This window comes from Passer montanus, unplaced genomic scaffold (assembly GCF_014805655.1).
Source record: "Passer montanus isolate IOZ18808 unplaced genomic scaffold, ASM1480565v1 scaffold23, whole genome shotgun sequence".
In the NCBI taxonomy this organism is placed as follows: domain Eukaryota; kingdom Metazoa; phylum Chordata; class Aves; order Passeriformes; family Passeridae; genus Passer; species Passer montanus.
Window position 1 is genome coordinate 4,172,869 of NW_024366926.1, and position 143,009 is coordinate 4,315,877.

At 43.7% G+C, this 143,009-nt stretch overlaps 4 protein-coding genes and 1 long non-coding RNA gene across 8 annotated transcripts in view; 4 read left to right on the forward strand and 1 right to left on the reverse strand.

The window, feature by feature from the left end:
• Positions 1-16,483: 16,483 nt before the first annotated feature.
• On the forward strand, positions 16,484-51,179 carry MMRN1 (multimerin 1). Its single transcript, XM_039710743.1, is given in 8 exon segments — positions 16,484-17,087; positions 29,846-29,965; positions 32,059-32,165; positions 37,337-37,435; positions 41,048-41,221; positions 45,775-47,804; positions 49,132-49,154; positions 49,727-51,179. Coding segments are annotated over 8 exon segments (3,585 nt in total). The 5' UTR covers positions 16,484-16,563; the 3' UTR covers positions 50,235-51,179.
• Positions 51,180-53,069: 1,890 nt separating this feature from the next.
• On the reverse strand, positions 53,070-56,828 carry LOC120502755 (collagen alpha-1(I) chain-like). 2 transcript variants are annotated; one of them, XM_039710475.1, is made up of 2 exons: positions 56,673-56,828; positions 53,070-56,574 (listed from the first exon to the last, which is right to left on the reverse strand). In XM_039710475.1, the coding sequence occupies exon 2, from the start codon at positions 55,515-55,517 to the stop codon at positions 54,717-54,719; it is 801 nt and encodes a 266-aa protein (XP_039566409.1). In that variant the 5' UTR covers positions 55,518-56,574; positions 56,673-56,828; the 3' UTR covers positions 53,070-54,716. The 2 variants fall into 2 exon arrangements, with proteins under 2 accessions (XP_039566409.1, XP_039566410.1); XM_039710476.1 differs by having other exon boundaries at positions 53,070-56,587.
• On the forward strand, positions 56,656-97,977 carry LOC120502846 (E3 ubiquitin-protein ligase RNF213-like). Its single transcript, XM_039710765.1, has 64 exons — positions 56,656-56,952; positions 57,412-57,966; positions 58,858-59,039; positions 59,654-59,812; positions 60,056-60,240; positions 60,311-60,509; positions 61,131-61,319; positions 61,777-61,975; positions 62,624-62,679; positions 62,923-63,076; positions 63,557-63,706; positions 64,326-64,424; positions 65,721-65,843; positions 66,219-66,399; positions 66,938-67,111; positions 67,404-67,562; positions 67,857-68,452; positions 68,759-68,924; positions 69,475-69,692; positions 70,218-70,358; positions 70,469-70,630; positions 71,069-72,209; positions 72,663-72,856; positions 73,219-73,371; positions 74,025-75,704; positions 75,947-76,083; positions 76,374-76,469; positions 76,904-77,022; positions 77,564-77,686; positions 78,269-78,351; positions 79,110-79,257; positions 79,565-79,700; positions 80,133-80,309; positions 80,608-80,747; positions 81,166-81,320; positions 82,367-82,579; positions 82,928-83,109; positions 83,810-83,930; positions 84,048-84,148; positions 84,392-84,571; positions 85,562-85,728; positions 85,824-85,932; positions 86,587-86,701; positions 87,178-87,388; positions 88,024-88,214; positions 88,504-88,632; positions 88,884-88,988; positions 89,251-89,493; positions 90,122-90,203; positions 90,756-90,790; positions 91,109-91,203; positions 91,537-91,696; positions 92,008-92,188; positions 92,925-93,016; positions 93,305-93,556; positions 93,758-93,890; positions 94,441-94,524; positions 94,807-94,987; positions 95,102-95,303; positions 95,387-95,464; positions 95,756-95,956; positions 96,235-96,324; positions 96,432-96,610; positions 97,172-97,977. The coding sequence occupies exons 1-64, from the start codon at positions 56,656-56,658 to the stop codon at positions 97,323-97,325; spliced, it is 13,092 nt and encodes a 4,363-aa protein (XP_039566699.1). The 3' UTR covers positions 97,326-97,977.
• A 19,964-nt stretch (positions 97,978-117,941) lies between these two features.
• On the forward strand, positions 117,942-125,737 carry LOC120502814. Its single transcript, XR_005627600.1, has 2 exons — positions 117,942-118,783; positions 125,479-125,737. It is a non-coding gene; the product is annotated as an uncharacterized LOC120502814 (long non-coding RNA).
• A 15,462-nt stretch (positions 125,738-141,199) lies between these two features.
• The window catches only part of CCSER1 (coiled-coil serine rich protein 1), a 626,891-nt gene continuing 625,081 nt past the window's right edge, over positions 141,200-143,009 (forward strand). For all 3 annotated transcript variants that reach the window (XM_039710732.1, XM_039710731.1, XM_039710730.1), the window contains exon 1: positions 141,200-141,385. The gene's annotated coding sequence lies outside the window, so the exon portion shown is untranslated. The remainder of the gene's footprint in view (positions 141,386-143,009) is intronic.

Here is a 143,009-nt window from a genome sequence, read left to right on the forward strand (position 1 = left end):
GACAAAGCAGCAGACAGGGTGAGAGTGGTCAAAATTAAAGGCCACAGTCAAACTCAACTCAAATTTGTGTAGGTATCTCAATGAGGGGTTTGTCCAGAAAGAAATTGCAGGCTGTCAGTGAGCTAGGTAGAGATTTCTGGAGAATGACTTTTCATCTGTGAAGATTTCCTTTTGTGTTTTGAAATACAGTTGTAGAATTTGTGCAGAATCAATGTCTCAAGAATTTACCTTCTTCTCATGATACCAATCTACAGGAAATATTCAAAATATTTTAAAAGTTAAATTCTTTTCCCCAGTCCATATATTTTGGCATTCACTTCACTCATACCTGCTGATGAATGCCCCACTGGGCTTGATCTTTTATAGCCATGATCAGGCAATTTTCTTGGCTCAGAGGGGCTTATTATCTTGATCTCACGACAAGACACCAGCAGGGGAATAAAGCACAGATGAAGAATTTCAGAAGTAGTGAGAATGAAACAGGTGAACCATCCACAGTAGCCCATAATCACAGATCACTGCCTTTCTAGGTACTAACTGCCCTGTGAAATGAGATTTTGACATTTCTGTAGCAGTAAATTCTTTGTACCTGTGGTACATACTCATCAATAATATTTTCTGCTGGAATCCTCATAACCATGTTACCAGGTGCTTATGAAGTTTCCTACAAAAATTAAACTCCTTCAGAACTCCTTGAAGTGGGCATAAATCAGAATTTCCTCTTGCTATCCATGACTCAAATGCAAATTTCATTATTCTATGACTAGTCAGAATGCTCTGGTGAAGAGAGGCATTACCAATCATCAGCAAACTTGAGCTTCAACTTGAAATATGTCTGATTACATGCATTTGAACTGAACATTCAACTTCTTAAATGAACTTGAATGTTCTTTGCTTAAAATCATTGTGCTAAACACCTTAAAGAAGTGTTGTATATTATATATTCATTTAGTGATTTTAAAAGATTGTGTTTCAGTCACTGCTACTTCTGTCTGTTGTGAATAATATGACATTTACTCCACAGGGGTCATCTGTGCTGCAAGGTACTAGCAGCATGAATGAGAAAATGAGACCTTGACACTTCATTAAGCCATCTCAGTCTGAGAACAGTCTTTTCAGTCTCTTTAACATTTTTCATAAGTCAGCTGTGTTGCTCCCATCCAGTACCTTTTTATCACAATGTTACAGTTTTGCGGTTTTGACATATCTAGTGTGTAGTCATCGAAAACCACCCTCTCCTATTCCTATTTCTTACTTCAGTGATCTCCATTTGACTTTACCTGTCTGATTTGGGCTACCATTTAGACCAGCTCTGTGGAAGACTGATTCCTCACAGGCACCACAGAACTAACTTTATATATAGATGCTGAGTCAGCCAAAGCTGTGAGAGGTGGATCTATCTTGTCCTTGTCTCAAAAGATCAAAACATTCAAACAGCTAGGTATTTCTAAAATAAACCAAATTTTCTAGTGAAGTCAGGTTAGATCAGACCAACTAATTAGCCCAACTGAAAATAAAAATATTTATCCCTGACTTTGTCCCACATTGCCATGTTCTAGCAGCAGCTTTTGCTTCCAGACCAGCTCATTGTGTTTCTGAGTTGCAGCAAGCAAGCCCTGCATGTTCTCGTTTGGTCCTGGGAAAGTCCTCCAGCCCGACCTGAGGCCACGGAGCTGCTCTCTGCTCTTGAGTGCCATTCCACAAGCTCTGAGCTGTAGGCTTCTGGCTGCAGGTGGTGCTGTGTGGCCCTGTCACAGGACTTTCCCTCCCTTACCACTCCACCACTTCACTCTTTCTGCCTTCTAGGAAGTCTTCCTGATCCAGTCTTCTTAGGCCATTTTTCATCAACCAAGGAAGCATTCACACCCTCTTAAGCTGAGATCCAAAACATTTGTTATTTAAATGTCACCCCCTGTTCAGACAGAGCTTTGTTGCTGAGACCCAGCTGTGTTGTGCACTCTTATAAATCTGGAGATACATACCTCAGATATTGAACTGAAATCTCCCAATGAAGATGGTCATGGTCTGAGCATGTAGAAAGCAAACAATATTTTAGCATTAAGCACTGACCAAAGTGCTAGTGGCACAGTCTGTTTGAGACTTTTTTCATCTGCTGTTGTGATTACAGATTTCAGACAGACAGCCTACATATGACAGAGGGAGAAAACTGTAAGCACCAGAACTGCTTGAAAGAAGCGAGCGATGCATTTAGTATTCATTGTAGAAACAGCAGAATAGTGTTAATCAATAGATCAGCAGGACCCTGTTGCAGTATTCTTTTGCAATTGTAAGGAGAGAGAAAGATATTTCTTGCAATAAAACCCTATCTGTGTAAGTCCTCAAAGACAGGCTTATTCTTTCTAGCTGAGAATATGGTGAGGATCAAATGTGTTTCTCTCAACAACATGTCTGCATAGGCACGTGTAGCAAGACCTCAGTCTGCTGGAGGAAAGTGAGATTGTTCTGGGAGGCTGTAATGGCATAACTGAGCTCTGCTGAGAAGCTCAGGGTGATGTACAGCTCCCAGTGCAAGTAATGCATGGAAACAAAAGGTCCCTCTCTAGCCAAGGGTATGCTGCCTTCGCAGGCTTACCTAGCTTGTCTGTGTTGCTGCAGCTTCTATAAAAATCTTAGTGACTCTCATTTATAGAGTAGATCAATACTTCAGCTTGCATGCTTCCTGCATATTTAGTCTTGCCAAGCTTTGCCTTGTTCCGTGGTTTAAGCTTGGTGATCAGTTTATCACTGTGCAGCCACTCACTCACTCACTCCCCCACAGTGGGATGGGGGAAGAATCAGAAGGGTAGAAGTACAAAAATGTGTGGGATAAAGACACTTTAATAGGTAAAGGAAAAGCTGCATAAACAAGCAAAACACACTAAGGAATTCATTCACTAGCTCTCATCTACAAGCAGGTGTTCAGCCATTTTCCAGGAAAGCAGGGCTCCGTCACATGTAATGTATACTTGGAATGTTAAATGCCATAATTAGGAATGTAACCCCTTCCTGCTTCTTTCCCAAGATTTTATTACTGAACCTGACACCATATGGTATGGAATACCCTTTGGGTCTGTTGTGTTCAGCTGTCCCAGTGTGTCCCCTCCCAACTCCTCACGCAGCCCCAGCTGGGTTGTGTGAGGGGCAGAAAAGGCCTTGATGCTGTGTAAGAGCTGCACAGCAATAACTAAAACATCCCTGTGTAATCAACCCTGTTTCCAGCACAAATCCAAAACCTAGCCTTATGCAGGCTACTATGAAGAAATTTCACTTTATCCCAGATGAACACTTAGTTTTGGTTGAACAGGCTTTTGGTGTGGTTTGCAATCTTCCATGCTTTCTTCCAAACATGTGAGCAGCCATTAACATTAGAAGCTCACCTCTACATCTGTTTCTCTGAGCTGCTCTGTTCTGTCACTAGCTGTCCTATCCTGTTATACTTTGTGAGTTACAACTTTGTCTCTCTCTCTTTTGGACTCACATATGGGAACATGAAGAGCGTGTCATTACATTGTGGTTGAAGAAGAAGTTCAGTAACTCAAGCAGATTCATCAAGTGTTTCCTCCAAGGGATTAACACATCTATGTATTTGACCTTTTGCTGTATTCTTTCCAGTTTTTAGATACTGAACTCTCTAGTCAGCCAGGATGTGTTGAGCTCAGTGAGAATTTGTCTTTGATGAAAATTTCTGCTGGTTCCTTCTTCTGTTACCTTAACAACCAGTATATGTAACTCTCAAGTTACATCTTCATCTGAAGTGCCTCCCTCTTCCACATACATTTCCACTCTGAATATTCACTGAAAAATTATGTTGGAAATCAAATATTAAATAGAATTTGTATATTCCTGTGTCCTGGTTTTCCCACAGTGACTGAAATTGTCAGATAGCAAGCAACTCTCCTGCCAAATTGTGTGGGCTTTTCTTTTTAAATTTACCCCAATCAAAAAGGATAATTTCTTGTTTCAGCTATTGAACACCAAAGCAGAATTAATAAGTACTCAATTTCCTTCTAAGAAAAGGTTCTGACACATTCTACATTAACATGGTGCTAGTTTTCAGTGGAGGACTGCAGATTTTTTATATTTTTTTAAAAAAATTAAACTCTTTAAAATTCATTTAAAGCAATAAGGTTTTCAATGATTATACATGAAACAGTCTCACCGAAGTCCACAGTATCCTTCAATATGATAAAGCTTAAAAATTGTTACATTCAATTTTTTTAATGGTTATCTGCCCATATGAAATAATTTCTCTGTATGGGAATACTGGTAGCTCAGACTCTTCAACTCAGTGGTGTTCAGCATGTTCTTAAATTTGAAGTATGCACAGCAGCAAGCCAGACATTACACATGTTTAATGCTCAAATTGTAGACAAGAGTTCTGACATTACTGATCATATTCTATACATTTTCTGTACATGACTGTCTCTAGGACTTTTAAATTGTTGTAATACTAAGTTTTCTTTAAAGCTTATCAGAAATGCACTTTGAGGATGTAAGTTGTTTTATGGATGTTAGCTTTTCGTCCTTCAGTATCATGTGCATGTATTCTGACAAATCAGTCCCCCCAAGCCATCACACGAAAATGTCTTGCAATGATATTACTTTTAAAAGTTGTGCTTAAAACTTCTTATGGTTTTAATCAAAGAAAGGACTTAACCTTTTTTGAAGTACAAGTTCAAACACACTATCAGGTAAAAAAATAATAAACTTATAATCCATTTGAAATGTGTTTCAAGGTTTAAACATAGGGGGCAAAACCAACCCAACCAAAACCCAAAACATTTTCTATTATGGTTTTTTCTTTTTTTTACATTTTCTTCTCTACACCTATAAGAGAGTAGATTGAGATTTTTTTCTTCAATATAATTTCCATGAATTTGTATAAAGGTTACATTTTTGGCAGGAAGTGTGCCTTAAGATTGTATAATTTGGGTATATACCTGACCCCTTTCTGCTTACTGAGTTGAACTCTTTAAACATTTCTGAGCATCTTGCAAGAAAAACACAGATTACAAAGAGAAATGTCATTAACCTCCTCCTGTATTACTGAATACAACAAACTCCTCCTGTTTGTCACCCTATTCATGCTTTGATGTAAGGACACCTCAGCTGGGCTGCTGGCTGTGTCATCTTCTTAGAGAAACACCCCTTAATTCCTTTGAGGTATTTTCCTGGTGTTTCCCCACTGGCCTTTTTTGTTTTCCTGTTGGTTCTTGACCTCAGGAATGCCTGACTCATCTCTGTAAGACAGGAAGAGTGCTCCAGTGTGGCTCACACATTGCAGAGTCCCTGGCAGAGGGGCCTTGCTGGTACTCTGTCCCTCTAACCTTTGCATATCATCCCAGGAACAGCCATGTATTAACAGACTCAGCCCATCTGTTTCTTCCCGTGTTGCTGCCTTCAACTGGAAACCTGGAATAGAATATAACTTGTGCCACTTGTTCCTTTCCGAATGTCCCAAGGCCCTGAATTCCTGTTGCGAATGGCACTTGGACTACATTGCCATTTGCCACTACTACTTGCCATTTCATTGTCTCCTGTGTAGGAGATCAGTATTGGGGTACTGTGAGGGCTGCACCAGGCTAGGAATTTTCTTGGTGATATCCTTAACCCAGGTTCCAGGGAGACAGCAGGCGCTCCCATGGGTTGGGCCTGGTTGGGTTATTGGGCCTTCTGCTCTCCTTAGAAAGGAAATTCCCTACAATTTAATCTTTCTTTCTCTTTTTTCAAATTTTTAAATTTTTTTTTACATTTTTCTTCCTCTTGGAAGTGGGTGTAATACAGGAGGTTGACCTTTCTTATTGTAACCTTTTTGATTGGTGTAACTGGGCCTTCATCCTCTGGCTGCCCTCCCATGTACAAAACCTCATAGCTATTCTGCAGAGGATGAGTTCAAAATTCCCTTGGGAGCATACCAGTAATACAGAGCAACTTGTGCTGCTGAGACTCCCCCTACTTCTTCTCTTTGAGTGAACAGAACTGTTCATTGCTCTTTTACCAACATAAAGTCACGCTGCAAAATGAGGGGGAAAACCCATGGAAATACAACCTAGTCAACCCAGAAAAGAGGGTCCCTAGTCACCTGTCAGCCTCTCCACCAGTTTTCTGGTGGTCCTAAGAAGGAGATCCAGCACTCAGGATGGGGGGGGTCATGGTTCTCTGTCACCCCACACTTGATCTGGACAAGAGTGAGGCTGAATGCTTATGCACACTGAAGGGAGCATACACAGATTCTGTCTATTAAATAGATTTATTACACATTTGCCACTATGTGTTACTCAACATCATGATGCACCTTCAGTCAAGTGTTCCCATATTCTTCTATGTACCCTATAATGCCTTGCTTAGTGTCTTTAGGAAGGCTTTAGGCTGCTTCTCTAAATATACATATTTTCTTGCACAGTGACCACCACCATCACAAACTAAAGCTATCTTTTCCACCTCTCTGACTCAGAAATTTATCAGTTAGGCCTGTTTGAAACTCAGTAAATATAGCTGGAAACATGTAGAAATGGAAAATGGGGCTCATAGAGAAAATTTTATTACTGCAGAGGGTAAGCACAGCTTGCATGCAAACACAAGCACTCATCTTAGGCCCTAGCCCACCACATGACAGGAAAATGTGTTGCTCAATTCAAGCAGTTTGAAAAGCGAGGAATAAGCCATCAATCATTTCATTTTACTGTGCCTCATAAATTTGTGAAGTCTGTTATTTCCCAGCAAACCTTACAACCCCTTTTATGGAACCATGGAGCTTCACAGGAAGCCAGGCACAGCCTGGCCTGCCCTTTTCTGTTACATTTTCTTTGTCTTTTCACCAGAACTGCCTGTCATTGACAGTGAGCCTTTTTACAGAAATTAATCCAATTAAACACCCCCTCCAGTTATTGGAAAGATCCCTGGTTAGTGGCCCAGGTTACTGGCAAGGCTTGTCCTGGACTGCAGCACACACTGATGGATTTTCCTCTACTACCTCCAGTCTGCTACTCACAGTACAGATTCTGCCCTGCAGTTTGATGCATCCATATCAAAGATTACATTGCCTGAATCTTCCACCATTATACTCCAAATTCATGAGCAAAAAGGGGAACACTGCCTATGTCCAAAACCAACAACTTATTTTTAGTTTAATGGAAGTCTAAGCCATGGATTGAAATAATTATTTTTGACGCAGTTACAATGATACTTACACAGTTCAATGAAATACAGCTAAAATTACATATATAAAAACGTCCTAGAATCCATCACCTTTCTCTGTTATTGTGGTCACCTTTGCACGGCCCCTCTGGATATGAAGGCTGATACCTTCATGCTGTGGGCAGGGAATTACAGCACAGTCAGCATCTCCTCCCTGGGAGGAATGGGTTATTGATTCCCCCTTCTCAAACCAGAACCAGTAGTTGAGATTGATATTATATTTGGTAAGAGCATCTACACACTTCTCTTTTTACTTTGGTCTGTTACCATGCTACATCTTCATTTGTGAACTTAACATATGTTATATACGAATTCTTTGTTCTCTTCTCTTCCCTCTAGAACTGGTTATTGCCAGCTGCTGAGTCTGCTTTCCTTTGATAACCTTTCTAACAACTGACCACTGCTAATTCATGGGTTTGCTGATATGGTCCTTTCCCTGTGCTTTAAAGCTCCTGCCACAGACAGCAGGTTGAGAAGGAAGAAATCATGCTTATACACTTGGTACAAGGTTTTCCAGCTCTTACAGTTGGAATAATTTGCTGGTGCCCATTACTGCCTGCTCTGACCTCCTCTGACACTGTCTTAACCTCCAGTTTTCCTCTTACTAATAGAGGTAAGAAATCCTTCAAACACCTTTCCAACCCAAGCTCTCATTTGGCACTTACTGTGTCATGGCTGCTAGATATGAGCACACATGCGTGTATTTAGATTTAATACTTGCTCTCAAAGCTCTTTATTTTCTAAATGAAGCCACTTCAGGCTCCAGTCCAACTCTGAGCTCCCAGCTGCGGCAACCATTGCATCGCACATTACTCAACCGTCCTTCACTTCTTTGTTCCAAGGGAAAAATTAGTCACTACAAATAATCTACATTTGCTCAAATAGAAGATTACACACAGAGATTCATGTTGCCTTCCCTTTGTTTTTCTCCCAGGGCATATCAAAGCTGCTAACTAATTTTCTAGGAATAGAATTAATCGTGTGAGCCAGAGAAAACTCTCTCAAATTTATTTTCTGTATGATGGAAAAAGCTTCTCTGTAAATAGCAGAGGGCTCACTCCTAGAGCTTGGAGCAACATCCTTCTGTTGCACAATCAGAGGACTTTGAGAAGCCTTCAATGTAGATTTGTTTTGCCTATTATCACGTTTTCCAGGAAAACAAAATATAGCTTCATATAGTAGCAATCCACACAGTAGCCGAATATGAGGTTTTAAGTCCAGGTGAAAAGGATAATTTTTAAATACTTGTGTTAAAGGCTACATTGAAGAGTAAATTTGAGATGGTTTAGAATCTCTTTTCTGACAAATCCATGGCTTCTCCCATGCTTATACACCATTTTCTGACTGGAATATTAAAACACTTCATCACCAGTCAATCTGGAGATAATTTGCCTTACCTTCAAATGAAGCCTTAAGGAACATAAATCCCCAAGTATCTCTTTAAGTGGGGTAAAAGGGAGAACAACATGATAAAGCAATTCTGTAAGAGAAACAGAGCAGGTGAAATCAGTGTTGGAAATGGACTCCAGCCAGTCATTGCAAATCAGGTTATTCTCTTGTATAGATATTCCACATCCTTAGCTCTTCTACCAAACCTATTAATATAAAAACCCTCTTGCAAATCTGGGACAAAACTGTCTGCCCCTAGACTGCTCCAGTCTTTGGAGAGATACTTGACATGATCTGGTTCTTTTCTGAGACTTAACTTACCCCACAATCATATCTGAGGGAAATAAGACACTACCGTATCCTGACACAGTACACTTCAAACCACAGAGAGGCCAGCTGGGAAACACCCAGAAAATCAAATTTCTTACCCTACTGAACTAAAACACCACGGTCACTACAAAAACTAGAGACTGACATTTTTGTCCCTGTGTATTTCATACACTCGTCCTATGAAGAGCCACAAGCTCTAGTCATGTATCCAACCAAACCTGGACAAATTTCAAGCACAGCAGCAAAAATTAGGAGACAGAATTATGCATAAACTTAAATTTATGTATACTGAAATATCTACAGCTGTACTATCACCTTCCCTTTTAGGTTTCTATCCCACTAAGCCTTTCCAAATGTCCCAGGCAGAGTTTGGCAGCTGGCCATAGCTCCTGAATAATGGAAGAACTTAATGGCTATCTGGGTACTACCAGTTGCAATGCTGGGGTCTCACTGCTGGAAAAATGAGAAAAGGAATTCTGTGTTTAAAATCACTAAATTGAAATTGACCCAGAGATGTCTCAGAAGAGCAAAATGCAGAAAAACAAAACATCATCAGCAGAACTCCTGTAGTCTTAGGAAATTGCATGCAGATTTTTATCTTGATTGGATCCATAAAGCCTTGTTCTTAGCATAACTTACACAACGTTCATCCTCCTTAGTAAGAAGCAAATGGGTTCTCACTGTCCTTTTAAGGATCTATGACTCTTACTCCAGACTAAGCTGCTTGCAGGGAGAAGACATATTTTCCCATGAAATGCATACCTACAAGAAAAGTGGTAAAAGAGTGTGGTTGTAGAAAGCCAAGTCTGTATATTTGCCATGGAAACAGCAGTTTTAAAAAACATAGTGATGGGAGGAATATCAACTATCACTCCAGTCTGATTTCTGCAGAATGCAGTTACAGCAAACTGGCTAAAAGTAGGCTGCTCCTCGTGCAGCTTGACAGACCCTCCAGTTTTATTAGCTGGGTGATGATGGGTCATTTCTGGTCGCTACTTTGGAAATGTCCTAGGTTTCCTTTACTATATTCAGGAAATATAAGGAATGAAGTGGAAAGAGTGAAAAAGGCTCTCACTTTATTCTGGACACTCACCTCATTTTTTTGTGAGGCCAGGAGCAGCTTTGATGCATATTTCGTTCACATGTTTGCCTGTCTCTTTACATCCTAGCAGAGGCACACAGTATAAGGAAGGAAAAGGACTTCTTTGGACACCTCCTTGTCCAAAGCAGTTCAGGCCTAATTCTGGTATTCTTCTTTTGGAAGCATTTTGTTTCACATATACCAGGAAAAACTTAAAAGCACTTCCAGAGTCTAAGAAAGCTTAATTGACATCAAAAGCACTTCCAGGGTCTAAGAAATCATAATTGATGTAACAAACGCAAATTTTAGCACAGGGTTCCCTTTTCAGAGCTGTCACTACTTCTGTAGTCACCACCTCTCTGTTTTTTGCCTCTTACCAGTATTCTTCCTTTTAATGCCCTGTTCCTCTTCAGTCACTTCTCTTTCCTTTCTTTATTCCATTCTTTTCGCTACCAAAGGTGTAGTGGAAGCATCCCAGTTTTCCTTTTCATCCCTACTGATGGGAGTAAAATGAAGCAACTATTTTTGCCAAAAGAGAGAGATAAACATGCTCAATGCAGTCTCTTATCCCTGGACTGTACAAAACAAGTGTGGTGCTCACTCCAGAAGAATTCGCATCACCTGCCCTTAAAGAATGCCAAGGCTGCTCCCAGAGTTCAGGGAAATGCTGCTCTTCCAGTCACTTGCAGCACTGCTATTCAGGGTTAATCACCATGTGGAGTCACCTTCAGCTGAAGGAGACCAGCCCAGCACAGACATGGATGTGTATTTCCATCAGAGGAATTTTTTGCTACTCTGGTATTTTGTCACATTCCTGGCTTCCTTGTAGTTTCCACAGAATGTTATTGATGGATGGATACACTGGGGAATGAGCTGGCATGGGAGCTTCTCAGTAGCACAGGTTTGGTTTTCACAGGGTGTTGCTAGCAAAGCTTTGTCAGTAGCAGACATGGGTGGGAAATCCACACTATGAGACAGATGAAAAGTACATCCAGTAAGTTTCTGTCCTTCAGGCATCATTACTTAGTACCCAGCTTGCCACATTTTCTTGAAGACAAAGCCAAGCTTTTCTTAGTGTTGGATTTAAAGCCTCTGCTAACTGCTGTTTTCCTAGGTCTCTTGCTGATTTCCTGGCTCATGGGAATGGTTTGGTCTCCAGAATAGTGTGAGCATTGCCTCAGCTAAACTGTTTTTTAGCACCATCACCTTGAGGCTGGTCAAAGAGGCTGCAATGGTCATCAAAGACCAGTGGCTTCATCACACTTGGGAGGAAATGCTGGGAAAAAAAAGGCCAAAGTGAGATTGCTGAACCAATAAGTTATTTCTTTTGTTCTAGGAAAAACCTAGTGTTCTTTTGTTTATTTTCCTATCAAGGTCAGAAGGGAAGTGCTAGGAACAGCTCATAGAGGGTTTTTTTAAAGCAACCAGATGATTGCCTGTTGCCATTTATCTGATGTCAGCTTTGCCATAGGGATAGGCTGAAGTTACAGCAAAGCAGACAGCAATCTCCATCAGCTGCTGCTGCTCCCAAGTAAAAGAATACATAAATGTCTCTGAAGGCTAAAAATGTGCCCACAGGCAAAGGAAAAGAATACATTGGAATACACTTTAAAGACACAGCTAATACATGATACTTCAGCAAAGGTATAATCAGATACAGTGGGGTATTTTGTGTGCTTAGTTTGATCAAGAGTGATGCTGGGGATGGAATAGGACTCTCTGCCTTAGCTAGATCCTGATCACAGCTGAGCCTTCAGAAACACTCATGCAAACTTCACATCCTGACCTTTAACTGGAAAATCCTTTTGCTGCTATGTCCTCACATAAAGTAATGATTCCTTCTGTTACTACTGTTCTAAGCAAACTAGGATTCATAGGAGTAATTTTTTTTGAGAGGGACACAGTGGTCTGTACTATGTAATCAGAACAAATCTAAAGAAAACTCACTGATTCATTGAATCTTATTTTAGGTGTAAAATTTGAACTTCCTGGATAGATATATAGAAATACCTTTTTCTAAGTATAAAATGGCTGTAATTTGTAAAATGTGGCCACCTTAAGTCTGATTACATATTTTGTAATGCATGCTTTTAATTAATGCTAACCAGCCATACACATTGGATATGAGCTCTTAAATTAAACAACCAAAACTAAAATAAAACCAAACAATAAATATAGTTATTGCTCAGGAGTCTTCAGTATACTTTTGGACCTTACAGAGGAAACATTATGACAAGAGAAAGGTACTTTTTCTTTTGATATAGAGGTATTTAGAGCTCTTCATAACCTGATGAGAATTTTCTGAATCATTGCAAAGTGACTGCATAAGTGATTTCTTCTTCCTTATCCTGAGGTACCTATTTTCCTGTCTTAAGTGCTGCCATGTGCTTTTGTATATGAGAGAGGAAAGAAAAGTGGCTTTTTCACTGGACCATTCAGCTGGTACCAAGAGGCACTGCAGGAAATGTGAGAATTGATGTCAAATACAAGTATGTTTGATCTGCAGCAAGGGAAAGCAAAATTCTCCCAGCAGTAAGCAGACTAGTGGAATAAAGAGCTATTCAATAACATCTTTCTCACTGTTTTTGGCCGGGGTAGAGTTAAAATTCTTCCCAGTGGCTGGTGTGTGGCTGTGTTTTGGATTTGTGCTGAGCACAGGGCTGATAATACAGAGATGTTTGTGTTATTGCTGAGCATGGCTTGCACAGAGCTAAGGCCTTTTCTGCTTTTTGTGCTGCCACACTGGCAGGGAATTTTGGGGTATGTGGGAGGTTTGGAGGAGCCACAGCTGGGACAGTTGACCCCAAAATGACCAAAGGGCTATTCCACACCATATAACATTATGCTCAGTGTATTAAAGGCGGGGGAAAAGGAGGAAGGAGGGTGGTTGTTTGGAGTGATGGTGTTTGTCTTCCCAAGTAACCACTACATGTGACAGGGCCATGCTCTCTGGAGATGCCTGAACACCTGCCTGCCCATGGGAAGCACTGAATCAATTCCTTGTTCTGCTTCGCTTACTTGTGTGGCTTTTCTTTTCATAGTGAACCGTCTGTATCTCAACACATGCGTTTTCAACATTTTGCCTTTCTGATTTTCTTCCTGATCCTACTGGTGAAGGATTCAGTGTGTGGGGCTTGATTGCTGGCTGGGGTTAAACCACAACACTGGCATAGAAAATCTGATTTTTTACCATATCACTTGTGACCCCAGGTGCTGAGCAGACAGAGGCCATTGAATGAGCAGTGTTTTACAGCTGTTGTAGCTGCCAGCAGAGATAGAGGAGAGAGGTAATGTGGCTGTGCAGTCCTTGGCCTGAATAGTTCTGGGTAACAAATCCCTATGGATTCAGACTACTCTGCCTAATACTGGGAATAGGTTTTCTATGGTGAAGCCTGAAGAATGAGGATGACAGACTGTGGCTGTGTAGCCATGGTGATCTTATTGAAGTTGTTAAATAATCTGGAGGATCAACTGTAACTCTGCCAAGGTGGCCATGCAGTCTGGTAACTTAGGGGAGAGCAAACCTGATGCTCTTCTTGCAGTGCTTGAGGAGAGTTGAAAGTTCCTGAAGATGGCTCAGGTTATGCAATGAGATGTTCAAGGATTTGTCTGAAGTCACAGTGTTGAGTGTGTGCCGTTAGCAGATGTGAAATATAAAAGCATTTCTAAAATCACAGTCCTTGGTCAGCTCACTCAACCATAAGTAACTCACCTTGTCTGAAGAACCACAGCTGTGACCCTGAAAATTGTGTTCTTCTGCAGGACAGAACAAGGGATAACTCTTCTGTTAGCAGAAGGATACTGCTCTTTTATGTAATGCAGCCTGGTGACTTAAATGTGACAACCCCAGGAGAGCATTTGCATCTTCACAATCCATTTCCACCTCCCAGAAAACTGCTTCCTTTACCATCTTGTGCTCTCATGAGAGATGAGAAACTCTCAGCAACTCCTACTGAATGTGCCAATACCTATAGAATTAAAACTCAAGGAGTGAAAGAATAGGTGTTCAGCAGCATGTATGAGTATAGACTCTGATATGGACAATTAATACAGATTGGAATCTTAAGATCCAGCTTCTGGTCCAAGCTCAGTATTTAAAATTTCCAAGAAAAGCCCATGAGGTCAGCCCAATATGCAGGGATTTCAGTAACATGAATACACAACTAATACAAAAAATGTGGCACCTATGGATTCATGCTTACAGGAGTGGGCAGCATGTTGAGTGGGAGTTTTGAGGATAATTTTGAATGTAGTTCTGAGTTTCACCAAATGCATCCAAGTGCTGATCTTTTCCTGGGTTCAGTTTACACCAAGACAAGGAGCACTTGGATGTGAACTAATGCTGAAATAAGGCTTATAATGAGCCTGGGATTCAGATCCAGCATACAACAATCTGAAAAGGGACATCATGAGTTTCTTACAGTGCCAAGATTGTTTTGCTAAATAAAAACAGCCTTCAAACAATTTTATCTTTTCATCTAAAGTGCAGGCATGTGCTAATGAAGTAATATAACCAATAGATTTTCATTTTGGAGTATTCAGACCAGGAAATAAATGCTGCTGTAGTGAAATCTACGAACTACCAAAAGCCAGACTCTTCTGCATTACTTTTTTCTGTGAAAATCTGCAGTCATTTTTCTGAATTTAGAGGCAGAATTAACACTTGCAATGGAGTGACACAAAGCAGAATCCAAGCTTTTTTTGCTATTAGGCACTCTTGTTGCATAAATAAATACAGTATGTAACTGCTGTATTTTTTAATTAAAGTCAGCTTGCATTTCAGTTGCACATACAGTCAGCACTTATTTACCATTCATTTTCTCTTGGAATTTCTAAAAAATATGGGATGCTAAATGCTAATTCAGGTAATTGTACTAATTCAAAATCTCATATATAAAGCTCAAAAAGATAAGCATTCACATGAAATTGCTTGTGTTAGTCTTTAAATTAAATTGCTCATTAGATTGTCTCCTGTGTCCTACATTCAAAGGTCATTTCACTATGAGTAAGAAAAAAGCGAGGGGAAATAGTCTCCAAAAGAAGGCACAACTGCATATCTTTTCTAGTATGTTGTATCATAAAATTGCATCTAGTTTACTTACACAGTAGAAGCCCGTGCTTTCCAAGACAATAAAACAGAAAAATAAACCATAAGAGAGGGAAATCCCAACCCTTTAGCACACCTAAACTTTTTCACCTGGAAACTGAAAGCAAGACACTGTTATCCAAATCTTCCAAGCAGGAAAAATCATCACAGAGATTTATTTGACTGCAACAGGAGCTGGTGGTTTATCCCTCATGTTTGGTGTTTTACTCTTGGGTTTACTGGTTTGGGGTTAGGGTTTTTTTGAAAGTATTTTCTGAAAAAATATGCAAGGAATTTACCAGCTTTTCCACTGTGTCCCTGTTAGTGATCAGATTTCCATGGAATAGGGATTTTGCATATGATTTTGAGAAAAGGTGATCCTCAAATGACATGAAGCACACCCAGAAGATGCTGTTCTGTTTACAGGTGTGTGATCTTGCTTTCAGGAATGTCTTGTCCATAGACAGCACTTGTGTCAGTGGCCAGAGGCTTTTTGAACTGATGTGCAGTGGCCTCTCAGATCTATATGGTTCCTGACAGGTCTATTCTGTTGCTGCTTTGTACCCACTTCAAAATTTCATGTTGTATTTCTCTATGCAATTTCTACAGCAATTACCTTTTCTCTTTCTTTTCCTTCAGCAAGAAACTAAGCAGCCTTACTCTCAGAGAGCTGGAGAATGGCAAAAGAGGAGGAAAGCTTTCATGTCCTCTTTCCTAGCTGCAGTGTTCAACCTTGCAGCTACTAAGCATAATTTCATAGAGTGATATAGACTGGAAAGGACACCCAAAGGTCATCTGGTCCAAAACCCAGCTCTAAGCAAGGCTGAGATCATATTGCTCAGGGTCTTGTCTGTGAATTTTGAGTCAAGTTTTGAATATCTCCAGCCATGGACATCAGTGGTGGGTACAGTACTCTTCCTTATCTATGCACTGTTAACACCAGTGTGCTTAAATGTTCAGAGAAAAAAGAGAAGACACGGCAAATGTCCAGCTTTGTGTAGCACACCAGTTTTTCACCTCTTTTTCCAATAACAAGGTCAAAAGTTTGAACCATCCAAAGGGCACATGTGATAAGTCACTTGTCCGTACATGTACATGTGAAAGGAAAATTAGCTAATGATTTCAGGTTTTATCCCTCAGGATTACTTCACAGTACATATTTTTCCACATTTCTATCACACCATTAATCTTTATCCCGTGCCTTCTGCAGACTTCTTTTTTTCCTCCCACATAGGCTGCCAGGGTCCTGCTCTCCAAGGGGTCACGGGTTGCAGAGGGATCCACAGAAACAGGAAACCAGGCTTCCTCAGTCAGTTTTGAAACACCAAAACCTGTTTCCTTTCTGCAGAAATAAAGCCTGTCAGGGCATCCTCTGGCTAGGCTCACTATCTGAGCAGCAGCCCAGGAGGAGAGAAAACTACAGGATTTCTTGTTTAGGAAATAAATGTGAGATAACTTGTAGCATTTACAAACCATCAGAATGAAAGAGATCATTTTCTTGTTGCTCCTGTTGCACTTACAGAGGGGCAGCACTGGATTCAGCAGTCTAGGAAAGCTCTGGATCACAGGACAAGGCGATGAAAGCCAGACAAGTCACTCAGACTCGACTCCATCGCTGACCACGATTAGGGGGTCACTCCACTCTGAAATTCAAGCTGCCAAAGCAAGTGCCTCACAGGGACCTCCTATTGCATCTGCAGGCGAGACACTGGGAATGACAGCAGTGAAGAAAACTCCCAGTCCTACAATCTCTACCCCTGCAATCCAGTCAAATGGACACGGTGATGGTGACTCTGGCAGAGACAAGAGGGGAAGCTCATCTCGCAGCAAAGGGACCCTACAAAGCACTGCTGGAGAGATCCCTCTGCTTCAAGGGGTCACTACAAGCTTGGATACAGCTACAGGGAATGGGTCTGTCAAGCAGTCCTCTCGTAGCATTGGGATCACCAGGAGCCAGCAGGATGCCAACTCCAAAGCATCCGGCTTTGAAAGTACCAGGGGAAAGTAAGCTATGTATTTTTTTCTTGTCTCCTATGTACTACTTATTTTCCTGTTTCCAGTGGCATAATTGGCAAAAGTCCTAACAATTTCAGTAAAATTGTTTTTTGACCTTAAAAAAGATCATCTAAAACAAGCAAGGGTCCAAACTGGCAGCATTTACTCAGGCAAAACCATTGTAACATTTATAACAGAGTAAATGCTGCAATGTTTTATTCCTTAGGGTGGTTATCTCAAAATCAACAGGGAAGTCATTATCATATATGGGTAGGAAAGGACTACAATAGATGGCCCCCTGTTTTACGCACAGTAAACTACTGTTGATTGTTTTTCTCCTTTCTTTTCTTGTGGATTAATGAAATTGGAAATGCACTATTTCATTTTGAATCTATTAAAAATATTGTGTTTGTAAACTTCTCCACTAAATTGAAAATACAAGCAATTAAATGTACAAAATGCGTCAATGTCTGACAATTTGAAACATCCTATTCTGTGATAAAAAACTTATGAAAAGTGATGTTATAGATGAATGTGCATTCAGAGCTCTATAACTTAATACACAATAGCTGTGCATAATAGAGTATATCAAAATGTACTGTCTAGTTTTATAGTTCTGGAGCACTCAATTCTTTCTTTTGTTCCCCAATGTCTTCAGTTCTCAATGGGGATATTAACACTGACTTTGCAGATATTGCAAGCTTCCCTTAATTGCTGATATATAATCAGATACCGGTAGAAAATGAAAGATGTAAAGGATTGGTTGTTTTCCATAGTATTTATAGAGAGTGGGCTTTCAGAATATAGATTTCTTGTTTTGATACTACATTCCTGTATAGTAGCACCAAAATTCATGGAAAGGAGAATAAATCATCACTCCTACAATTTTCTTGCTGCATGTGGCTGGGAGTTAATGTACCTTCAAGTGAAAGAAAAGATTCCCACTCATCTGCGCACGTTTTGGATGGTGTGTAAGGGAAATAATGCATAAGGACCCAAAGGAAAGGAGTCCTTTGCTTGGAAGACAGAGCCCAGTAAAGGAGCTGTGCTTCCCAGACAGCTTTCCTAGCATACTCCTTAAGTTCTGCAAGTCATCTGTTACACCACCTTACCAGTGTCTGGCAGAGTGTCTGAGTTCACCTGAGTTAAATGGAGTCTCTTTTTACATGAGTGCTGATAGCTACATCTCCACTGAAAAAAATCCTAATACACACTAACCTTGGTCTTTAACTTTCACAGCTTTCTTCAGTAACAGTATTCCAATTAAATTAATCTTCAACAAAACTCTGTGAATCAGCAGATTTCTACCTTTTACTTGAGATATAAATACAAGTAGCAAAAATTTAGTCTCTGGTGAAGATGGTCACATATTTTATTTATCATAACGACACATGATTGCAACTGCAGAGAAGCAAAAGAAGCAAATTTTGTATTTGCCAGCACCTGATTTCATGAGTGGTCAAGGAGCACTGCTGTATTGTGCAACATGCATATTGGAGTCCAATGACCCAGTTAGCAATAAAGCCAGGATTGCATATCACATTTACAGGAATGTGTAGCAGCATGAAACCCCAGAATAAAATTGGATGCTGAATCTCCACTTTCTTGCTCAAACTGCTGAGCTACATAGCCCCTCCCTCTCTAGAAAATATTTACAGTTTTAGGCGTGGCTCGGTCCTTTTCACAATAAGATTCTTGTGCTACAAGGCGTGTCTTCCCGCTGTATATGAATGTTTTTTACAATAAGATGTGGTGTTTTGAACTTCCCTTCCACTTTTGCAATGACCTGGACTGTGACTTAAGTCACTTCACTGTTCCACCTTCCTTTCCTTATGGATTAGACCTGGATGAATAATAAACCTGCTTGTGACTCATTTTTCTTTTTCAGCAAGGACATGAGAAATTGCCTAGTCTAGGGTGTTGACTGTTACCAGTCACTGCTGTGAAACACCTGAAAAGCTACTGCTGAGAAAATATGCATAAGACAAAAATTTTTATTCATTAAGTGCAGGTGCCAATGACTACACCCTAAATAATTTGTCCTATAACACAAAGGAAAAAGATACTGCAAGAATTCCAATAAAGACACATCTTTCTTCAAGTTTTTACTCATTTGAAGCCTGAGCAGAGCATGACTCAATAGCAGATTCCACAGCTGCAAAGTGTACTGTCTCTGACGAAATTTGGAAGAACAATTTGCTTTTTGAATTTACTTTGAATTAAAGCACCTCCTTGGTTATAGTCTGTACTCCAACCTGAATTTTTGAGTGACCTTGTAGGAGCTGCATGATTCTGTAATCCTTTATGGCAACCCATTGTGCTAGTATATGTGCAGAGATGCTGATGTTAGGAGGCTCCATATAGAAGGAACAACAGGGAGAAATCTGTGAGAGACAAGGAAGGAAAACAAGAAGGAAGACAAGAATGAGCATTTATTTTTAAACATTTATAATTTTAAAAATACCATTACATGCACTTTGTTAGAGAGTCTGCAAGGCTGTCAGGTTGTCAACAAGGTACAATATGCATCCATTGTACAAAATTAATTTCCCAAATACTCCTTTCTGAAGGAGGTCATGTGCCTTAGTGGCTTAATTACAAAGATAATTCCCTTTCTGTCTCTACCCTAGGTTATGTGAGGACAATATTATGCACCCATATCTTATCACACACACTCTAGAACTAGGTTAGGCTTTGAACCTCTCTCTAGCACATCCTGATGTGGTAATAGAAGGGCTAAATATTGGGCATATCCTTTTCTCTAAGAAAATTAATCTCTTACTTTTTCTTCACTGGCACAGAAATGTAATTAAGACCTGTTCCCTCACATTGGAATGATTTTATAATTAACCTTAGAATAGGTACAGGAGAACACAATTTGTTGCTGTCTGCTCTCAAACCATTTCAGAAGAGTGTTTTCTATGGTGAGGTATCCAACCTTCAGGCACGGTCTGCACCCAAGCTTTCATGAGGATAAGAAAACTTCATAGGAAGCACATCTGGAATGGCCTGAGCTGAAAGAAAATTAATTTCTTCACTCCTAGTAATGAATTTGACTTACCCTCTGAAATGTGAAGTTTAATGTCTCTACAAATAGGTGATTTTTTCTTTCCTTTTTTTTAAACTTTATTTTATTTCTACCTATCTTCAAAGTTTTATGCAATCCATATCAGTGAATAAAGAAATAATGGAAACATAGAGTGAGAGAATTTCTCTGAAATTAAGTGACATAAATCTGAGTATCAATTTAGTGTGAAAGAAGAAAATTTATGATGCATTCTTTTCAATTGAGTTAATTTGAGATACATGTTTTTCAGCCTGTGGAGAGAGACAATTGCAGCATTTCACTGTGTAAAGCAGCTTAAACAAAAGTGCTGCAATGGAGAAGTCTCAGGTGGAGTCCTGAGACCAGCACAATCATCTTTTCATTCTGAACCTGATTTTATTAATTACTATCCAAGGCAGCTGCTGAATACATGAGACCTGCATTCAGGTTGTAAATTAGGCACAGTATCCCCACATTGCTGAGTGGCCCTGCATTACTCTTTTCTCTTATTATATGTATGCAACACTTTTTCCAGTTATCTTGAAGCCACTGAGGGTCTTTATAGCCTTCCTTTACCATTACCTTGGGTGATGGTGAGGTGACAGTATTTTATTACTAAGCACAGAAGGGTTTAATAGAGTCAGCACCAGGGACAGATTTGCTTAGCTGTCACATGTGATAGGAGTGCTGAAATATTTCATTCTCATGACCAGACGTGTGCATTTCTCTCTGGAAATTGCTTTTGCCTGTATCAGCTTGGTAGAAATCTAGTGTACTGACAAATTAAAACGAATGGTTAAGATCAGCAGACGGTTCAGATATATGAGGCATGTAGAAACCTGATTTAACTGCCCAGTTAATGCAAGGTTCACAGTCTCTTTTCATCATGTCACTTTTTAATGGAGCAGAGAGAACAATTCTCGAATTGATTTCCTAAGATTTTGCATCACTGTGCATTTACAAAAAATAGAGTCACACATGGCTCAGGGTTCAGCCTCACTGGGTATATTCACTATGACCTGGAAGGAAGGAAGGAAGGAAGGAAGGAAGGAAGGAAGGAAGGAAGGAAGGAAGGAAGGAAGGAAGGAAGAAGCTCTTACCCAGGCCTGAGGTTGCCTTGGTCGCTGTGTCAGGGTGGGTTTGACAATCGTCATCCCCAGAATGTTGTACTACAGCTATGCAGATCTTTGCAATAAGTCACTCTGATCCAGCAGCACCTTGAATGTATTTCTGATGCTCAGCTGTAAGCCCACAATCCAATTTTCCTACACATGCTAAGCTCGGTGTTACTCCCATAGCAGTCCCAAGGCAGTGATGGCTATTAGAGTCAGGGCAGACTGTTTGCAGTCGGACAGGACACATAGAACTGGGGAAAAAAAAATCACTTCTTAGCCAAAGTTGTTTTTGAGATACTCACAAAGTAGTTACCCTCCTCAGAGTCTTGTTGTTTAGTTTTTCTGTGATCAGAAAAGACACCTCTATACAGATGATTTCTGATTTTTTTTCCAGGATGGAAAGGAAGGTTTCTGTTTGCCTCATTACACTAACTATTTAACTATTGCTCATGCTTATCTTGCTCTTGTTCTTTGTTTCATCTGCCATGGGAACAGCAAGGATTAGGAAGAGACTGTTTTCTATCCCTGGAATGTCCCTTCACCCCTCTGAATAGATAAGGATTGCTGTACCAATCTGGACACAGTGTTAGGATTTACCTACTATAGTCAACTCTTTGTGGCATTTCATTTAGGGGACAACAGAAACATCTGCTCAGGTATGCAGAGAAAATAGGCATTCTTACAAATCTGAATATAATTAACATTTTAGAGAACTGATACTAATTCTAGAAAAGACTTGGCAAGGAGAGGACAGCAACAATGTCCCCATGTGTTTTCCAAAGGCATTATCTGTGTTGCCAGATAGAGAATGCAAGTGTTGCAATTGTCAATTTTTCTGCCAAATCTGATACAGAGCATCTAGTTTGTATCACATTTCTGGTAAGCAACACCATTGCTCATGAGGAAATGCCTATGGAAAAAAAATCACCTTGAATTTCATGGACTTTGGCTCAGATCCTTTTTGTTCAAGAGCCCCATAAGATCAGACAGTGACAGCATAAAAATATGTATCTGTATGATTAAGTGGCAAATCAGATACAAAGAAACTGGTAAAGCTTTTAATCATTTAATGAAGGGAAACAAGAAAAGAGGACCTGCCCAAAACAACCCTATAAACAAGGACAAATTCAACCCTGAAACTTTAATGGATCTTATTTTTTATATTTTCATTTTGTCACTTACAAAGTCTTTTTTGTTTTTTTTTTTTGTATTGTCAGTATTTCTCAAAGAGAAAAACACATCACTGACATACTGCAGTAGACAAGACCAGAACTGCCTTAATGAATTTTGTACTCTGGGTCAATTAGAAGATGGAAAATAAGTTTATATTCCTGAAGTTAAAAGGTGGAATTCAGACCTCTTTAAAGAGAAGGTTTTTTTGCATTTTTGGATGTGTTTTACTGTTTAATTCTCAAAGATTTGAGATCAATGGAGATCTTCCCCAAAGCCTAAATTCTATCTGGAAAAGTTTGATTGTGTTAAAGGGCTCTGAACATGGAGTGGAAAATCATGTATCAAAGAGGTGATCCGATTTGCAACAAGAGAACATTTTAAATGCTTAAACAGACTGGTGAAGTGCTAGATATGTGGAAATGGTGAATTAATTTTTGCAGCACAAGGGAGGACAAACAATAAATAAAAATTCAGATGAAACAAAGAGGCTGTTCACAGTCCAAGGCTTCAGTACTGCAATACAAAAAAAGGAAATGAATGATGAGAGCAGAATTTGTGTTTTGTAATAGACAGGACAAAATGTCAGGACACTGAGTCCTGAAAAAAAAACAAAACATTAAACAAATCTTTGACGCCTAATGCTCCAGTCAGTGTCAACAAGTCAGGTGTTTCTCGTGGATAAAAACATATCCTATAACATATTTTACTATCACTTACTATTTGATATTGCAGATGTCAGATGCACCTTTTAGTTTCTTCCATTCCAGCCAGCTTGCAAAACACATTTTCCAATTTGATTTGTTTATGGTCAGTTTCTAGTGAATACTGAATTTTTATTGCAGCTGAGATTCATACATTTCAGAGCAAAGGAAGCTGGGCACTGAACATAAAGAATTAACTGGTTTTTGTTCAAGCTTATAATTTCTCTTTGAAATAAAGCTTATATTTATGAAAGATGACCGACGTTCACTTAAAGATATAGAATTTACCATATCATAGTGAGAAGTCTCTGTAGTCACCTAGTGGAATTCCAAGGAAATTGCTAAAGCCAGTCTCCCATGCAATTGCAAAAAAGAACCTTGTAAGGGTGCTTGCTATCCTTATAATCTGAGTGTTTACACTGTGTCGATCAACATTATCTCTCCTCATCCAAACTTGGCAGGTTGTTTAAAGCAAATTGAAAAACCAGCATCTCCTGGCTCTAGCATGCTTGTAGCATCTTTGTACATCCCCTTTGCTCAGATGTAAAGGACAATATAAAATTAAAACCCTTGTAGAATCAAGGTGAGTATTTCATCAGCTATTCTGTGAAATAGAAATAAACTGCATACAAGATGAATGAGCACAACCACCAATCTGGGCATGAACTTCGACAGCAGCTCCAGCTCTGGATCCTTTTGTATTCCATCAGCAACACAGTAATCTCATTTTCATGAGTCAGTGATGTTCAGCTGGGCTGATTGAATAGCATTTCTATTAAAAGCCGGGTAATCTAATTCACTCACAGACAAAAATCAGTCATTTTCAGGTACGATATGAAGGGGGCATGACTGATTCTATACCCTTTGTGGTTCGACCAGCACAGGTGCTCCTGTGGAGTGGCTTTAGGACCACTAACAAGGATCTGTGCTTATAAGCAGGCAGAAGGAATCACGTACAGGCAGGTTTTGTCAGGCTTGCTTTTTTTCTCGGCAATGGACCCAGGGAACATTTTACAACGGAAATGTGCTGTGAAGGGGGGACTGCAGGGACCCTAAAAAAAAAACAACAAACCCGGTGTAAATCGTACTTCGCTTTCCAGAGGCATCGCGTCCCCCAGCGCCGGCAGCTCCGCGGGCTGCGGCCGCCCCCTGCCCGCCGTGCCCGGCACTGCTGAGCCCGGCTCGGCGCGGCTCGGCACGGGGCTTAACAGCGCAAAGACGGGCTTAGGAGCTCTCGAGTGCCCCCCGAAGCGGGAGGCGAGGATCTCAAAAGCTGCAGACAGGCGTCAAGGCAGCGTCTGGGTGCCGCTGATGGGTCCCTGCCCGCTGCGGGAGATTTGTTCCAGCCGGCTGGGCGGGCTCCCGGGCCAATTCCCTGCTCAGGATTTGGAGCTGGGAATGGTCCCAAGGCCCAGAGGGCTCCGGCTGCCCAGGCTGCCGAGCAGAAGGGCTCACAGCTTCCATGCTGCTCCTCCTACCGTGCCCTGCTTCTCGGCGTAGGTGCTTCCTCACCCCTGAGGGTGGGATGTCACATTTGGCTACAGCCAAACCACACCGAGTGCAGAGCTGGGCTGGGAATAGTTTAATTTGAGCTGGAAATATCACAGCAAATACCACATCGAGGAGGCTGCTTCAAAGGCCTGAGGACTCTCGCACACGTTCCACCAGTGCGTGTTCCTGGCCAAGACATGCAAGAGGAGGATGAAATCTGTCACCTGGGCTTTGTGCCAGCTGGGGACTTGTACCGCTCTTTCTGGGCTGGATTTCTGTTGTATGTTGTGGGGGTTTTGTTTTGTTTTTAAATACAGCTTTCCTGATTGAAATCAGGCTCAATGCAAAAGAGACGCTAGGCTGCTCCAGCTCTCAACAAAATCTGCATGTTAGAAGCCTGTGTTGATGATCTGGAATAAATTATTCCAGGGAGGGTAAAGAGGATTTTCAGGTTTAAAGTCCTGTTATGCAAATCAGTTGTCTTCTGTTCTGCCTTTGCATTAACACAGCCTGTCATAGTTCTTCCGCCACGCTTCATCTTCTATTTCCAAATCTACATTTTTTCAGACAATTTGATTTCAAAATTATATTTACATTCTTAACGTCTCTTAATGAGCTTATTTCATTGGTAGCGTAAACTTAATTATGAGTCACACCAGGGGCTCTTTTGCTGTGAATATTTCCTCCAGTTTAGCCTGATCAAAGATTGCTGGGCCATGTGAGAACTACAGCTTCAGACATTGCACTGACATACATTAAGAATGAGTTAAATATTTTAAATGGAAACAATCTGCTCAAGTTAGTTACATCTTTGGTAGAGACCAGAGGCTGAGTTCAGACTGCCTTTAAAAAATAAGAATAGCCCTTAATATTTGGGGTGTACTGTAACATATTTTCCTTTGGAAGGCATCTCCAAATGGGCAAGTCCCAATAGCTGTTCCTCAAATCTAGACACCCTTAGTAATAGTAATAATAATCATAATAATAATAGCAATAATAATAATGTGAATTTTTAAAGGTTGGGGGGGGAGGTAGGGTTGTTCATTTTTTTTTAACTGAAAACTATATTCCAGTGCTTTCATGTCTTTTACAATTTTTTAAATGCCTATTTTCATTCTTTTATCTTTTGACCCCATTTGCTCAGGTGTAAAATGGCTCTCAGTTACTATGATGTATACCCCAAACACGTGCACTGCAGAAGTGGCTGTCAAGGACAATATTGCTGTACAGCTTCTGCTCATCCCTTTCTCTGGTGAGCTGTCAGATCTGCATGCAAGGTTAAAGTGCAGGCTAGGGAGCCACAGGCCCAAGTCCCTCACCTCACCCCTGCCTCACTGTAGCCCAGATTTTATAATTTGACCCCTATATTTGGCTTCTTTATTTTCAGAGGAGGGATGCTTAGCACCCAGCTGCCTAAGGTTTTAGCTCCTCACTTCCTAGAGATCTAACGTGGAACAGGAATGCACATGTGATACTGCATAACAGCTAGAGATGGCATTATTGCTTCAGAGGTTCTCTGCGCAGACTTTGTATGCCATCAGTTAATTGGTAAGATTTATTTAGGAATTTGAATATTTACATTCTCTATACTTAGTTTAAATCATAAGCAAATCCCCATGCTTAGTCAGAGCTCCTCCTGAATAGATCAGTGTCAGTCTGGCCCAGAATCACTTCCTGCATTTGTTAAGGAATATTTAGTATCCCATTCATATGCTGAGAGGGTTTTTTTGTTTGTTTGGTTGGAGTTTTTTTTAATCTCTGTGCTGCACTTCAGAGAAAAAAAAAATACAGTTTTTAATCTTGGGTATGAATTTGCAGAACCCTCACCACAGCTGTGAAAGGGAAGAGATCTGCCTGCAGGATAACAAGCCTTGATGGTCCTAAGCAACCTTACCTGTACCTTCCACCCACGCCCCTGTGCCAGGACTCCACTTAAACCCAGGCTGGAGGGTGTGTTATTTTCCTTGTGAGGGTGCTTGTCTCCATCAGTCTCTGGACTGATGGACATGGCTCCTTAGCTGGGCCATGCTCCTTGACCTGTTCCTGCCATTCCACTGCCGCCTGCAGGTTCCTGGTGCTCTGGTAGCTCTGCTGCTGGGGAGGTCTGTGCCTGGCTGGTGTGGTTGACCTTTCCCTTAGGAAGAAGCCCCACTCTGGTGCTCCCTGATGCTCAGTGAGGAAGCCCCCTGGAAGGGCTCTTTTCCTGGCAGTGCTTCCAAGGGCACTAAGTCTCCTCTGCTGCTGGTGTTTAACTCAAATATCATTATTACTTCATTATTACTACTGCCAATCTCTGTGATAAAGGAGACTGTGAAGGACTCACATGCCCTACCCAGGGGGTGTGGGTAAGTAACTTCTTTATTCCTTTGCAAAATTTGAAAGACTAAAATTTCCTCTTTTTTTTGCCAATTTTATGTCTCTCAAATATAGCTGCTTCTGACTTCCCCAGAGAAAGTGAGCAGAACACCTAATCTTTATGCTTGTGCTTGATAGTTGCATTTCACTTTTAGTAAATATTTATGGATTCTTTAATTAATAAACAGAGATAAAAGGCAGGAATTGAAGGAGTGAGAACCTAAAGGAAACATCAAAAAAAGCACAGCCTTTTTATACCTAATTAAGAAGAAACACTATCTTAATGAAAACTCTCAAGCAAGTGGAGAGTGAGTGAGCAAAATCAGATCAAAGGCACTCAACAAAAGGCCATTTAATATGAGGCACATTATTTCTCAAATAAACAATGTGTGTTGTGAAAGGGTGTGCTGCAATATTGGCAGTAGAGCTATTGTGAGATTAAATCTGTTAGTTTTAGTATCTTTCTGGCTTATCCTGCTTTTTTCTCAGGAATCATTTTCCAACTACAGCACTACTGATCTTAATGTGCATACACTGGTAGGATCTCTGTAGACAAAAGCAATCACTTAAGGATAGATGCTGATACTATTTTGTATTTTTTTTTGTATGTGCTGTTTTTCATGTTTGAAACACAGTAAATCTGTACTAATGCCACTTAAGTAAATGGAATTAATCTGGTATTAATTGTATTTTGATTTCCACTCTAAGGAGCCCACAGTATGATATCTGGAGTAAAAATGTAAATATATATTAATGAAACATGAGAAGAACTACTACAACCGGAAGAAAATTTTAGCAGCAAAACACAACACAGATGAACTTTAAGTTCTCATATGCAAATATTGTTTGGAGGTTCTTGCAGCTCCACCAGTCCTACAACTGTGTCTAGTCCAACAATGTCTAGTCACTAACTTGATAAGTCAAAAATGAAATATTTTTCAGCATGGACAAGGGAATAACATGATCCTGTGAAAGGCTGCACTAAGTTAAAGATGAAAGAAAAAATTCAGTACTAGGCCAAATAGGCATTTGTTCCACCAGCAGAAGCACAATAATGCTTTATTCAAGATGCATTCCAGACTCCATCTGGGAGGGTTCCTGAGACAAAGATTAATGTTGCAACTTAATGATTGTTAAAAAACCAAATTAATAATACCCTAATGGCATTTTTTTCAATAAAGAAGTTTTATGAAATAGTTTTACTGCTTTTTAAGACCCCTTTTACCCTCTAAATTCAGCACAGTCTATGGCTATGGAAATGCTGCCTGACCCTTCATTTTTGTCTTTTTCTTGTTTTCATTTCCATTTATCATAACAAGACTAACTGAATAATTAATGCCACGACTTCATATACCTCCTGCTCTTCTATCTGTCTTTTTTTTTCCACTTCTCTTTAGGGTGTGAGACCAAATCTGTGTTCTCTGTTCAAAGTGGCCATAAACTCATACACAGCAACAGAGAGCTGATGTACTGGAACAGTGGTGATTCCTGTTAGTTCTTTAGTCCTTCCCTAATAATCTCAAGTATTTGATTACCTAGCTTAGTTAAGGCAAACCAATAAATTGGTCAATTCAGACAGCCATTAACAATGACTCCAAGATTATTTTTTCCTCTGATAAAAGTTAGGTAGTGATATTATCTATATAAACCTGTCTTTGTGACTGATTCTGCATTACAAGACCCTTTCCTGATGCCTACTTAGTTGGAAATTCAGTGTCATTGGACTACTGCAGTTCTTCAAGGTGATGGTTTTTTACTGCACAAAATGATTTTGTAAAACTCTGTATAACCCTGCCATCCCCCTATTTACTTACGTCCCTCCTAGTTAATTAATATAGTGCCTGTTATAGGTTAATGTGGGATTGCATTGATAAACTGTTTCTTGAAGAAGCAAACTGGTCTTTCATCTCTCTGATTTAATGCCTTATTTATTTATAACAGGATCTGTCTTTGTACTATGTAATAGATTGCTTCCTCCCCACCCCCCAATATTTTTTGGTGAGTGACCTTGCCAAAAGCCTCTAAAAATCACGCATTTATCTACCTGCTTCTGATTCAAGGAATACCACTATATCTCTGTGGCATAATTTCCCTGTACAAATCTGTCCAGAGCTATTATTCACATTATAATTTTGACTTAATTCTCTTCTCTTCTGTAGCTTTTACTGTAGCCAAATTTCAAAATCTGATTTAACAGTTTGTATTTGCTCGCAGCCTCCTTAGAATCTTAAAAAAAACCCCAAAACCCAGCAAACCACCTCTTGCACTCACCAGCTTTGGCCCCCTGTGCTGCAGTGATCTAGAGTTTGATCGTTTTGTAAGTGATTGTTTTCTCTGGATGGACATCCAGAGGCACAAGGAAGCGTGGAACCATGGCATGTGTTTGCTGTGTGTGGCTTTGACCTCACAGCGCACTGAAAAACAAAGCCTATCTGGACTCATGGTATTGCTGGGCCGAGGGAGAAACACTAGAAAACCTGTCCATAAAGTGAAAGCTGTGGATGATTAAAAACCTCACTGAAAAATCCTTTGAATTCTGGATAAACAGTTTCTGTAGTCTGAAAAGTAGGTGTATTTTAAGACCTGTCATTACTGCAGTCTAGGAGAGCTTCTTCGCTCTTGGAGGTTCACAGATGTTTTCAAATTAAAATACAGATTTGAAATATGAATGTATGTAGAGATGGAGATATGATTATTTGTTTTCCTTGCTGAAGCACAAAGTAATTGTCCAAGAAAACATTGGTAGTTTGAATGAAACAAACTTAATTTTTGTAACCTACTCCAATTTGTAAATTGTGGGTTTAACTTTCACAATTAAGTATCATATATCCTATGGTGGAAAATGTTATTTGTACTTTTAATCATTTTACCTTCTCTATTTTACAGAAACTGGTGTGCTTACGTCCATACCAGACTCATTCCTACGGTTGTGGTGGATAACCTAGAAACCTTCTCATCAGGCAGAGCAAAGCCTTGCACTTGGCAAATTGGATCCTGTGCTCAGAGGTATGGAGAACTGGGGAGAAATACTATTTGCAAGCACTTTAATTGCAACCAAATACACCATAAATATGACTATAACTTGAAAAATTAAAAGAGAAACAAGAGGGAGCATGCCCTCACTCTGGCACCCTCCAGTCAGTTCAAAGTCTTTGAGTCAAAGAGAGGTGCACAAGTACAAAGCTTTAAAGCACATGCAGGGAAGAAAATCCTTTCTGTGCAGTTTTCCAAGCTTGTGCTCTGTTGTGCAAAAGGCTTCCCCTGAGAGGCATAAATATTTTTATTATCTCTCTGCTTAGTGCTTATTTCTGGCAGAGCTTTGGTCAGGCAGTGAACCTAGACAAGTAATTAGCCTGGATGGAACTTGTAAATAATACCTCTGTTAAGAATTCAGGTTGTCCTTTGCGGTTTGGGTGCCTCACTGTGTTCTCTAAATGTTAGATTTCAGTCTTAAAGTGAAATTGGATTTTCATGCATGAATTTGGAAAATGGCAAAAGGAAACAGCACCAGCAAAATGGAGATTGTAATGTACTTTTCCCTTGACAAATTTTAAAAGCCTCTTAAAAGTCAGTTTGGCTGTTCTGAGAATTGTCCTCTAGATGGTATGGCAGAACACACTTAAAGCTTTGAGCTGAAACTGGGAATAGAGCTTCCTTTGCATTTGGTGACTCTGAAATGCAGTTGACTGCATGGCAAAAGTGTGGAGTGGACCCTGTCGTTGAAATGTTGCCAATTTTGTTATTTACATTTAGGGTTTTTTTGTATTTCATTTGCTTTAAGTCCTTGGGCTGCTCCCATAAATAAGGCTCTACTACATAAATTTCTGAGACTCGTTTATGTGGACTTTTTTTACGTGGGTTATTTTTGAAATTGCTATTCCTGATTAATTCCTTGCATGGACACTTCATTTTTACGAGTGCTTTTAGGAATGGATTATGCTAATACAGAATAAAGTGATTTTTATCATAAGACCATCCATACAGCAAAATAACCAGGAACTCTCTTGAATTCAGATCACCTTAATCTTTATTGGTTCTTGCCACTGAAATACTCATTTCTTAAAGCCAAAGCTGGCTGGGGACACATGCAAAGCTTCTGCCAGCTGTTGTGAGAATTTTGATATATAAAATATTACATCCCTTGGGAAGGGGTGACAACCTTAACTGGAGTATAAAATACAGTGGAATTTTTTACTGCATTGGGAGGTTATTTGTTACTCTGACAGCCTTTAAATTTGTCTCGTTCTGGAATGATTTATACAGGGATTGTGTGTGGAAAACAATTCAGTAACTGTTTTATCATCACATTTTTTGAGATTTTAGGTGTTCTTCATGTTAGTGCTTATAACTAGTAACAGCATGTGACATTATTTTTATTTGAACTTTGTATTTAACATCTTAAAAGGGCAAGGAGAGTTGTAGTTAATTCTGTATGCCTACTGATTTCTCTGTGAAGTTAAGAAACCTAGGAGAAGTGATGGGGTAGCCAGGACATGCACAATCTGTTGGAACACAGAAATAAAATTGCTGCTTTGTCTGCAGTTGCATGCTGTAAAAGTAATAACTGAGGCTTCACAATTACATAGACCCTCCTTTCCCTGAAATCCAGAGTGGAATTTTTCACACTTTATTGGATTAATATTTGTATAATCTTGTTTAAAATAATCAGAAGGGAGGGTTTTCAGTGTGCACTAAATATGTGCTGATGTGGTGTAAATTTATTGTGAATGCATTTTTCCACCGATTTCAAAGAAAAGTGGTACATGAAAATCATATTTTTGGCTCCCTTTTTTCAGTTTAGTAGCTATTAATTGTAATGTCTTCCATAAAAGATTGCAGTATTTGAATCCTGAGTAAGATATTCTGAGAAGAAATCTAAATAGACATCAGTTTCTTTAAAATTCATGCAGATAATCTGGAGGTTGCAGTATTAAAGCTGTGATTACTAATGAAACACCAAACCCTGGTTAGAATTCACTTTGAATTTCAAGCAGTAATAAAAGAATATGACAAGTGAGATAATATAATGAAGTTATGCAGGTATCTTACAGCTCCTCTTTGGTTACCTAAAACAGATTTAAATTGTTCTCATTTCACAGGTCCCAGACAACAACACACCAGGCTTACAGAATCAAACATAAAATAGTGACATCACTGGAGTGGAAGTGCTGTCCTGGATACAGTGGGCAAAACTGCCAACCCAAAGGTGAGTGGAGTTGTAAGGGTCTGAACTATTCACTTCAGCAAAAGAAAACGATACAAATGTGATCTGTGAGCAAATGGCTCTGTTGAAAACAAATACAGTGCTTTGTGTTAAATTCAAAACCAGTAAGAAAAAATGCTTTGGGATATTGACTCTTCCTTGCACGTGATTCTCCACAGGATCTAAGCAGAATGTCTTTTCCCCTCTTCCACTCTAAATAAAGCTCATAAAATCTCCAGCCATATTTCATTTTGCTAAAATATGGAGTTTGCATTCAGTGAGTCTCTACTTTTGACCTTTTAGTTATTGAGAATTGCAGTGCTGGGGGAATTAAATCCAAGTCCTCTATTGAATACTTGCCATAATATTCCTCTACCGCAGTGTGACTCTTTTGCCTTTTGGTTTCAGGCTCTAAGAATATATTTTGCTTGTGAGAAAATAATGTATCAACTTTTTTTTACTTCCCTCAATTTTGTAGTTTCTTCTGCTGCTCATTTCAACAGTGACTGAATTTTTCTAGGTATTACACATGATCCCTGTATAATTGTGTCCTTTTTGACAGAATAGCCTTTCACCTCTGTCCTGGTGATCAAATATGGGGCATCATATTGTAATTTCACTTCTGTATAAAAGCTCTTTCTTTGCTGCTGGCCTTAAGCAAGCAGTCCTTGAAATATTAGATATGGCATCAGCATACAGGTTTTAAATTAATGAATATTGCAAGAAAGGCTATTAGATATGATAGGGAATTCAATCAGCAGCGGTAGAGTAAAGGGCTGTGATTAAAAATTAATGTAGAGGAATGAAGAAAAATCACTATTGTTCACATCCAGGAGGGAAATTTCAGTGCCAAAAAGCCAGAACCTTGGCAGGCACAAAATTCTCTGCACTGCACTGTGGAGTCAGGCATTAACAGATAGAGCACAGTTCATCAGCAAGGTTGTCCAGTGAGCATGGATCAAGTGTTTTAAATATTTTCCTTCAGAAAAGAGCAAACAATAAAAATAGATTAAAAAAAATGTAAAGGGTAGCATTCAAGGGGGACGTCACAGTTGATAAAATTGAAATGGCATCAAAACAACAGGCAAACACTGACCAGGAAGAAAATCTGTATAACTCAATTTGTAGTGGCATCTGTGTAAAAAGTAAGAATAAAGGGAAGTGCTGTGAAGTGTTGCAGGAGCTGGTGTTACATCTCCTGGGTTCTATTTTCAAACCTCTTCTTGCTTCCTGAATAACTTGGGGAAGCCTCTTATAATCTGCATAACCAAGTTTACCCATCTAGAAAATTGAGATGACACTTATCTCACAGGGGCACTGGGATATTTAATTAATTAATGCTTGTAGAAGTGCTTAAAGAGATTGGGATGAAAGGTGTTATGTCAGAGAAGCTTTTCTTCCTTGCTTCTGGAATCGTGCCTCCCATGAGGAGCAGACCACCAGCACAAGCCTGCCTGTATTATTCAATTCCCATGAAGGGACGTGGGCTAATGAACTTGAACAGCTGGGAGCCCAATAGCCTTGTCTTCCTGTGCTCCAAGACAGCAGGGGAGAGGCACTGAAAGTGCTGAGTAGGGCTCTCCCGAGTCACTGAGCCTCCCACTTGGCCTCTCTGTTGTTCAGCAGCAGAATTGTTTCTGAAGGGTTTCTGTGCCAAGGGAACTGCACAAGTGTTCTGACAATCCTTTGGATCATGGAAAGGAGCTGTTAGTGTGATGTGGGTTGCTTGCAGCAAATGCTGATTTAAAATGCCTTCTGGTTTAACTACTCTCTCAGAGTGGAGTCATATGTGACTGTTTCAGTCTGATAGTCTAGGCAGAAGAAACCACTTAGCACCACCTGATAGCTATTACCAGACATCCGAAAGTCTTATTTGTGGCCCCCTTGTAGCTGCTTGGCTACAGATGCTTCTCAAGGTAGTGTGGTAGTGAGAGAGATGGAAGTGATGTGTTCAGATCACTGTTTCTAACCTTGCCTCCCTTGTGACAACACATGACCAAATTGGCTAAGACATGGATCCTATTGCAGCATGGACAATGCAATTTTCAAAGAAAATTTATAATGATGAAAAAACGGAGGCATCATTTTTATAAGTCTGACAAGTCAACATGGATGATTGAACAGTTAAAGCATCATTATTTTGACCTGGGAATATCAAGTGCTTAACTGAGAGCAAAACCTCTAAAACAAAAGGACACTTCAAGTTGGAGTTGCAGACTTCATGACGTCGCTTTTACTAAACACAGCTTTATTTTAACTTTGTGTGTATAATAATTAAATCCCGGTTCCCCCATGCGCATTCGGAACACCGAATTAAATGGTTTAGAGGCAGCAGCCGGCTCTGCCACAGCCACTGTCAGCAGGGAATTCCTTGGAGTGGCAGTGATGCCATTTCTCCAGCAGATGGCCGTGCAGTGTCCCATCCTCTGCGTGCGGTGAGCGGCACGCAAAAAAGGTGGGAATTCGCCTTGAAACAGGGAACAGGAGGAAACTACCTAACCCCCCCTCTGGGAAACCCCTTCAGCCACTCCCGCTTCATCAAAGATCTATTGAGTCAAAAAGACGCAATCTTTTTTCTTTTTTTTAAATATTCTGTGAAATTATTTAAAGTGCTGTGTTTAAAAATACATGGGACAATAAATTATACATCTAGGCCAATATATTGGATGATAGACACTTAATGTTAAATTTCTGTATGCATGACTTGTTTTTCTGATACAACTGGAAGGACTTATTGCTCAGGATTTCATATTGCTGCTTTGTTTTGTTTGTGGTGCTTTGTTATTGCAAGTGCCTCCTCTAAGGTGGGTCTAGCTGTCTCATTTGAATTTTTTATTTTTTTTGTTTAAACTGAGCATGGCATATCTAATTTTAAAAGGTCTGAAATGTAAGTAATTTGATGGCTATTTCTACCCTAAACAGTATGTGTGTTGGGTTTTTGGTCTGGTGCTCCCATCACACCTGCTGTTATCCAGCTTCTACAATGGGAAATCTCAGCTGTGGGAATAAGGGGCACATAAATGTAATCACCATATGATGTCTTGGAGTGATTCCTTTGGAAAAGACCTGAGCCCTGCTGGAAGAATGATGCAGGAGAAGCTATATTGCTAGTGACTCCTCTGAATTTGTTTCACAAATGAAAAGCCTGAATTTCTAATGCTGCTTGCCAGGTACCTTTCCTGTAGCGTGGTGAAATGAGATAAGTACACAATTTGTGACTGTCTGTGGGTGAGGTTGGTGTGTGTGTGCATCGCTGGCTCCAGCCCTTGCTGCTGTCAGAGGCTGTGTAGTGCACTTTGGGCTTGCTCCATGGCTGTCTTGCTCTGACAGAGATGCTGTGTTCTTGGTCTCACAGCTGCTCTGTTACCCAAACAATTTTAAAGCATTAGTAAAACAAGCATACAGGGAGATATATGTATCCTTGGAACTTTAAGAGTGAATAAAACTGTGAGGGTTTGGGTATTCTAGAATGTGGAGACAATTGATTTACTAGGGAGGATAAAAAATGAGGTGGATAGTACATATAAAAAAAAATGTGGCATCTGTAGCACCAACAGTGTCAGTGAATGCATTTAGAGCAATGGAAAGACCAGTAAATAAAAGAATAAAAGGACATTGATCAGCTGGTCTTTATCACAAGCAAGTAACTGACTCCCTTGTCATAGATTGTATCACCACAACATCACCTAATAAATCCTGTACAATGAGTTGGGCTGACTGCAAGGATTTAGCTTCTGTCAAAAACCATGCCACAGAAAGATAAAGGAAGCTGTTAAAATTATAACCATTTGAGGATTTTGTGTTTCTCATCAGACAATTTGAAAAGATTCTATCAAAGTATTAGTCCATATGATAATTTCCTCTGAGTTCCTAGCCTAATTTTTACAGCACCCTTAATTTACAACTTAAACACCTTATATTGTCCTAATTGCAGTCTATTTATCTTCAAATGTTATGTGAAACATAAAATAGTTATGTGAAGCATGGAATTTCTTGACCCCGCATTTTAATCTGTTTCCCTGGAAATTCGCATTATGGCTAAACTAGATTTTAATATTTGAAGTGCAAAATAATGTCACCATACCCAAGTTATTCTGCTTGTACTGTACTAAAGACTGAAAATCACATTAGTGCCACATAGGTGGTGTTCCTTAGATATGCTCCTCCTGGAACATTGACTTCAAAATGTCCACAAACTGAGTAAGTATATAAAAATTGGTATCCATTTACACTAGTAAATTTATTACCTTACTTGTACATATTTTGTTTTTCAAAAAAGTAAAGTAAAACAACATCAATAAGCCTGATGGCTAGAGAGAGAATGTATGTCAGGAATATGGAAATCTCAGTTCTGTTCCCAGCTATCTGATCAGTTCATTACTTTTTGTGAGTGGAGGTGCTCAACTTTATAGACCTCAGTTTCTACAGCTGTGATATTGAATTAATAACGCTAGTCCAGACATTTGCAAATTACTTTTGGATCTTTTGGGCTGAAATGTAAAATAAGAACAGATAAACCCATCTGCCATCACCAGAGAAAATGTTTACAAAATTGTCACCTTTGTGAAGTTTTTTTATTTTTATACCAGTCATAAATGTCAGATGATATTTGTTGGAACTTAGAATTTGATTACGTTTTGAAATTGTTCTTATTTTTTAGGTACTGCAAAAATGTAATATCACCATTGCCTTTAATAGTAAGATTTCCATGGTTGAAGATCTGTGTAATCTGTAAAAAAAACAAAAACAAACCAAAAAAACCCAACCCAAAAATCAGTTTCAACAAACCTGGTTATTTTTGCAACCATTAAAAGTCTCTAATTAATTTTACAGCTGATAATCTCTGTGTTGTCTTTATACTGCTGTTTTATATAGCTCTAAAATATTCCTCTAGAATTTTTTGCCTATGCCTTTTAAAAATTCTGTTCATTATAAAGCAAATTTTGACATTTTAATATTAACACCAGCCCCTGCCAATCTTGGGAAGTCTTTTATAAAGCCAGTCACCATCTTCAGCAATGTGTTCCCACACTACATGAAGCAGATAAGAGTCACTGCAATGATCAGGCTTTGGTACAGAATAAAGAAAGAAAAAAATTGTTGTGCAATCATCCCAATTATCGTGTTCTGTGGTTCACTCACATTCTTTATTTTCCTTTTTCTCCCTTGTCTAGCTCAAGAACAGCAGTCAGTTGTACACAGCACCCAGGCTGAAAGCAGCAGAACTGTCAGTGAGAGGACACCAGGAGCTCTGCAGGACCCCAGTGGGCCAGGTCAGTTGTTAAAATTGCTCTCACCTCTACCCAGTCACTAAGATCACTGCAAAAACAATTTCAGGAAAATCTCTGCCTACTGAAGGGGCCTAAATGCAATGTCAATTTCTATACGTCATGGTACAGTGGTTTGCTCTTCTGATAAAGATGGGCAGAAGATACTGAATTTAAATGTACCAGCAGGTTAGAAATTTCAGCGGGTTTTGTGCCTAAATTAAAACAAAGGAAGTATTTGGTATAGAAATATTTAAACTATTATGTTATTGAGTACAATATACTAATTAACAGCAGGGGGAAAAAATGGAAATTAAACCAAAAAATAAAGCAAAAAACCCCAGTCCAAATATAGGAGTAGCATAGATCAGCATTGCACACAGAAGAAAATGTAATGAAGTTATTGATTGTCTGAATACATGATTAGTACCATGTATTTTCTTACAAAAATTTGTTCTTTATTCAAAATCAGTACAAAAATGTTTGAAGCCTTAACAAGGGCAGCTCAGATGTGTTTTAAGCTACTATGTCTAGGATGATCAAATAACTAAGAAAGAAAGAGAGAGTTTAAACATTTATACCAGAGAGGCTTGAGAGTATTTCTTATTACCTTATGTACTTGCTCATTATTGTGTTTACTTTATATAATCTGGATATTATGTTTTTGGAATAAAACGTCAGTATTGTCTTGCACAAGTATGTAACGGGAAAATGAGAATTGTAAGAGCTGGTCAGTAACAAAAAAGGTTTATTCAAATAGTGATCTATATTGAGAAACTATGTTAGACGACTGCTTTGTGAAAAACTTCTCCATGTTTTGGTTGCTAATTGCTGGAAGCTTTTTTGGGAGAAATCCTGCAATGTTTGCCATTTTACGAGGAGGCACCACACTATTGCCTACACGTGCTGCAACATGAATGGTGGCCATTTTCCATGGGGATAAAATCCCATTCCCCCAGTGTCTCAGGGTCAGGTCAGAGGTGGGGTTTGGGGCTCCAAGAGCAGCCAGAGTCCTAGTTGATGGCAGTTTTGGTCTTGGAGAAATCCTGCAACGTTCATGATTTTTGGAGGCAGCATGTGACTGGCTACATGTGCCTGCTCTCAATTCATGGCCCTTTTCTCCTTGAAAAATGTATTTTTCATGGTGAGGAACCAGAAAATGGCCATGATGTGAAGGAGTGTTTAGTAGAAGTATATTCCTTGAATTTCCTTACTACCTTCCTTTTCTTTTGAATCTATTGATGCTTCTGTTATTTTTGTTTACACTGGCTTTTTTGTATAACCATTGTCTGTTCCATGCCGTGGTGGTGTTGTCACTCACCTATTGGCCTCTATCCAGAAACATTCTCCTGAAGCAAATAAATAAGTTGGGTTATATTCTCAGGTTTGTGTTTTGCAATTTTACATACCTTCTTGTGGGCTGTAATGCATGCTGAGAGAACAGGGTGTCATAATTAAGATTGCCACAGAGTTTTATAGAGACTTTACAAATGTATGTGCTTTACTTTAGATCTTAATAGACAGGAGGAAAAGGAGAGGGAAAGATGGAATCTGGTGTGGAGATATAGAGGGGTATTTTTGAAAGGGAGTTAGACTGTTGTGACTTGGTGATACTCAGTGAGCCAACCAAGTCTCTCGGGGCTGGAGGGTGGAGGAGGATGTTTAGTAAAGCAGATGGCCTATTATGAAAAGGTGAGCTTGATCAACAGAGGACTGAGACATGCCACTTCTGTTATTAGGAATTATGGTCTGAGAAACAAATCTGAAACTGGAATCTCTAACCTCCGTGTTAATTGCTTTTCAGTCATTTTAAAATCAAATTGGGTCACTCTAGAAAGAGAAATACCTGTTGTGGCTGTCAACCCTGCAAACATGGCCTGGGACCAGGCCTGACTGCTGTGGTCTGTCATTCCATCAGCACCTGCTATGGCTCTACAAGCCAAATTCTGCTTCCAGCTCCCACTTTGCAGCCATGCCACTTTCAGGCACAAAACCTCACTTTCAGGTTCATCTACATTCTCCTCCCCCCTCACTGATAAAACCAGCTAAAAAAACCATTACACCCCACAGGTTAGTTATCAGCTTGGGTGTCTGTGTGTGAGCCGCTAATGAATTCAAATCCCTTTCTCATAGAAACAATTTAACCAGAAGCAGAAGTGTCCAGACCTGTTTGTCTCTCACAAAGATGTATTATGAAGACAAAGGTCTATCAATGGCCTGTCCTCACAGTGCCAGTCAGAATAATGGCCAGAGTCTAAACGAGCTGGTTGAGTTAGAAACAATTTAGTACCTGTGTAAGTAGATACCTTGGGCAGAGAACACAGTTGGAGATCCTAACATCCTCACCTAAAAGAGCCTTAGTCTCCAGACTCTTACTGTGGTGGCCTTTACAAGCAACATGACTCTACAGGAGAGCATTCTCATGGGCGCTGGCCTGCTTCATCTGCATCTGTATCTATCTTTACATACTAGAATTTTAAAGAATACAAGTCATCAGAAGAATATTCCCTTTTGTATATAAATTGCTTGGGGTTTTTAGAGACTTTGGACCCCTGTACTTTGACAGGATTTCTGATTAGAACCGTTTGCTGCCATAGGAATAGACACTGGTGCTGTAATGAAAAGTGACAAAGGATCAATAGGAATACTGTAAAATTACACAAATAAATATTTGTATGCAATGCTAAAGAATCTCATCCATAGCAGTTTATTAAGTAATAATATAGCCCAGATCATTTTGGATAATATATCGTATGCCTAACATTTATGCATTTAGGTTGAATTATTGAAGGAGAGGTTCTAGCTTTGCTTTCAGGAATTCAGACATCTAATTTTATCAGCATCTTCTGAAAACCCCAGACTAAGTTTGATACCTGTCACCTGTCAAACTCAGATGGCTGGCTGAAGTCATGTGGAGTCCTAATTTTCAACATCAGGGTATCCTTCACCATTACCTATCTTAAAAGCATCCATCTAACCTTTTTATTCCTGAGGAGACTACAAGTGTCAAGAGCAATTTGGGCAGGTTTTAAAACAAACTTGACTTTGTAGGTTAAGCTTCTATTTTTAATGATAGGCTAATTATTATTCCAAAGTAATTTATCTATTAGCTGTTTTTCTGCCTCGCTGCTATGTTTAACAAGTCTTTATTTTAATCCTAACAATGGAAAGAAATATATTCCTTCAGACACAAGCCTTGAAAATTTGTGAAGTTGTGTTATAAATGGTAAGTAAAAATCAATGTTTTTGTGATTGTGTTAAAGGAGATTGACTAAATGAGAGTTAACTGAATACCCTGTAGGGTGCTAGGTAGAGGAAGAATGGCATTATGTTGATTAAAATAAGCTAACCATTCAGAATATTCTTGTGGAATCATAAATACTTTATAATGGCTACAAATGCTTCAGTAATTAGTAACTGCTGTGCTGCTGAATCTCACTAATATATGATACATGACAAAAATCAAGATGATTCACTCAAAACTAAAAATTCAGAAAATTTTCATCCCACTTTTGGCTAATGTGTCTCAGTCAATTATACCTTCTTTTATTTATTCACTAAATTATATTTAACAATACTTGTTTTGTTTTTTTTTTCTCATTTTGTTTCCTGACCAAGCACTTTTTCAAAAAATGAATGAGAAGATTAGCAGTCAGGAGATGAAACTGACTTTTCTACAGAAGAAGGTTGACAGCATTGCTGCTGCGATGAATGATGTGAGCAAGATGCTTTCTTCTCTGGAAGGCAAAATCAATGAAGATAAGGGCAGAGACTTCCAGTCTTTTCTAAAAGGTAAGAAAAATAAATTAATGTAATCACTCACCCTGTTAGAGGTGCCAGAAAAACAAAAGGCTAAAAATCTTCATAGACTGTTCTATTCTATTACTCAACACTTGTTGGGAGAACTCATTTTTAAAATTTCATTTCGTAAGAGAGGAATTTGTTTATTTCAACATTTGCTATTGTGTTTTCAAAGTGACAAAAAATTTATATTCTTGGGTGTTTCATTATCTACATGGTAGCTTAAGCCACTATCAAGGCATTTTCATTTGCTTAGCGCATCTACAAATATTCTTATGTCTGTTTTTGTTTATCTGGCAGCTGCTAAAGGATGTAGTGTTTGTTTTGCTACCAAGTCTAATCAATGTTCTTTAATACATAATTCACACACACAGGGCAAACTATGAGGAATTCTGTGGTGGGTGTGTTTATAATACAGCAAACATTCTGCTGAATGATTTGTCCATGATTGTATTAGGCCATCTTTGATAAACACCTGTACTCATGCTCAGTATATGAGAAAGACCCAGCTAGAGATCAGGAGCTTGGGCAGCTCCTCACCAGCAGAATTATGCATCCCTTTGTTGTGAATCCTGCAGCAAGAGCTGTGTGTTATCCAGCTCAAAGTGTTGCTTAACGAGCAGATTCAGACTGAAACTTTCATTTTGTCAATGTGCAATATTTTTCTCATTTTTCAGGAATATTCTCCAAACCATATTTTACACTTCAGAATCCAGAGACTTTTCTACTGTTTAAAAATAGAATAGAGGTTCTGGAGTTCCTTACATTGAGATGAAACTGAACAAAACAATAAGTGGTTCTGTATCTCCTTCAGATTTACCAAGTTGGGTGCCATTTCTTGTATTTTCAGTCCTCTGTCTCCTGGGCTTCTCCTGCCACATGCTACATGGCTCTCTTGTATGCAAGTTCATTCCATCTCTTGATCAGTGACCTGCTTTCACCTCTCCACATATTGCTAGATGGCATTCTTGACCCTTGGGTGCACATTTAATCTGCCTTTGAGTATTTTCCATTTCCTTTCTGCTTTCTCCTCATTCTTTTTTTTCTATTTCACTCATTCTAGCTGTCATTTTCATGCTAGACTAAGACGTGTTTTTCAGCATCCTGTGTTTCTGCTTCTCCATTCCCTATCTCTATTTCAGGGTCTAAGTCTTAATTAAAATCTGCTGGCAAAACCTGCCTTCTTTGAAAATGCCCTTCAAGCCTTTTTTTTTTTTTTTTTTTTTACCTGTAATGTTTTATATTATACCTGCTCAGCAAAAATCTCCAGCTGATATCCCTCTTTTTGATTTATCTTCTCAATCTATCTCCTAATCAAGGAGACATAGCACCAATGAAAAAGATGCTGTCAACTACATTCCTTGGTTCTAATTATGAGCATTCCAACACAGGTTATTCTTGGCTTCTACATAGGTAAAAAAGCAGGAATTAAGAAAAGAGGGGAGAAAGAAAAGGTTAGCGTGTCTGTTGGCTTCTATGTGCAATGACAAATGGCAACTGCAATTTCTGTCAAGGAAATGCTAGTCAGTTGTAGTTAAATGCAAAAATAGTATCCTAAAGTAGCAGGACCTGATAGCATCTTCCATACTATCCACTGTAGCACTGGACATTCTACCTTGCTAAAAATTACTCTTAGAAGCTCACCTGAAGCAAACCACAACTTTCCCAAAACTACTGCCAACCTGAAGCAACCTGCTTTTGAAGCACAGTTAAGTCTGTAGTTGCTTTTTTGCTATTCAGGCATTTTCCTTCTTCACCTACTTTTCCATTTTCTTCCTCTGCTTCCAGGTCCTTTCCTTACCTTTTCTATCACCTTTTTTCTTATCACATAAGTTCTAATGTTCTGCCCAGCTTTGTGTCAGGGTTTGTTAGGAGCAAGGTCTGATTCTGTGACCAAACAATTCAAAACAGTTTTAAAAGTCTTTAATTCTTGGTTTAATCTAGGACTTCAGTGACACAAATATGTCATCTGCTGATGTAGAGGGCAACACTCACTGGAGTAACTGATATGCTCCTCTGTTTAGTTAATGAAACCTGTTATGCATTTTAAAAATTGCTTTCACTACTCAGAAAGCTGTTCCCATTTGTTACTTAGAGAAAATAACTTTGTGCTCTTTTTAATTTAAAAAGCTCTGCTTGCTTCCTGCTATTATTTTCTTCCTCCTCTAACTCCATATTTAATACACACCTTTCCTCTTAATTATAAAAATGTACACTCCTTTCAAAATGAACTCAGTAATGGAGTGTTAATCACTTCCAAGTCAGAAATGTCATTTGCAGATGCATACATAACCTCAATTCAGTCTCCTGTGCACATAAATTTATTTTGCACATTATTCTTCAAATAATTGAAACTGCAAAGAGAGTATATGTTGACACAGAGTAATTACACCCTTTGGTTTTCAGCCAGAAAGCTAAAATTAAAATTTATAATCTCATAAAAGGTGCAAGAGATCTTTAACGTTCATAGGTAGTTTGGACCTTTCTATTTCAAAGTGAGCAACAGAGAAATTAAGCTACATCCATGAGTGCACACATGTATTTGCAGCTCAAGTTTAACAATACACCCAATTGTCACCAAGTTTGGATCAGGTCTTTGCGTGCACAAGTGTGCTCCCACAGCCCCTGCTGCACTTAGCTTATGAGCTACCCAGTTGTCCTAGCCAGAAAGAAGGGTAGAGAGAAACCCAAAGCTGTCTGGTTTAGCAGGCTCCACATTCCCCTGGTCAGGAAACACCTGAAACCCAGAGCTGAGCTCTATACTAGACTCACTATCCAACTGCATGGAGCTGGAATTGCTATTCCAGCAATTCCAGCTGGAGAGTGAGGCTGGCACCTTTGTGGCTGTCACAGAAAGAAAAGGTTGGTATAGACCCTCTGGAATGCCTCTCACAGATGAATGGTCTGTTATCAAGATTTGTCGCTGAGATGAACAAATGTAATTAATTGCTCACTGGAGGTTTAGAGTAACCTTGGTTCCTCCCACAGCCATTACATTTTTCTCCACAGCTCTTTGTGTTTCTTAGAGCACAAAACACTTTTCAGCATTAGTAAGTAACCTGACTAAACCATCCCTTGGAATGGTTTTTCTACATGTCAATTTTTTAACTTGGTTCATATCTTGGTTTTTCCTCTCAGCTGCCAGGACACCTTTATTGTCAGATATTTCAGTGTGCACATATATGTGACAGCCATCTGTCTAGACACTGACTTGCTCTTTGGGTAGTGAAAAGGAAGTTAATAAAGGTACTCTCCATATTATCACTGCTGTTTATTATACTTTATGTAAAATTGCTGGGACATTTGGGACCCCAGGTGACAATGATGGAGTTTAATTCTTAGGAAACTTCTTGCTAGATTTCTGGTGTGGCTCTTTACTGGGCTAGTAAACTTGGGTCTGATTTCCTGATGCTTTACTGCACTTGCTGAGAATGTGCCTTCAAGTAAGTTTTGAAGACATGCCTCAGTGTTTTACAGATGAAGAAATAAATTCCAGACTAGAATTAACTGAGAATAAAATGGAAGAAGGGAACAGATAATTTCTGCCTTTATCAGTACAGTTTTAATCAGAGAACCTGTGGTCTTTGAGGCATTGTAAAGGCTGAAGAGTTTAATCATTATAGCACAGTCTGGCTGCAAATGTTCATAGGGTTTATGAAAATTGTGCAAAGAATTCTTCAGTGTTTTAGTTGGACAGAGAAGCTAGCTTTGAAGAATAAATTAAGAAAATTCCTTCTATTCTCACACCAGAGCAGAACTACTGCTCTAATTAATTTTAAAATATGTTATGCCAAACCCTTTTATGCCTGAGTTGACCTCTCTAAGGCTATATGGGAAACACATTTTCACATTGTTCACTGGGGCAGAATTCACACATTCACTTCTGCCTAGTGCTTTTTCAGGATCAGAATTCCTAGGAGTTATTTAAGGAGTTGTAGTATGCAAGACCTAAAGTTTCTACCTTTAAAATGACCGCATCTTGCAGCAGTTGTCATGTTACTAAATTTAGCTATTAAATAAGGCTATTTTCAAAATTTTGCTTCTTTCTTACAATAGTGTGTTACATCATCACCTAGCACATACAGTACAGTAGGAAGGTAATAATCTCTGCTTTAATTTCTTGACCATAATCTTGTAAAGCAGTTTTTTTGCCTTACTTTTCTTGTGGAGAAAGCACACATCATTTTTTATGAGCAAGCCACAAAAGCACACAGATCTCCTCCTTTCAGTGCTCAGAAACAGCTTAGGCAAGAGGTCAAAGCTGGTACTACGTGCAGAGTTTGAGTTTGTCTTTTCAAAATACTAGCAAAAGTCACACTGTTTTCAATAGAAACAGGATGGATCCTCAAACACTATAGCTGTACATAAACTGTAAGTATCTTCTACTTTCTTAAGCTGTACATTTTACTCTCTGTGGGGGTAAATTGGTGCAGGGATGTGTGTTTCACCTCTGCACAGCACTGTTTGCTCACATTATGGGAAAAACATAGATGTTACTAACACAGTTGATTTGATTGTTTCCATATTGCTCCTTTCCCCCAAAGGTCTCAAATCCAGAAGTATCAATGACTTAATCAAAGAAGTGGTTGGAGAACACTTTCAAGTATTTCAAGGTGAAATGCAAGAGAGCATGGCTCAAATTTTCAAAACTATGTCTAGCATGTCAGGTGACCTTGAAAATACAAAAGAACTAGTCAAGCATCTGAATGAAACCCAAAATAAATTTGCTCAGGAGAAAGATAGTGGGTCAATAGAGCTTGACATCCTGGAGCTGAAGAGTCATATGGTTCAGATGAGAGAGGAAATGGCCCTCACTTGTGAGAAGCCTATGAAAGCTTTACAAGAAAAGCAGAAGTCCTTGGAAGTTAACTTGGAACACCAACAGTCAAGAAGTGTAATTTATTATGAATCTTTAAATAAGACCCTCTCTGAAATGAGAGATGCTCATGAACAACTGTTATCAGCTGAACAGTTTTCAAGACAAAACCTCCCCTCTGCAGATCAGGTCATGGAGTACAATGTTACAGAGTACATGATCACACTGCATGAGAAAGTGAAGAGACAAGGCATGATGGTGCTGGAGATCTATGATGACTTAAGAGTGCAAGATAGCAAGATCAGCAATCTCAGTCTTGCGCTGGAAATTCAGAGAGACTCTGTTCTGGGGGTCTGTGATGACATGTTGTCAGAGAGCAGGACAGATTTCCAAGCACAGCTGGCAGCAGTCCAAGAGAGTGTGAGTGCTCTAAACAAGAGTCTCTCCGATATGTTCTTTCCATTGGGCAATAAGATGGACAGAATGAATGAGCAAATTAATGACTTGTGCTATGATATGGAGATCCTGCAACCCTTGATTGAACAAGGGGTACCTTTTAGTCTTACTTCAGACTATGAGCAACAAATCCAAGCAAAAGAATTGAAAGAGAAACTTGAAAATCTCACTGTTGTCATTGACGGGATGAGTTCTGCAATGAAGGAACTTTCCAAAACTCAGGAAGGACTTAAAAATGAATCTCAGGCTTACCAGGAACTGTTTCAGAGTCGTGTTAATGAATGCTTCATGGAAATAGAAGATGGATTAAACAAGACCATGATAGTAGTAAACAGTGCTGTCGATTCTATTCAAGATAATTATGTACTGAAAGACATGGTACATGCTCTAAGAAATGAGACTGACGTTTGCTGTGGCAGAGCTGAGGAACTGGACAGCCTCCTGGCTTTTATTCCCCAGTTCCAACAGTTGAATGAATCCCTCCAGTCACTGCTTTATAACAAGAGATACGAAATGACTTCACAGGTAGTGCCATCTCTTGCTGATCTTCCCTACAAGGAGTCTGACAGAAGTATCCTCCACAATTTCAGTAGAGTTTTCCAAATTTTAAATGGTACATCATCAAAAGTGGAAAAGCAGCAACAAGATATCAGCCGCCTGGAAGAAAAACTATTTGACTTTGTGGAAGGTTCAAAGGACCATGAGGTTCGCCTTCTGAATGTAGAATCAAAAATTTCCAAGTTTTTGGCAGACAACTGTCTCTCACTAAAAAAAACCAAAGCTGCCTCAACAGAGAAAGAGCAGGTGATCTCACTTCAGCTCCAGGCACTGAGTTCCAGGATCAAGGCCCTGGAAGCCAAGTCCATCCGTTTCTCGAACGTCATTCCACTCGTGAACAAGACTGCTCATGAGGCATGGGGGCTGTGCCAGACCACCAACAACAGCGTCCAGAAAGTGAACGCAAGCATACCTGTGCTAATTAAATTGGCTCAGCCAGATATCCCCCTGCTGCACAGAGGCCTCAAGGAGCTCGTTGAATCGGTGCTTGAAGTAAAAGCAGGAACTATTTTGACAAATTTAACCCAGCATGTTGACATATCCATGGTAAATGCAATGAACAACATCATCAAACTTCACAAGCAGCTGAAATCAGTTATAAAGAAACCCTCTCCAGCAAAAACAGTGGGAGGAAATGTCACCATGAGCCTGGCAAGCCGAAGCCAGAGAAACACGGATAATGCAATAGATCCAGGTAATGCATTTTACTCTGCTAAAAATCAAGGTATGTTTTATAAAGATGATGTAACCATTGTGATGAACTGAGTGGCAGAACTTGACTGAGAGTAAAGAAAAATCTAAAGACTGCTGTGCAGAGTATTTCAGAAGATCCTGAGATTAGTCTCTTGCTTGCAATAGAATTTATTTTGCTTATGAGATTTTGCACTCAATTTAACTTTCCTTAATAGGTCCCCATCTGATCAATTTAAGATACATACACATGCACATAAACTCAGCTGAGAACCTGACCTTTGAAAAGTTACTGACAGTTTAGACAAAACCTAAAGAATAGGAATTTTATGCCTGCATCTCAATTAGCAATTTCAGTAGAAAAAAATGTATGCAAGCTGGGAGAGCAATACAGAGTTGCAGTGTCAGCAGGGATGATAGGTATCAAAAACCTGGAGCAAGTGAACAAAAATGACTGTAATGAGGCTTTTGCTGGCTCCTTCAGGACTTCATTGAGAAGTGCAGTTTCAGTGTGTTCCTGAAAAAGCAGGAATCCAGCCAATGAAGTAAATTTGGCTGCAGTCCATCTGGAGAGCAGCTCAGCTAAGCAGGAGCTGCCATTCTTAAAAAGGCAATTTTGAGTGTGATCTGCTTCTGAACATAAATTCAAATGCCATCATGTGAAATTAGTTATGAATGAATTCACAGGAGTACAAACTCTTGAGTTGTGACTTCTGCAATCATACTTGAGTGAAAATCACAAGCACAAGATAATGTTTTATGGAAATATAATTTCTGGCACAATACAGAAAATGAAGAGTGGATGAGTGACTCGAAATACTGAGATGACTCTAATTCACATTAAAATTAAGATTTCTTAATAAGAGAGTCATGTCCAGATACTCTTGAAGATTCAGACTTGAATATTTTCTGTAAAATGCTCCTAAACTTAAGAACATTTCTAAACCAATATTTGGTCCTTATTGCAAGCAGATGTAGAGATAGTAAGAGCTATTACTCTTGTTCATGTCCTAAGGCCAGGGCAGTTTCCTTTTCCCTTTCCATGCCTTTTTCCTTCCTTTCCACTTTAGTTCTTTATCTCTTCCCATTCTAGAGACAGCATTTCTCAATGATCAATGGAGGGGTGACTCGTGATCTCTTTTCTTAATATGACCAGGTGATGGGATTAAATTGGTTTGGGACCTGTCATAATAGCTGGAAAGCTCCCTGATGAAATGGGCAGAGTGGGAGGATGTGCAGTAGATGTATTTGAACACAATGTCATGGATTTTGAAGGGGGAGGTGAAATCACGAAATCACTGGGAAATACTATCTTCAATGCAGCCATAAATGTTCCATAAATACCAATGCCTACCAGAAGGTGTGGGACTGTGCCCTCAAGGAGTCATTTTAGGCCTGCCTCTGGCTTTCATCAACAAAGGATGCAGCCCCTTGATAGATTCCATAAGGAAAAAAAAGTGAAAATTATGCTTATAAATACATATAAATAATTTACACCCAGGCCACATGGAATGTGATTTTTTTTCAGCAGTCATTTGGCTGATTTTTACTCATTACAACATATGAATAGTGAATGAAATCATTTGTACAGAAGCAGGGAATGATGGTATACAGGCTCAGCTTGAAGAGAAACCCATATACTTTTATCCCTTCATTTAACATCATGAATGCTAAACCTCCTTGCTGTTTGTCTAAGATTTGTGCCGAAATTCTTGGCTTCAGCTCACTGAACAGTGAAAGAGATCCTGGAGTGGGAAGACTAGGAGTGGGGGTGTAAGTTGGAAAGAAAGCTCCCTTAATGATAACATAGTACAGATAAACACAAAGTTCCCTTGCTCTTCCTAAATTTTTCTTGGTGGATTCACCTAGCACTAATTGTGAAGAAAATTACTTTTTATATAAGATGATGTGTTTATGCAGGAATATTGTGTTTCAGTTGCTCAAGTTCTGTCACCCACAGGATGAAGTGACATCAGCAAATCTGCATTTGGTCTTCTGGCTGGTCCAAGTTGCCTTTCTACAATGTAACACCACTCAAAATTTTTTCTTTATTCCTTTCCAGATTTTTCAAAAGGATCATACAGATATGCACCTATGGTGGCTTTTTTTGCTTCTCATACATATGGAATGACAACTCCAGGACCCATCAGATTTAACAATCTGGATGTCAACTACGGCGCCTCATTTGCCCCAGCAACTGGCAAGTTCCATGTTCCATACCTGGGGGTCTATGTTTTTGAATATACCATTGAATCATTCAGCCCACGTGCCTCTGGCTATCTGGTCATTGATGGAATAGACAAACTCACCTTTCAGGCTGAAAATATTAATAACAGCAAGTACACGGACAGAGTAATTACTGGAAATGCTTTATTAGAGTTAAACTACGGTCAGGAAGTCTGGCTCAGGCTGGCAACTGGCTCTATACCAGCCAAGTATCCACCTGTAACTACATTCAGTGGTTACTTGTTGTACCGTACCTAAGTCAGTCCTAAATGTGAGCTGTTAGTCAGATGAAGCAGCCTGCAGGTGAATTAACTTTGCATTTAAATACTTTCCTTCTTTAAGGGCACTAAGCTTCCCAATGTAATGGCTGATCCTCCAAGATGTTCTTTGGTTGTAGCCATGCGCACAACCCCAAGGAGTCCACAGGTTGGAGATGGGGGAAAACAAAGCATCTTCCTCATGTTAATATGACTGGGAAGCACAAATCTAATGCTGTTCTGCTGCTACATTGCATAAACATACTTAGAAGAGATTGCTGAGAATCACTTCTCAAGAGAAAGCTCAATTTGATCATTCCTTTACACCCTGACTGCAAATCAAAAGTGATGGATAGATTTTGATGACTCAGATGCTGGATTACTACCTAGCTCACTGTATCAATTGATAGTCGTGTGTATATATTCTATTTGGAAAAAGTATATTTCTTTTTCATTTTGCCTACCATTATTCACTGCATACTTTGATATGGCAGTATTTAATGTATTCATGATTTTTTTAATGTAACCAATATGCTGATAGACTGGGTTTTTTTGAATGTGGAAGAAAAAAAACCCTAGAGGAATACTTTCAGCTTAGAAATGAGGCATTTTTAGCATTTAAATTAGTCATAGAATAACCACCATAATGGATTTGGTGGATTCTCTCTGCTGCTTGAAATGTTTAAACCACAGCTGGATATTGCTTGGGTGATATGTTTTAAGAAAACATTGTTATATTGCCTTCACACAGATTTTAGCCTTTGACCTATAAAGTACACAAGATTAAATTATATAACCAAAGTATTTTCTGAGTTTGAGTTCTATAAATCTATTATATTGTTTGTTTCTGCATTATATTCACTAACTTCTGAGGCAAGATGAAATGATCTTCAGTCTGCATGTGATTTTTCAAGCACAAATCTAATAAAGAAATATTTTTAATTGATTCCTGACTGCCTGAAAAACCAAACCCTCAGCTTTTTATTCTTATTCTTTGCAAAGCCTCAGGCTGTTGCAGTTTCTTAATATCCTATCCCCTAGTGTGACTGGCCAGGTTTGTTTCTGGTTATTGCCTTTGCTAATGATATTTGACCAGGTTTTTCTGTGTCTGTGTTTGTCTCACTCCCTTTTCTGGAAAGCTGGAAAAATCTATGATCTCTGCCAATCTATTGAAGCACAGAATGTTTTGGAGCTCCCTGAATTATTTTGTTATCCACCATCAGAAACTTTTATTGAAAACACATAGGCATCTTCAACTATCTTCTTAGTATTACTTCATGTATCTTACAAGATCTTAAGACGAGTATCCATGAAACGACTGAATTACTGCTACGCTGTATGTGGATAAGAGAATCCACAGTGTCTTCCCTCAGATGCATAAGTGTACATTTTGCTGCTCCAAACAGAATTGAGCATTCCTCACCAGATGCCATGGTGCTGGAGCGTGTCCATGGGCATGTGCCTCTGGGTGCTGGCTGTCTGAACTACAAAAATGTGCAGCACTTGTGAGCACCCCTCCAACTTCAGGGGACACTTATCATGGCTTGTGGTTAAGGACAGCAGTTAAGAGTTAATCAAAGTTCTCAATCCAAATACACTCTTTTTTTGAGGTTTTTCTGAGGCCAGAAATCCGTTCTTCTCTGTAATTAATGGGTTCTTAATGTACCATGGACCCTGAATAAGTGTGTGACCTTTCTCCTTTTGCATACCACAATTTTTTTGTAAACACTCAGATCTTTTGTATTGCACTAATTCAGTGTACTGTATTACAGCTGGGCTATGCCCTGGCTGCCTTGGCCAGGATAACTCAGTGGGGCTCAGCACAGTGTCCGAATTCCCAAGCAGCTCCCAGCTGCAGGCAACCTTAGCAAGCTTAAGTAGTTTCAGCTCTTAGTGATTATCAGCTCTTTGTGATTTCAGCTCTTTAGCTTACAAGGTGCTGCAGCAGACACAGGGAGAGAGAGGAGAAGCGCTCTATGCAGTTCTGCAGGAATTCTTTATTGGGGGCTTTTATGAAGGTTCTCAGTGGCAGCTCTTCTGCCAAACTGGGCAGAAGTAGGGGTTTATATACCTTACAGGGTTTTGGAAATTGTCTAATAGTAAGGGTCAAGGGAAAGTGACCTATAGGCTTACAGAGAGATAAGCAAGCATCCGAAGGCGGAAGAGAGGGGCTTCTAAGGGCCAGTCATCATGGCTTAGCATTTCCTATCTGAAGTTTCTTACCACCAAGGAGCCATTGCAGTCCCTGGGCCTGCTACATTGTTGGGACATGCCCTTATGCTCTTCCAGCAGCATCTCCACCACACTCTGTGGTGCTGGACTGTTGTCACAGCAGCAGCATTGATTACACAGCGGTACTGGGGCTGGGAGAGCTGCTGCAGGAGCTGTGCAGGCACAGCCTCTCACTGGCTTTCTATGGCCTGCAGGTGTGTGGGACCTTGGATACGCCACCCTGGGCCCAGGGAGGGTGTGGATGATGGACTCTGTGCTGGCCTCTCTGGTGACACCATCACCATCCCAAGCACCTTCATCTCCCAGAGCTGGAGGCTGCGGGCGCTGGGAAGGGCTGGGGGCTCTGCGCCAGGGGGATGGGAAGTGACCAGAACTTCCCAAACCCAGATTGCTCTACCCTCAGGAGAGTTCTCCAGGTCCTCCTGTCTACAGACTTAGAAGGATTCCACCATTTCCCCAGCTGGGAGGAGGCACGGGAGCATAGTGTAAGCACTGCTCAGCAGCAGCTGAGCCATCTGGCTGTTGTTATTGGTAATAATCGATAAAGCCAAATTAGTAATTAATAAAAATAGATTTTATTTCACAACCGAGGTATGGTCTCTGATAGGCACAATCAAAGGGACAGTGTTGAGCCCAGGATCGGCGCTGGGTGAACTCTGATCTGAACTCTACTGCTTTGGATCCCCTCTGTTCATGAAGGCTGTCCCTGTCCAGGTGGTTTTTATACAGTTTATTCAGCCTGGGGCAGAGTCTCTTCTTTTCATGGCTTCACATATTCTTGTAGTCTCCTTTCTCTGCGTCGGGCTGGACAAAACAGTTTCCAGTAAGTGATGAATGCTGACGCCAAGTTACAGGAACCCGGCATTGGAATGCACGAATGCTGATGTCAAGTTACAGGAACCTGGCATTGGACTGCACGCCACCTGTGGTTTCACAATTTTGTCAAGCAATCTCCCCAGCTCTGGCATGTGGATTTAAAACTTGTATTTCTTACAAGCATCTTACAAGCACAACTTCTTTCTCTTATATTTCTCATATATTTCACATAAGCACGAATTATTCCAATTCATATATTACACTGTTATCAACAGCAGCCTCATCCTGAACTCAAACACAGCTCTGAACCCACTCCTGGGAAGAAAACTTCCTCTGTCCTAGGCAGAGCCAGGACATGAGCCTTGATTTGACTCTGCTTCTCCCCTCCTGTCCCAGAGCAGTGCAGGGGAGCAGAGCTGCGGGGCAGCAGGGCAGAGCCCTTTGCCAGCACTGCTGAGAGCACTGGGCTCATCCAGTGAGACCAGTTTGGGCTGAATGTCCTGTGCCACCCCAGTGACACCAACACACTCCGTGAGAGCCACTGCCCCATCCCAGGTATGGGGATGAACTGTCCCATGTCCCACACCAAGATGGACAGAGCAGTGCCAGCCCAACAGTGGGACAAAACTGTTCCTTGTCACAGTGACCAATGCAAAGCCATCCTTCCTACAGAGAGCTGCTGACATTTTTTAAACAACTATTTAATTCTGGATCTTTTTCGTGTTCTGGGCTGCTCCAGTGGTGACGCTTGGTGAGCTCTCAAAGCCATTTCAGGGCTGCTGTGCTGCCCTCCAAGCAGACACAGGGGCTCAGCTTCCAGCTGAGGAGAGGGAAAACATCTGGGATTGTATGGGTTACTGATTTTTATCCTTATTTATCCCTACCTTTCTTATCTTGTCTGTGGGGTGTTGTGTCAAACACTGCCATGGGTCAGGGATGAGCTGTCACCCTGGGGTGCAGCCCCTGGCCTGGGCCCTGCCGAGGGGACAGGCACGGTGCCACCAGGCTGTGCGATGGGGACAGCACCTGGTGGGGCTGGAGAGGATGGTGAATTCAGTTTCCCTGAACAGTCCTTGGGACATCGAGGGTGTAATAAACCAGAAACTGCTAATGAGTCAATATGATCTCTGCCATCCTGAGGAAAAGCTTTTTACTTTTTGTGGGAAGGGGAGTTATCTTTTGAGTGCTGCTGCGTGTGCTGTGGAAAAGAAACCGAAAGCGAGCTGGGGCAGTGCGAGTGAGCCTAGCCCGAGGGCACGTTCTGCACAGCTGCTGCTGCCGGAGGTGCTGGAAGGGCGGCACAGGTGCCCGGGAGCCACACACCTGCCGGGATTCTGGGTCCTGCCCTGGAGTGCACTGAGCGGTGGTATGCCGGAAGGGGGAAAAGCGGGGCACGGGGTTAAAATGGACTGGTTGTTTAGGAATATGTGTGTGCTCAAACCTGTGTGAGCACTGGTGGAGGGCAGGGCTGCTGGGAGCCCGTATTCGTCTCGGTACCGGTCGGATCCGGGATGGGGCACCAGCTGTGCCCCCACTTTTGACTGCGGAATCCGCTTTTGGTTGTCGGGACCAGCACAAAGGGCTCTTCTCCAACACACCTGCCCTCGCCGCTGCTGCCTGCGCCCCTGCGAGGGCCGGGGTTCCTGCACCAGGCTGATGGGATGCTCGGGGGGTACCGGGGAGGGACCCCGGCCGGGAGCGGTGGGGCGGCCGGGGCCGGGGTTGGCCGGGGTGGTCTGGGGCTGGGTGGGGACCGTTCCTGTGAAAACGAAAGTTGGCAGCTCGTCGGAGAAACGCAACTTGTCCGGGCGGGAGTCGGCGGAGCGGCGGGACGAGCGGGCGCTGCAGGTGGTGGTGCCCGTACCCGTGCCCGGTCACTCGGTGAGTCGCGCTGCCGGGCCGGCGAGCGGCGGCACGGGGCGCCGGGCCTGGGCTTCGGGGCTCCGGTGCGGACGGGGCGGGGCGGGGGCAGCCCGGCTGCGGGCCCCGCTGCACCCTCGCGGTGCCCCCGAAGCGCCTCCGTGCGCCTCGATTTCCCCGGTGCACCTGCGTCCCCGGAGACTCCCATCTCCTCCCCGTCCACTCGGGACGCCCCTATCCCGTGTAGCCCCCCGTGTCCCTCCCCCATGTCCTCCCGTCCCCGCGCTCTCTTCGTGTCCCCCCCCGGGCCTTCTGGTCCTCTCCGTCCCTTCCCCCACCCCCGGGGTCCCCCGGCAGCTGCGCTAGCCCCGCTCATCACATAGCGGTATCGCTTGCATACAGGGCCACGGGGCAGCGCCGCCCCGGGCGGGGCTGAGCCGGGCAGCGAGCCACGGGCAGGGCTTGGCCACGGGACCCGCCCGGTGTCCGCTCTCTGCTGCGGCCCAGCCCCAGGACCCGCTCCTGGCCACGGCTCAGCCCCCGTCCTGCTCCCGGCCCCGCTCCCGCCCGGCCCCGCCGCTGGAGCAAGGCTCCCGGCCGCGGCCCAGCCCGGCGGAGCAGCCCCAGGCAGGGCTTCGGGAAGGAGAGCGCGGGGGAGCGCTCGCTGTTGGTGTTTGTTTGCCTTTAAGCGCTGCGGTTCCCCTCATGCTCCCAGCCCGGCTCTCCAGTGTCGCAGGTCGCTTCCTGACAATAAAACCGGCAGAGGAGGACGTGACACGGCTGTGTTGCCTCACGCTGTGCTGGTGTTTGTGTCTCTGCCGCGGCCCTGTCTGTCCCCCTTGGCTGTGAGGCCGCGCTGGGCCCCGGGGCTCGGCCGGGCCGGGCCGCCCTGGGGCTGTGCACTGGGCAGAGGCTGCCTGTGCCACCTCTGGTGCCCGTGTGGCTCCGGGCTCTGTTCTGCCCAGCTCATTCCACACTGCTCTTGTCCCAAACTCCCATCCCAATCGCTCATCTCAGCCTCCTCTGGCATTCCTGACCTGAGACAGTTTTCTTCACTTTGCGGTGAGTGTCGGGAGACAGAGAAGTGATTGAGTTGGTGACACATCCTACACAGTCTCCACACTCAAGTCTCCACTGTTGAACTAGTTTCTGTTTTGCTAATGAAGTAGTGCTGTATTTTATGTTAAAAGACTGTCCTTCTTTTTTTTGATTTGCAGCTTGTTAGATTTTCTGATTTGCAGCTTGTTAGATTTACAACTCATCCCTGAGCTGTATTTGACAACACGCTAATTCTGCCTCTCTGAACAGAGACAGAATCGAGTGCACAACACAGTTATGCTGGGGGAAATGTTTCCTAATCCTTTTCTTGTTTAAGACCGGATGACCTGGTCCACCAGAATGGCTTTTGGTTTGTTGACAGATAGAATGTGATCCTAGAAAAACACACTAAATCAGAATCAAGCTGCTGCAGTCACAACAGGGTCAGTTCTTAGCAAATTGATCTGCACTCCAGCATGGCAGGGTTACAAACCTGGGATCTCCAGCTGTGGAATGCTGTAGGAGGAACATCCAAAGTAGCTGAGGTTCAAAACTTTTGCTCTCAGAATTGGGATGGAGGCAGTGTGGAGGAGCCTGTGAAACCCCTGCAGAAGGCAGAGATCTGCTCTGCTGCCAGACTGGGGCAGGAGTTGCCCCTCACTGAGACATGGGAGGAGGAAGAGGAGTATGTCACAGCTTCAGAGGACAATGCAGAGCCCTCAGCTCAGCGTGGGGCTGGCGACTCTGCTGAGGTGGTTCCTCTGCTAAAGAAGGTGTGGATCCTGCTGGGTGCTGGGGAGCAGCTGTGACTTGTTGCTCTCTTGCTAGAAGTGAGGAGGCCAGGCTGCATCCCCCACATCCCTTTGGCCATGTCGGGGAGCTGCTGCCTGGCTTCCTCCAGGAGAAGCTTGCTGTGTTTGCTGACGCTGTGTTGTGTGTGTGGAGCTGCGGTGCTGGGAGAGGGAAACCACAAGTTGCATGAGTCAACTTAGACACTGCTGCACTGCTCTGTGCTCCTGCTGGGCAAGTCTTGAATATTAAACCTACATAGTTCTCAAGACTTATTTGCATTTCACTCGCTGGTCTTGTCCCTCCTCTTCCTGATCGTTCTCTGTTAGCCCTGTGTAGCAGGAAGATGTCGGTACTTGCTGCAGTGGAGGAGGTGACAAAGAGTTTCCCTTTGGCCATGAATAAACAGACATTGTGGTCTTTGTTTTTCTTTTTTTTAATAGAAAGAGAACAAGAGTGAAGCAAAGAAATATACGTCCTTCTCTGGGGAACAGGACACTCTGCCTCATCAAACCGCAGAGTTGCCTGACACATGTGTTTCTCCTCAGGAAATCCAACCCCCTGGCTGTGAGGGAGCAAACCCAGGTGCCAGTGGAGATGCACCTGAAGGCAACAGGAATTTGACACACCTGGGGAAGGAAGTTGGCAGCCCAGAAGAAGAAAGGCTGAGCCTTACAGAGCAGGGCAGCACAGCCAGGGTGGCTGCCCCAGTTTCCAGGGCCGCAGTCCCAGGGGACAAGGTGGGGGATGGAACAGCCAGGGGTAATGTGGAATGGGGCAGAAGTGCCCCTGACCAGCTGCCAGCAGCCACAGCAGGTTCCCAGGCCTGGGGCAGCAGCAAGGAGCTGCTGCCAGCAGGGCAGGAAGCGAGTCCCTCTGGGCTGCCTCCTGCCAAGGGAGCCCCCCAAAGCAAGCCTGAGACCAAGACCTCCCCTGGGGCTCAGAGCCTGCAGGCTGGGAAGGAGCCCAAGCAGAAAGGGGCCAGTTCCACTGTCAAGGTGAGTGTGAGTGAGCTCTGGTGAGTGTTCCAGTGGGCACAGCTTCCCTTTGTCAGTGTGACTTGATTGTGCTGTCAGTGAGGCTGAGGAGCACCAGCCCAGGCATGCAGGGGTGAATTGGGGACGACTGTGGGGAGGCTCTAATTTGAATTCTGTTTTCCTGGGTGTCAGTTCTAGCCCAGCTTTCACTGAGGGGTGGCTCAAAGGCCCCCAGGACTGGCAGGTGTCTCTTCTCCACCCAGCCTTGCTCTCTAGAGAGCTCTGGGATCTCCTTGAATGAGAGGATTTTGTGTTTTGCAGGTGCCTGTGCTCTGTTCATACACAGGCCTGGTAAACTGGAAGTTGCTGTGGTTTCTCTTTCACTTTCTTTATGCCCCATCCTGGGGCTCACTGAGCTGACTGTGTGGCAGTATGTTTGGGTTGGGATCCTCTTCCCTCATGGGCTGTTTTCCTTAGCCAGTGGCTTCCCTCACTGAGGGATCAGTGCTTCCAGGAGGATGAAGCTGGTGGTGCACCAGTGCTGGGGGGCAGATGGGCAGAAGAGCAGAAAGTACTGCCCAGCTGATGGGTGGTGTGGACATCTTGACTCTGGTGAGCCAGAAGCCCTGGGAACATCAAACAGAAATGTAAGGGAGGAAACAAAAAGGAAATGTGCTTTGTTTAAAGGAAGTCATACAAGACTGCAGGTACAAGACTGTGGTTAAGCAGTGTAGCTAAGAAATGTGAATAATGTGGTTATTGCTTAGCAGTGAAAAATTTTACGTAATGCTGTAAGAGTATATAAATGGAATTGTAGAAACAATAAATGGCTTCTTGCCATCTTTCAATTGCCAACGCACTTGCTTCCAGGGTCTCCTGTTTCATTGGGCATTGTTTGTCTCCCTGTTGCAGCATGCAAACACAAAAGAGAAAAATCTAACCCCACATGCGAAAATGCCCAACATGAGTGAGAAGACAAGTTGGAGCCAAGGAGCAGAGGCTGCCAGAAAGGAGAGTGCTGTGGCTGCAGCAGACAGCCCCAAGAACAAAAAGGAACAAAGGAACCAGAAACCTGTGGAAAAGGTTAAAGAAAGGTGAGAACAGCCCTACTGCTCCCAGCGTTCTTCACTAACAGGAGTTGCTTTGAGGAGGACTCAGGACTCCAAACTGAGGTGCTGGGATTGGGTCAGTATGTACCTTGGCCATGTGGAAATGGAGTTGTCTTGAAACTGAGGTGAGGTGGTTGTGCACAACAGAACCAGTGTTGCATGTCCTGTGCTGTCCTAGGTGATGTGTTGAACCTGCTTGAGCATCTGATGGATAAAAAAGAGATTATTCTCTTATTTCTTGCTCTAAAGAGCACCATATGCTTCACACACACAATGCTTCAGGTGAATAGTGTGAAGAGCTGTTTTGATGTTCTGCTTAATGTGTATGAGCTGGAAGGGGTGGAAAGTGTGGCCATTCCAGGTGACTCTGCTGGGCCAGAGCATCTCCTGCTGCCTTTAGGAGCCCATTTTTCCTTTTTGCACTGGGCTTTGCACTAGGCCTGCTCAAACATCAGTCTGAGTGAACTGCTACCAGAGTTTATGGATCTTGCAGCCACTCGGCTGGTCTCAAATAGAGTCTGATTTGAGGTCTAGTGACTTGTGCAATTAAAAAACCCGGACAAAATCTCTTCTATTTCCCTTCCAATTCTTTCCTGCAGTTCTGTGAGCCGCAATGAGGGTGTTACAGTGCATTTCCATGCAATATTATCCAAAGAGTTCAAGCTCCACCGCGATACCCATAAAGTGTTCATCAGGGCTCAGGACATTCCTTCCTACGCTGACTGGAAGGACAACATCTGTGAGTTGAACTGCATCCGGTGAGTGTTCCCTGCTCTGAGAACAGGGTCCCTCTGGGGCCTCAATCACTGTGCAAGGGGTGGCTCTTCTCCCACAGCTGGGGGTTGCAGCAAAGGGTTTCACAGTGGAGAAAACTGTTCTAAAGTGTTCTTGTGAAAGAACAGTCACCATTCCTGTTAAAAATGGAGCAATGCATGGAAAAGGAGGTCGGTAGATCAGCTAACGTGTCCTTTGCCTGCCTTTGCTGTGTTTGTGTTTCCAAGGTGTCTGGGAGAACATGGATGCCTCATTGAAGGTGTTGTAACTCTCAGCAGAAAAATCCTGGATAAATATATTCCTTACAAGTACTGGGTGAAGGGGGATTATGAGTTCATTTACAAGAAATCAGTATCCAATAATCCTGTGAATCGCTGCTTATTGATAAACAGTAGACTCCTCAAAAATGGAGGTGAGCTCTGTTGGCTGGACCTGGACCTTGGGGTGTTCCCTGCTGTCCTATGGCCCAGCATTCCTGGCAGGCAGCCCTGTTGACAGAGTCATCCAAAATAAATTGGCTGTGGGACTCACCATTCTTGTGGTAGTTGAGAACTGTTCAGTCTCAGTACCTAAATGTGACCTGGCTGACCTGTGCAGCCTCCTGTGCTTGGATCAGATGTCACCACAAGATGTACAGAATGAGACTGATCACATCAAACAGGCTTTTGCAGGAGTTTCCAAGTAAGTGCTCCATGTACCTTCTAACTGACCAGGCTGGTGTTGCTTTGATAAAGCAACAGGAATCCAGCTCTCTACTGCTAGAGAACCAGAGAAAAAGTTACATTTGGAGGTATCTTTGGAGATCTCAGTTCCAGCCTCCTGCTTGAAGCAGGGCTAACATCCAGGCAAGGTTGCAGTGTGTCATTCAATGCTTTTTGTTTGGTTTCCCCTGGAATGCCTGTTTGCCAGGTTGTAATCTGACTGCTTAGCTGGCACTGGATTTGGAGTTCTTCACTCACACGGCTGCAGCCATTGCATTTCTTTCTGGAGTCCTTCTCTGTGTGGGTGTCACAGGGCTGGGGGGGCTCATGGGGAGACTGCAGGTAAAGGATTGGGTCTTCCCAGTGCTCCAGCAGCAGGATCTGTGCAGAAAGATTCAGTAACATTGCAGCTCTGGGCCTTAAACCTGGACAGGTACAATCTGCAATGAAGAGTAGATGGAGCTAAAATAATGACCAGAGGTTAATTGAAGGTGCATAGGGAGATTGCCCTAGGCGTGTGGGAGGCTACATTTCGTTCTCAAGGCCAGGATAAAGCTGTTCTTTCATTCAGTGTCTTTGTTTTGTTTTCTTTTTTATTAAGCTTGAAGGCTGACCTGACAGACCTTTGCCAGAGGTGCATTGAACGTGACGTAGACCAGTGGGTGTGGGTCCTTCCCCTTCTGCACTCCTTTGCTGCTCCCCTGCAGCAGGAGCATGGGCTGGTGGAGGAGGATGCCTGGGCAGGGCTGGAAGGGCTTCCATTTGCTGAAACCAGGAGGAAGCAAGATAGGTGAGTTTTCCAGAGCTCCCAGTTCCCTCCTCATCTCTCTTTTTGTTTTTCCCCTCCCTCATTTTTAAGGAGTATGAAATGTAGCATGTTAAGGGAGGATGCTTGGGGTGTTTGGGCACAGCCACACTGGTGGCTCAGAGATCACTGAGTGTAGCCCACTTGGGCACTGTGTGACCCCCACAAACACAACCCCCCAGTTCTGCCAGCCAGGGAGCAGGTGGGAGCTAAAGCTGCTCCTGTTGTGTAGAGTCTGAGCAACACCTGGAGTTTATTTTCCCTGAGTGCTTGTGCTCAGTGGTTTGGTTCTGCTGTGCCACCCCAGGGCCTTGGGGACTCCCACTGATCTCAGCTGCAGGGACAAACGCACAGGAATGGAGGAGACTCCTCTGTGGGTTGCACAAGCTCACAGCCTTTTGTTCCCTGGAATGCTGAAGATTTTCTTTTGTCTCCCTTCCAGAGGGACCCTGCTGGCACGAATGAGAGAAAAGAAATACTTGGTGGAATTAGATGGGACTGTGGTCAAGTCCTGGCTCTGTGTGCTGCCCCTGTGGAGCCTGGATGACTTCATAAAAGACTTCTGCAATGACCCGCTAGTTATTCTTCAAGGTGTTTTGTACAGATTGGAGAATGTTGGGCTCTCAAGGGATAGCTCTCAGGTTTGTCATCTGGCAGCTTTACCCAGCTCTGGGATGGAGGCTCAAACTGGGCTCCTGGGTGTCTTTTGGCAGAACTGACCATCACTGAGGGGACTGGGGCTGGCAGCAGGTCATGGCACAAAGAGCTTCAAACCTAGATAAGAGCAAAAATAGTTGCTCTGAAGTCAGAGACTCCTCAGGGGGAGAGTTGGGGGTTATCTGCAGCAAAAAGTGGTGTTGGTATTGATGAGAGGAGGGTATTTGTAGCTGGATTTGCTCTTGGTGAGCGATGGCAGATGCTTTAATCCTGACCTCCTCAGACGTGTACCCGAAACTGGTTTTTTTGCACAGGAGAGTTGGGCAGGGGGCTGCTGGTTTGGGAAATTTCCTGCTGTGGTGAAAAGTTTTGTATTGGTGTGAGGACAGCAGGAGTAGGACCTTGCAACTAATAATAGAAATTGTAAGAAGTCCAGGTTGGGTTTGTGCATATAAAAGCTGCCCAGGTATTGGCTCTGACATCCAGTAAATAAGTTCTGCTATTTTACAGTGTATTTGTAAAAATGTTGGCAAAGATGCAAAAGGATACTGACTTCCCTCCTCCTCAGCTAATCAGAAATCAGTCTGTAAAATTTCTTTCACAGTTTCATTTTTTTGTCTTTCTGGTCTCAGGAGGTAGTGAAGATTCTAAACACAGTGCTGTATGCCTTGGGTGAGCCCCCAGCCAGGTAAGTGCAGTGCACCTCTGTGAGAGCATTGTCTGCCTCTGCACCAGGGCTGGGGTCCTGCCTGTGTACATTGAAATCTCTTTAGAGAAAAGAATCCTGGAGTTCTATCCCATCTTTTAAATCCATCTGAGGGAGGTAGCTGCCACACTGTATTGAATTTGGTGGGGTTTTTACTTTGTTTTTAATTTTTTATTTTTCCTTGGAGCAGAAAATTCACTCTCCCTCTGTGTTGCTGCCCTGCAGAGCTCTGGGGGTTCCTTCTTGGCAGTGCTGTGTGTCCTGCTGCCTCAGGCTGCACGAGAGGCTCTGCAAGGCTACCAGGACAGTGGGGTTGTTCCTGATCCCTGCCACTGCTGCCACCCTGATTGCCAAGGTTGCTCAGCTTCAGCCCCCAGCAGTGAGTACCAAGGAACTCTTGGCTTGATACAAGCAAGGTACCCAGAAATATTACAAGTGTGGCACAGCACACTGGGTTTAGGTCAGATCTAGTCTCTGTTTGAAGAACTTGACACTCTAAGCAAGACTGTGATACTTTCAGACAGGTGTGGAGTCACCTGATGAGTTTGGTTCTTATTGAAAATAAGGTCAGATGCTCAGGTTTGCTGTGATAAGCTTTGTTTTAAGTTGGGTTTTGTTTCCCCTTAAACATTTGTTCTCTTTACTTCCTGGAAGAAGCTTAAGTTTACTGCCTGTAAGCACTGTACTTTCCCAGCCTCTCTCTGCTCTTTATTCAAGTAATGCTGGGTGTGTTGCTGGGCTCTTGTGTGTTCTGGATGCTTTTGGTCTTCTCTTTAGAAATACTGATTTAAATCAGTTGTCTATTGCTGTCCTGCTTTAGCTGTGTTTATTTTGTTGTCTTCCTCTCCGTGTGGGGCAGGTTTCAGGGGATGCAGTGGAGGAAGTTCCAATGGAAGAGTTGCTCAGTGGAGCTCTGAAGGAAACTCGTGCCTGGTTCGGAAAGGTTTTACATCACAAGTTACTGGAGAAGTACCCAGAACACGTGATTTCTTTCTCCTCTGAACCTGAGGTTTGTCATCTTCTGATAATGTCAGTAAAAAGGGATTTTACTCTAGCTTAGCCAGGGTCTTGAGTCTGCTGGTTCTTTGCTGGGCTCTGTAGCTGTGGGGTAAGGAATGGGGTGGGGATGGGCAGTGTTTGAAACACACCTCCATTCTGCTCCTCCTTGGCTGTTTCTAAAGGCATTGCTGGGGTGAGGAGCTGCCCCTTGGTGTTGTCTTGCTCCCAGTGTGTCCCACTGGGACACACTGGGAGAAAAATAACACCAGGTTGTCCTCAGGCCTTCCAGCAGGTAAAGCTCAGAGCAGCCCTGCCAGTCTGGGCTGCTGTTCCTGGCCCTCCCTGGGACAGTTTCCAGCAGCAGGGTGAAAGTGGCTCATCCAAATATCTCCTTCAGCAGCTGAGACATTTACGCACTGTTTGGGCTTAAAAGCTGCCTTTTGCAGCTCTGGGAGTGTTCCTTTTCCTCAGAATGAAAACATCTGAAAGGACTGCAGACTGTCTGAGGCGTGTGGGCCATCTCTTCTACATTGTTCTTTTAATTTCCTTTCGTTTATTTTCCTTTCTTTTAATTTTCCTATTAAATCTCAGCACTCCATGGTTTGGGTTGGTTTGCTTGTCCCCTGCAGGTCTGGGATGCGTTTGTGAAAATCAGCTTTCCAGATAAGAACTTCACCCAGAAATGGAGGAATGCTTTACTTGCAGATCTGAAGAAAAGAATCCAGCAGGTAGGGGAGACTTTAGGCAGCCTTGGCTGATGTCCAGAGCAGGTGGAGTGACTTGTTTGTGGGAACCCAGGGCACCAGGAATAGTGCTCTTGGGTGTCCTGACCCCCAGGGGAGCACTGACTTTGACCCTCATTCATGGAGAAAGTTTCCTAGACTTCAAGATAGACTAGAATCCTCAAAAGTGGGAAATAGATTTTAGAGAGTAGTCTAGGTGTATCATTTGTTGAGAAATTTAGGTTTTGGGATTTTTGGTATGTTGTGGATGGAAGCAATATGGAGGGCACAGGGTGTCATCCTGGGTTTCTTCTTCATGCTTCTTCTTCCTTCTTCTTCATGGGTTTGGGTGGCATTTTGTAACTGGGCAGAAAGTTCGTATTGTGGGCTCTTTGGGATCAGTTATTGGGTTAAAAGGGAAAATAAACTAGGTGTCAGTTCTTAATTGGATAGTTTAGTCTTAAAAGACCTTGTAACAAGAGATGGGCAGCTTTTCATAAGAAGACACAAAATGGCCAACAAACTCACAGTAGTGAGACTGTTTTACAGGTAAGAAATAATAAACACCTGAGTCCGAACATGAAACTACCATCTCAAGTGCCTTCAATCCAGACCCAGAGAAACCCACAACTGGTACTGCCACACTTGTGCTGTGCTTGGAGCAGGAGCACGTGCAAACACAGTGGCTTTGGCCATAACAATTGCTATTGCTGTTATGAACCACGTTATATGGAGGCTCAGCAATTGGCCATGACAATGTCTCACACTGTAATCTTGGTCATTGGCCTGGCTGCAGGTTATGGTGCTTCAGAGGAAATCCACATTCTGAACAATTGTCACCTCTGTGGTTTTAAGAACCAGCAAGTGCAAAGTAAACACCCAGGGGCTCAGAGAAGCCAAGTTGGTGCCTCTCTTTTCATTCCTTTTGCAGAAATGGTGCTGCTCAGGCTTCCAAATGCACACTCACATGTGTTAGTCCCTTCCAAACTGACACTGTATATCTCCTCATCTCCTTTCTGCAGCAGTTACACATTTCCTTAAGCCATTGATTTTCATGGTGAAGTCAGGAAACAAATATTTTCTGTTGTGAGCTTGGCTTGGAGAGGTGGATATTAAGTAATCACACACTTTAGATGGAAATCATGAAAATATTTTCCAAGCATTTATTTGTTTGATCTCTCTCCCAGGCCCTCAGAAATGGGCTGATGCTCAGGTTCCTTTTATTGTCTTGATAGCATCACTGTTTCATGCTGCTAGGAGAGACACTTTGAGTTGATGAGAAATCTCCCTTTTGCCCTTCAGGAGCCTCCAGTGAACCAAATCTTGGTGTACTGTTCTCAGCATCAGGACATCTCAAAGAAGGACTCCTCCATCAGCCAGTGTTTCCAGAGCTGTGCCATGGAGGCTGTACCTGCAGCTTGCCAGGTATTGTGTATGCCTTGGTAGGGGAAAGGAAAGGTAGGGAAGGGAGGAGAAAGACAAGTGGGATTTCACAGCAATTCTGTTGCACAGGGATGTGCCTTGTGGCGGAAGGGGAGGTGGACGTTGCTTGAGTTGCTGTGGATTGTTTGTTAAACCAACAACAAAAAAATATCAACAAGAAATCAGGAAATTAGGTCTGTGGGAAATATTTGTTATGTGTTTCCACAGTGAGCTCTGTTGTCAGTTGTGTCACAGGCTGCTTTGGAATATTCCTCAGCACTGGAGGTGACTCCTTGGCATCAGTGCCAGTTCTGAGGCACAGACACAGTGGGACCCCAGAGTCTGACCCACCTCTGCCCTCTCTGTGTGCCCTGGCAGATGCAGAGCAATCTCCTGGAGCAGATCTCTGCCTATGACATGGGCCAGTTCAGCCAACTTGTGTCTGCTGTCATGGTGAACTCGTGGCCAGCCAGGGCTGGGCAGTCTGAGGGGGATTTTGATACAATTCTGCACCACCTGCTCACATGGCCTGACGTCAAACATATCTTCAGCTTTAATGGTAGGTCTCTGATTGGGTTTTAGGAGGCCCTGAGAAGCTTTTCTCTGCCTCACTGCTGCCACTGCACAGAGCAGCAGACAGAAATTGTCCTGCTCTTGTTTTAGTCCCTATCTCAAAGCTTGAATTATTCAGCTTGGGTTTGGAGAGAGAAGGCCAAAGAAGAGGGAGCCACTATTCCTCTTGTGCTAATCCACTACAGCTTCCTCAGATTTGCGGACCATAATGTCCACCCCCGAGAAGATCTCACAAGTTATTGGCACACAGAAATGCCAAAGAGTTGGCCAGGTGAACGGATCCAAATGGCTTTTGTTTGCCCCACAGGGTTTGGGTCTGGGCTCTCCATGGAAAGTTTACACATTGCTGTCCTGGCATCCTGGTTTTGTTCAGAAAGACATGAGGGATTGGAGGGTGGTGTGAGTCCATAGGCTCTTGGGTAGGGGTTCAGTAGGAAATGGAAGGACTCCGTGCCAGGGCATGGAAAAGTTCCTGAATTCTGCCTGCTTTTTGGGAAACTTGACATGCTTTGTGTCTGGAACAGGAACAAACAGAAACCTTCTGGACAAGCTCACAGATGAAGCAAAGAATGTCATGGCCGTAGCAGACTCTGTGCTTAAAAGTGTCACCGACGACATCTACAGCGGCTGCATCCTTGTGAAACACCTGGAGGAGGTTTTTCAGCACCAGGAACAGTTCCTCTGCCTTTGGGAGACAAGTAAGAGATGGGTTCAAAAGGGCATGGTTGGCTTAGAGCATCACTGTAGTGATGCTGGTCTGTTCAGGAGGGGCTGCAGGGGTTGGGGATGCTAAGGAGGAGCTGCAGGGGCTGGGAATGCTCAGGAGGGGCTGCAGTAGTTTGGAGTGCTGTTCCTTGGCCTGGGCAGGGATCTCCCAGCTCCAATTTGTGTTGTCACTGCAGAGTTTGTGACTCTGCAGATCCTAACCTGAGTTGGGATGCAGGGCTTGTGAAATGTCTGCTTTGTGACTATAGGTGAGTTTTCTTTCAGATTGCCAGCAATGGCCAAGTAAGGAAAAGGAGCAATATCAGAGAGGCCTGAAAGAAGTGCTGGAATTGAGGCATAAAGAAGTCACACAGCTCAGAAAAGAGAAAGAAGAAATAGGAACCTTCCTGAGAATGTGCCGGGGGATGCAGAAGCCTGTGAGAGGTAGAGTTCTGGGGGAGCAGTCTGAAAGTGGCAAGTCCAGAAAACAGCATTTTCCTTGGAAATCTCTTGGCTTTGGGAACAGGTTTGATTCTAAGCCCCAAAGTGAGGGTGACGAGGGATGGGGAAAGTAAACCCAGAGCACTGGGTGGGGTCAAGTGAGTGCTTGTACATTAAATGACACTTCGAGGGGTCCACCTGCCTGGTAGCATTTTGTGGCTTGGGGGATGGGATGAAGTGAGCTGGAGCCAGGTTTTGCACCACCTGATCTCCCTCTGGCCTGTCTCTGGTTTACAGTGGTTTTAGGTGAGGTGGAATTTCAACACTCAGTAGATCTTCGCTCAAAAAGACTGAAACAAGTTGTGATGGTGGGAAAGAGGCCCCTGCAGACCTTCTACAGCCTGAGTCCAGAGCTGAAAGAGTTTGTCCAAAAAATGCACTTTTTTAAGAACAGCCTGGTCTTCCAGCAGTTCTGGGAGGAAGCAGTAGAGAAGGTAGGAGAGAAGTATGAGCATGTCTCTTCGGAGGAGGACGAGGAGGAGATTGTTCCTGAGCTGGGCCTTAATGATATTTTGAACAGCGTGATCCGCCCTTGCTTTAACAGCTATGAAAAGCTGTATGATGAACTCGCATCAGGAAGTCTCACACTTTTTGCAGTTGATAGAATTTTCCAGAGATTCAGAAATGATCCTGAAGGTCTCACAGCAGAGCTGAACGCCATCTGTGAGCTTCGGCCTGCAGAGAACAGAGGCTGGGTTGATGAGCGAGTCCAGCAGATCCAGCGGTACCATGGAATGAATTTAAGCTGTGAGGCTGCCAAGATCATTGACCATGTGAAAGAGAGTTTAGGCCTCTCTGGTGACTTCAGTATCCTGAAAAACTTGTTGCATATCGTAAGTATCTGTGACTTCAGCTCTTTACTGTCAGGGTGTTGGCTAGATTTGAACCTTCCCACAAGTCTATCCCAGTCTGTAAAGAGTCCTTCCTTGTCCCAAAATGCTTATTTGGGGTAAAATTCAGATGTTCCAAGTGCTTTTGTGTCATCATTCCTTAAAGAGGTGCTTTTGTGTCGTCATTCCTTAAAGAGAGATGATGATACTGCTCTGTTGGGGTGTGGCTTTGCAGAGGGCTTTCCATTCCCCGCTGCAGAACCAGTGACATTTCTCAATTCCAGTGTGTTTGCACCACTTGCTTTCCAGACAGAAAAGCTTGAACCCTACAAGACCCAGAAGCTGGATTCCATCAGTCATGAGCTCATGGACACCAAGAAGCTGCTGCAGGAGATCACTGTGCCCCGCCGTAGCTGTCTGAAGGAATTCGCCCAGCAGAAGGAATTTGTGTGCTGGGTCAGAGAAGCACTGAAAGGTGTGTGCTGCCTACCCAGGAATTAGAGTACTAGAAGGGATGGCAGTTTGTGTGGGGGCAGACGGAGCACTGAATCCCTGACCCATGTGCTTTGTGCCTTTGCAGCTTCTGGTGTTGAGAGTTACATCTCTGATGGGCTTTGGTGTAGAACGTGCTATGAGGACACTTTAAAGGTGCTCATGCACTGGTGCAGCACACAGGAACCACCCTGCTGGGGGCTGGGCTGGGCCTGGAGGGCTTCAGCACCTGCTGCTGCTCAGTTCAGACCTCTTGTTTCAGGGGATGGTGTTGTGTGCCTGCCAGCTGAGCTGTCTGACCTGCGCAGACACCCTCAGCTGCACACACCCCCAGGCACCACTCCCATCCTACCTGGGGATCTGGGGGTCTGTGGGGGTCCATGGATGGTTGGATGGCCTGGGAAAGCTGATGGGCAGTTACAAAGAAGCTGCTGTTCAAAGCATTCTTCCTGAATTTCCTGTGGAGTGTGGTGATGAGGGCTGGTGTCCAAGCTGCCTCAGATGTTGCTCACTCCTGTGTTGCGTTGTTTCAGACATAAACGAGCTGAAGGTATTTGTTGACCTGGCCTCTATCTCGGCGGGGGAGAATGACATGGATGTGGACCGTGTGGCCTGTTTCCACGGCGCTGTGCATGGCTACTCCTCCCTGCTCTATGAGCTCCGCCAGGACTCAGGCTTCGAGGACTTCATGAGCTGCTTGCCAAAGCTGTGGCGAGCCCTGGACAGCGATGAGACCCTCCCCAAGAAACTGGTGAGTTCTGCTGGAGCAGGGTCTCTGCATTCTCCTGCCTTTCTGCCTTCCAGGAGTGGCTGGGCAAATGGCACCTCTGTGAGGACATTAAGGCTGCTCTTGTCATTTATTGGAGGAAAAACAGCTGATGTTCCCACAGCACAAAAATTCACTGGAGCAGCTGTAGCTGGTGTAGCACAGGTTTCTCCAGGGCACTGTGAGGCTTTCCAGTGTGGTGTGTGGCTTGGCTCATGCAAGTTTGATGGTGTGAAAGAGGGAAGGCAGGTGCGTGGGAACTCTTATCCTTTTGCAGCAGGGCCTGCCTCTGCAGCAAGGGGTGTTGGAGCACGGTGGGCTCTGTTCAGCCTCCCATGGAGTGGGTAAGGAAGAGCTGTGCAGAAAGGGCAGACTGAAGCCAGTACTCATTCCTTTCTTCCTTCCCCATCACGAAACTCTTGCCAGCCTAAGCTGTTTGTCCTGGTCAGGTGTAAGCAGAGATCAGATTTCAGAGCAGTCGGGGCAGTGCTGTGTTTTCTCTCCCCACAGCGTGCCTCGGCTCAGCACCTGGAGTGGCTGAAGACAGTGAAGGAGAGCCATGGCTCTGTGGAGCTGTCCTCGCTGTCCCTGGCAGCTGCCATCAACAGCAGAGGGGTCTATGTGTTGAGGGCACCAGTTGCTGGCCAGAAGGTGAGGCTGAGATCACTGAGTTCCTGCTGCCCCTCCTGCCTTGGGGCTGCTGCCCTGGCCTCGGGCAGAGCCTCAGCCCCAGCCACGCTGACAGCTCCTGTTCTTGGCAGGTCTCCTTGGACAGTGTCCTGCACTTCACCCTCCCAGCAACCTCGGGGGACACTGAGGCCTCCTGGAAGTACTCACTGGCAGAGCTCCGCGAGCTGCAGAACAAACTGATGCTCATGTCTGCCAAGGGAGAGCAAGGCCTGGAGGTGGAGAGGTTCTCTGAGGTCAGATTCCAAACCCAGGGAGTAATTGGTGTTGGGCCAGGGCTGGTTTTTCCCCTAAATATAAGATTCTTCAGGCTGTGGTTGACAATAGAGTTGCTGGGGTGGTGGTCCCAGGCACATGGGTGTTCCTGCCTGTGGTTCCTTGCTATAGATGGAACTAAGCTGCAGAGAGAAGAGTGAACTGGTGGCCTTATCCTCTGGCTGCACTGGGGATTGTCCTGGCTGGCAGCATCACTGTAATTTTGTAGCAAGCTGGAAGTTCCTTACTGATTTCCTGGGGATGGGGCTGTTAAAAAGACACAGAGAGTCTGTGGTTGCTGTACAAGGTCTGACATACTTTGGGACCAAAGACTTTCTCTTCATTGAATGTCTTTCCAGGGGTTTCATGGCTGAAACTTGCAAAATCAGCTTGTTTCTTTCTCCTCTGTCTTCGCACAGGTCTTTTCCAATGTCCAGAGACTTGCCCAGGCCTTTATAGACCTTTACTCAGCTGGGAACATGCTTTTCCGCTCCTGGCTTGCCCAGGTGTATTGTTCACCCCACAGAGAATCCTGTGTTCTTATAGACTTCTCCCTGGGCCCCGTCCCAGTGCTGGAAGGGCAAGGGGATATGGCAGCTGTGCTCCCAGCCCTCTGCAAGACCATGGAGAGTTTCCTGGAGAGCTGGAAACGCTTCATGAATGCCAGGCGACGTGAACATTTCTATCTGAACTACTACAGCGCGGAGCAGCTGGGGCCCCTGTGCTCGGCGCTGGGTCGGGGGAGACCCAGCCCGGGTGGCCCTATGATGCTCTCCTTCCTCAACCCCCACTGCACTAAGCAGGATGTCCTCACAGCCCTCAGGAGCCATGGCCCTCCCAGCTCAGGGAAGGCTGTTTCTGACTTCCAAGTGCTGCTGGATGGGGAGAGGGACCTGAGTTCCCGGCTGAAGCGCATCTGGGAGTGCTACATGAGCAGCATGGGCTCCTTCCTCCCCAGCTGCCTGGACATCGACACACTGGGTGTGTGGCTGAAGAAGCTGGCCAGCAGTGGCAGGGAATCTGTCACCAGAGACTTCCCTGAGGACCTGCTCTGTGTGGGCCAGCCCAACCTCATCACCTGCCCTCGCTCTGATGTGCTCAGCTCTGCCCTGGCTGTTTACATGAACAGCCCCAAGCAGCCCCTTCCCACCTTCGATGAGGTGCTGCTGTGCACGCCCCAGACCAGCGCAGAGCAGGTGGAACTGTTCCTGCACAGGTGCCTCATTCCCTGCCAGGGTGGGGACAAGATTTACACCATGCTCTATGCAGATGAGCTGAGCTACGACGTCAGTTGCAGGGCAGAGGAGCTGTTTCAGCACCTGCAGTGCTACAACAGCTCCTACAGGCTCATCATCCTGTGCAACTGCGAGCGGGAGAACAGCTACCTGCCCTCTGCCTTCAGCCACTACAGGGTGCACATGATTCCCCAGAGGTCACAGGAGGATATCCAGCAGTACCTGCAGCACCACTTCCGAGTGGCTCACCCGTCCAGCTCGGCTGCATCCGTGTTCAAGGAGTGCATGTGTGTTGGGATTGTGTCCTCCAAAAGAGCTAGCATGGGTAAGATGGCATGTGCAGAGTGGGCTCTGCTGAGAGCTCAAAACCAGGGTGAGGTTCACCTTGCCAGGTTTTGTGTCCAAGACTTAAGTATCTTGGTCAAAAAGAGCAATTCAGACTGGTCAGTGCAGGGAGGTGAAAGCTCAAAGTCACCTTGTCCCCTGGTTTGACTTTAGAAAAAAGCACAAAATAGAATAGATTCAAATCCTAATAAAGAGTAAAGCTTCTTTCAGGTGGTGGAAAGAAAACAAACCTTATGGTAACAAGAGCAGTGTATTGGATTCTAGGCTACAGCTTCTCAAACCAGCTTTAGACTTTGTTCTTGAATGCCTTCCAGGAAGCTTCAGAGATTGTAGGGCATGGGGTACCTAAACATTTTATTTCCTTCTATTATACTTTTAACGTGATCTATCTGATATTGATGACTTTTGATTCTTGTGGTGTTTTTAATAACAGGCAAATCCCTGTATGTGAAGAGGCTGCATGAGAGACTGCAAAAAGATCAGCCTGAGTGCACAGAACTTCTGAAAACCATCAGACTGATTGAACCAGAAGTGGATGAAGATAAAGTGCTAAAATCTCTCCTGCCTTTTCTGGAGAGAGAACACCAGACAAAGCCCATGATATTCCATTTTGATATCACCTCCTCAGTGAGTACATCCCTCCCTCCCACAGCTGCCTTGTCCCACAAGTCCTTGGGGGATCCTTGTGGGAGCTTTCTTTAAAGTTCTTGTTTCTCAACTAGCCATTTCCCTAGAAAGTGTTCTCTCATTATTGTGTAAGTAACACAAATACCATCAAGGTGATTGAACTCTGAAGCAGTTGCCCAGAGAAGCTGTAGAGTGTCCACCTTGGAGACGTTAAAAACCTGACTGAATGTGGCCCTGAGTAGCCTGGTCTAGCTGGGCCTGCTTTAAGCAGAGAGCCTTCCCACCCTCAACTGTTCTGTGATTCTGTGAAGTTGTGGTGGGTAAATAAAGAGGAAATGCCTTGGTATCTCTCCTTGTGATAGGTGCAGCGTGGAATTCCAGAGTTTCTCTTCAAGCTGTTGGTTTTGCAGTACCTGACAGATAATAATGGCAACATGTGGCTACGGCAGAAGTGTCATCTGTACATCATTGAAATCCTGGAGGTGTCCCCAGTGCCAAAGACAGCAGCCAGACCTGTACGTACCAGCAATGCTCCTTTTATGGGAATTTCTCAGTCACTTTGCACATGTTTGTACATAGCTGTAGTGAGTTGTAGAGACTGTAACTGTAAACACAGCATGGAGTTCCCTGTTGTATTGGGAGTGCTGTATCCCATAACGAACTGGTGTCCTTGGTGTTGTGACATTTACACCAGACAGCAAATTAGGCCTGTCTGGTTTCCTTGGGTTGGTAATTTCTGAAGGCCTATTAATCCAAGCCTCACTGCCCTCACTGTAATGTTTATAGGAAACATAAAAATGCAAAATCTAATCTCCCTCATGTTAATTTGCGTGTTTGACAGTAGGGGAATATTTATATGCAGCTGTAAGAGCAGAATGCAGAAGTGACTGGAATAAATACCAGCAGTTTCTTGGGTTTTGTTTTCTTTGAAGTAGCCCTGAGAAGGGGCTGAAGGTGGTGCCAGGCTCATGTTCCTGGAAAGGAAATGTAGGTGGGAATAGGATTCCTTGGTGCACTTTAAGTGGAAGAAGGGATGCATGGGGAAAAGGCTGGCTCCTGTTCCCCAGGTCTGTAGTTTTAGGCAAAGAGGTTGTTAAGAACAGATTAACTAAGCTGATGAAGACTGAGGCTACAGCTCTGTGATGACCTTTTTTTTTCTCTTGTCCAGAAATCAGTGCACCAGAAGTATCACTTCATGGATGTGTTCCCTAAAATAACGTGCAAGTCTCCCAAAGAAGTGCTAGAAATGGAGACACTTGAGAACCGTTCTGGGGATGTGGGAATGGACGAGGAGGAATTTTGCAGTGAGGCTTTTCAGAGACCCTTCCAGTACCTGAAGAGGTTTGACCAGGGCCGTGACCTGGACACGTTCTGGTACAAGGCGCTCTCGGTGGAAGGCAGCCATAAAGAATGTCTGCAGCTCTTCCTTCTGCACTGCGGGGTCGTGGATCCCTCCTGGGCAGAGCTCCGCAACTTCACCTGGTTCCTCAACATTCAGTTGAGAGACTGTGAGGCTTCTGTCTTTTGCAACCCTGGCTGTGTTGGGGACATTTTGAATGGTTTCAAGAACTTTGTGGTTGGCTTTATGATTTTAATGGCACGGGATTTTGCAACACCCTCCCTGAGCATTTCTGACCAGAGTTCAGGAAGACGATCCTCCCACCTGGAGAATGTCGCAGAGGAAGATCTGTTTCCTTTCCGCATCAGGAAGAAGTGGGAGTCAGAGCCTCATCCCTATCTGTTTTTCAATGGGGATCGTACATCCATGACATTCATTGGTTTCCACTTCCATCGGACCAGAAATCACATTGATGCCATCAATCCTCTGAATGGGAATGTCATCAAGAAGAACATCATGACTGCCCAGCTGTACCAGGGCTTGTTACTGCAGGGGGTTCCCTTCAACGTGCCCTTCGATCAGCTGACTCGCAAGGAGAAGCTCAAGAGGCTGTGCATGGTGCTGGGGCTCCCCAGAGTGTTTGACCCCGACAAGACATACGAGCTCACCACAGACAATGTGCTGAAAATCTTGGCCATAGAGATGCGATTCCGCTGCAACATCCCGGTGGTCATCATGGGAGAAACAGGCTGTGGGAAAACCAGACTGGTGAAGTTCCTGTGCCAGTTACGCAGAGGGTCTGCCAAGGTGAAGAACATGAAGCTTGTCAAGGTTCATGGAGGCACCACTGCAGAGATGATCTACGCCAGGATCAGAGAAGCAGAAGCCCTGGCTAAATCAAACAAGGAGCAGCACGGGTTGGACACCATCCTCTTTTTCGACGAAGCCAACACGACAGAGGCCGTGGGCAGCATCAAGGAGGTTCTGTGTGACCGCACGGTGCAGGGGCAGCCTTTGGCGTCTGGCTCTGGCCTGAGGATCATCGCAGCCTGCAATCCCTACCGGAAGCACACGGACAGGATGATCAAACGCCTGGAGCTGGCTGGGCTGGGCTACCGGGTGAAGGCTGACAACACTCAGGAGAAGCTGGGATCCATCCCACTGAGACAGCTCGTGTACCGGGTGCATGCTCTCCCGCCCAGCATGATCCCGCTGGTGTGGGACTTTGGGCAGCTCAACAACCGCATGGAGAAGACATACATCCAGCAGATCGTGCAGCGCATGGCGGAGCAGCTGCCCATGGCCAAGGAGGAGGTGAGGACAGTCACAGAGGTGCTCTTTGCCTCCCAGAAGTACATGAGGCAGACAGACGATGAGTGCAGCTTTGTCAGCCTGCGGGATGTGGAGCGCTGCATGGAGGTGTTCAAGTGGTTTTACAGGCACAGCCACGTTGACTTCCTCAGCACACACGTGGGTGCAGGGGCTGGGCCCCAGACCGCCTTCACTGAGGTGAGGCTGGGGTGCTGCCAGCCCTCCTGACCCCGGTCTGCTCTGTGCCAGGGCTGCAGCATGGCACTGCCTGCGTGTGCCACAGTGCTGGGTGTGCAGAGCTGGGTGCCGGCACATAAACGTTGATTTTGGGGGGCAGTGCAGCTCTTCAGCAGGCTGGGGCACAGTGCAGCTCTGCAGCAGGCTGGCAGCCCTGCGAGCACAGGTGGGTCTGTGCTGCATTGCTGCCCCTCTTTCCCCAGGTCACCACCTTCTCACGGCTGCTCACCAGTGCTGACGCTGCCTGCCTGGAGAGAGAGGTGCAGGGCAAGGCCCAGAGGCCCCAGATCCTGTTCCTGCAGCAGTTTGACACAGAGTACTCCTTCCTGAAGTGCATCCGGTGAGTCTGGGCCGATGTTTTCCTGCTTGGACTGGGCTTCAGCTGTGTGGAAGGTGCATGGGCAGAGCATTCGGAATAGCACATATGGAAGAGGGAGGCTGTGCTGGCACTGCCCAGATATCTGCAGATAAGGGACAAACCTTGTCAGCTCCATCACATGAAATGGGATTTCGTGTTTTTCTCTCTCTTCCTGCAGCAGCCAAAGCTAATGTGGAGTGGCTGGTTCTGTGGTCTCTAATGTTTGATCTTTATACTTAGTAACTTGTGTTAAATCTCTTTTCACTCTTCAGAGATTTTCTGGATTCCACTTCAGGAAATAAAGTCCTCATTGTTCAGACAGACTTTGAAGATGGCTCTAAGGATGCCCGGCTCATCACCTCAGCCCGGTGAGTGCAGTGTGGAATGGTTCAGTTCTGCCTGGCCACTCCTCTCTGTGTTTGGTTATTGGTCCTGTTTGGGGATCTCACACTCAGGAATTTGCAGAATTTATTCTGTAGCAGAATGAATCTAAATGCACGGATTGTATTTCAAATAATCCATATCCCAAGTCAGAATGAGCAAAACGGGTTGAAATGAGCAGATAATCCCCTTTGTAGTGTGAATTCTGGCCACTTGCTGCAGAAGTCCTGAAGGGTTGAGGGTCATGGGATAATTCAGGGCACATCTGGAGGTGGCAGCTCAGCACCACAGCTGGGAGAAAGGAGTGGGAGTCAACTGTGTCTGTTCTGGGGGAGGACACGTGTCCTTTCTGAAGAGAGACCTGTGGTCATGGGCCTCTGTGTGCCTTTGCTCTGCCAGCAGCATTTCCTCTTTGCTGCAGGTACACTGTTGTCAATGAGATCAACAAGGTGGACCTGGGGGAGGTCTCTGTCTTTGTTTACTTTATCGTGAAGCTTTCCCGTCTGGAAGGAGGAACATCCTACATGGGATTCCATGGAGGTGCGTGTGCCCATCTGTCCATCTTCACTCTTCAGCTGCCTTCAGGCAATCATTCCTCTTGCTCATTCTTCCTTTAAATGCTGAAAACCTGGACTCAGTGTGTCCCTGTGGGTTGTCAGAGCTGCTTCCCTGTCCCACAGGACTGCCCAGGGGACCGGTACCTGGCAGTCCTGGCTGGCAGCACCTTGCCTTGCCTGCTGACAGACAGGTCCCCTCTCCAGTCGGCTGAAGAGATAGCACACAGCCACAAGGGTAACTCTGTGGATGTGTTGTTTTCCAAAGGCTCTGGAGCAGGTGCTGATATGTCCAGCAAAGTTCCTCTGGGTCTGGGGGCTTCTGAGAGCCTCAGAACCTTGCAACTGTCAGGCAGGGATGTGTGCAGCAGCAGGTTCTGGGGGCATTGTGCTTTCCCCTCCTGCAGCAAGAGGTGAGAGTTAATAACCTCTGAAGGTAACCCCAGCAGCTGGCAGGTAATTCTGGGGGAGCTGTTCTGGAAGAACAAGTTGCAGGCTGGGAGTGATTCCTTGTTCTGTGCCTGTAGGGCTATGGCAGTCGGTGCACATTGACGACCTCCGCAGATCCAAGGACATGATCTCTGACTTGACAGCCCTGCAGAACCTCACCATCAGCCAGCTGTTCTCTCAGGATCCAGATGCAACCAGAGGTGAGCTGTGTGCTTAGGAAAGGGGGAGCTGTGGCCCCAGATTGGTGCTACGGGAACTGATGCCTGCCACAATGTATCTGATGACTTTCCCTGCTCAGCACCCAATTTTGTGGGGGTCACCACCTGGCTCCCAACTTGTATTTAATTCATTACTACAACTTTAGGTCATCAAGCAAGTTAATTTGGTATTTTCCCTTTTCTTTTTGACAAAAATATGGCATTTGCACTGCTCAGCAGCCTGAGTGCTCTGTCCCAGCACAGGAGGTAGCAAATGCTGCATGGCAGAGACTGACTAATGCCTTAAGCTCTCCCTGACTCCTGTCAGGCAGTGTGGTGAAAGGAAAGAAAGTAAGGGGAAAGAAAGATCCTTGTCAATGTCACATTTCTTCCAGCTCTTGCTGCATGAAACCTGAGAGCCTGAGCAGCTGTGGCTGTGTTTGAGGTGAATCTCAGCTACTCATGCAGGTGCTAATGGGTCTCTGACAGATGTTCTGCTGCTCTGGGATGCAGTTGCTAAAATAAACTCTCATCTGACTGATGGACGGTGCACTGCTTCTTTCTAACAAAAATTCTGCACCTTAGCTGCAGCTCTGCCTGCTAATGGAGAAGCACAGCAGGAGGAGGTGGAGGTTGGAGCACCAGTGCCAGGAGCAGAGCACCATGAGGTCAGTTCAGAATACATTTGTTTGCCGCTCAGCTGTCACTGTGGCTCTCTGCTCTGTCAGCCATGGGTGCAACCCACCTTTTGTTTTCCCCTTCACCTGAAACCAATCAGCAATATTTGCCTCATGAATGTTACTGATCAGATACAAGTTCCTCCTCCCCACTACCCAGTCAAAATCACCATCACTAAAGAAATAAACCATTCTAAGGACCCCATAATTCCTTAGTCATTTTGTTCTTCTGATTTTTAAAAGTCAGCTCTAAGAGTTTCTATTGCCTTTCTCCCCCTGGAGGTGGGAGCTATGTCCTGAGCCTCACTCCAGCTGTGTGTTCTGAGGTGGAGCTGGAGCTGGCTTAGGACTTGGCTGTGCTGCAGCCACATTCACACTGCCCCATGTGCCCCTGGCAGCCTCAGCTGGACATGCCCAGCACCAGGGACATGGAGCATTTCCTAGGAAGGGCAGATTTTCCCTGGTCACATTGATTATTTCCATTTTTTTTCTTCAAACTGCTGAATCTTTCCCCTGCAGCAATCTCAGCTCAGCACAAATGATGTCTCACAGGCCAGTTTGAAAGGGCCACAGAAGCTGCATCATGTTCTTGACAGCAAAAGAGCTGAGAATTGCAGCCTGATCTGAGGGAAGCTGGGAACAGAGGTGCTAGGCAGCACGCCCTTTGTGGGAGCCCTGGAAACCTTTCAAGGGAGTGTGCTGGGGACAGGAGGGTCACTCCAGGGGAATGACCTTGTTTTGCTGGGCAGGGTGAGATCCTGGACACCACAGTGCTGCTGAGGACCTGTGTGCAGAGTGCTGTGGGCATGCTGCAGGACCAGAACGAGGACCTGAGCCGGAGCAGGAGGAGAATTGAGATTCTGCTTGGCCTTTTCTCCAAAGAGGATGAGCTGAAAGGTGTGTGCTGCAGGGAGTCCCTGGACATTTGGGGACCACCAAAACAGTCAGTCAGCTCGCTGGGGATGCAGAGGTCCTTGCTGGGTGCAGGCAAGGGGGCTTTCCCAAGAATATGTGTCCATGCTGCAGTGTATTTGTGGGTATGGGGCTTTTCTTCTGTTTAAGTGGTGGCTTTTTCTCTCACTGTACTGGCTGTTTTTTCCCCCAGTTGGCCAATTATTGGAACAACTGTCAAATGCTGTGCTTGGTGGGATATTTGTGTCCAAGCTAATAGAAGAGAAAACACAAGTTCCCTGTTGTTTTGTAGCCTCTTTCCTGAAGATAACCAAGGCTCGTCTCTCCAGCCTGTTGAAGAAGCAAGAAGAAAATTCCCTTCACCCAAAAAACTGGGTGCTTCGGGAAGCTTCCAACCTCAGTGCTCTGGAAGAGGCAGGTTCCTTCAGGTGAGGAGAGCAGTACTGCCTTGTCACCTACAGCCTCCCAGGAAGGATCTGCAAGTGGCACCTGTGCAGCAGAGACAGCAGCTTTGTGTAATTTCAGCATTTGCAGTGTCAGTCTCCAGTCTGTGGTAGAAACTCTCTGGAGGCAATTTTAGCCTGTCCTGGGGAAGGGTGAGTTAGAGCTGAAGGGGCTGTACTGGGACAACATGCACAAGTGCTTGAGTGGAACAGTGGGATACAGGTGAGCCAGGAGTGAGAGAAGTGCAGGGATTTTTTGTTGGTGATATTCTTTCCCATAAAGGCAGCATTAGAATTCTGTCACATGTCAAAATACTGATATGTGATAGAATTAGTTACTCAGGGCAGGCACCTCCTGTTTTGCTGATGCCATTGCTCACATTTCCTCTGGGTTTCTCCATCTCTCTCTTCCCAAAGGGACGCCCTGTGGAAGCGAGTGCAGAAGGTGGTCACTCCCTTCCTGGCTCTCCTGGTCGCTATCATAGACAGGAATGGCAATCTGGAGCTACTGGTCAGGTCAGGAGCAAACTGGGTGACAAAGCTGTGGATGTTCATGTTCAATGACACCAAATTCCTGAGTTCAGGGAAGAACAGGTGAGCCCAGGGGAGCAGCAGGAGGGCTGGGCTGGGCTGGGTTGGGCTGGCAGCACTGGGAGCAGCCCAGCACTGGCTCTACCCCCGAGGGAGAGGGATGTTGTTTGTTGGCTGCTCCAGGAGGGCAGCAGGGCACTGTTCACAGTTCAGCCTGTTCTTCTCAGAGTCCTGCACTTCCCTCCCTTCCCTCTCCCCTCCCTCCTAGGGCTCAGTTGCTTTCTGCAGCCTCTGGCTCTGTTGTCTGCACTGTGCTTCCCAGACAAAAGCCCTGTGCCTTAATGACCTTTTAACTCCCCAGCCCTCAGACAGAGATAATCGTGGTGCAGAACAACATGATGGTATCTGCTGATGCTGGGAATGAGATGCCCTTCAGCTGGAGGATAAAGGAGTACCTGGAAGAGATGTGGTTGGAGACTCAGTGCATCCAAAACACTGAAGGTGGGAGCCTGGCTTCAGCATCTTCATCCACTGCCCTTTCAGCTCTGGTTTGTCACTGCTCTGCCGCTCCTGTCACTGCAGTCACCTTCAGTCCCTCTGTGCTCCTGTGAGCCAGCAGAGTTCTGTGCAGGCAGCTTTTCTTTGTGCTTCTTACCATTCATCTTTCTCTCATCTTTTTCTGTGCCCTTGCATTCAAAGTGCTGTGGAGCAGCCAGGAGTTAATGACAAGGTGAGATTCCAGAAATACGACATGGTGCTGGGCTGACAAGGCTTGGCCTGAGTCCCTCCTCAGTGCCATGTTTGCATCAGTGCTGGATGCATCAGTGATTAATGAGGTGTCAGTGTCTCTAGGATAGATGCTGTGTCAAAGCCAGCTTCCTCCTAACATCTAGCTTTTCTTTGCATCCTCATTTTCCAGGCCATGCTGAGAAGTTTGTGGAATACTTCCAGAACACTGCCCTGGGAAAATTCATGTCTGCTCTGACTGGGGAAGAAAGGCGGTTGCTCTTTGAGTGCTACATCAGAGACTTTGTTGTCTTGACCATTGGTGTGTCCTCCCAGGAGCAGCTGCAGGTCAGGGGCTGGAAACCCTTTGAATGGGGAGAAGAGTGTGATGCCTCTGAATGTGTCCTTCTGAATCAGTCCTGCCTTGGGGAAAATGCCCCTCTGAGACAGTTGCCCAAGAACAAGGGAACCCCAGAGCAGACTACTGGATACTGGGATCACTCAGAAAGGCAGCACCTGTATAAATTGACACATTTAAGGCTGTCTTTGTAGGGAAGTGATTCTCATCTTTCAGAGAATTTTGCCAGGCTTTCCAGTACAAGATGAGTTATAAAAGTACTTTCTCACCTTTGGTTTTCTGTGTCCCACCCCTGCAGTGTCTTCTTACCATTCATCTTTCTCTCATCTTTTTCTGTGCCCTTGCATTCAAAGTGCTGTGGAGCAGCCAGGAGTTAATGACAAGGTGAGATTCCAGAAATACGACATGGTGCTGGGCTGACAAGGCTTGGCCTGAGTCCCTCCTCAGTGCCATGTTTGCATCAGTGCTGGATGCATCAGTGATTAATGAGGTGTCAGTGTCTCTAGGATAGATGCTGTGTCAAAGCCAGCTTCCTCCTAACATCTAGCTTTTCTTTGCATCCTCATTTTCCAGGCCATGCTGAGAAGTTTGTGGAATACTTCCAGAACACTGCCCTGGGAAAATTCATGTCTGCTCTGACTGGGGAAGAAAGGCGGTTGCTCTTTGAGTGCTACATCAGAGACTTTGTTGTCTTGACCATTGGTGTGTCCTCCCAGGAGCAGCTGCAGGTCAGGGGCTGGAAACCCTTTGAATGGGGAGAAGAGTGTGATGCCTCTGAATGTGTCCTTCTGAATCAGTCCTGCCTTGGGGAAAATGCCCCTCTGAGACAGTTGCCCAAGAACAAGGGAACCCCAGAGCAGACTACTGGATACTGGGATCACTCAGAAAGGCAGCACCTGTATAAATTGACACATTTAAGGCTGTCTTTGTAGGGAAGTGATTCTCATCTTTCAGAGAATTTTGCCAGGCTTTCCAGTACAAGATGAGTTATAAAAGTACTTTCTCACCTTTGGTTTTCTGTGTCCCACCCCTGCAGTGTCTGCGTGTGGCGTTCCTGTCTTGGGTTAAGGAGTGGATGGCAGAGTCTCCCTGGACAAAGGAGCTGGTGCCCTCCCTGGCCTGGGCCCACCTGGCACACAACCAGTTCAAGAGCCACCTGCAGAACTTCTCCAGGATCCTGGCAGTGTACCCCTGTGTGACTGGCTACCTCCTGACCCCGCAAGAATGCAGAATTCCATGCTCTGAGATGGTAGAGTCACTCCCTCAGCTCTGGCAGGGAGCTCTGTCTGCATTGCTCTTCAGTCTCCTTTGGATTTCGGCCACAGTAGAGTGGGAAGCACAGGCTGGGGTCCTTCAGAATTGGGAATGATCTACTGTGTTCTTATTGCTACAAGCAGGTTTTAAAATAGTTTGCCCTGCTTTTGCATTAGACATGTTAACGAGCCAAGCCACAAACATGAGAATTGTAGAGCTTAAAGTAATCAAGTAGGACATTATTCAGTAGAACATGTGGTGTAGCAAACCAGACTGAGAGGCCTAGGTCCATAAATAATTCTGAAATGCAGCTGTTGTTACCCCTGTCCCCGTGTGTGTGCAGGATCTGGACGTGCTGGCTGCCATGGCGTGTGCTGAGGAGCTGAAGAATCTGGTGCGGACAGCCTCCCCCGAGCTCTGGCTGCAGAGAGTGAAGAACCTCCATACACCCATTGAATTCCTGTGCAGAGAGGAGGGTGCCCAGCATAGGGGCAGCCACCGCCATCGGCTGTTGAGGGAGCTCAGGTAGGTACCAAGCTCTGCTCACAGCCCTACTCTTTGCCTGGAGGTTCTCTGGGGCATTGGAGCAGCCTGAAGCTGTTCTGGTGCTGCTTTTCTCAGGCTTTGCAAACCTTTCAGGGTTCCTGCTGGTCTCAATTACATACCAAGCAGCAAGAACCACATTTTTGTTCCCTCATCTCCTGCAGATTCTCTCTCTAAATTTGGTATCGTCTGGTGCATTCCATCTGGGTTCAGGGGTTATTTAAAAGTCTCCTCAGGTTCCTGTTAACCAGCAGTGTCTCCCTACTTCATCCTCTGTGCATAAGGACTCAAGAGATGAGGAATTTCACTGCCTCTTGTGTTTTGGAAGAAAGCCCAGAGTGCTACCCCAGTTTCTCACAGACCTTGTTTAGTTTATTTGAAGTAAAGAAAGTACAGCTAATTGTGATCGGTATTTTACAAATTTTTTGAGCTAGAAGTTAGAGGTGTGAGAAAGTATGTGCAGTGCTGCTGGTCCTGCTGCAGTGCTGCCTCCAGGCCAGGCCCTTGAGCCCCTGGGGGAAGTGCTGGAATATTCTGTCCTTGACAAAAACCCTTCTGGAAAGCCAAAGGGAAAAGCAAGTGGCAAGTGCAGGAGTGCTGTGGAGGGAGCAGGAGTAGCAGTGAACCCCTGGCTGCCCCGGTTGCCATTCCTGCTGTGGTGCCAGCCTGCTGTCCCCCCCAGGGCCTGCTGGAGCTGTGTGTTTGCCATGGCACTTTTCGTGGAGCACATCCTGTTGGGCATCCACTCCGTCATGCCAGAATTTGAGGATTTAATGAGAAAATACACTTTGCTTCTTGCTGAGGTGAGCAAAGCTGCCATTTCACCTTTTCCTTCTTGAGCTGACCATGGGAATTCTCATCTCAGGTGTTGCAGCTGAGTCACTGGGCCTTGTTCTTTCCCTTGTTCTTTCTTGCTGCAGTGTTTCCAGCAAGATTCAGACATGAAGTCTTATCCAACCTTTGCTTTGGTGCTGACAGTGCTGCGCAAATGCAAGGATGAGGTCAGCAGCAGGCTGTACAGGTACTGACACTGGAGCAGGCTGCAGGGGCCAGCAGCGACATTGCCTGTGTTGCCAGCACATTTGTGGCAGTGCTGCATGGGGTGCAGTGAAAGCCAAGGGAAGAGCAATGACCGTGCTTGGTTCTGCACCCTGAGCTGAGCAGTGAGCCAGTTCTTGGTCTAGCTGCAGCTCGACGTCTTGTTCAAGGCTTTTGGGGAGGCAGCACGGAAGCAGCTTTACTCATTGCTGTTTCTGGATTCCAGGCATGGTCTGGAGCTGTGTCCCATCTGCCTGCAAGAGCCGAAGGACCCTGTCTGCCTGCCCTGCAACCACGTGTTCTGCCACAAGTGCATCAGCCTGTGGCTGGTGCCAGCACAGATGTACTGTCCCTACTGCAGGGTTGCTGTGGAGGATGTGGAGTTAACTGTCTCTGAGGAGCTCAGGTACTCCAGCTACCCTCTCCAAGGTGTGAGTGTTGGGTGGGGAGACTTTTTGAGGAAATTCTTAACTCTGAGGTGGTCAACACAAGCGGAGTGGAGGGTGAACTCTGCTTCATCCCTCTGGAACTGGACAGGTCCTGTCTGTTCTGTTGTTTGAAAAAAAGGGGAAAGCTGCCTTGGCCTCTATAAAAACATGCAAATCATAGAATGATTTGGGTTGGAAGGGACCTCAAGGATCATCTCATTGGGGCAGGGGCCAGCAGCGACATTGCCTGTGTTGCCAGCACATTTGTGGCAGTGCTGCATGGGGTGCAGTGAAAGCCAAGGGAAGAGCAATGACCGTGCTTGGTTCTGCACCCTGAGCTGAGCAGTGAGCCAGTTCTTGGTCTAGCTGCAGCTCGACGTCTTGTTCAAGGCTTTTGGGGAGGCAGCACGGAAGCAGCTTTACTCATTGCTGTTTCTGGATTCCAGGCATGGTCTGGAGCTGTGTCCCATCTGCCTGCAAGAGCCGAAGGACCCTGTCTGCCTGCCCTGCAACCACGTGTTCTGCCACAAGTGCATCAGCCTGTGGCTGGTGCCAGCACAGATGTACTGTCCCTACTGCAGGGTTGCTGTGGAGGATGTGGAGTTAACTGTCTCTGAGGAGCTCAGGTACTCCAGCTACCCTCTCCAAGGTGTGAGTGTTGGGTGGGGAGACTTTTTGAGGAAATTCTTAACTCTGAGGTGGTCAACACAAGCGGAGTGGAGGGTGAACTCTGCTTCATCCCTCTGGAACTGGACAGGTCCTGTCTGTTCTGTTGTTTGAAAAAAAGGGGAAAGCTGCCTTGGCCTCTATAAAAACATGCAAATCATAGAATGATTTGGGTTGGAAGGGACCTCAAGGATCATCTCATTGGGAAGGTTGAAAAGTGTCTCCCTTGGGTGACTTTTGCCTGTGTGTGCTCAATTCCTCTGTGGTTTAAGAGGTTCTGTGTTTGCTTTTGCCCCTCCCAGAGCTGCCATAGCAAAGAAGGCCCTGTTCCGGCAGAGGTGCAATAATTTTTTCATTGACATGGTCACCACCATGTGCTTCAAGGACAACAAGCCCCCTGAGCCAGAGGTGATCCAGAGCCTCCTGGATCTGCTGTTTGCTCGCAGAGGAACAGTCTTGAAAGACCCAAGTGAGCTCCCTTCACTCTGACACTCAGTCTTATAGAGCTGGATCTGTCACCACCTTCTCTCGATTGCCAAACCTGTCCTTCCCTTGTCTCCACAGATCACCCTCACCCTGCTGTCTACACAAAATTCCTGTCCCCTTTTAATGATGAGGTGGATGAAACTCCCATCATCCGCTCTGTGATGCTGAAGCTGCTCCTGAAGTACAGGTAACCACATTCAGCTGAGGGAGGTTAGGTACAGGGCCAGGTTCAGCTCTGTTCCTCATCAAACCCATCCCATTGTTCTCCTCACCTCCCTGAGTTTCATTGAATCTGAATCCCTTTGTATTAGTCATGCAGTTTGGCTGGCTTGCATGGGGCTTGTGGTGCAGTGTGAGCAGCCTGTGCAAGGTTTACCTGGCTCTCCCTCACTAACCCTGTGCTGAGGGTGGATGCCTGGGTTCTGCAAGGTGGCTGAGTAGTTGCTCTGATCGAGGTCAGTAAAGCAAAACTCCTCATTCACTGAGATTTAATCAGGATTTAAACTGATCTTATGTCTGCTCCAGAGACCTCTCCATTCCCACAGCCCTCCTAGCCTCCCTTTGCAGGCAGGGCACAAAAGCCCCTTTCTCAGGTGTGACCACCTCCTGAACCAGATGCCTTTTTCTCTGGAAGTGCTCATTGAACACTGGTGGTGATCAAAGCCTGGCTCATTCCCAAATGTCACTTGCAAAAAATCACAAGGGCTTCTCCATCTTGCATCTGGATCCAGAGTGACCCCACCTGTAACATAGCCAGCTCTGGGAGCTCTGCTGTGATTTAGAGCAGGGGCAGTCCTGTCAGCATGGCAGCTGTGTCAGGGGGTCTCTCTCTCTCCTGTAGCTTCAGTGAAGTGAAAGATGATGTGCAGCGTTACCTGTCCCAGGTGGAGCACAGCAAGCTTCTAGAGAAAAATGATAAAAAAGAGCTCTACTTGCTGTTTGTCAACTGCTTGGAGGTAAGAGCTGGGCAAGTGACTTTGTAGTTAAAATCACCATTCGTGTTCTTGCTAAGGGACAGACAGGTAGAGTTTGGCATCCTGGAACATGGAATGTCTGTTATTCTCAGTCTGCTCCTGGCTCTGGCTCAGCTCCAAGACTTGGGAGTGTAGGACAGCTGGGGCACATCCTAACAATGGTGTTTGGTGACATGGCAGAATTTTAAGATGAGGGGGCAATAGCAGTGGTTTGGAAGGGTGCAGGGATGGGTTGGACGCTCAGGGATGGTCTGCTGTGCTTGTGACAGGGTGGGCTGGAAGGTTAGGGATGGTCTGCTGTGCTCGTGACAGGATGGGCTGGAGGGTTAGGTTTAGTATGGAGGCTCAGGGATGGTTTGCTGTGCTCGTGGCAGGCTGGGTGCCCTGGGGGCTGAGTGAGGTAGGGGTGGCTGAGTGAGATTGCTCTGCCACTCACCAGTGTTCTGGCTTCTCTATAGGATTCCATGTGTGAGAAGTTAGAGGACAGCGTGGGATGTGGGCATGGAAACAGTCTGCCTGAGGACAGAGGCTTTCCAGAGAACTACCTGCCAGCCAGCAGCAGCGGGGCTCCCCAGGAAGCCTCTGTGGAATACCTGCAGGCTGTGGCCGAGGTGCGCCTGTGCCTGAGCAGGGCTGCAGAGCTCATCTTTGACCTGCAGCAGCACAAGGGTGAGTCTGATTGCTCTGCTGGAAGTGCTGCATGCAGGGCGGGTGAGCTGGACACAGGCAGTGCCCTGTGCTCTGCTAGGACCTGTTTTGGTGCATGGCCAAGAAGGAGAGCAGCAGCTCCCTTTTTCCTTGGGGGTGTCAGTCACTGTCTGTCCCCTGTACCATGTGTTAGAAGTGCTCTGTAACTGGTAGAAAGGCTGTGCTTGGTGACCCCAGTGTAGTTACATAGCAGTTAACACCTGTGGAAGGAGATTTATTTTATCCTCCTGTTGCTAACAATGAGATTTATTTAGAGCCCACTAAATTGAACTTTAAAGCATAAATGCTGCTTGAGACCCAGGACTGATGTAAGGGTTATTGTTTTGTATAAATGAGAGCTCTGCACAGCTAGAAGGATTAAGAGTTTATATTGACGAGTTTATACCTTCCCTGTCAAAGAAATGAATCATTGTCTGAAATCTGGGTGAGGATATGCTCCAGACAACACCCTGAGGAAAGGAGGGCTCTGAGTTTCTTCTGTGTAATAACACAGTACTAGTACAGGAGCTTGGTGCTACAGCTGGGGCAGACAGAAAAGTTTGACAGGATGGGATGTGCTTTTGCCTCTTTGTTTTAACCTCTTTTTTGCCCTCCAGAGCCAGAGCAGATGAAGGAGAAGCACCGTTACCTAAAGAACGTGGAGAAGTTCTGCAGCCTTGCCAGGAATGACTGGCACTGTGTGTACCTGGTCAGGAGGATTGCCAGCCAGCACGGGATGGAATTTGCTCAGAAGTTGGTCACAGAGCCACAGTTCAGCTGGGTGTTCCCAGCAGAAATTCTGCAGCAGGTAGACAAGAGGCATCTCCCGGTGATGGTTCTGGTTCTTTGCCTTCACTTTGTGCTGCTTCGGGGTTTTCCTACTGTTGTGTGTCCCTTGGCATTGGGCCAGAGTGGCAGTGGTTGGGAGGTGGCTTGTCCTGGCTGTCGGGTGAATGGAGTCTCTCCTGGCAGCACCATGTCTGCTGCTGATGCTCTGGGGAGCCTGAAATGCCCCAGTGCTTGGGAGGAAGAGGAGATTATGCCACCTCCAGCTGGGTGATTGTCCCCAGTGCTGTGCATGGCTGTTCCCTTGGCAGGTCCAGGATGGCCAGTCCAACCACATCGACCGGTACCTGGTGTGTGGGGAGCGGTCCCGGGCCCTGCGTGACGCCGTGGGACGAGCCATGATGGAGGGCACGGCCCAGGGGCTGCTCAAAGCCCAGGAGGTACAGCCCAGTGCTCCCTCAGACCCCTGCTAGGCCCTGTCCTCCCTCCAGGTCCCTGCTGGGTTTGCATGGCCCCAGCTCTGCTGTGTCCCTCTGGGCAGTGTCTGTTCCCAGCACCTGGGAGGCCTCTGCTGGGAGGTCACTGGGGCTTGTGCTCAAGCACATTTTCTTTACTTTCCCACCTGCACATCCCGTCACTGTAGCTGGGGCAGCTCTGGCCTGTTCCCACCCACATCCTTGGTTCTTCCCAGGCCTCCAGCAGCCCTCCAGCTCTGAAATCTGCCCACCTGCTCCTCGCTATCTTCCGAGAGGTCACTGTTCTGTATGGGAATCCAAGCCTTCGTCCCAAGAAGCAGGTAGGACATCCCAAGCAGCAGCAGCACCCCTCTTTGGCAGCTTGTGGCAAACCTGCTTCATGGGTAAGGAGGAAGGGGATCTGCATCAGTGGTGGAGGAGCTTTGGTTCCTGTGCCCCAGCCAGGGTGATGGCCTGGAGCTGAGCAGGCTGTGGAGGTTTTGGGAGCAGGGTAACCCAGTGTGGGAAGCAGCTGCCAGTGCTATTTGTTTGGGTGGGGGCAGTATCCTGATGGCTTTAGCTCTTTCCAATCTGTGCTTTCAGCAAACAGAGGTGATGACTGAATTCATCCAGCGCTCCCGAGTGCTGAATTCCCTTGAGCTGCAGCTTCTTGCAGTTGCCCTGGTGAAGAACACCCTGCCTGGGCTGGCTGTGAAGCCGCAGGGCCGCAGCCAGCAGGGAGCCCTGGTGGAGATGGCTGTGCACATGGCTGCTGTGCTGCTCTGCGGGCACAGCCCTGTCCTGCAGCCCCTCAGGAACCTGGCCTTCAAGCCACACACCATGCAGGTGAGGGCACGGAGCTCACATCCACTTCAGCTCATCCTTGGATCTTGCCTGTGTCTGCTGGATCCTCTTTCTCAACAGCAATGCTCCAACTCACTGGTTGAGCTGTGAAACACTGGGGGGAATTATTTCAGTGCTGTTGGGGTTAATTAGCACACTACCAGGCTCTGGCCTGGTATCTTTTCAAGGCACCTCTCCATCCTGAGCAGGATGAAGCTTTAAATACCTTTGCTGATATTTGGGTGAGCAAGGCTGGGAGCAGCTGGCAGCTCCCACTATGCTGACTTGCCTACTCAGAGAGCTCTGGCTCCTTGATCAGGGGGAGAGAGCTGCTGCTCTGCTATTCCTGGCTCCCCAAGGTGGAAGGGAACACGCTGGTATGCACCAGGGTGCATCAGCAATGCACTGCAGGATGTCTGGAGAGTGCACATGCAAGTCTTAACAATACTGACAGTTCTAAGAGTGGATTTTCAAAGGTGAATTTGAAAATCTGCATCTGTGTCACCTGCTTGACCTCTGCTCTCAGATGCTTCTTGTTCCCCAGTGTGAACAGAGACCCAGTGAGTGACTGCTACAGGACAGAGCTGATTCCCAGATCCATTTGTGACTGCTTTCCTCTTTCCCTCCTCAGCACTCCTTTCTGCCCACGATGCCCGAGGACATCGTGGCTCAGGCAAGGACCTGGGAGGAAATACGTGATCTGCACTGGTATGGTGAGTGCTGCTGGCTGGCTGGGGAAGGAATTCCTTGAGTTTGGAGAGTGAAACTGTTCCAAATGTGAGGACAAACATACTCCTCAGTATGAGTTATCCGTGGTAAATCCAGATTTGTAGACAGTTTGTGTGGGTGATGCACCAAAGGACACCCAGTGCTGTTTAGTCTTCAGCCTGCTGCCGTCCACAGAGCATGAGAGGGCACAAAGGCAACACGAACAGGGTGTGAGAGGAGAACTCTGCCATCTTACTGGACAGCTTTGTCTCTGCTTCCCACAGCTGGACCTTCCTGCAGCAGGGAATGGGGGGTGAGACCATTCCTGCCCTCAGCAGTAGAATCTGTCCAGCTTTGATTCCTTGTTTCTCAAGGAGAAGCAACACTGAAAAATTCCTTGGCTTCCTGCATGGGCCTGTCAGTCCTTTGTGCTTTGGGATGGTCAGGGCTTTTGATTAAATCTTGAAGCATGTTTCCTGCTCCAGGATGATGGTCCATAGGAAGGGGCTGTATAAATCTGTCTGAGAATACTGTCCTGTTTGTTTCTCTCTTCACAGAATGTGCCAATGGCCACCCCTGCACTGTGGGAGAGGTAAGAATTTGGGACTGGTGGGTATTTAAGCAGATAAAGTTTTCAGCAACAAACTGTTTTATTTTATTTGCTGTTTTTAATTTTCTGATGCACAGAGTTCTACTTCTAAACTCAATATTATTGATCATTTTGTCATTGTAATGTAAAATTTAGCATACCCCCAGCATTTATACCACAGATTGGGAAACATCAGGCAGAGGCCCAGTTTGTAGCAGGGTTTGAATTAACCATTTAGAGGCTGGATTTTTGTTTCATTCCCTTTCTCTGCTAGAGAAGCTGTTGCTCTGGAATTCAGTGTTCTCCTGTTGCTTTTCCCAGTGTGGGCGCCCCATGGAAAAGAGCCGCTGTCCCGAATGCCACGTCCCCATTGGAGGCAGAAACCACAAGCCCGTGGAGGGCTTCCGTCTGTCCAGGTGGGCTTTGCTGCATGGCCTTTGCAGGGCTAAATAATGTGGGACTTGCCTGTGGTGCCCTCACAGGCCAGAGGTACCAACCACTTCATGCTGCTCTCTGGAAGGTGTAAGAAAGAGATGTCCAAGCAAGAGTAATCAGGCAGCAAAACCAAAGAAATTTGCTCTTCTGTGCACAAAACTGACTGGAAGCCTTCACTCCCCTGTGGCACTTTGAATTGGCAGCTTTTATGGTGCTCAAAGACATTATGGGTCAAAAAGGCATTGCTGGGTATCAGAGATGTCTTGTGTGGTTTTTGTCTAGGTAAAAAAAAACATATATGCACTGTCCTACAGGAATCGTCCAGACAGAACTCAAACTGGCCACATCCTTGCAGATATTGAGCACAGAAGGACACTGGGAATATCTGACAGGGGCATGTCCTCCACGGTCTTTGTGCTGCTCCGTTTGCTCACTCACCTGTCCATGCTGCTGGGAGCCTCCAGAGACCCTCAGGTATCTTCCAGAAATGCTTCTAAGTGATCACACAAATGTAGGGGAACCTTTGTATGCTGCTGGTCCTTTTCATCATACTGCCAAGTGACCAGGGCAGTCTGTCAGGATGCAAGACCCAAATTCCCTTGGGTCTTTGGGGATTTTGGTTAATTCCTGCACTTCCATGCAGGCCCATCCACCCAGCCCGCCTTGATGGGCGCAGGTGGCAGGAATCCCACAGGTGGGGGTGCCTGGCACGACAGAGCTCTGTGTGCTTTATGCTTCCTTGGATGTTTTTGGCTGTGCTCAGCTCTTGCCTTTGTCGTCTTTAGTCGCTGGGAAGGATGATCAAGCCAACAGTGAATGATGTGATGAGTTTCCTGAAGCAGCATATTCAGGAGGACTTGGCACAGCTGACCAGGAGTTTGGGGAAGAGTGTGGATGACACTATCAACATACTGCACCTGGTGCTCAGCAGCTTCCTGCAGGCACCCCAGCAGCAGCAAGACCATGGTAAGAAAAGCCACCTGCCCTGTCACACTTAGGGTTGTGGTTGAAAAGCTGTGGCCATGCAGCCACCTTGCTGATAAACCTCTTCACCCCTAAACATCAGCAGCTGAGCTGAAGAGCAAAATAGAGTTTGAAGCTTATTTCTTACTGTAGGGAGGGAAGAATTTTTGGCTGTTTGCTTCTTTCAGTTGAGTACGTGAGGTTTGCAAGGTTTGGTGCAGTCGATAACTCTGAAAATGAATTATTGACAAAACAATGTCACGATAGGTGGGCAGAGCTTGCAGCTCCTGAGCAGGGCTGCTTCCCAGCACAGCATCTTGTTGTGCAATCCCTGTTCAGTGCTGCCTCTCAATGAGTACCAGAAGCTCTTTGGGAGAAGAGGGATGGCACAGTGGCATTCACAGTGGGGTCTGGAGTTGCTGTGGCACAGAGGCATTAATGTGTAAATAGCCCATATTTGGAGTGTGGGACAGCACCAGTCAGTATTCCAGGCTTCACTCTGTCATTGGACATGGTCTGAGCTTGGACAATCTGTTCAATATTTCTGGGGTTATGAAGGAGTTGTGTAAATGTCCCCATCATTCACATGAAGCTCCTGGAAACCTGGATCACTGTGTGATCTTTGGGTGTCACTCTCCAGCTGGACCAAGATACTCAATTAGCTTCTAGTACCTGTGAATCTGTGCTTTCTTTACACTGACATGCTGCAGATGTAAGAGGTGAAACATTCCTGTTGCAGGGCTGGTGCAGTTTGAGATTCTGTCCACCAAGGAGGAGAGAAACAATTGGGAAGAAATTGTTGCAAACACAATTATTGTTCCTGAATTGCAGGTGAGAAATCTGCTATAGAGAGTCAGTAGCTGAGCAGTTCAAAATCCACTGGAAATCTGGTGTGTTGTAATATGCGTGCTGCACTGTTCACCTGGCCATTCCTAAAGCCAGCCCATGCATGGCACAGCTGCAGGTTAAGGATTAGCCATCTTTATTCTACCTGGGGAAATGGGAGCCTGAGACTGGAGTTGTTCTGGGATGAATTCGTATTGCTGGAAAAGCAGAAATGGTGTAGCTCTTTTGAAGGTATTTCACAGCATCCAATAACTTATTATTTTTTAAATACAGGATTTGGATAAAAAGCTTCTGAAGTTAAACCGACGGATACAAGAGGATGAGAGAATCTCTTCCAACCCCATAGTGAAAATAGTGTATGGGGACCCAGCTGCATTCCTGTCCCAGCTGCCAGGGGACAGCCACATCCACCATTCCAAGATGTGGAGCTGCCGCAGGAGGGTTTCAGTGGAGAACCTGAGCCACGTTGTGCAGCAGAAGAATGCCAAGGACACCGTCCCTCTCCTCTGGAAGTTCCTGCAGAAGGTGGGGCTGGCACAGGGGTGAGAGCCTTGGATTGCCCAGGACTAAACTATGTTTGGATTATCTCAGTACTTACTGTGATCTTGAGAATGAACATGGAAGATATTGTTGTCTTTTAAACATTTAAGAAGTAATACCATAAAAGTATTCCCAACTGGTTTGTCCAAGCATAGCCTTACCCACAGGTTCCCATTCCTCTTCCAGGAAAGTGAGCTGAGGCTGGTGAAATTCCTACCAGAGATTCTGGCTCTGCAGAAAGACTTGGTGAGGCAATTCCAGAACACAGCAGAGATGAAAGACTGCTCCATTGGGGAATTCCTCAGGGAACCCCGCTCAGGTGAGGAGACTCTGCCAAAGTTGTAATTAATGAAACAGAAAATGCTGGATTGTCTTGTGAAGGGGAAAACTTTCCTTTTCCTTTTAATTCTCGCCTGAATGAACTGGAGACTTGAATAGGGTTGGAAAAGTTACCAGATGACTTTAAAGGGAATTAGGTACAGGAGATTTTTTATGAGGAGTGGGAGCTCTGTGCAGTGCAGCAGTGGTTCTTTTGGCATTTTAAGCTCAGCCCTAGAACAGGGCTTGCCTAAAGAGCAATTACTAATGTTTTTAAGTACTTATGGGAAAGTAAATAAAGGTCATGTGGAATCAGACCAAGGACCAATCCATCCTTGTGGCCTGGGCCAGGACCAGACAATAATGGAAAAGTAACAAACTGAGCAGGTGACTCCATTTGATAACTTTAGAAAGGTGTTTGGTGTCTGTTTAGTCTCTTGAGCAGTTGAAGCAGTTGCCTGGAGTTCAGTGGTGTGCTCTGAAGATCCCTGCATCGGAAAGTTTCACCAGGAAAACGTGTTTGATGGATTTATATTTCTGTTGTTTCTCAGGTGTGATGAGGGAGCTGTTAGAGAGGAGAGTGAATGTGTTTCTGTCTGTCTGGAACAAACTGAGAAGCTCCCTGGACACCAATGGTGAGCAGCTTCTTTCCCAGCCCTGCTCCTCCACTACTTCTCATTCTGAATTCAGGTTCCTCCAATAATTGATGCTGAGGCATATCCTCAAAACTGGGCTTAGCCATTGAATTTTAAGAATATAGGTACAAGGGGAGGGATTTGTTTCCCTGTTGTAGTATTCTTGTTCCCTTTCATGCTTGTCCCTAACACTGAGCCCACAGCTTTTCTCAGCTTTGTACCTCCTCCTGCTCAGCCTGGGCTGGCTCTGGGCCTCCTCAAACACTGCTGTCTGTATTTCAGGGGAAATCAAGCTGCCTGAAAGCTACTGTGATGCTGAGCTGAGCCTGGACAACAAGCTGGAGGTGCTGCTGCCACGGCGGCAGGGGCTGGGGCTGTGCTCCACGGCGCTGGCCAGTTATCTCATCGGGCTGCACAACGACTTCATATACTCTGTCACCAGAGACACCAAGGAGGATGACAGGTGTGCTGCTGCTCCGCTGCCTGGGCTCTGCTGCATCCCCTGCTCCCTCTCAGGCAGCTTTCCCTGCTCCACAGAGGCCTCTCCCTCTGAACACAGGCCCTTTACTCCCTACAGGTACCTGGTCAGCCCCTCAGAAGTGGCCGACCTGCACCTGATCAGTTACGAGGTGGAGAGGGACCTGATCCCTCTGATCCTGTCCAATTGCCAGTACAGCATGGAGAAGGGAGGGGAGACCTTGCAGGACTTTGATCTGGAGAGGATCCAGCAGCAAGTGATCAGCAAGTTCCTGCAGGGGAAGCCACTCATCATGCTAACGGTAGGAGGGGCAGGGCTGTGCAGCCAGGAGGGCACTGGGAGCAGCATTCCAGGCTTCACATCCATGGGTTTCTCTCCTGACAGGGAATCCCCACCCTGGTGTACAGACATGACAGGAACTATGAGCAGCTGTTCAGTGATGTCAAGAACAATCTGGAGCAGGTGGGTTTCTGCACTGCAGGAAGCAGGGCAAGCATGAAATCCCTGCTTTTCCAAGGGTTTTCTGTGCCTTGCCTTGTCCATCCAAAGGTTTGTCTGCTGATTTCTCAGCATGCCTTGGGTATGTGCAAGCTGACCTTGTGCTGTCAGTCAGGATTTACAAAGAGAAAGGGAGATAGTTCAGCATTTCAGTTTCCTAAATCTGAGCCTCTATTATCTTCCTTGACTTGAGCAATTGGAACAGAAAAAGGAATGGCTCTAAAACAATATTAACTGTGACTTTGTGGTTTTCAGAGTGCTCTGCCCAGTTCTGTGATGAATATAATCACTGGGGAGCTGCAGTCCTACAGTGATGTGTGTGATGCACTGTCCCTCACTGATACTACCCTGCGCTTCCTGGCCATTACTGGTGAGAATGCTGACATGCTGCTGACTGAGTACCTTGAGCAAGTTCTGAAGATGGGGGGGGATCAGACAAACCCTCAGGTGCTGCAGGTGAGTCCTGAGGGCAAAGCTCAGATTCTTGTGGGGTAAAATCTGCCCTGGTTTATGCTAAATCCAGCCTGTGGGACAGAGCCCTCTCACTTTCCCACCGCCTATTGTGGTATCAAAAACTGGCTTACTCAGGGCAGATGGGGAAGGGTGAGAGGGCAGATGGGGTCCACCCAGGCCAAGGGGCTGGATGAGTTCTGTGTTGAGCACTCCTGGGCAGGGCAGGCTGGGGACAGGCTCCAAGGACATCCCTCCCATCCACAGATGTCCTTCTCTTCCAGGCCCTCAGACGGTGCCAGCTCAGGCACAGCATAGCCCTGTGGCAGCTCCTGTGTTCCCACAAATCTGAGCAGCTGCTACGCCTCGGCAGGGTATGGCATCCCCAGCACCTCTGTGTGACCTCCTTTGCTCTGCTCTGCTCTGCCTGCATCTGTTCAAATGTGTCTTTGGGTTTTTTCTCCCCTCGCTGCATTTTTAGGATCCTTTTGCAGATGTCAGTTCTGACTACAAAGAAGAGCTTACCCCAGAGCTTGTCAAGCTCCTGCACATCTTCCTGGTCCACTCCAGGCTGGAAACCTTCCTGCAGGAGCTCCATGAAATGATCGTTCTGAAGCTGAGAAGTGTCCAAGCTGTGGAGGAATTCAAACCCACGTGGAGGTAGGAATTACACACCCAAAGCCACCACAGTTGTTAACTGAAGCTTCTCTGCCTCTGAGCATGCACAGAGTGGGAACACTCCCTTGGCACACACATGTTCTGGGGGACATGGCCCAGGCAGCAGCATTAGGAATATCCATACCCATTTCTGGCAGGTGTCACTTCTATCTCACATAGTCTGTCTTGGAGACACTGCTGGAACACTCCAGGAGCTGCTGTCCAGGGCACAAACACCAGCATTTCTGCAGGCACTTGGATAAAATAACAGAATCACAAACTCATTAAGGCTGGAAAAAAATCTCCATGGTGCTCAAGGCCAGCCTTCAGGGATAGGCACACAGCTCTGCACAGGTACTGCTCAGCCCTAGAGCTCAGGTGTGCCCTGCAGCCTCCCCTTGCTGGCCTCTGTGCCTCCACCTGGCTGTTTAACCCTTCTCACTACACACACAACCCCCTGTTCAGTTGTGTATTGAGTATTTTGGGTGCTGCAGTGCACTCATATTGTGGCACTTGAGGTTTGCTGTACCCCTGCTGTTAATGCCACTCTGCTCTGTCTTCCAGCCTGAAGGAATCACTTGTGCCTTACCTTGATGCCAAAGACTCTGAATTAGCTGTGGAGCTGGAAGACACATTCCCAGATGAGATTCTTCTGTCTCATGCTGCTGGTACCTGGAAAGCAGCTGCTGTCTTCAAGAGGGAGCATAGGGACAGTTAGGACAGAACCCTGCCAGAGAATGCCACAACACCCCTGTCAGGGCTTCTGGAACTTGGGGCATTTGTTTGGGGCTTGTTGGTTGTTCTTTGGGTTTGGGGCTGTTGTTTTTACACCTGATGTGAAGAGGAGAGTAGCCATGGAGGAGGAGTGTGTGAATTTATAAAATCAGAGGGTTTTGGGAAAGCTGCAAAAGGCAGGCCTTGGAGACAGGAGACCTGTGATTAGAGCTAAGCAGTAGCCATAAAATAAGTCAGCAGAAAAATTACATGAAAAGTAAGGACAAATGGAACAATGGTCTGTGTATTAACGCTTGTCCAGAAGAACTCCCTAAGCTGCAGAAAAGTATATCTAGCAAACTGTTAGGAAGTTCTAAGCTTAATAATGGAGCTCTGTGCATTATGTTTTAAGGCTTACAAACAGGTATTGTATTCAAAATAAGCAAGCATTGTTTTAACCGAAGGGACGTGTGCTTATAGTGATTGGATGGAACTACTGTCAACATGCTTTTGCTTTGTGTGATTGGTCAAAAAACTTAAAAAGTTGTAACCTTAAGTTCTTGGTCTGCTGCCTGGGATGTGAGCTGATGGCATCTTCCCATTGTCATAACCATGTAATGAGACTGATGCTGGACAATAAAACGGCTCAAGGCACATTCCTAGCAGTCCTAGTTCCTGATCTGTACATAGACCCGGGCCGGCGATAGAGGAGGAGGGTGAAATAGCACAGCTCCAGAGCCACTGGAGGAGCATGAAGGACTTTTTTTACAAATCATGGTGCCCTCGTGCTGGGGTAGGGTTGATGTTTTCCAGCCTGCCTTTCTGCGCTGGCTCTAGAACCGGCTCCTGCCCAGCGCTCCCGCTGCGGCGGGACCCGCACAGAGAGCTCGAGGGCAGCGGTTCCTTCGCTGCCTTCAGCCCGGCCCGCCTTGTCCTAGCCCGGTTCTCCCCCTTCCTTCCCCAATAAACTCATTCAGCTCCTGCGGCTGCTCCCGGGACGGGCGGGCCCGGCGGCGCCGCTGGGAGCGGTACCGGGGCTCGGGCGGGGCCCGGCTGCGCTCGGGGGTGCCCGGCACCGCGTCCCCAGAAGGCACGGGCACCCTCGGCGAGAACCGCCGGTGCTCCCTCCCCCGGCTGGGGGCTGGGAGCTCCCCGGAGAGCGAACAGGGCGCGGTTCGGGACGGGCGCTCGGGCAGGCGGCTCCCCGGAGCGGCCCGCTCCGAGCGCGGCGGTCCCGCAGGGACCAGGCCCGGCCAGCGTGGGGAGCAGGACACCGAGGAGTGGCAGAAGGAGCCGCTGTTCTCCGGGCTGCAGAGAGTGGGAGGTGTGGATTTATCCTACACCACGGGGCCGAGAGCCGTGCCTCTCTGGCTGTGCTCAGCTACCCGGCTCTCGAGGTACCGCCCGGCTGTGGGCAGCGGCAGGTGGGCTACTGGCGAGGAATGCGTCACTGAGAGGCACAGCATGCCCAGAGGAGCTGCGGCTGCCCCATGATCCCTGGAAGTGTCCCGGAGCAGGCTAGACGCGGCCTGGGACAGCCTGGGACAGTGGATGGTGCCCCTGCCTGTGGCAGGGGTGTGGAAGATCACTCCCGACCAAACCATTCCGTGCCAATCCGTGTTTCTGTGTGTGCTGAGCAAACCTTCCAACTGAGTGTTCCCAAAAAAACCCCAAAAAACAAACAAACAAAAAAAACACAAAAAAATTACCTGTGAGGATTTAGACAGAAGTTTAGGAAGGCGTGATGCAAAAAGCTCCCATCTGCAGGAGTTTTGTGGGATGGCTGGGAACTCGCCCAGGGTCCAGAGGAGCGGCCGTGCCCGTTCGGGGAGCCGGTGCCCGTGGGCAGAGGGAGGTGTTTGCAGTGCCCCAGTGCAGCATCCTGTGGGTGAGCTCTTGCTGGGAGCCAGCTGATAATATGGGCTGTGACACAGGAAAGCTTTTCCAAACCTGCCACGGGTCTGACTTCTCACAGTCATTTTACTTGAACTAATAAAACTTTTGGTCTCTTTCCCAGCTTTCAAAGTGCTATAAAAAATTATCTTTCACTGTAAAAACTCTAACAAGCAGAGAAATAAACTTTGATGCTGTCTGCTGGGATTTTAATGAACTGAATCTCATGCTGTGATCTGCAGGGCAAAGCAGGAATCTGTTTTGTGCTGCCTTAGGCCATTTCCTTTGACCTGTCCGTGGGAATAACAGGGATGAGCAGAGGGCTCGAAGCAGAGTAGCTCTGGACCATGCAGGGGCTGTCTGTGCCTGCCCCAGGTGCTGCACCAGGACTGCCGCATGGTGCCCGTCACCGCCCCGTGCCTGGCCGGGTTCTTGGCCTTCCCAGACGTCCCTGTCCTGGTGGAAGCTGTGCAGAGTTCAGCAGGAGGAGCCCCAGCTCCAGCCTCAGCTGTGCTGTGTTTCCCTTGTCCCGCGCCGGGCTGTTCTGGCTGCAGAGTCCTGGGAAAGCTGTTCTCCCTCCGGAACCTGAGCTGCTGCGGTGGGAATCTGCGGTGGGAGGGGCACGGGCAGAGCTGTGCTGGAGCATCCATTCCCTTTCCTTGGGGCAGGGATGTGGAGCTGGGAGCAGCCAGGCCTCCCGTGGCTGTGGGAACCTGTGGTTTGTGCAGGGCACTGGCAGTCCCACACTGCTAGGAAGCTGCTGCTGTATTTCAGGGGAAGCTGCTGCTTCAGGGTCAGGCACATGCCTTACAGGGAGAATTGAGGAACCAAGAGAGATTTCTCCTTCCACCAGAGCCAGCATCCCTGCTTTCTCCTTGGAGTGCTCTCAGTGCACAGGAAATAACATTTCTCCTTTGTTTTTTTTCAGGTGTTTCAATCCACTTCAGGTGTTTCAATCAGGTACATCATTCCACTCGTGAACAAGACTGCTCATGAGGCATGGGGGCTGTGCCAGGACACCAACAACAGCGTCCAGAAAGTGAACGCAAGCATACCTGTGCTAATTAAATTGGCTCAGCCAGATATCCCCCTGATGAGATTTTGTACTTAACAAATTTCATGCCTACCAAAGCCATACATTTCATATCTGTAAGTTAAAGAAGCAAGACCATTACCCTAATTAACAAATATCCATCTTCTGCCTGCGTGGATTTTACTTCTCCATGAAAGCTTTTTCTTGCAAGTTCTAGGATACCACCAGAGATTTTTGCTGCCTTTACTAAAATTTCTAGAAGAAATTCTAAGGTATAATTGGCTAATTATAAAATGTATTTAATCTTAGATTGCCTTTCAACTGAAAAAAAAAATCTAGAGGGAGGTGAATGACAATTTTCATTGACTCTGATATTTTCAATATTTGAACCTACTCTAGCAGATTAGGGGTTTTACTGGCTTCAGTGTGTTCAGGATTTGACCCTGAGGTAATTCTTTCTAAAGTAATTAGTTGAAATCAGAAGAAAACAATGTGAGTTTGCATTGCATATGCAGGGACATAAAACTTTGCAGACTTCCCATATGATGGAATAAACTTAAGAAAAGTTCTATGTCAAGTAGAGGCTGCAATACTTGTATGGGGGGTGAAGGCATCACACTTCACCTGGCACTGACTGTAACAGCAACCCAGGGTGCATAAAAAAGTGATTATCTTAAGACAGCTTCAATATCTAAAAGGAGATGACAACATTAAAAAATATATATTTTTAATATGCATATATACACACACAGTAACTCTTAATTAGTCTTGGTTTTGGGTTGTGACTGGTGCTACTTTCCAATGCACTGTTCTCCTGCAGAAATGAGAGTTGCAGTGTGAGGGCAGTTTAGCTCAGTTCAGCTCAGTTCCCATTTTCTTGTTGCTATTAGTGCTGCTCCATAGGGAATCTAGAGGCTGCTGTGCTTTCCAAATGTGAGTGTGTTCTCCTATTGCATGTCTTGTATTGGTTGTGGGTTTTGCTTTATTCAGATTATGCCACCCTCCTATCAACATGAATAACTGAGAGTCAAGCTGTGTTGTATTTATACATTTAAAACAGTGCACCTGTGTGAGAGGTAATTTAAATTCATTCTCACTTTCTTTGTGTCTTATTTATGATTTTGTTTTCACAAGATTTCTAACTCCTAACAGAAATGCAAGCTTCCATTGCTGCTTTATCATTCAAGCCTTAATTTCAAGTGAAATATTAACCTATTCAAATGTTTTCCATCTTGTGTTTTAATTACACAAATGAGATGGTTATTCCAGTTCAGCTTGGTGACACAGACTTCAAATTTGCATATTTACTCTTTAGACTAATGAGTTGATGAAGCTGTTGTGTTCTTTTTAATTTGGTGAGCGAAGTCATCACACAGGAATTATTAGGTATCTCTGCTTAACAGAGAAACAGAGTTGCTGGAGTCCAAGTGGCTCAGATTAGCCCTGACACTTCCCCCCACCCAAAACTGGAGGGCACAGCCGTCTCCTCCTTGCTTTTTGCCTGCTGTCAGCCTGAGGCTGCTAAAACAGGGGTGATTAATAACTATAGGCTGGCAACCAGTCTGACCCTGTGTGAGCAGGGTGGTTTAGTAGATCCCCAGGCTCTTGCAGTCTCCTAGGGCTTCCTGAGGAGCAGATACTGACAACTGAATATTGAGAATATGATTTTAGGTTACCTCCTGGTCAGAAGAATTTCCAAGCTGAACTATTGGAGTCAATCTTTTCCATAAGGAGACCATTAAATTGTTGAATATTTGTTTTGCTTCTAAAAAACCCCCGGTAGATACTGACAGAGCTTCATTATTTGTTTGAGATTTGTTTGCACAGCATTGGCAGCGTATTTCCCCCAAAGAGCTTCTGGCTGTCTCCCTTCCCAAAGAGTAGCAAAACTGAGCATTAACTGGCTCTTCTCATTACCACCATACCAAGTGTAATTAGCAACTATATTTTATTCTCTGCTAGTAATAGTGACAATTTAACTCTTTAATTTATAGTCTTTCTCTTTTACTCGTCTACACTACTCAGCTGTGAAACATTAATGAACAATAAAATGTTTGTTTTAGTCGGATATCTGTTCCTAATCTGAACCCTCTGGTATCTTTACTCCAAGGAGATAATTTACTCCAAGGAGACACAGAGTCTTAGGACACTCTTCAGTAAGAAAAGAGAAAATACTGGGCAGAGGAGCAGCCTCAGCCAGAAATGCCAGCAGAAAGATGCTATTATAGCACAGTTACATCGAGATTATTGGCACAGTGGAGATCTGCAGAATTTGCCTCTTGCTCTGAAAATCCTAATTTAACTCAAACCCCACACAACTTCTCCTATTCTAGCAAATGGAGGCGCTTCCCAGTTGCTGTTAAGCAGTGCTTCACAGGGAGGATTAATTTAATGTAGATAGAGCCATGTCTGAATTTGAATTAACTCCAACTCAGGCAGAATCACCCCACAGCAGACTTCCAAAATGCTAGTCTCAATCTCATTATCATTTCCTTTTAGTGATCTTTTTCCTGTTTCTTGGGTTTACTTCTTGATTATGATAAGTAGAGACCAATTAGCGGAGAGACTGCTGTGTTCTTACAGGAAGCTTTTGTATTTTGGGAGTATGATACAGTCAGCAAAATCAGCTGTTTTCCTTCCTTTTCTGCTTTCCTTTGACACTTGGTAAATATCAGCAAAATGTTGTGGGTGCTTGGTAAATGTGAGTGAAAAATAACTTCAATGAAGGATGTAGCACACAATTATCTGAGAAGCAAACCATTATTTTCTCATGTCCAGTTGCCTGTGCTGTGACCCCAGTCATGACAGTCCTAAATTGCTTTATTTCAGGCATTACAGAAGAGACATTATTTTCTGTGAAAAGAATGGCTGTTGTGTTTATAAATCCATATGCTATATCAGAGCAAATTCAAGTGCCACTGTGCAATGTGCCTCAGCATTCTGCTCACTGAACTAAAATACCACACAGAAACAGTTTGCCTTAATGCAGCAGTCTGTGAAATATCTGGTAGGGAAAACGAAGATAACACTGGCATGACTGTAATATCTGTGTGAAATCCAGGTCAGCATTTTCCTGGCAATAACTAGATGCTTTTATGCAAGACTTTTTCAGTTCTGACCTACCAACCTAGTTTTACCATAACAGGACTCTGTGGAGTTCTCTTTCCAGAGTTCTGCTGGTGATTGCTGGCAAAGAAAAGGGTTGTTTTCTAAAATATCTGACTTTTATTTGACCAAACCAAGAGCAAGCAAAAATGCATGATTTGCCAATGCTTTATGTTCAGAATTTTTCATAGCAATATTTATTTTTTTAATGTGACCTGAGTTTTCTCCCCCCAAAACACTGCTATGACAACACATGATTCAATTACCCTCAGTAATTACTGTCTCAGAGCTCAGCAGCACTGGCCTGACAGATTTCTCTGTATTGGCTGAGTGTAATATGGCCAGCTCATACTTAATTGGCAACAGAGGCAAGGACATTCTCAGTGAGGGTTCTCTGCAAAGCCACCTGTTTGGTATAATTTTTTTGTTTGCAATCCAAAACTTCTACAAGATGCTAGATATACTGGAATTAGGGACTTGTGGACAAGTATTTGAAGTGGATGTGATAGCATTTAGGACCTTTCATCACCAGGAGCCTGGCTCTCCTGCAAGGTTTGTCACGTGCCTGGGTGAAAAATGTCATACAGAAAACAGTCAAACCTGTACACCAGCAGTACAAAATCTCTTCTGGTACACCCAAGGATAAGATGACTCAGTCCACAAAGAGCATCCTGATCTAACTTCTTTGGAGGTTCTTCTTTCTTACTGATGTTTCAATTGCTTAAGTTTTGTCATCCAAGGGATGATGTGACATCAGCAAATCTGCATTTGGTCTTCTGGCTGGTCCATGTTGCCTTTCAACAATGTGACATCACTTGAAATTTTTCTTCATTCCTTTCCAGATTTTTCAAAATGATCATACAGATACGCACCTATGTCGCGGCAGTTTCCAACCAGCATTCCTCACCGGATGCCGTGGTGCTGGAGCATGTCCATGGGCATGTGCCTCTGGGTGCTGGCTGCCTGAACTACAAAAATGTGCAGCACTCATGAGCATCCCTCCAACTTCAGGGGGCACTTACCATGGCTTGTGGTTAAGGACAGCAGTTAAGAGTTAATCAAAGTTCTCAATCCAAATACACTCTTTTTTTGAGGTTTTTCTGAGGCCAGAAATCCGTTCTTCTCTGTAATTAATGGGTTCTTAATGTACCATGGACCCTGAATGAGTGTGCTACAGACCTTTCTCTTGTTACATACTGCATTTTTTTTCAATAAACACTCAAATCTTTGATATGGCACTAACTCAGCCTACTGTATCACTGAATGTTATCAAATGTAATGAACACAAGCCACACTCCCTCCTTGTATGATGTTATTTTAATGTGCTTAGTCCTCTTTATTCCTGTTGTGGTTATGGCTAAATGGCATGAAAATTACTCTCAAGATGAAATTAAAGTGATCCACCAGATTCTGCATCTCAGTTTTAATGTGACTTTCTTTGCCCTTGCAGCCCTTCCCTCTAAATCCTTCAAGCTGGCTCCTCATCTTCACAGGCACTATTTTCCCCCAGCAAGCAGATAATTTCTGTGTCATTGTACTGGTTTTCTTTCCTCTTTTCTTTCCCTTTTTTTTTTTCTCCTCTCACAAAACAACAGATTCATTGGGGTAAAGTAAGAATTCTGATTAACACCACATATGTATGAGTAACACTTAGTCAACTAATTTCCCTAATAGAAATAGTACTTAAACTAATTCTCATTTTACTGTTTAAAACATGGGAAACAAGAATACTTTAAAATGATAATAAATGCATGCTTCCCTTTTTATACTGTTTAAGAATCCATTCAAATCTTTCTTCGGATGTCTTCAAACTAATTATGGTTGACTTTATCTATTTTTAAAAACTAAAATGTTGATTGTTCACTGTGAAGATTGTTTTGTATCAATCACTGAAGCTTATTTATGGGCTTGTGACTGTACTTGAGCTGGCTGGACTCACAGTGCAAACCACAGAAAAATAAGTGAGGATCAATAAAATCAGTCAGCCTACCCATTATGCAGAATAGGAAACAATCAGCCTGAAATCCCAGGAGAACTTTTTAGGCATCATCAGGATAGGTGGTTCCTGAGGCACTTGGTCACCCCTCTGCTTTCATGTTTGTGTTCTGATTTGCATTCCCTAATGACAGCAGGCAGCAAATCTGAACGCTCATCTCTGCCCACAGCCCTTGTGAGGGACCACAAAGCCATCCTGAGCCTTTGTACTTCAGAGTGAACAGTGTTCTCTTTATTTGGGTGACACAATAACCATGGCAACATTTTGTCTGCTCTGGCTCTGACAAGCCCATCCAATTTGCTCCAGAGGTTGTATTATCATTTCCTCACCTATACCAAAGGAGTTACGGCTGAACCCAGCCCCTCACACACTTGGGATTCACACTGAGACCAGTGCCTGGTTTTCCTCACATGCCATTTCCAGCTGCATAGCCAGCACAGCTTGTGCCAAGCTCCCCTGCTAACCCAGGCCTGCCTGGGTCTGTCTTGTGGGTATTGCTGTCTGTTCCATCAGCTGGGATGCTTTTGTTCAATTGTTTTTTTTCTCTGTGATAATAACATCAATGTTAGCAGCGAGCAGGAAAGAAACCATTATTTCTGAATTCAGGCAGTGGCTGAAAGCAGCTCTTAGGAGCAGCACTGCAGCTAAATCCACCAAAATCAGTGGGTCCCTGGTGATTAAATACCTTTGACAGTGGGATAATCAATGCATTGAGACAATTGCAAAACTGAGTCCACCTTGCAACTCAATTGGGCAGGTGAGTAGGAGAGTGCAAAACGAAATAGGACAACACACAAACAGTTTGGGCATTTCCAAAGTACAAAAGTGTGCACCATGACTTTGCACATCTGTCACTGGTGGCTGCTACCTGGCTGCAGAAACAATTGCCTAGCAGCTCCATGCCTTTCATTAACCCCTCCAGGCCATCAGATGTATCACACAATTAACAATGTCTAGATTTTTTCAGTTTTAATTTTATTAATCCGTACTTCTTCCTATCCTTAGCTGACTACTGGAGAGCCTGAGCCAAATACTCATGCTAGAGGTTTATCAACAGCAGAACATGGAAACCTTCTTTAATTGATATGGAATTGTACTTATTAGAGCATTCTGGTGTAATGATATTTTCAGCAATTTTATAAGAAGTACAAATATTTATCACAACTTTATTTTTTAAAATATACAGCAGTTCCATAGCAGTAATTTTCCCTTTGCAAGGCTGCCATTCTCCTCTTTTGTATGATGGCCTCGATGGCAGGAGAGTTCTCAAGGGTGAGATAAAATAAAACACAGCTCAGATGGGACTCCAGTCAAGAGTGCATGGTAAGAAAGCTTTGTCAGCAAGCTGCTTCCTAGCTGAAGTTGCTGTAGATATGTTACCACCAACACACTGCCTTGTAATGAACTTCCTTGCTCTGCTTCCCCACCCTCAGAAATCTGTGGTGGCTGTGAGCTGAAAACAGTCTTCTGCACTCACATGTTACATGTAAACAAACCAAAGTGTTTCTGAAAACACCGATTGCCATGGCTGCTGTTGAAAATTCTTATCTTAGAAAAAGCAAGTTGCAAACAAAACAGACCATGGTTGTTTACAAACAGCGAGCAAGTACTTCCAGAAAGCTTGCTTTTCAAATCTGCAGGGCTTGGGCAATGCCATAAAAATGATCTGAAGTGCCCAGAAGTCCTTTATAAATATGATAAGCTTTCTAAATGCTTTTTGAGCCACTGGGAATCAGTATATCTCACATCCACACAGATTTAGCATGGTGAATAGCAAAGTCAAGAACAGTGGCAACTAAAACAAAACCCTAAAATGACAGACTTGTTTAGATAAAGAATTATCCTCAGCTCTATCTGATGTCTCTGAATTCTCTGCAAATTGCCTTGGAAAGGAAAGAAAAAGGTTCAGCCATCCATTGCTAGGCTACTTATTGGTACTTACTGAAGGGAAAAAACACAGTGAGAAAATTGTGCGCTATTATTTCCTTTTAAAGAAAGGGCCATTACCAGCTTACTCAGGCAAGAGACAATTTTCAGGCTCAGCATTTAGACACATTCTAGAAGAACACAGTAGACTTCAAGTATAGTTGTCATCAATAATTTTTAGGGTCTAAATTGATCGCTGTTACCTTGGCCCCAATACCTGACACTGTTACAACTTAATACACTAACATAAAACATTTAATTCTGGAAAACCAGGAATGATGCTTACAAAAAAAAGGAGAGAGATTCGCTAAGAGTTAAAATGCAGCAAAGGCAACTGGAATGCTATCAGCAGTGAATGACAGAATCATTTACATTGGAAAAGACCTTGAGGTCACTGTGTCAAATCTTTGATTACCACCTTGTCAACTACACCATAGCACTGAGTTCCATATCCAGTCATTTCCTGAACACTTCCAGGGATGGTGGCTCCACCATCTCCCTGGGCAGTCTATTCTAATATTCTGTGAAGAAATTCCTCCTGATGTTCAACCTGAGCCTCCCATGGCACAGCTTGAGGGCATGTCCTCTCATCCTGTCACCAGCTGCCTGGGAGGAGAGGCCAGATGTGCATTAAATAGAGCCCATTTTGGGCAAACATTGCTGAAGGTCATTCCTTTATGTGTGAAATTATTTGTGTGAACTAAACAGAAATATTATGACAGCTACAAGGAACTCCTAGCTTCTAGAGTAAAAGATACAGATCTAGGACCACCCTTCAATTTGTCTGTGGTCTTACCTTGTTTGTATAGGTTTGGACTGTGACTTTACTAGTATATATGGTCATCAAAGGAAGGTCAGATGCTTAAATAATTGTGGGAGAAAGGTACAAATCAGGGAAATAACGCAGGACATGTTTGTAGAGTGTTAAACTAAATGCATAAATAACAATGCATTTGCCTTCCTAAATAAGAATGAAGAGGGAAATAAATTAAGATATGGGAGAGTGATTGTCTGCAGTTAAAATGCCCAACTGAAAGGGATTGTTCTTCCAGCTCTCACTGCACCCATGTGCATTTGCTGGGACTGAACCACAGCCCTCCTTTTCTCTGCCTTCTGTGTCTCCAACCCTGCATTTTTTTTCTGGTTCCCTGCTGTTTATGTGAATGGCCAGGCTGCAATGACTTTGGAAATTGGTTATGATGCAATATCCTTGCACCACAGTTCTTCTGAGCTATAAAGCAAGGGCATATTTTGCTTTCTGTTATTTTCAGTTTGCTAACTCCTATGAGCACCCCAATTACTGCCATATTATTTTTATTATAGTATGATGGAGAAGGAAGACTTGCTCACCAGATGATGATCGACAAGTCTCATCTTTATTCCTGAATCACCGATTATTATACACCCTTTAATTAGCTCATGCATAGTGCAAAATCCCAGCTCACCATTGGCTAACTAGCTATCAGCTAACTACGTGCTGTTTTAGTATAACTATTCCACTTTCCCAGGCTATTTGCTCCACCACCTGTGTCTGTGCATTACTTCATCCGTGGGCCAAGGACACAGCTTAATTGGGATAGCAACTCCCTTCATCCCTTATCTTGGTCAAATTAATCTCACTGTGAGCTTTAGCTCGGAGCCAGCTTGTTACAAAGCTCTCAACAATAGTACAGCACAAAACTTCAAAAAGCTTGTTTGGAAGAAGGGATAGGCATTCTTTCAATCTATTTCTACACGAACACAGTATTTCATTGTTGTTGCTGTTTGTGGGTATATCCTTTTTTTGTTTTTTTTAGGCAAGAGCAGGAAAAGCTGGTGAGAAGAAATTACTTTCCAACAAGGTGATACACACTTAAGTTAGAGAAAAAGTGCACATGGATGAAAAGCTGTCTAGTGTCCCATTTTAAACTCCATTCTACACTGTTCATTTTTACAGGTGTATTTTCAATCTCTCCACTCATTTGGTAGCCAGTTTCACAGCTCTGCCTGCAGGTTGTACTACCTCAGGTTGTTTTTCCAGTGACTGTGAAAACATGTGTATGTCTAAGGCCCTGTATCAGCAGTGAAAAACAAACCATCTGCTACAAAAATAGTAAGAGATCCTTTCAGGTTAAGGTAACTGGAATGCCACTGCTGGTCACCCAGCAATGCTGCCCAGCAGGAGATTGTAGCCAGCAGGCAGACCTTGATCTATCATTTGAAACAGGATTAGAAGCAAGTTCAAAGATACAAAGGTAAAAGAGGAGAATTAAAACCACAGAATAGTTAAAAACATTGCAGTAACAGGTAGTCAAGGGTTGGTATATGAATTTGGTGCTCAGTGCATAGGATAGACTTGTAAGATTTCTTAACGTTTCTGAGAGGGAGATGAAAAATTCTTCTGTGCTGATCAGAAAAACTTCCTGTTTACTGATGAAGAGAACATGTGGAAAGACATAGACCTATAAAAGGAGATTTCATTGAAGCATTTAAACACAAGGAAGGTCTTGATGCCCACCTAAAAGCAGAAGGGATATAAAGAATGAAGAATAATGCAGCTTCTGAAACTTGGCAGGAAAGCCATCGACAGGAGCAGCAAAACTGAGGCTGAGCGAGTCTGAACATTGGGCTGGCTTTCTCACTGGGAAGAACACAGTTAAGCTGGGGGCATCTGGGGCACCTTGGGCCACCTCAGCTCTTACTGTGCCGCCTCCAAGTATTAGATCAAAACTGGGTATGGGTATGTAACCAACCTAACCCCAGCTTGTGCTTTGATGTGTATGTACAGAGCTCCCCTTGGCTTGTGAGCACTGATAAAAATAAACTCATTGAGTGAAGTGTCTATCTCATGTCAAATTACCTGGATGTCAGCTGCCTGCAATTCTAAATACTCTTGCAATGACTTACTGTGGAAAAAGATTGAATCCTTATCTGAATGAGAACCACTCTGTTGAATTTAAGCCAAGCAATTACAAAATGTTTAAGAAAATAATGAGATTACATTTTGCTTTTAAAAATCCCAAGATAGACTTAAATATTACAGCAAAAGATGTAAAATAATTTTTCTGTATAAATCAAGGGAAGCTAAAAATGTGGCATTGGTTTTGTAGCCCTTTAGTTCTGCTAACAGTATTGAACCTGCAGAAGGGAGGCAATTCCTCCTGCATACAAGACAGCAGTGCTAGTGGAAGTATTAGTGTGGCAATTTTTTTTTTAACTCTCAGGCTTAGGTGGTTACAGCACTGAATAAAGACCAGTGTGCATGTGTGTCACTCCTCCTTCCTGATGGAATAAAGCTGCATGGAAAAACACGTGCACAGCAGGTATTGCAGGGATGTAGAAAAGAGCAATGCTTGACAGAAGTAAATTAACACTTACAAGAGGCATATAAGAAGTTGAAGTAACAGAGAAGTGCCTGACAGCATTAACAGGTTGAGGGCCAGGGTCCTGCTCAAGTCAGGTTTTTTTGCCAGTCTCCTGTTGTGTCTTGGACCTTTTGGCTCTCATGCCATTCTTAGGTGTGCTTGTGAGTCTCACAGCCTGCAGCCAGAGTACATCTGAAGAACAGCAAAGCCTGTTTGCCATCTCTGGAGAGTATCACCAAACCAGGGAGCCCTGGTACTGTGTCAAAGCCACTGAGAGTGTTAGGGTGAGTCGCTGATGTCAGGGTGAATTCAAGTCTATAACCACTTATGAAGCTGCCTTTGTAAATTGGATAGATCTTGCTTCACAACTACCTAACTAAAATAATGATGTCTGGAGGGAAAAGGACTTTCTTGGAGTAGTCTTTCATCACCATCTGGTTTACTACTTTTCTTTACAAAATTATTTTCCAAAGTGCCAGCAATGCAACCCCTTTCCAGCTAACATCTTTAATGAGAAATTTTTGTTTGACTTTTGATTTTCCCTCAGCATGTGGCTGTCTTCTGCAGAGTTACAGCAGCAGCCATGTGCTTGTGTGCTGAGAACAGCATGCTGCAAGTGCTGATGATTTTGGGTCTGTCTCTCAAACCTGACAGGATTGATCACAGCAATTCACCTCTCAAGTGGTCAATACTTCTGCAACATTTCAATCTTCCTGTAGTGAATTCCACACAGTTTCATGCTTTTAACTTGCTTTTATTTCCTGCCAGTTGACTCCAGACACACTGGAGACTCACAAGGGCTCAATTTTTACATCTGTGCTGTTTTGAGTTTTTACATTTCTTTGGAGAAGGCAGCATGTAATATATTTTCCACCATCATTGTTATGCTGATCATTCACTGTTTTATCTATCAAGTACTCGCTTTGGGAATTTGCATTCAAATCCGATTACTTGCATAATCCAGGAGTGTTAAAGAAATTGCCTTGGGAACAGCATCTTTGTCTCCCACCTCAGTACACCTCTGTGTTTGGTTTTAAGGAGGTGTGTTGTGTGATCTCTGATCTGCTTTTTCTTATGAACTTCAAAATCATGGCTGGTTCCAGTGCAGCTCTTTAGGGTCTGGTCTGTGCACATACTGCTTCAGTTGCTCCCAGAAAGCTGATTCAGGTGGGCCTTAAAACAATTAAACTCTCCTTTAGAGGTAGTTTCCCTTCAATGGTGCCCCTCAATAAATTTCCCTTCCCTGTTTTTCAGGCTGTTGTGTCTCCTTCTGTGACACAGGGGTTGCAATTGAAAAATTCAGGCTTTCCTACCTGACTTGAGAGCAGGGTTTTACATGGAACAAAAAAATGCCACAAACACCCATAGCTGAGAATAAATGAGTGAGTGCTGTGTGTCTCAGCATAAAAAATTAACTTCAACAAAAACTACACTTTCTGCTAACTGCAGAGGCTCTAGCTCCTTATTTGGCATCATACACGACTTCATGAATTTTGATGGCAAAAAGTAATGTAAAACATATCGATTGATTCTGTTTACCCCCCTCCTGGGATGACTTTGATGTCCAATACTTTCTTCTTGGAGAGGGACTATTTGTCACAGCATTTCAAACAGTTAGCTTGAAATTATGTGTTCTTCTGGAGTCCCCAAAACACTTCAGAATTCAAAGAGAATTTGTTGAAGTCTGTAGATACAAAAATGCTTTCGCATAAACTGTTGCAACCCTTTTTAAAAATCCCCTCTGTTCATGCCCTGTTTCATTATGAGACTAACTCCCCTTTCAGCTGGCAGATCAAAATGGCACAGTTTGAAGTCACAAAGCTTCCCCATATTCTCCTAGGAGCTGAGAACCCAATTTCTCCACAAAACTATCCAGACTGTTGAACTGCTATAATCTTTCAGAAAATAATGACATTTTGCTTTGGAAGCTTGGTCTCATTTACTTGTATGCTGTCAGTATTACATGAATTACCAGATATTCCTCCTCATCTAGAATCCTCCAAATTAAATGCCTTTATTGCTCATGTATCCTCACGATCCTTTTATCCAACCATATGGAATGAATTCTGGCAGCAACTAATTTGATAATTATTGTATTGTGCAGATGTACAGAAGGATAAAAAATTCAATTCTTAAAGACAAACCCAATGAAAACAAAAGGAAAGCTTTAGCTGGCCCCTCTCTTTGCTTTGTACCAATACCCTCTAAAACAGTTTTCCCCATTAAGATTAAAACAAGCAGCTTGATTCTTGAGGATAGCAATTATTTTTGAGTGTTCTGGTGAGTATAATTACACTGTCAAGAGTTCACTTATGTTCTGCTGGTAGCCATGTGGGTCTGTTTCAGATTTCCAATTTCTCTCTCCTACAGGATCTATGCCCCTTGAATGGATTTAATGCTGCACCAGTCCAATATGTTTGTGCATGTGCTGGGTGAGTCACACACCACCTGCCCACAACCAGAACAGCACTGAGCAGAGAAATATCATAGCCCTGTCCCCAGAGGCTCCTGTTTCCTGCTTCCCAACAAGTGACTACACAACAGGATCCAATCCTGGGAATGTCATCAGAAAATGAAAGTGGGAGAGGGAGAAAAGGAGGAATTGTGTTGAGAATGTGGAACCCTGAGAAGCCTAGGTGTGAGATGAGTAGGATAACAATGACACTCTATTCCTAGAATGAGAGAAGTCAGCATTAAAGGAAATACCTCACAGGGAAAGGAGACGTACTGTGAGCTGAAGGCTGCCATGCTGCTGAAGAGCATCCAAAACTGGAAAGCAGCAAGAAATAAAGGAACAGTGGTATTTGACAAGAGAGATACTGAAACAGAGGAGGAACATATAGAAAAACAGCAAGATTAAGAACAAAGAAAATACAAGGGTAAAAATATTGCAGGCAGTGATTAATTAGATTACATTAATGGGGTCTCTGTGATTTCCAGAGGATTAAAGTTCCACTCAAGGTATGCTTCAGAATAAATTCAGGTCTTCTCAAGGAAGGCAGAATGAATCCATGTGGTGAGTGAGATAAAACAAAGAGCAGGAGAGACAGTGAGAAATTATCTTTGTCCTACTGCTGATTTTCTTTCTGTGTGACTCAATCTTCACTTCAGGTAGGCAGCACCAGTGTACCTAGTCAGCACACCCCCTTGACCAAAATTAAGCATTTATGTAAGGTTTGATGCCAAATGCCAGATGGGGAAGAACAGAAAGATTTTTTATGATGAGCAGAACATGCTTTCATATGCTGCTAATTCTTTTAAGCTGGATCAATTTGTGTTTGTGCTATTCTGCAGAAATCTATTACAAATTGCTACTCTTGTTTTTTTCCCCACCAATATGTGTTATTATAGCTTGTGTTACATGAAATAGGAGCGGGAGAGACAAAGTAAGTCTTGGGGGATTCAGAGTAGAAAAAGGATGATCTTTCTTTAGAGGTAAAGCTTGAAAAGAGATGAAACACCTTGGGGCCCATGACAGTTGTTTTTTTCTTGGAAGAAAGTTATTTATTTTCCATTTTTCAGTTGTTCTGAAAATGTGTCTGGACTTAAATGGGAAAATTTGGTAAGAGGATAAGCCCACTTGCTCTGCTTTGTCCCCTCCAATTTGCCACTCCCAAGGAAAGAACATCCCTCTGCTTGGGAGATGTGGGGGAGACTGATTCTTCAGCAGGAAGCAAGAACAATTTTCTTGGTGTTTTGAAATGAGGAGATTACATCCCCTTTGGAGGTCAGAGTTGCCTGATCTCTCTCCACCTCTGCTGTAAAATGCAAATCTCTCTGAGAAACCCTGAAACCAGCAAAGGAAACCTAGTTAGAGCATGTGCTGCTCCCTGCTTGTGCAGGAAAGTCCCAGCACAGGAGGCTTGGGAGTGTTTGGCCTGGGAAAGAGCCAGTGACTGATCCTGGGAAAGCACCTGCTCTTGGTGTTAGTGTTGAGACCCCTGGAACAACAATTACTTGGTTATGGGTGTGTTGACTTCAGTTGTTAAAGCTATGGATGGAATAGACAGGGCACAGAGATGAACAGGGCACAAAATGTGGTTTGGACCATTTTTTTCATTTTGGTTTTTATCCCTTTTGTTGGTTGTCACTATTGTTGCCACCTGCAATTTCTGGCCTAAAGTTTTCCTGTGTGCAATTTTCTCTTTGTGCTCTGATTTAATTTTGTAATTTGTATTTTTATTGATGCTATGAATGTGAACTATATAATGAATCCTTTTCTGCCATTTTTCCCAAAACCTCAAGAAAGCATCAGATGGTCTGAGTCGACACTGTTCCACTGAATTCTAAACTGGTGAAGCAAAGCTGGCTTGAAGGGCTGATATTACAGTACAGCAAAAGGAAGAGGACTTTCCCCCTAACTTTACCACATAACATTAATAATGATAGATATGATTCCATTTCTCATATTTTTGACCAATACTGTAGAATGAGAATAGATATTATAAGAGCTTTCCATTTTGCAGTCTCCTGTGATATGGCACTTTGTTGACAGAAAGATAATTTATTTGCTTTTCGAGTATCTCTGCACAGCTCATGCTTGTCATAGGGTGACAAACCTTCCTGATTCATTGGGTCTCTGTAGAAATATGCATCTCCTTTTCTTGTTTTTTATAAGATCAATACATGGGCTCCTTCCAATTTAAGATATTCTATGATTTTATTCCTTCCCTCCACTCCAGTGCAAGTGATACAGGGTAAGCTTGGGATTAAGGATTAAAACAAACAAGTGAAAACATCTGTTTATTGATTGCCTGGTTGTGGTGACAAAAATCTTCTCAGACTCAATGTAAAGTGCAGAGGTTGCAGCAAGGTGCATCCTCTGTGGATTTGGCTTGTCATGGGCAGCACAAGGGTAGAGTAAGTATCATCTGGTTTTCTCAGATTAAGCCAAAACCAGAGGAAGATGCAAAAGTCAATGTGAAATTAAGGTGCATGTATGAATGCTTTTCCTTGTCAGTGGTTGATTTAAAGCTGACAAACCAGTTCCTGCCTGTGATTTGGCTCATTTCAGGAAATTGCTTTCACATTCAGATGAGAATTCTCAGGGGTTAGAAAATGCATTGCACTTGCATAAAAATCATTAACTTCTGGGTTTTTTCATTGGGATTTTATTTGCCTGATTTTCTAACTCCCAGTTCTTTTGGCCAAAAAATCAGGGATAGAAAAGCGTATGGAGTGGATTGGTGGGAAATGTCAGTTTTGAGTAAATGTTAAGGTTTTCATGTAAACCCTTGTTTTATGATCTGGATCTTCAAAAAGGGTCCTGTGAGACTGCTGGAAGCTTAACAGTATGTTTACTTTTACTGGATGTCAGGCTTGTGTTTCACATCTGGTAAGCTGTGATCTATATAACCTTTGTCTCAAATAGGTTTTCCCATGCTTCTTTTCTTCTGACACAGCATTCACAATTTTCCTGTTGCTATTTAGTATGCGTGCAACAATTATCTATTATGAAATTCAGGGATACAGCGCCAATAAACCATCAGAAGAATCAGTAAGTGTGCATGTGCAAGTAATCATATGCCACTTTTGTTACTGGGACTTAAGTATTCAATTGCCCAGTGCCGTATCCCACCCAGTTAACACTTTACATTTAAATATAACTCACAGTTAGTGACAGATGCTGAAATAAATATACAAATAGGGAGGTGAGGGTATTAGTTATATACAGTCATTTATCTTCTGCTAGTATGAGCAAAGCTGAAGTCAGATACAGTTAAATGAGCTGAAGCTGTAACACTGCCTCTTGAACTGCTTGAATTAACAAAATCAATCCTCATAAATTAAACTATCATTGATCTATGATACAATTAAGTCTTACAATCAAAATACGCTATTGGTGCATGCAGCGTAACCATGCTTGTTCCAACGCTGAATTTTAACCACTGCTGGCTAACTGCTCCTGCCATGTTCTGTAAGGCTCCCATCTGGCATGGGAGATGCTAACATTATGATACAGTTATTTCTTTTCCATTTTTCAATTTAGGCTGACATCTGCTGGTCTCTGCAAATGGCAGGCAACCCTGCTGAATGCAAACCAATTTGAGGCTGCGGCTTCTCATGTTTTCCCTTTGTCATTTTTTCAGAGCTGGGAATGGCAACCAAGCCACTTAATTACAAAGGAAATTCATGCAGAATAATAACTCAGTGGAAGAAGAAAGGCAGGGACAATGCTGTGTAGAAGAGAATGAGTTTGACATGATGAATTACATGCATGCACGCCCAGCGCACTGTGCAAGCACTCAGAGGAGCCAATGGCAGCCACTGTATATTGGCCAATTAGACCTACACAAAAAAGGTGTTATTTAAGGGCACCACACTGTGGGTTGTAATGAGGAGGCTGGGGAGGGGAGTTCTCTCTTTTACACTCCCAATGAGGCTGAAGAGAGGGGGAGTGGTTTGATATTGGGCAATCAGCACTTGATATCTGCCCGGGCAGACGGCAGTGGTCACAAGGAGCTGGGCATTGGAGGGTGTGAGACATTCCAGCAGGAGCTACCAGTACTCCAGGTGAGGTGCTACACACACCTGGCCAGGAACAGCAAGAAATAAGAGTCTGCTCTATGATTAAATAAAAAAGATGCACCTCCACATTCCCTGCTTGTTGTATATATATCATGGCTCTGTTTTTTAGGAAAACGAGTCATTTGGCATCTTACATTGACTATAGCACTTCTCACCCTGGCAGCTGGCTGCAAGATCAGTCAGGGATATTTCCAGTGATCCAGCTTCCACCTGCGTGGACTTTCAGTTCACTTGTCACCCAGTTGTTATTTTGGACAGGAATTCACTCACACTGAGATTTTGAAACCCTGAGTAAAACCAGTCACCTCTGAATGAGCTGTGAATCTCTGGGGGTACTGATGCTTGAGCTATAATGCAGATTTGGACAGGCAGCATTTACTGATTCCCCTATGATGGCTTGTTGTGCACTTTGAAGTCCAGTTTGTAAACTTTTTCTCTTGCCACTTTTAACTTCCTTTTGGTCCAGCCCTTTGTTTGAAACTGCTGGTGTGCCTGTATATCTCAGCAGCAGTATTTTCCACTTCGACTGCATCACTTTGTCTTTCCCAAGATATTTTGAAAAAACGAAGCATTAACTATGTAATGGCAGAGGTATTCCTCTGACTCCAGGGTGTTTCAAGCACAGGTTGCTGATAGTGTGTGTTGTCCATGCCTCCTACAGCCTGCTGCCCTTCAGCAGGATGCATGAGAGTTGGGAGTATTATCCTGCTCTTCCCTGCTTTTCCCATGGTGCCTAACCCTGCTTTTCAGCAGGGTGATGACATTGTGGTGGCAGTCTGAGCCAACATCCTGAGACATTTCAACACTTAAGTCATTGCACAGAGCAGATTCACTTTTAATCCTGCAGTGCAGCTCCCTGAGTTGGTTTTTTTGTAGGGTGTGGAAAATGCTCGATGCTAGTTGTGATAACTCATGACGATGACATTTATCCTTGGGAAACTGGGTTAAAGTTTCTGCTGTAGCTTGGAGGAGCCAAGAAAACCTGAGCCAGTGATAAAAGAGCACTTAAAAAGTTGCCACCTCTATGAGCTGCATGGCTGGTGCTGAGGAGCAGCCTTACAGCACACAAAGAAAGGGAGAAACAGTGGCTAAGATCTAGGTCCTTACACCTCAGAAGCACTAAGGATCCTCCAGCTGATCCTGCCCAGGAAAGCAGAAAGCCTCACTGCTTTGGGGAATAAGGAGTAGTGAAATTTGTGCAGTTTATGCATCCTGCTAGTATTTCAGCCAGGAATGTGAAATCTAATTGGGGTTTGGCACAGGTTTAGTGATGGTTACCAATTACAATTAACTGTTATTGTCTGTTAAGTGCTGACAGACATAAAAGGAGGCAGTGCCACCCCCAAGCATGATAGAAATCAAATGAATCAGCAGTTGCTACCAATAATCCTCATCCCCGCGTGCTAAGGTGCAGCTGAGTTACTCATTTGGACTTGATGAAGAGCCTACAAATAGTGCTTGGTTAATGTGGATGGGATGTAGGGGTCAGGAGAGTCCCTCATGCTTTTTTTGATACCACTAATACTACTACTAATATTTCTGTAGCACTTATGAGAATAAAATACCATTTCAATGTGTCAGCCCTTTTGATCCTCACTAAAAATGTATTCAGGAAGATAAGCAAGCCAGCTAGCAAGGTGAGTTTTTCCTCTTAGTGTTTCAAATTATATCAATTATATGAAGTAAAAAACTACAATACTGAAGCTGACACAAAAGTTTGTCTTGATATTTCTAGCATAAATCATATGGGGTTTTATCTGGTTGTTTGCTTTTGGTTTGTGGGCGGAGGTTTTTATGGGTTTTTTTTGTGTTTTTTTTTTTTTTAAATTTAGGTTATTGTTTAGGGTTTTAAATCTTCTTGTTTAAAATTGTATAAAAAATATTAGCAAACTGTAAAGCAAGTGCCAGGGCAACGTCAGTGTAACTATCAAGAAAATCCTTAAACGACCTTAAGCCTTTAAATGACTTGTCACAAAGGAGTTTGGACTGTTATGTAAGTAACTGTAGAGACATTTGGTGCTTCTTCAGGTTAAAGCCCTCTGAATGCTCCCAACAGCCCTGAGCTGCAGTTCAGACTGCTCTGTGGAGCTGCTTCCCAGTGAAAACGCAGGCATTTACCAGTGAATGGCTCTTTGACTGCTGGTGTTCATTTCTCTCACTCCCTTATTTTACAGCCACCCTGTTTCTCTCAGGTGTTTAATAGTGACATTAATACACTGACAGATACACCCAGCCATGTTGCAATTTACTGGAGCTGATGGGGAAATGTTCTCAGAGCCACACTTGCAAAGTGGAGCTGTTTTATGACTTTTGTGATTGCTGTTCTTGAAAACTTCACCTCTCAGAGTGCTCATAGACAATTTTCCCTTCCATTCATTTCTCTGCTTATTGTAACAGATACTTTAAACTCAGATCAGTGAACTGTAAATCTGAACAGACTCCTCAGCATTTCATACAGTAGGAGAGAAGCTCCTACTTCACATTTGTCATAAAGCTGAAATAAATTATTGCACAGATATCTTGCTAAGATGGATTTCAAGTTCCAGATCTTCAACATCAGAGCCAAAAAAAATTAAGGCCAAGTTTTCTATCTGCTTGCTGCTATGCTTTGTGCAATAGACTTTAAATGGAGTGATACAATGGATGGCTGAATGGACCTGTGAAATTCTCATTTAAATGAATTCCTGTAAACGCAGAGTGATGTTTAGTGGGCTGTGTATCCTGGATTCAGATAATGGCAGAGGGTGGAATCACCATGCATGTGCAGACAGAACACTTGTGTAGGTATGAGGCACATCATACTAATGGTGTGCCCAGAAATGTGTTCAGAATTTAGCCAAAAGCCAGACCAGCTGTTTCCCAGCCATGTTGCATCTTAGATCTTTAATGGAAGACTTTACTGTGGCTTTGACTTTGCTGCAGCTTCAAGCCACAGAGCAAGACACACACACTTAAGATAGGGCTGTGGTGAGGAGTCTTTTACTATTGGTTCCACCAGCAGTTCTACCACTACCTTTTTGTCTTGCATTGTGAAAGTGAAGGTAGGTAATTTAAAATTTGTGAAAACTGTATAGTACTGCCTAAGTGTTTAGGATATGCTGTGATAACATCTAATTTTGTGTCATGGCAGGCATTCAGCTTGCATATGGGCTGCCCTCCTTACACAATTTTTTTGACAGTAGCATCACTGCTAATGAACAAGGCCTGTAGATGATAATTTTCCTGAACATTTTGTGTCTAGACCTGATTAGGTATAGAAGATTTCAGTTCATCAGGTTGTCATTTGAACTGCCAGGTACTTTTACACTCTGGAGTCTTACAGAAGTCAGCATAGACATGATCCAGAACTGCAGCAGTTCAGCTGTGTTAGAGCTTTTTTTAGCTATTCAGTTGACAAGGTGAATCATCTTTGTCATTTTAGTATTTCCTTAGACAATAATTTCCTGACACAATAATTTTTTTCTTCTTGGAACTCATTAGCAAAAACATTCACCAGTCTGAACTGAAGATAATAGTATCTGAAGGCATTTCAAATTGCTGAGACAAGTAGAGTTGGTTACCCCTGAACCTGCAAAAAGACAGAGTGGAATTCCCGGGCTAAACCACCTAGATGACCTTTCAGTCAAGTCAGAGAAAACTCTTCGAACAGTTTGGGGAGAGGAAGGGAAAGTTCATTTTTCACAGCAGTGTCATGAATAGAAGTTCCAAAGTAGTAATGTGATTTCCTGCCTCTGAGTCCTTTTTTACAGACAATATAATCTTCTGGAGCAGATTCTAACCACTCTAAAACTCCTGATCCAATTTCCCACTGCCTTCTGCTTTGTCCCTTCATGCCAGTAGCAGTAGTTGTGAGACACTTTAGAAGAGCTCACATGGTCACCCTTCATGCCCAGTTTGCCTCTGGTGGAGGCAGCAGGGTAAAAACTGTCAGAGATTCAAATATTGATCTGACAGAGGGATCCCAGAGAGGCAGCTGCAGAAGAGAGCAAGATGAGGACCTCCTTGCACAGCAGAGCTCAGGGCAGCACAGGCCACATGAAGCCACTCCTGAGGCATCCAGCTGGGAGACAAGAGTGGGATGTAAATTGGTGGAGCTGCTCCAAGTCGGCTGGCTGATTGCAGACTGACTAGCTCAGGGGATTTGGGGGCTGCAGGGTGCATGCAAATCCTCTGTAAGACTCAGCAGTGAAGAGCTCAGGCCAAAAAGCTCCAGGGCTGCTGTATCGCCTCTGTCCTCATTCAGCTCCCACAAGAATGCTTAAGCAGCAAAGCTTAAGCTTAATCGAGTTATGTGAGCCAATAAACTTTGCTGCATTTCTTATTGCCCTACCACAGTTAGATGCTTCTAAAATATTTTTTAATATTTTTAAAATCAAGGCAGGTTTTTTACAGATTTTTTTCTAGCACAGTCTCTCTGTTTCACCTCCTGAACTTGCTGCTCTGCAGCTCAGATGGACTCAGGACTGCCTGGTGTGCATGTCTGCGAGGAACATTATGAACTGCACAGCTTTCACTTGACCTCAGGTTTCAGAAGGAATGTCAGGATCAGACTCTGAATATCTGAATTAAAGGCTTAACTTTGAAAAGCGCACCGTCAAAGTGGTCAGAAGGTCTGTGGGGTGCACAAAGCAGCCGATTGTGCACTTAGAACCCTGTGTTAGCCTTCCATCTTTTGCCAGCAACCAAGGCTGAAAGGAAGTCCTTGTGTTGCAGGTAATGGCATGAAAAATAATCGTTCTTGTTAAAGTTCAGTTTTGCAGAAGCTGGCCTTTCTACCTCATCCACCCAGCTTCACAGTAATGAGGGAAACAGAGAGCTCTTCCTCTCATGATAACTGAGCTCACCCAGCTTCTTCCCTATTGCAGTGTCTGCAATCCTGGCTGTATTTTAAAAGCAGACCCTGTAACAACTACAAAGTCCTAACAGAGACAAGGCTTCAATTCTGTGGAGACCAGTGACATTCTCAGGGGTGCATCTCTCTTGATCCCAGCCCGTGCTTCCCACCTCCTGGTGAGCACAAGAGGAACGGCTCGTGTCTCAAGGCAATGCAGCTCCCAACCATCTTTCTTCATGATTCACACAGAAACTTTTAATTTATAGAACTGACATAATAACTCCAGTGGCCTAAAAGAATAAATGAGTAATTCTGTGGGGTCTTCCATTCAACAACGGGAGTGTTTTCCCCGGGACCTCTTTTTAATTGAAGCCATTTGTCATTTTGAATGTCGAATGTATTCATTAGAAAGCAGCACCTCGGAGGGGACTAGAGAGCTCAGGAGATTAGTAACAGGGTACAAAGCCTTTTGCCTCCAGGTTGCCAGTTTCAAATCTGGCCATGTCACTATTGATCAGAAGAAGTCATTACAGGCTGACAGATGTTTGGCTGCTTATATAGAAGTGACCTTGTCAGATTAGTCAAATTCTTTGTTAAGAGATATGTCCCTACTCTCTCTCTCTCTCTCTCTCACACACACACTAAAATCCTCATTAGCACCTTGTTGGTAGTGCTCACAGCTTCAGTAAGGACAGGGCATGGTTGTTTATGCAGAATCAGAACAGAGAGATTTTTGAGTTATGTGAGGGTTGATTGAAGCATTTTCAAAGCAACTCATGATGCACTTTGAAATTTCCAAGTTGATTCTGTGCTGCATAATTTAAAATGAACCCTTCTTAGAATATTTGCAGTGCTTTGATCAATATAAAATTAATTTTTTTAGGAGTCTGAGAACTGAGTTTTTTCTATAGCATCTATTAGCAGTAAAGGATTGTCTTAGCATAAAAAAGGAGGGACATGTGAAATATGTGGGGAAAAAAATGGTACTACTGCATACCTTTTATTTAGTAACTTTGAGACTAATGCTGAAAATATTCTGTCCTGTGATGTATTTTGCAGACTGATACTTAGGGAACAGAAGAATCTTACAAAATCACCCCAGACACTTCAGTCCAGCCTGCAGTAGCTCATATCTCTAGTTTGGATTAAACTCTTGCTCCATGGAGCACAATGGCCAGCTATGGTAACATGAGACATCTCCTTTCACAAGGCTCTGCTACCTCGTGAGCATAACTCATGGCTTTCAAAGTCTCCTAGGACAGGCACTTGGGAGAGTGTACATGCAAATTTTCAAACAGGCTCTTAAAGGACCTTTCCTGTGCCCCTTTAAAGACCCTATGAGGAAGATAATTTAGCTTGGGATGAAGCTTCCTCCATGGACCCACAGGTGGGACTCCAGGGAAATTTACCCATGTGAAAGGACTCTGACAGAGATGAAAACCTCTACACAAAAAAATCTGTGTGAAAGACCCCAATTCTTCTCTGAAACAGAGAAAAGAAAATGCCAGAAATCCAGAGGGACCTCAATTTGCCATAGGGAAGAAAAGATTAGTTTTCTGTCAGCTTTGCAGCCCATGTTGCAAATTGAGTTTGAGACAGAAAAAATGCTTTGGGGTGTTCATATTTTTTTTTTTACATCGCCAGCAATAAATATCAAAGCTGGGCTGATAATGTTGGCATGAAAAACACAGGTGCCTTTGGTCTGTGTTGTGAACAAAACGGGTAAAGTGTGTCTTGATTAGTGAGGTTAGTGGGTGACATTTTGTAACGTTGTGGTTTTAATTCCAGTCCAAACTCTGCTTTTAGAAGACTAAATCAAATTTTTACCTGAGCTGAACTTGCTTCTAACACAGGAGTTTTGAACAAGGTCTTTTTAAAAACAATTATAATCTCTCTGCAAAGGGTGGAGGATTATAGGGTGTAAAAGCAATAAATAATAGCTTTGGGCAGGTCTGAGCGGCTCTGAGAAATGCCAAATGACTGGCACACCTTATTGTATCTTTTAAGCAATCACAGCACATGACTCCAGCTCTTTCTATGTCAAGAACATTTGTTGTTAAATGCCACAAGGATATGTGAAGGTGTGCCAAGGCTTCTGTGCACCTTCAGCTGTTCTCAAGGTGATGACTTAAAACTGGCAATTTAGCCTTTGCAGAGCACAGAACAGCACATGCCATTCGAGTCTTGGCCAAAAAGATAAGATAACGTTGTATTTTAGAGTTGGGGATTATAAATTGGATCTCTGGGGGGTGGGTAGGGGGAAGGGTGAACACTTCATCTACCAAACTTGGCTGATTTGATTTTTCTTATCAGTGAAGAGACTTAACCTGCTTGCTACACCACTTCTTTAAGGTGTAATATTGGCTCTGCAAGAAGTAATATTTCAGTACGTGTAGCTTAAAACCTAGCTTGCCTTAAGGTCACATAAGTAATACACACTGAGTATTTAGGATCCCACAAATGTGACCTTCTACCTGTGTCCCAGTAATGCAGAAGGCACCAGCCCAGAACAAGCCTATGGATTTCATAGGCATGTAATAGGGAAAATAAAAAGAAATATGTTTCTATGTATTGTAAGGGGGGGGGGAAGGCAGAATCAACAAGAAGCTCTAAATTAGTTATTGTGGTGATGAATGCTCTGTTATGGACCTGCATGTGTGCCTCAGGCTTTTATGGGTTTGTAATTATATTAGGAGATATTGCTTTGACCTAGACATAACTGTACAGGTTATTTACTATTATTATTTGCTTGAGAGTAATAAAGACCAATACAAACTTTCAAATACTATATGGCACACTTACATATGACAACATATAGAATAGATTCCGTGATGAGAAAAGGAACTAAAATGGCAGTAGGAATTTGTTTCAGGGTGGGTTGATGAATGGCAGTATTGATGGTTTCATGGTGTTATTTAACTTATCTTTCTGTGATGGTGCAGCTAAACTGAAGTTTGTTCTGCCACTCCCTGTCACCACTCTCCCGAGAGGCAACACGTCCTGATGGACTAAAGGAACTTGGCCTATTTCAAGATAATGGGGCAAATTAAGTTGAATCACCACTGAAGGCATTTTGGAACAACCTGGCTAACTTTTCTAGGTGGCCTCAAAGCCTTCACACAGCCTGGAAAAGCTGCTTAGCTGGGAGTTTGCAATAAAGCACTGTTCTAAAATAATCATGAATGTTCATAAAGCAGATGAAAGCCTGCAAGAAGTACAGCCAAGCTGTATCAAAGGCTAAAGTAACAAGACACATGATTTGTTTAAGACTTTCCCTCTATTTGCACAATTTTTTCTTTCTTGCATAAAAATGAAAAAAAAAAAGCTTTAAAACAAAACGTTAAGAATTTTCCAAGGTCAAAAATAAGGTCTTTAGAAGTCCTGCAAAAGTGTCATATTACTGTTACAAAATGCACATAGAAACAGAGGACATCAGGATAAAAATTTTAAAACATAACGAGTTAATGATACATCCTTTTTAATATTGTTTCATCAAAGGTAGCCATGCAGCAAATTAAACAACAGTGCATATGAAGAATTCCAATTTCAAGGAAGAAAAGAAGAAACCTGTAACACAGCCTGGAAAGCACAGCTATTAAAGCAGAGAGACTTTTGAAGCTACAGGTAGATGCTGTGCTTTGGGAGAAAATTCCAATTTCAAGGAAAAAAAGAAGAAACCTGTAACACAGCCTGGAAAGCACAGCTATTAAAGCAGAGAGACTTTTGAAGCTACAGGTAGATGCTGTGCTTTGGGAGATGCTGACACACAGAAGGGAAAACTAAGCTTTAAAAAAAAAAAAGGGTGGGGGCTGGAATCCCCAAAACCAATTGAAAATTTATGTAGTGGGCAGCTTTACTTGCATTTCTCATTTGTTTCCCACCAGATTTCTTTTTAATATCAATATATGCTCTCCATATCCAAAGTGTAAAGGCCTGAGTATTTTCCTTGGTGATTTCTTTGCATGGCTGCAAGGCTTCCAAGCGATGAGAAATATGTAAAGTCTACAACTTCTTAAGGCATTGGAAGTTGTCAGTATGGCCAAGCTGGACTTGGCAGAGCAAGCAAAGGGAGAAGAAAAAACAGTGATTATTGTGCCACTGCTGTAGTTGCTGTGTATTGCTGCTTTGGGCAGTGCTGGTTTAAACTGTTCCTACTCCAGCTGCTGCAAAAAAGCCTGTAGTGTCCCAGGGAAGCTGCCCCCTTCATCACATGATTTCCCTGCTCCTTCACCCTTCCCAGGGGGAAGTCAACACAAAAGCTGGGTCTGGTTGTCTCCAGGACCTGAGTGGTGAAGTGCTCTTTGCGCACACAAACACTTTCTTGAAGCACGGCTGCGAACAACTAATCGCTCTTTAATCCTGCTAACCTCTTTGCCTCGGCCGTATGGTGGGGTTAAAATTCCTGCTGATAAGATTAAGTGCTGTCTTGGATTGGGGCCTACATAAATAATAATGCTATTTCCACAGTCCCAGTCATTAGAATGAAATGTAAAAAAAAGGATGTCGGTCTTCCTGCTGTGGGATGTCAGCCAGCTGCTAATTGTCTGTGGTCAGAAAGTTCTCTTTGTTGTCATTCTTTAGGGATCTATGTGTGTTGATGTAAGTCCATTTTACTCTTGCACTGAACTCAGGTGCATTCATCTACAGTATTTGAACTAGATTTTTACCTTTAGAATGCTGGGTAGCTGCATGTAAGTCTAGGTTGTATTAACCACAGGTTAGTTTTCTTATAAGGTTGTATTTTTAATCTGAGTGGCACCTACAGTAAAATCCTTTTTAATGGCCAAGGGAGTCACACCTCATATTCAATCCCCTTGTTATAAAGCAGACGTGTTTTCCCCATTGTCAGACCGGCTGTGACTCACTGCTCCTTTCTGCTAACAAGCAATCCATTATATTAATGTGAGTTTGAGAGCTACAATGACATTATTTCAGTAATCTTTTTATTTTAAAAATTCATCAGCAAACACCACAGAAACAGGGTGGCTAAGTCAGCTATTTTAATGAACAATCTAAAAAGAAACAGCTGTTACAGACTGAACAATGAATTTGTGGCTTTAATCTTTAGAGGTGCTCTATGCCTTGTCAACAGCTTAAGCACAAAAATATGAAGTACATGCCTAATTTTAGGCACACCTGTAATTCTGGAGTGACTAAATGCTTTGGTTGCTTTAGCTGTATGTTGGCAGACCAAAGAGACCTTTGGATACAACCAGTGAAGTCTGGAAAATGTTCTAAAGCAAATCATGTACCAAGACAAAACAATCACTCGTGCAGCATTTTAAAACTAAATGTTAAAACAAACCCATCTGTTTTCACTTGAAAAAATAAGGGACACAAAAGAGACCCAAGAGTAGCTTTCCACCTAACAAGCATCTCATGTAGAATAATGCAGGTGTGGCTGAAACTACTCTTGACATAAAATATACAATAACGTGTGTGATGGAGACGTGTTGACATTCCCATCACTTTTCATCTGAACACTTATGTTGAAAAAAAATCCATTTCCTTGTAAACTTCTCTGCTGGGGGGTGGGAAAAGGATGAAGGGTAGGAGCACTGATATTTCCCATTTTGCTAGAGGTGCTTTGAAAATGTGAGCTGAGAGGGCTGTTGTCAGAAGAGGGATCTGGCTGGCTGGGGAGCAGGGCTTGCCAGAGGAGCTGTGTAGGGCACGCCTGCAGATATGTCAAACACCGCTTGCCTGTGATGCCGCTCCCCGCTGAGTGTGTCAGCAGGTACCTGCACTGCTCCTCAGCCCCGCTCTGTTAAGAGGGAAATGCAAATTTCCTGATGTCTTCTGGAGGGCTATGGAGGGAAGAAAGTGAGGAAGGGAATCAAAGGGAATATATTATTGGTGACAGCGAGTAGACTAAGCGAGATATGGGAGCAGGAGCTGGAGATGTAGTTAATGAGGGCACGTGAGGGAAAGCAGCCCACCACACACACTAAACCCACAGCGGGGGGGAGCCTGGGGGGAGACACTGGGAAAAAGGACAAAACAGAGTCTGTCTGCTGGTATTTCTATACTGCAACCCTGCCCTTCCAAGAAAACAGAACCCATCTGGTGGCATAATCAGAAGCCCTCTAATGCTCTTATTCCTCTTGGTGTGTTCCCCATCTAAAGCAGAGGTTCTCTCTCCCCTTTCTCAAACCCCTACTATCCTCCTGCTCTCCAATACTGACACTAAAAAGATCAAAGTGTGGTGCCACTTCGACATTGCAAAATGAATTGCTTATAGCTGTAATGACTTCTTTCAGCTTTCAGTTCTTTATTATTGTATCTTTTCATATTTTCAGAATGAAATGCTTTTGGTTTTCAAAAAAAAAAAGGACTTCCAAGTAAAATGATTGTCTTCCCAGAATGTTTCTTTCCCAGGGATTTCAAAACCACCATGTTTCATTGTAACTCATCTTGAAGCCAAGCCAGATTTTGAGTTATTTTAAGCCTTTGCCAAATAATATTTTCATCCTTTTGCCAGGTCTGGCTTAGACTTGTAGCAAGACAGCAGCGGGACAGACCTTGTATTACACATTCATCCCTAACACTCTTACACAAGACTTGTAAACATCAGTGTGTGTCCTCATCTTGGCCTGTATCTTCATTTTGCTGATAGTTTAGTTTATTTTTGTTGCATTATTTTCCCAGGCGTGCACAAAAAGTACATGGAAGTAGCACAATATCACAATTCCACAATTCTTATGGTAGGTGCTTTTGGAAATGCTTGATCCCACTGCTCTGCAGTTATTATCATACTAATGTAAAATTTCCAGACCTCTTGATTTATATATTGATTATATATATATATATATATATATATATATAAGCACACACATAACCCCAATCATTCTTTGTATTTAACTAGCATTGGCATTCTTTCATCTATGATTAAGATGATCTTTCATGATCAATACAGTCTCCAGTGAACATTTTACACACGCTCTCTTATTAGCGTCTCTCCTCAGAGGTCATGCCTTTGCATTCTCCACTTCATTGCATTTAGGACCCCTTCTGAAACTGTAAGATGTCCAACCAAGATTGCCAAAACTATCTTCATAAGAATTATTATCATGATGAAGATGGAAAACTAGATGTGTAGCCCATAGTACTCTTTTAGGTATAAGGAATATTGCTTTAAATGTTCTGTTCTGTACAGAAATTTTGATTTTTGAATATCCTGAATGTGTTGCAAAGATGGAGAACTCAAATATTTTAGAATCAGGACAGAAGCAATTCCTGGAGGTAGGGACTTTCCAAAACATAAGTGAAAGTTCTAAAGGATGCATACAATGTACAATATTCAGGGATGTTTTAGTTATTGTTGAGTGGCACTTGCACGGTGTTGAGGCCTTTTCCACTCCTTGTACCACCCCACCAGCGAGGGTGTGGCATTCACATTCTCTGGAAAAATCCCTTGCCTAGGATTTTTCTCCCGGGAAGCTGAAAAGCCTTAGAGAAAAAGGAAAACACCTTTATCTCATTTGTTTCTCCTGTGTTTTGCTCCTTTGGAATGTGTTTGGAGATTGTTTATCAACAGGTGATTGTTTCACTGGTTTTTGCTGTGAGTTGTTTTGACTAAATGGCCAACAAGTGCCAAGCTGTGTTGGGACTCTGGAAAGAGTTAGGAGTTTTCTTTATCATCTTTTTAGCATTCTGTAAGTATCCTTTCTGTATTCTGTAGTATAGTTTAGTTTAGCATTCTTTAATATAATATAGTATCATAAAATAATAAATTAGCTTTCTGAGAACATGGAGTCAGATCCATCATTCCTTCCTTTGTCTGGGAACCCTGCAAATACAAGAGTGAGGGGTTGGGGTGCACAAGGAGATGGGAGGGGACATAGCCAGGACAGCTGACCCCAGCTGACCCAAGGGATGTTCCATCCCATATGGTGTCATTCCTGTATATAAAGCTGGGGGAAGAAGGAGGAAGGGGAGATGTCTGGAGTGATGACTTTTGTCTTCCCAAGTACCACTGGATGTGGTAGGGCCCTGCCTTCCAGGGGATGACTGAATACCTGGCTGCCCATGGGAAGTGGTGACTGAATGCCTTGTTTTGCTTTGCACACAGCTTTTGCTAAACCTGTTTAATTTTTATGTCAGCCCATGAGTTTTCTCACTTTTACAGTTCTTTCCCCCATGCTACCAGTGGGACAATGAGCAAGTGGCTGTCTGGTGCTCAGTTGCCATCTGAAGTTAAACCACAACAGCGCTGAGAATAGTTTAACAAAAAGATCCTCTTTAAATTTTATTTTAAAAACGCCCAGTGGCACTTTGCTTTCAGATCAGGTAGCATATGTCAGTGAGAGCTCTTTTTTTTTCTTCTCTCGAGTAAGAAAAGTAATTTCTGAGATGGTGTTTGACAGCACTTCTGACAAATAAAGAAGACAGGTCAGTTGAAATGAGTTAGTATCTCAACAGAGAAACAATACAATCATTTTATCAGAAGACTCCTTGAAAAATAAAAGGCATATTGGGAAGGAACAAATAACTCCTTAGATGAACAGATATTTGAAGAGCAGTCATTCATTTGAAATATTACAGATTTAAATGAGTACACTTCTCTTAGTCTGATAAGAAATGAATTTATGCTTTGTAACATTTTTAACATATACAGAATGAAATTATTAGATGATTTTTAAAAGGCTCAAACAAAAAGAACTCTATAATTTTTATCAATTTGTCCAGTCTCAGAAAGTTCATATTTTACATAAACTAAAATTAAACTAACTTGAAATCTGTTTTCATAAGCACCCTCCTGCATTACAGGAAAATCCACACTTTAGGAAAAGCCACAATCCAAAACCAAACCACCCTCCAGTTCTAGCAGCCTTATCCTCCTGCGAACACATGGTACCTACATACACTTTCTTCTCTGTAAACACGTAACTGGATTAGAAGGACTGGGAGGGTGATGATTTGATTTGCCTCTTGCCAACAGCAGAATATCTTGCTGCTTTATTTTTAATAAACTTTACAAAAGAAAAAGCATTTGTACAAATAATTTTCCAGGCAGTGCATAAAAACCTTTTAAATTTAAATATTAAGATGCTAGGAAATATGATTGCTAAATGGAACATAAAAAAGTTAATAATTTTTTAATCCTCTTTTATTGTGGAAATACATGATCTTGAATAGAAATGTCTTCCTAGCTAAGGAATTGTCCCCTTTTTAATTAGTAATCACAAATCTGTCTATCAATCCCACATGTAAGTATCAAGCTAGAAAGCAGACTTGTTATTCCCACTTTCATTTGTGCATTTCTAATTTCAATGCAGAAATCCCTTTATGTGAAAATCCCTGAAACCAGCATCAACATGTTTTCTTTTTTACACAGTATAAACCTATGCCCACAGAAATTGCAGTTTTGGAATTCACTGATGATGTGTGTCAAGAACTGCAGCTGTTTTGCAGAGTATTACTAAAAGAAATTATTAGCAGTCATTTTATACTTGTTTTAATGTGTTTTACCTTGATCAGAAGCTAATGGCTTCTGCTGCGGACACAGGGGAGGATAAATCCTCTTCAAAACAAATAACACTCATTTTAATTCTTCTGTTGTAACAACATATTTATGGATCTAGTTCATTCCTTCCCTTTTGGGAAATGTATGTTGCAGAACACGGAACTCCTGCGCATTGGGTACCACCAAGTTCCAACTACAAAGCTTGGGAAGGTGGAAACATCAAATTCCGAGGGGGTCAGTCCTAAAAACTGCAGTGATGCAGTCCAGACTGAGCAAAGCACATGCTTAACTGTGAGCAACTTCAGAATCACATGGCAGATAAGAAAACTTCTGTACTTGAAATTTTACTGCCCACTGAAGTGATTTTTTTGACCAAGTCCAGAGTCTTCAGATTGCAGGACTGAGCACCCCGCATGACCTCTTTAGGTCTGAATCCAAGCCCACTACAGGCAAGGAAACAGTGTCTAAGTGTTCATCTGTTGTCTGCATCAGCCCTTGAACTGAGCCCTTGAATTGGTCATGGCAGCAATTTTTTTAGCTTTGCTGAAAATTTTGTAGCTCAAATTTGAACAATTATGGAGATTTCAACACACTTCTATTATTCCCATCACTTAACTAAAATGTCTTCCTAAAGTTTCCACAGTATTATTCTATTATTTGTCTGCTTGTTTTTCCCTGTTATCTGGGTCCTCATTAGTGCATAGTCTCTCATACCTCTTCACCATTTTCCTTTTCCCTGTGACTGATATAAGACAACAGGTCATTAACCCCACCATTATAAATTTCTTGTTAATTTGCTGATCCCCCTTGTTTTTCAGTGATCCTGCTTTCCCCTGGCTCTTTTTTATGCCTGCTCCATTAAACAGGAATTTATTATCACCCTTAGCTTTTTTAGCTAGCAATAGCTCATTGCCTTTCTCCACCTTGTCTTGTTCACTGCTGGTTATTTTCTGCTCTGTCCTAGTTTTCCTTCCCATTTCAGGACCTCCTCTTCCTTGCAGTTCTCTGTGAAGCAATGGCTTGTGTATGTTTTTATACACCCAGCTGTGGTATGATGGCTCTTTCCCTTTCTTTGGTGGCTCTGAAAGTATGGAGAAAAGATGAGGTGTGCCCTGGACACATTCTTCTGCAGTTCTCCCTCACTCCTACACCTCTCTCCCTTTGAAGAGGTCGAGAGCAGTTTAGTGTCAGGACTAAGTTGTTTCTACTCTTGACAAAATATGAACTCAATTCATTATTTCTGCTGAAAATGGGCTCGTGATGTAAATCAAGCACTGCAAAGATGACATTTCAGAAGAGGTGTATTTATGCTGGAAGGAGGAAAGAAGAAATTCCTGTCAGTATCCTGTCACTGCTTTTGGCACATCATGCTTTGTGGCATATTACATGCTGCTGCACAAACTTCTTCTACAAAACACCTGTTCTCATTCAAGTTAAATTGCAAAATTGCCATGAGTTTCAACATGACAGGAAGGCCTTGTGAGCTTTGCTGCTGGTGGAGTCACCACTGTACTCTTCCTGAAGCTCTGCCACCACACCACCAAACAGGCACAAGGCTCTGTCTTCCTGCAACCTGTAATTTCACACACTTCTCTTGTAAATGCTTGAATTTCTGCCTTCCAATATGTTTTATCTGAGTGCCACTGACAGGTGCTGCATAACACACATGGTGCAGAACTGCAGCTGCCAAAGCTTCCTGGCAGATTGGTCCCTTCAGTGCTGCTAATTCTTTGCTGTTAACCTGAGTGATCAGACTGAAATCTGGAAAAGGAGCCCAGCCTACATCACTCAAAAGAAATCTCCTTTACCCTCCCCTGATCTCCTACATCTGAAAGATTTCCAGCCAAGGTGCTGCCATCGGTGCTCACAAGAGGGAGGAAATTCTGTAGCTTGCCATCTTTTGTATTCTTTCATGTAATCTCTATTTACGTGACCAAAACACTAGGATTAGAAGAAATACACAAAAGTATTCCCAAAAGAAATGGCATAAGCAATTTGATTGTTTATTTCCCAGGAGCTCTCCTCATATTAAAACCTTTCAATCTCTAAAATTAGTAGCTGGGGAAGAACAGATCATAAAAGAGCAAACTAAGAAAAAAACCCCACAATCATACAGCAGTATCAGCTGGATTTGTGCTCTGGATCAGCTTTTGCTACTTAAATATATATTACTGGCAAAGATTTCTTAGTGTTGTCTTTATTCAGAGAGTTACTCTCAGTCAAATTACTGGCTAAAATCCAACTAGGTAAATTCTGGTTCCCATAACTCTTGAATGTACCCATTTCGAAGCACTTACTCTATTTTCTGCTGCATTTTTCTCTGTTAATTAATACCTTTCTATGACAAGACCCTGAAAATCCAAAACGTGCTATACAACTAAATAAGAAGCCACAGCTTGCAGTCCTTGGCTCCAGGCCATGCCATCCCTCCATATCCAGACAGGCACAGGCATCCACCTTCACACACATTGGGCTGTAACCTAAACTGAGGAAGACTGCAAGAGGCTTTGACAAATGAGATAAAAATGTAAATTGGAGCTTGGATTGATGATAAATATACAAAGAGTGGATGCCTAAACTTAGGCAAGGATGCTACATGGATTTGTATCTGGCATCTAATTCCAGAAGCCCATTTCCAGGGAAGTATTGGCAAACACAGATTTACCTGATCTGTGGGCATGTGGGTTGTAGAGAAATTGGAGTCACACAGTTTTTCTCTGTAAATCTGTACACCTGAAAGGAGACATAGTAAATATGGCAACAATCTCCCAACCATGCTCTGTCTTGTCTAAATGTTTCCGTGCTGCTGGCTGGAAACACAGACCAAAGACACTCAAATACACCTGGAATTTTCTTCACCGCAACAACTGCACATTTGCCTCCACCAGTTCAAGGATGCTGCCACAAAACATGCACAAAAGAAAGAATACCCCTCTACCAAAACTTAAAAACACCATGAAGCTGATATTTCTGTAATACTTGTATTCATCATGTACAGAGTACCATGATCTGCAGGATAACCTGGAATATGCAGACAGCTCATTAGCACATTAGTTGTCATGGGGAACATAATTCTTGCTGCCATTTCTGGCAAATTAAATTTTATAATTAGTTCTGCACCTCAACACATTTTGTCCATCAGAATAAGATAGTAATTTTGATTTACATAGTCTTGTCAGTAGACCTTAACCATATAGAGAAAATTTGTGTAGAAAACAGTTTGGAGAAAATATACTCCATAGAACACCAAAGAGTTTTGGAGAAACTGTCCATATGAAAGATTTTGACCCAGAGCTCCCACACTCTGTTTTCTCTTATCAGAAATTTATCCTGCTCTTTTTATTTTTCTGGAGAGTACCATAAACTGTGACATGGCTTCTCCTTGCTTATAACAGGATCATTATTTGCTTAATCCTCTCACCGTCAATTTGTTTCCTGTTTCATTCTCTCCCTTTTTTTTTAATTTTTATTTTTTATTTTGAGGGAGATTTATTTGCAAATACTAGGTTTCCTCTCAGACCTATTAACTACTCCCACACTGCTCCTTAACTCTCTGTCTCAGTATGGGTCTTAATCTGACCTAAGATACCATATCTTGCCAGTGTAGATAGGTGGCTAATAAGCTATAACAGCCTAGATGTTTTAAGAGTTATGTATGGCTTCTGAACAGATGTGACAAGATAATATTTAATCACTGTACCATTCTTGACATCCACTGGGCTAAATGTCTAAAACCCACCACTCATATCAGAAATGCATGACTGCAAAAGAAAAAGGGAAATAAAAAAATATTATTTGCCTTTTTCTTTGACTGCTGTGGAAACAGACACACAGCTGTTCTTTTTCATTACTGTGTAGCAGACTGAGCACAGTATTCATTGTTGAGTAAAATAATTGCAAGAAAAAGGAGAGATGAAGAGAGAAGAAAGACTTGCTTAATGAAGATAATTTGTTTGGAACTAAGGAATCTGTAATCCTTCCATCCATGCCTATTGTTCATTTGCACTACATTTGTTTCTCCGTAGCTGAGAATAATCTTCCAGGCTTTTTTTTTCATCAGACAAAAGTGGAATTTTTATTAATTTTGCATTTATGATGTGTATTCTTCTGTGCCCCCTCTCAGATGGCATTGGTGTGTTACTTGACTACTAAGAAGCAGAAGCTGACACAGGAATGGAATGGGGGCAGGGCAGGGAATTGCCTTTTTCAGACCCTGACCATGCACATCTGGAATTGTGGGATGTCTACAATAAATCCCATCTTCTTATCCTGCATATGAAATATAACTCAACTAATGACCATATGGAGCAGATTAAAGCAAGCAGTCTAATTTACTAAAAGCAGGGGCAAAAAAAGGAAATTTCTTGCTTAATTAACAAGGGCAGAAATACAGCAACAGAGAGTATAACAGGAGGACCATATTTAAGGCACTTCCAATCAAATGTTTCAATGGCATATAAGACCCAAGGGAGACCTAAAAACGCCTGGCACTGCTAACGCACTTGAAACACAGTTCTGCTTTTAATATCATTTTGGGTAACAGTTTAGAAAACTATCAGTTATTAGGAATATCTTGATTTTTCTGTCTGTCCAGCTTGCAATGCCCACAAAGGGGATGATGTTTATGACTCTGTACCATCAATTACATAGTTATGGCAAGGCAGAGCAGGATACACTCTCAAAAAGTCAAGGCACCGTGGCCTGGGCTGGAGGAAGATACCGCATGAGCCAAAGGACGAGGCAAACCCAGTGTCTGCTTGCTCCCAGGTGACTCTCAAGAAACAGTATCTTGCCTGGGACAGCAGTGTGTCATCATCTCAGCAGCTGTGAAAGCAGCTTTCAAACATCATCCTTGGCCTGCGTGGGCGGCGCTCCGTCGTGTACCGCGCGTCCTTGCTTTTGATTCCCATTCCAACCCAGGCAGCTCCTTTGATTACTACTGCAGCCCTCAGAAGCCTTTTGTTTTCTCATATATTCAAATTAGTCCTGTGGATGACTACTGCATGAAAGGCTATGGAGTGTGTTTTTCCTGTTAAAGCAATAGTTTTTAACTGATTCTTTTTCCACAGCTGCTGTGAAGCTTGTGAAGTTTGCTGTACAAACACATAGGAAAAGGCATTTCTTTTTTCAGGGAAAGCTTTCTGTCTGAAAATCAAAGCAGGAGAAAAGTGATTCATATAACCTAGAGAGACAGTGAATATAATTTAAACAAATTAGGAAATGTTAAACTTGAAGGGCTTTTTCCTGCTTTTTTTTCTTTATCAAGACAATGTAACAATGGGAAATTAGTGAAACCTGAAACACTTCACATTTTTTATTTTGTTTTTACCTATGACCCTGGAAGTTTTCAAAATGCAGGAAACAACAAACTGTATTTCTTTGTATTCCTGACAGCCTTCCTTCAGCCTCACTGCCATTCCAACTTCAAAACCATTTTCTGTGTTGTCACATGTATGACATTGGATGGCCTGGATTATGTATAGCAAAATGTAATTAAAGATACATACTGCATGGGAGAGGTAGAGTCACCAAGGAAAAGAAGATTTGCCAACCCTGAAATGAGGATTAAGGAAGAAGGAGGTTTGCAGAGACTTGAATACATTAATTTTCCTAACAGCTTACATAGCAATTCAGTGACTTCTATTGTGCAGAGTGTAGTTACCACCTTCCCTGACCTGAAATCAAGAAGAAAGGCTGTACTTGTGTGGAGTCAGATGAAAGAACATGTTATTGCAGTCAAAGAACAAATATCCTGGTCTTGAAAAGAAAAGCTGATAGATTGTAGCCAAGGATTAAAGTGGCTATGTCCCCGAGGAGAAAACCATTCCATCTCATCCTTTGGGATTGTAGTTAAGTGACAATTAAATGGTCAATGGGATTATTTTCCCAAATTGCATTGTTTTGCAGTGCTTGTTGGGCTTTTCTTGCCTTGGACTCATGATGAACTAGATCCGGAAATAAGATTAGAAATACCACTCCAGTGTTATCTCTGAGCTGTTCAGTCTCAACTCTGATACCAGCCTCAGAGGTTGCACAAAGAACAAAAAAAAAACCCCATGTTGTGTGAACATCTGTAATAGAAGAAAATGATGATTTAGCAGCTGTGCTGGAATAGGAAGGTTGTTCTCCATTGTATGTGTCTGTCCATCAATTTGTATATTTTATGCAACTTTTCAACTTTTGTGTTATACTATAGACTTTGCCAGTAGGAAAATGAAATGCATGCAAAAGCACAGAGGGAAAAATCACATCACTACAATGTGATGATTTTCATTATTTTAATGATTAATTATTTAAATCTCTGTTGCTTTACTTACAGTTATATTAGACCTGTGAGCGAACAAACAAAAGCAGAGATGATGCACTGATCATAAGACTGTGTGGCAGTACAAACATTTACCCCAGCCCAGAAGCTACTGAGCAGATGATATATTACTGAGCAGCAAAGATACAGAACAAGGCACAGACCACCATAAAATTTTGATATCTGCAGTGGGGAACACTGCATTTCTCTCTGAGGTCACAAAGACATTGCTGTTATCAAATAAATACACACAAAAAGGACTCCAAAAGGCAACTGAGCTGTGGTGGAACTTCAGGAACTTGAAACACTGATGTTCACTGGAATCAACTTCATTTAGTTTTAATACTAAAGGATTATTTCTTTCTAGCCTCGTTTCTCCAGACAGGCACAGATCTTCTTCCAGCTCTGACAGGAGGATCTGCACACCCTGGAAGGGCTGATTCTTTCTGAAGGCTTTCTAGTGCTCCCTTCCCAAGAGCTGCCCAGCCCTTTCCCCTGCTGCTTTTGGTCAGTGGGGAATAGCTGTCCCAGTGGGGTGGGTACAGAATTTCCTGCCAGTCACACACAACAGTCCACAGTGTTCATATGTTAAATAAATGCAATTTTGTGTTGCATTGCTCGAGTGTCTCAATCACAGGCCAGGTGTGTTTGCTACACGCTGAAAATCCTTGCCTTGATTTCACAGGAACCCACATGATGAAACACTCTTCTTCCTGGATATGTTGAAGTTTATTTGTAGAGCCTAAGGAATGAAAAAGAAATAAGTGCAGCCAGGCTGAAGTTCAATGAAACTTGCGTTTTGTGCTGTCAATTGTGCATGCATAAGTGATTGCTTTTTGAATAATGATTAAGGGTTTTTCAAATTCAGTGATTATTATGAGGGCTGAGCTTTCTTTCAACACACAGTTTGTAGGGAAAGTGAGAGCAATTCCTTCCAAACTTTGCTCCCTGCTGTAGAGCCCATATGGGCTCATTTAATCTGAATCTACAAACACAGGTCAGTGGGAGACAGTAGATGATTTCTCCTTTTCCTTTTTTTTTTTTTTTTGCCTGAAGTTTGCAGTAGTGCCGGTGGAACAGTAACATGAGAATCCATGGAAGGAAAAGCAGTTGATTTAGCCCAAATTTCTGGTGTGGCCTGTGAGATATCTCCCCCTCAGCTCTGGCCCTCTCCCAAGAAATAGCACAGCACCTGAAGCTTGGTCCTGCTGCTGGTGCATCCTCTGGGATGTTGCAGCCCTGGGGAGTTTGGTGGTGCTCCCCAGACCTCATACATGAACATTGGGTTCTTCTGCAGGGCTTCTTCCTCAGCAGGGCTGAGGCTGCCCTGCTGTACCACTCACAACCCCAGCCTTACAGAGCAAAATGTTCCTGTCTGGAACCAAGAGATTTGGATCCTCCTGCTTTTGCCTGTCTAGTAGGAGAGTTACCCAGGGCAACCTTGCATGCAACAAACCTTTCCAACACCTTTCTTTTCTCCATTTCTCCAGGCTAAAGCCTGGCACACAGTCCTATGGTCAAGCAGTTCAGAATGGGTAGCTTTAACCTGTGACAGGTTTAAAGAGCATAAGTATGGGCTCCACTGGAAAATGCAAAGTGTCTTTGCTGAACTGAATAGTCTGGGTGTCTTGATAGTACAGGAGATCATTATGCCTGGCTTATCAGAATAATTACACTATCAATGACCTTGACTAAGAAGGTCAGATCCTTTCTGCTTATCTCCCGATTTAGTGTTATCTTTTTCATGCACCTTACGCTGGCACTTAAGTAATCCATACAATGCAATTAGCAGGGAATGGCCATGAGTTTTACCTTCAGAAGTGGGGAAAAAAGGTAGAATTTCTCTAGTATACTTGACTATTCACTAATTAGCTCCTGTTGTATCGTTAACATCAGATACTGGCCTCAGGAAATGAAGGGTAGCTGACACTGAAAACAGACCACTCAGCATTAATTTGCATACAACCAATGCTATCTGCAAAACTTTCTGTCTCTTCTTATAATGATTTATCTTATAATGTGCTAATCATCTCAGGCATTACAAAAACTATGAGGGGATTCTTAAATTAATATTATTGTTGTTGTTATTTTTTTAAAGCTCTACTATTAATTGTTAATTCACAATTCACACTCCAGAGTGAGAATGCTAAGAACATACTGTTTCAAAGAGCTGATTGATCACATTGAACTTACTGTTTTTTAGAGAAATTGTGTGGAAATGCTGGACTTTAATCACACCAAGTGCTATACAATACTGTGTGCTCTGAAACAGCATGTTCATCATTGATCAAACCAGATCCCCACAATGAAGGTGTCTGTATTTCAGTTCTTTCTGTATAACACAGATACTATCATCCCCTCAACTCACAAAAAGGGCAATGAAAATTAATTATTTTTTTTCAATGCACCCAGGTGTTAGTGCAATGAGATTCTAGTCCTCACCCCCTCCCAGCTTGCTGTAATATCTGATTCCTTTCCCTTTTACTTATTTCTATTTTGATCTTAGAAGTCACCCTTTAAAAAAAAGGCATTTGTTCAAAAGTCCTTACAAAAATTAAGAATAAAAATGTTGCCCAATATCGAACAATTCTTTTATGAATAATAAAGATTTCCATTTTCAGTTTAGTTAACCATCTTTTGTGAATGAAATGAATGTGTTATATCCATTTTAAATGGTCTGAAAAATTCCATGTTTTCTAAAAAACTTCTCACTTTCTATTTGACAGAAAATTGTGTTAAATTCAGCTTCAGGGAGGAAAAACCCCACACCTCAAATATCCTAAAAATGGTTACAGCTGAGTAGGCAACCCTACTTGGTAATTTGGTAATAAAAGAAAAGCCCCAGTTCAGCTGGGAGATTTAATCAGGGTCCTGCTTCAGGTGAGAAGAAGCCTCTAGAGTTTGCTTTTGGGAGTAAAAGGGTTTCTATTTTAGCATTTGAAGACTGCTGTGGCCTGACCAAAGGAGGGCAAGAAAAGGCTTGTTATTGTCTTCTTTTTCTTTGTGTGCAGTTGTACTATTTTTTCTATTTAATCTGTGGAGAAAAGGTCTGGCTAAGTAGAACGGCTCTGGCATTTATTGTTCTGTGCTTGTTAAGTCCTGTAACAAATCTCAGGTGGAATGAAACAGCATAATCAGTCTTGGGAGAAATATGTCACCATTTTTCAGCTTGAGATGCCTGGAAAAAGTCAGGAGATCAGTTTGATTTCAACTTATAATGAGATTATTTTTAAAATTTATTTTCTGTTGTTTTTATTGGAAATTGAGTTTTAGTATTGTACCTTCAAGGGCTCTAATGTTTTGATTACTGTCTTTACCAGCAACACATGGCTACATCATGAGTTTCTAATTAACAATATGTGCCAGCTGGAAGAGATCTTCCTTTTCTTCGTTGCCTCATATCCTGTGCAGGAGAGGGGCTTTCTGTGAGTTTGTGGTGGGTGATCAGAGCAGGTGCTTCTGCTCATACATGTTTGTGCTCTCTGCAAGCAAGGTCCAAGCAGGAGACGTGAGAGAACTGGAAAGAGGCCCCCCCCTATGACTGGTCTCGGCATCCAGAATCTACAATTCGAAGAAGCTAAGTGCTTTGTCTCCCTGCTCTCAAAGTGTTTCTTTCAAAGGCTAAAGCAGCAAAGGTAAGTCTAGAGTGATGAAGAGAAAATAGCTTCTGTAGCTGAGCAGAAAGGGAATAAGGGAGACATGATGAGTTTCCTTGGGTTGTAACTGTAGCAAAATGACTGCAGCGGTCACCCTTTCTGAAAGATAATTTTGCATTTATTTATCTGTGTAAAATGGTTTTCATTTTGGAGTGTTTGCACAGTTGCCATGCAGGCTTATGCTTATTTTCTGACTAGTTGTTAAATTGGTAGACTGGCAAGATGTGAAATTTCACACTGTATTCTCAACTTGATCCATAATTTTCCAGTTATCATAACATCAGATTAGGAAAATATAAAATTAAAATGCATTCTTATCTAGGAGGACTAAAACAAGAATACAAAAGCAAACTAGAAAAGAGCCAGTGAGAAGTGTTGTCCCTTAACATCCTAGTTCTACAAACTCCTTTTGAAATACAAGAGATAAATCTAGGTATTGGAAAGTCAGCTTAGAGAACAGCTGTGCATTAAGAGATGTCTAAGCTGCTTTCTCTGCAGAAGTAATAATAAACCTTTCCTATTAAGTTAATACTATTAATATAGCTGTAGTAGATTTCAAAGTCTAGATGTAGGAAAAGAAGTGCTTTGTGTCTATGCAGCTACAAACAAATATTCCCAAGACAAAGCAAGAGGGAGTTCATGTGTTTTGGATCACAGATGTTTTAACTCTTCCCATATGCTATAATACAAAGGGATGTGAAGATGGCTATTCTTTGATTCAGTTGTGTACATGTGTAAAATATGTTTGCTATGTAGAATGTATATATGTGTAGAATCTCATATTTATTTGTATGCATCAATAGGCATAACGTTCCAGCAAGGGTCTTTGCCCCAGGGTCTCCTTACCTAACTTGTCATTCCTTCCAGCAGAAGAGCTCTCCCAGCACTCAGGGCTTTGATGGATTTCTTTTCCCTTCCATGCTTCGTTTGTTCTCCTTCCCCAGGGTGTATGCAGTGGGTGATGAAGTCTAAAATGAAGGATGTGCCTGGCTTTCTGAACATGCTGGTGCAAAAAACTGACAAGGAGGATGCTTGCTAGCTCTCTCTAAAACTTCTTCCTTTACTGTTCTTAATTTAAGATGTGCAATGCTACCACCTATTAAGCTTTGTTCTAAAGACAGATGGTTTTGGGTAATTAAACTTCCTATTCCTCAGAATTAAGTGACTGAAGTGTATAGATCACACCTAGGGGGAAAAGGGGTGTTTTCTGCTGAGATATGTGTATCTTATGATAGTGATGTAAATTCTTATTTAGCAGATGCCATTTCTAGTAATGAAGGGGTCACTATTGTCTATTATGCCATTTGGGGAAATCATGGCTCTCTTCCAAGATTATTTGTGCAAAGATATGGTGGAATATAACCTACTACCAGAACAAAAACAGAGCTTACAGAATACATGGAAACAGGTCCTCGTTCCTCTGTGTTAGCGTTTACTGGAAGGTGCCACCTTTTTCCTTTCCAAGGACAGATGAGATCTAGGAAGTCAGCAAATAAAGTGTCACAGTACATGTCTTCCCCTTTTCTGCCAAGGAGTCCTCAGAGCTCAGAATCACTGTATTGCTGCACTGTTGTTGCTCAAAGGCAAGGTTGCACTAGACCCT

Bases quoted from the DNA above. Each gene is read 5' to 3' on its own strand.
- LOC120502755 (XM_039710475.1), bottom strand. From the start codon at position 55,517: ATGAGCGGGGCTAGCGCAGCTGCCGGGGGACCCCGGGGGTGGGGGAAG.
- LOC120502846 (XM_039710765.1), top strand. From the start codon at position 56,656: ATGGCAGGGTTACAAACCTGGGATCTCCAGCTGTGGAATGCTGTAGGA. The intron at 59,040-59,653 runs GTGAGAACAGCC...TCTTTCCTGCAG, and splicing joins GTGGAAAAGGTTAAAGAAAG to TTCTGTGAGCCGCAATGAGG. The intron at 88,633-88,883 runs GTACAGCCCAGT...GGTTCTTCCCAG, and splicing joins GGCTGCTCAAAGCCCAGGAG to GCCTCCAGCAGCCCTCCAGC.